The following is a 116,609-nucleotide window of genomic DNA, read 5'->3' on the forward strand; positions in this document are numbered from 1 at the left end:
TTTTATACAATTTTCAAATAGATCGGATAACGGGAAGACATGCCAAAGACATCCGTATTTGATGCAAATTGCTGTCAATCGTCATGTTCCACAGAGTGAAAATTCATCCATTCTTTAAACAATATACGTTGATTTATTTCCTAGCTGTGTTGCAAAATTTTTAATTCTTCCAGTGCTGACTAAAACGAGTAAGTATAGTAGAAGAAATATCTACTCTTTAATTATTTTTATGACTTTATATTATATTCGTATTATATGAATGCCATTTAGATATATTACTTGTACTCTTATATTACATTTATATTATAAATTATATCAAGATTATGGTACATCGAACTTTTCATACGTACCACAAATTAAACACTACGGCTCTCACATGTACCACGTAAGGACTAAACATTGAGAGGATTAAAAAGCAACATTATAAATGAAATTGTTGATTCGAGCAATTTGTTGATTAAAATTGTAAAGGAAAAGTGTGGGAGGTACTATTCTAAAATCTTTTGTTCCACCATACATTGAATAATTTCAATATACACTTACATCTGATAACTGCAGATACAGCAAGGTTATCTTTCTTGAAAGCATATAAAACTAAAAAAAAGGTATGATTAATTGAACAGATCGAATTACTTTCGATTAGTGAAGGTAGCTCATGAACGGTGCTATATTCTCTTTATCCTCGACAAGGTTATCTCTTTATCCTCTTCACTTTACGAAAACTAAGAAACGTACAAACTGCAAATCTCGACAAAATGTGTCTAACGAACGATATCTTGTTCCGAATTTAGTAGATTGTTCGAGAAGTGAATACTGTCGGTGTTTTTGTAATCGCAGGGAGTGTAATATACAGATTAATTATTCGCAGTAAGCGGCGGGGTCTCGTCACAGGACAATCTTCTGATTGCCAAATCCGATTTGCCTTCCGATGCCCAAATCAAACAATTCGATGCAATTATTATGTAATCGATTAAAATATTTTGCACCATGCATGAAATTATGTGACTTTCATCGTCTTACGCAAATAACAGTAAGTTTGAGCATCGCTTACGCAACGGGAAATTGTATATGCACCTTTAATGCCATGTAAAGAACGAAAATTACACTGAGAATTTGTATGCAGAATAAAATTGTTCTGCATCAGTAATAAGACTGCGGATCTTCGTGCAAATTCTCATTTTCATACATCGTTTTACAAACGTTAGAATCAAAGAAAAGTGGAGCTTCGTCAACTAAAAGACTACACGTTGCAAAACGAAAAGAAAAATTCTATTGAATCTTGTTAATTTATCTGAAACAGCCATAAGCGTATGAAGATCCGCAGTCCAGTGACAAGTAATAAGAAGCTGAGATTTCGTAAAAATTTTTTCCATCTCTCAGCAGATTGTTCAAGCTATTTTTAAGAATTTCACTGAATCGGCTTCAGAAAGTCCACTAATTAATTAATTTGTCTTACCGCGAAGTGGGGAGCTTAATTGTTTAGTCGTCTCATGAATTCACAATGTATTTACTAAACACAGACTGATAAGCAACCAAAGTAACTAGATCTGAAATCCATTTTTCCAACAAATTATCGCTGGAGATAAGAAGTGGATTCTATCAGTAGGAGACATAAGAAACAATAATTATTAACACTGGGAAAGCTGACCCCTTCAGGGGTGTTGAAACAACATCATTTTAGAGTTCACCTAATATCTTACTAAAATATATGTTAAATTAAACATAATTATATTCATGTACGATATTGACGGACACGCCAGAGAAAAAACTATTCTACACGTATGGAACATTATTAAATTATCAGAACGTAATGCAATATTACATTTATGAAAGAAAAATTAAAATAATACTTTTTCGCTTAGTCAAAATGAACTAGTTAAAATCGTAAAGTCTCACTGAAAGTCCCGCCAATTTGTCAACTTATTGCTAGCAAAAATTAAAGATAGAGTATGAATTCCACCACCGATGTCGAGTTTCAGCTCGAACGCATACGCATATTCATTTCCATCGCAGCTTTAAACTATAAAATCAATACATATTCTTCTAACATAAGACAAATTATCGCGAAACATTAAAAGATAACCGTTTATTAGTTTTCGTGAAAAGAAAATCGGCGAAGATCGCCTAATTCTCATCGTCGTAAACCAAACGGACCCGCGAAGTTGTCAGAATCGAAGGATCGAATTTCTCTTACTCGTCCGAATTTCCATCGATAAAATGGCGATCGCTAACACAGAAAGTGGTCATAATAGCTGTTTCTATCGATCATATCGACAAATGTATTTCGGAGAGCCCGGAGACACAATCGACGTGTCGAATCGAGGGCAGCAGCCGGCGGCTCGTTTAGAGAAAGGAAAGTAAAACGTAGACAGGAGTCTACGCCTCCTCCATCACCTCCCTCTCCTCCTCCCTCTCTGGCTACCTCTCTCTCTCTCTCTTCCTCTCTCTCTCCCTTTTTCCCGTTGATCGGCCGTTTACTCCACGGCGCGTTCTCTCTCGCCCGGAGGTTGTTACCTCGATGTAAGGTAACTTACTTTTCCCCTTCCCCGGCTACCCCGGTTTTGGGGAGCTTTCCACCACCATGTGGAGACCGGGTAACCACCGCGATAAAGAACTATACACGGACGACGACGACGACAGGACACGGGTGAAGTTACCGCATTATGCGAGACACTCGGTCAGTAAGCTTCTAACCAACGCGGTCTGTAGCTGGACACTCGAGTTGCCAGAAGTGGCCCCGTACACGCACTACCCTGCGAGGTATCGGTCTGGGACCGTGGTGACCAGACAGTCCAACTTAGATCGAAGATCGCGTTCTCTTCGGTTACTTTCTTCCTTTCGCCGATCCCCGTTCGGGAATCGTCTTCGCCGCGTTCGGCCGCGATCACGCGCCGCGGTAAAAGTGCATCGGAAGTGATTCTAGCGACGTTCCGTACCGGTGATCGAACCTCGACTTGTCCCGTTCCGTTGGATCACAGCCCCCAGCGCCGTGGATCGCGCGATTGCAGAATGTACGGGTGAGTTGCTCCTCAGACGATCCATTGTCTAACGCCTAGAGCTATAGAACCCGTCTGGATCAGTTCAGCTTCTTTATTTCGTAATTAACGACGATTTTGCAGTTTACGGAATGCTTCGTTTACAGTTGCATATATATCTCGTAGATTGATATAACCATGTTCATTGATATTTTCAGACTTTTATTTTTTTAGATTTGTAGAAATATATATATATATATATATATATATATATATATATGTAAAATAATAAAATGTAAAATAATGTAAAATAAATATAAAATAACATGTTCATGGTATTTTTCGAGACTGATATAAAATGGTTCCAGTGCTCCAGTTTAGTGTTAATTGTCTAAATTGGACAGATGCTTTTTGGTCAAGTATTGTATACGTCTATTTTCATAAACGTATTTTGTAACAAACATTCTGCGACGTGTTCGCAAATGCGGTCCTGTTATTTTTAAGAGGCGATACGAACTAGTCGCTTTCAATGCTTCGTAGTTTTTTGGGTTAATCATCTGTGTAATCAGCGGACTGTAGATTATATTGATGTAGAAAATAAAAATTGTCTGTGTCAATTGTATGTGCTGCTCCAACGCAGAATGATAAATCAACGTGTAATATTTTTATCCAAAACTTATATTGTAGGCAAATGTTGTGTGCTTAGTGCACGAATTGATTTTTCGGCGGCCCATTGTTTCAGTTTAATGCTCAACTTAGTACAATGGATAGTTACAGCCTCGTTGTCTGCTACTTAGCATTGCCACAGGATCTTTACTAGCTTATACAGGTATTCGATGCTATCAACGCTTCGATATTCGATTACTTCGAGCTGCAAGCATTCCATTTGCCCATTTCACGCCGAATCAGAATAAGTCTTTGTCTACATTATTTTCTAAATAAAATATCACCTATTCGATTCTCGGAAAAATATTTTACACCTTCGAAAATATTTGAAACAGAATTTTTGGCTGATTTCAATTGTTTCAGCTATTTGGCAGCGATAAATTGTACGTAATTATAAAGTAATTGATTGTACGCTTTGATCCATCAATTTTCTAGCCGTATTACATAGTAAAACACGAATAATAAAGTTAGTAACCGATTAATCGCTAATTATCTTGATGTTGTGTAAAAATCGTCAATGAACAATTTGCCATTGAACGGAGTAGCAGGTAGGACAAGTAATAAATGCCTGGTCACAATGAGAACAACATTCAAATGTTGGACTTAACAACACAATTAAGAATTCAACTATTATAGCCCAATGTTACCGTTGCGGCATTTAAGAACTTAGCTTTAAAGCACTGACGTAAGATATAATTACAACGAACGGTACAATTATTCTGCAGGATCGTTATACTCTCGGTTCACCAATTGCTTCACGCACTCGTAATTCGCCGTTGGTGTAACTATAGTTACGAACCTTAACGGTACTGCCGTCGATGATATAATACCGGATCGTTGTATCAGTTACATTTAATGCAAGATTTTAGAACTGCATAAATAGAAGTCAGATACAGACATTAGTCTAAACTAATACCATACAATGTTGTTAATGTTATATCCTACAGTTCGCTATAAACTTGCTTATAGTTTCCTCTTAATCTCTCTCATAGTACAATGGATAATTTGTTCGCTATAATGTGGCACAGTATCCATGTTAATGTGATTATCACGTTGTTGTGCAAATAATGGTCGAGCTCTTTCGATTTGCGCCTTGCAAAGAATATTTTTCTTATAAACTATACACGCCAAGCGTTAGAAAAATGATTTCAGGACATATGAAGTAGGCAGTTTCAAAAGTAACAGGAAATATGAACAATAAGATTTATTCGACGCATTATTTGTAATATTAAAAATGTAAGTATTCGACTGTTACTTTTGCACCGACCTAATGCATCGTATTTCTTACTATATTTCTTTGGTCGTGCCTTTCTAAATGTTCATAATTAAGAAATTGTATCAGTGTAGGCTTTACGAATGTGTAAAGTTGAACGTTGAATAAGAACATCTAATGCGCATTACTTCTGTATCGACATCAATCGTGTAATATTTTTAAAACTAATACAGAATAAACAATGTCTGGTTAATATAAAAATTGTCCAGGCATTAACTTAGGAAATTGTTCTGAAACATTGTATGCTTTTCTGAAGTTGGTACGGCACATGACAATGTGTCGTAATTCTGTTATATTGTGTGGAATACAAGAAACTGTAAAAACTATACCATAATGATACCATGATACCATATACTATATAATGATCGACACTAAATTGGTAAAGATCTACTGAGCTGTTCAATAATTCAATAAATTCCATCAATTTCCACGTCATTCCAGATTGAATCGTGAGCAAAACCGCAAGGATCTCAGTAGGTGGAAAAAATGACAAATATAAAAATTAAGTGAAAGGTTTCGCCTAGTTATTCGTATCAAGCGGAAAATAGCAATATGAGGAATCGACGGTAAATAAGTAGACCGCAAATCATTATGCAAATTCTCATTTTCATGAATTCTTTTATGAAAATTTGAATTTTTGTAGATTTCTTACACGAACTAGAAAATTCCTTGCAGTGAACGTAGGATAATAATACAATTATATTTTGTTAACGTGGACATTTGATTGCATTTAAAGGCTTCTGCGTACATACAATAAATGCACAAAAATCTGCAGTGTAATAATAAGAATGAACGTAATCCTTAGAAGGTTGTAGGAGTTACAATTAATAGAAAGATCGTAGACTTTATGTCTCACAGGGTCTGACGATTTTAACACTAGATTTACGGAGCACAAAAAAACAGCTGTTTTATATTAGTTTATAAAAGCGACAATAAGACATTTATTCTGATTTTTAACAAGTGTTATTGTAACGTTTGCTGTAAGTAATATATAAATTAAATTTATAACTCATAAATGTATCTTTACGATACGAATAATCGTAAATAAAAAAATTAGTGACCCGCCATTTTGACGGGTTCCGTAAATCTAGTGTTAATAACACGAGAAGTACTTCTGTTGAAAACTTGCTTGTAGCTACCATGTGTATCATGACAATCGTTGGTGAATTAATTTTGCGGAGCATCCTAATCCAAGGACGCTACAAACCATATTTATAAGTAGATGGAACGTAAACAAATTTGAGCAACACGATGAAAGTATAGCCGTAACGTATCCAAAGCTTGAGATTGATTTATTTGATTTGTGTTACGATAAACAAATTCCACAACGAAAGAAATTCCCTTTTCGTAGAAATCGCACAAATCATGTGGAAGCCAAGTTCTCCAGTGATTACGAAATCAGATCGAACGCGGATTGCCTGTCGAAAACTCGCGAAATGGATTGTATCTTCTATGGCAAGGGGACGTTCAACATCGAGTAGCCGAGGAAAGTGAAAGGAGAATCCGCGGTAGACGCAACGAGAAAGTAATCCACTTGTGATCTTTTATTCCGATTAGCCTCCCGGCTGTTATCTGAATCGTGTTGCGTTACGCATATCCGCAGCCTGAGAACGTTATCACGTGCCGATTCTATCGGCTTGAGTAATTAACAATTAGCGACGATACGGTTTCGTAACTCACGAATTCGACGCGCATTTTCTCACTTTCACCGATGACAAGCGTCACGAGCTTTTTCCTTAATAACACGGACATAATGTCCGACAAGTGCGATGTTATTGGAGAATCTGCGGAGCCGAGATCGGTGAATGTTGATTGGGGACTTTTTTTCTGGTACACATTTTTACAAGCCAGTGAGGAAATTCAGATCCTCTTACTCTCAATTACTTCCTTCAGCAGTAAAATACTTGTAACTGGAATATTCAATATATATATATATATATATTGCATATATATTTGCATTGGTAAATGGTACTAGTGCAAGTAAGAGAATGGTAAAGTCTATAAAAATAAAATGAACTTGATTAATACAAGTTTTGCAATATGCTTTGCTTGCTGTCGGCTTTTTATTTGAATATGTGACAAGCATTATGAGAATGATTGTCAAGCAATAAAATATATGAAATAATGATTTTTGCTATCATTCTTATTCTTCTTGCATTTTTTCGCGTCGCAACAACAACCTGCTTATTAAACCTGCTTGTTAAACTCTGCTTAATTCAACAGTTTTTCATTAATCATTATACACTTCTCATGAATAAAGAATTCGTAATTTAACATTTCAAATATATACGTTAAATTGCAAGACAATCGTTAATCCCTTGCCCTATAGTATCGTGCCAGACTCATTGCGAAGATTTGGAACATAATCCATTAAATATAAATATTATTCACGTGTAAATATTTAAACATTGAAGTAAAGGTTGACAGACAATAAATATAAATGATTTATCTCACGTATGAATTTTTATTAGAGACAAACAAGACTTAATCAACGTAGCTGTGGAAGAAATTATAACGAAAAGGGTTAAGAATCAAAGAGGAATGCACAATATCTAAGTTAGGAAATGAATGAATTTTCATCCGAAAAGTATATAAGAGTTTTTGATTTGTACAATTGCTAATAGAGAATACGTGTCACGCCATTTTCAATACGTTCAGTGCCGCGTGATACACGTATGGGTGACACTAATTTTTAATTAGGTTTCTGAAATTTAGTTTTATTGTAACATATTGAACAAATTGAATGTTACTAGAATTCGTAGAATACAAAATAGCTGAACTAATATTTCCTATGGTAAATTTTCAGTTTCTAGTTTCGCTTTCATTAATTAAATGACTTTGATATTGTGTGAATTTTTCGAGTTGATATTCGGCATTTAACATGTTAATTCAAAGCGTTTTAAAGCAATCCATTTATTTTCGATCGCCACTTACCGGTTTGGACGGAGACACATACATATACTAGTATCGTTGTGTTGCCCGGCTCGGTGTAATCGACTACCTTCTAGCAGTTGCGGTTTCGTATTTTTTGCGGGCGACTTCTTTTCGAGTTTTCACCTTTCGCCGTCTTCCGGCACGCCAAAACATTTCCTATGTTCCAGTGATCCGATTTCTCACTGTTACGCGGTTAGAATACCGGACCAATTCACGTGATTCATAAGTATCAGCGGTTCAGAAAGGATGGAAAATGAAATCGGTGGATGTAACGGGCATGATCTTTCGTGTGGAAAATTATATGAACTGTTGTGTCGATGAAGCCAGCAATAATTAATTAAATTGCGTTCTTCTGCATCGAATACTATAATCATGAATATAGAAATACATAAGATCACTCGATACTCAGTCAATTAAGAAAACAATATAAACATCAATTACATCAAATTGTTTTAAATCAGATGACAGTTGTATGCAAATAATTTCTGACGAATCAGCAATAACAATTTGAAAAAATTATATTCACTTTTAAACTTCATTTGAACATTTTTGACATTAGTAATGTTTACAACTGGATTTCCGAAAATTATATATAAATTTTAATTAATTTTGTTTAAATTATTATATTTGTCTATAAATATTGAAAGAATCTTCGTGGTTGTTCAATAATAAATATAAATAATGGATACTTGTATGTAGTCATCAATTTTCTTTTTTAATTTAGTTTCTCTATCGTCGTATTGTCTAGCTTTCCGCTATCGATGATTTACGTAACAGTGAATATAGTTTAACGCAACATAAATCAAATTTTCACGTTCGTTAATAAAAATTGGAATTCTAAAATCCATCAGAGATAAAAAGAGAAACGATCGACCTAATATTAATCAACTGTGATATGATCAATTTTTTTCGTATAGTAAACAAATTGACTATCTGCTATAACCTCGCATACGATACATTTATATAATTAGCGTGATACGTTCCAGCGATTACCTGTTGCACAATTCCAAAATTAATAACATGAGGAAACAAAACGTGACGATATAAGTGGTAAGAATTATCGAGTACAATTTTATTTCACATTATCGAATAAATATTCAATCGAATAAAAATTTATCTAGATAACAATTTATCCAAACGAAAATTCATTTGAATAAGAAGTTATTTTTTATTCGAATAAGAATTTATTCGTACAGAAATTAATTGGATCGATTTAAATAAAAATTCTAGAATATAGTGTTTGTCACAATTTTACAATATTTACTCGAATAATTTGTTCGAATGAAAAGTGAAAAATTATTCGAATAAATAGATAAATTTGTTACGAATAATGAGTTATTGTTATTCGAATAGAAAGGATTTCTTCGAATAATTATTTTAGACAAATATTTATACTCGAAACAATTCGAATAATTCCCGATTCCGGGTTGAAGATACGTCCGAACAAAAGGGGTAATTCGCCGACGAAGTGATCAAGATCAAGTCCGCCTTGAATTTTATCACGAAGAATATACATATGTACATGCGTTTACAGTATAAACTGTATATAAATGCACGTTCTTTTGTCAACGCATGAATAAGTCAGAGTGAAACTAAATTGCAAAACGCGAAATAACTTCTCGCCCTGCGGGTATAACAATGAAGCGGCCATAAAAACATCCGATGCATGCGCGTGACTCCGAGCACGTGACTCGAAATGTCTCGATCGTTTCATTTTCCAGCGGATACACCGAACGTTGCAAGACTCGCAGAAATTAAGTGAAAGTTACCAAATGCATACTGATCACCAAAATCGTATTTTGTGAATTCATTCGTTATCACACTAGATTGCACATTTTCTATACATTTATGATATTTGAACATTTATCCAATTGCTAGAAAACGCGCATATTAACAAATACTAATGACATTGCTGTCTTGTTTTCTGCGCAAGGAATTTTCTAGGTGGTAAATTGAATTTGTATCTACGCAAATTGAGATTCTCAAAATACCTAAGCTGGTTCCAACAAAAAAAAACTGGAACCAGATAGAAATTGTTTTCTTCTTAGTCATTTTAGTCAGTCGAAAATAATATGTGGACATTCTTGAATTCTTTTTATCTGTTGTTTCAAATTTCACGTACACGTTTCGAAATATGTATATAAAATTCGTAGCCCAGTTATTACATATTAATTAGACTGCGAACCTTTATGCAAATCACTATTTTCATATTCACTTTTAAGTTTATTTCACATTTACCGCAGATACGAAACGATTCACCGTGGTTGCAAGGATAAACCGTTTTGTAATGTAACTTTCGATTGTGTCTTTTTAGTGACCACAGAATTGTACTAATGAATACATAGTAATGAAATATTAATGTATTAATGGAAATCGTTGGGAGTTTTGAAATTCAGAAGAATATGACTTTGAGCAAAAAGGTCCTCTCATAAATAAACAAATATTAATATATTTTAGAACCTAATAAATCCAAAGATTCTTACACATTTTGATTCAATGCTTCTCATAAGTATCGGGCATCGAACGGCAAATTACATGGAGCGACTTGCCGAGGCCATTCCCACAACTTCTCTCACCCCCGAGCTTCCATGTAACAATGATTTAAAGTGCACTCTTGTTATGATACCGTCGCGAGGGCATGGTGGAGCTGATCATCGCCTAGTCATTAGATGATTCTCGCTGGGGAGCGTAATTATCGATACCCGTAACAGGCCTAATGCGCATAGTGAAGTAGTTATTTTCCACTTCGTTCCGATATCGCCGCGCCAGCTTCGTTTGTTGACCGAGAGAATGTGCACCTTGAAGCGAGGTTGAACGCTGAAACCGATCGAGTGCCGGTTTATAATCGTACTGTTATTCGCAAGAATATTTTCCCGTTCGTTCACAGGGAAAATGATATACATACATAGATAGGTGAACGAGTCTCTCTGCTGCGGCATGTTCCAATGGTCGTTCGGCCGTTCACCTTTATTTTAAGCCGCGACAATTACCGATCGGGCTTGGATATTCGCTGATCGAGTGTTGAACGTGTCCGAGACCAAGACCGGATGAAATTACAATTTGTCTCATTAGCGATCGATTGTCGTTTAAATCTGCCTATTTATAGAGATTAGTCTGTTAGGTGCGAGAACGATGTACAAACGAGTAGGTTAGAATTACAGTGGAGTTAAGTGTCACATTTTCGAAAATCTTCACTGACGTCTTAAAATGTAATCTGCCGAAATGTTAAAAAGCAAGCGAAATAAATTATAAAGTTACTTTACACTAACTTAATTCTAAATTGTCTTATTAATCAATTTGGCCAGTAAACAATAGACATGTTAGTTAACAATAACACTCCTTGATTTTTACAATGAGGAAAATGTGACTTACGCGCCACTGTGATTCTAACCCAAAGATTCGAAGAGATTCCTTCCGAACGCATATCTAACAAATTCTTTCCCGTCATACCTACGCTCAAAGAGGTTCCTACTGAACCACAGAATATATTAAAAACAAAAATTAACGAGTCTTGTAAAATTCTCCCACTCCGAGCAAGAACCCATCAAGTTTTTGGGAAACTCTCCCGTTGAGAGAATGGACATTAAATATTATATATAATATTTATTATAATATAAATTAATAATATTATAATAATATAATATTATAATATAAAAGAAACATTAAATATTTCTTGTTGCAGCAATCAACAATAGGATAACAAGTTTAGATTGATTTACTTTTGGAAGAAATCAAAACGAGGAAGCATAACGTTTTCAAATAAATTTTCAGTTTCACCATTACCCATTCGAATGAGTTGCGTAATATCTCGAGTGTTGGCCGTTGGCAGTATGCTTAATGAAACCTTCAAATTTCACGGCGTGCTTTTGAACTACCTCCAAGCCGAAACTCTCGATCTACCATACGTATCGACTTATCTTGATGAACAATGTGTTCACGGGTGCGCAGGAGGATGCGAATGAAAGCAAGCGCGCTCACCGCGTTCTACATATCAATCAGATAAGAAAGGCGATGGACATTTGAAACGATTTCAGTTTCTTTTTTCCATTCCGTGTTTCTCTGGTCACCTTGCGCATTCTGCACACCGCTCACGGCTGAAACGCACCAAGAAAACCGGTCACAGGTTCGGTTTCATAAGTCCTATCGAACCGAGTTCTTTCCGTCAATGACTTCGATCCAGATTTAATCGATACGATTTAAGGAATACTCCGCGAAACATGGAAAAACATCGCGATGCAATTTTCATACATTCTTGTCATTGACTTTGAGCATTCGTGATCGACTGCACCTGCGTGAAATATTCTAGATAGGTCCGAATGAGATCGTGTCGGAATTATAGTTAGTAGAGTCTAACAGCACTGACTATTTTATGCATATCGTTCTATTTATTCGGACCTTTAAAGATTAAATTGAATATTTTTGAATAAAATAGTTTATCGAATAAATTTCTCATAAATGCATCTTTAGGACTTTCAGGATCAATGATCTTCTTTCTTAATGCACGTTATTGGAAAGTACATCTATTGCACAACTTGCAGTAATTTTGTTATATTGTTGACGTAGCATATAGCGAAATTAACAGAACTCTCTCCTCTATTATACTTTGAAAATCCTCCGCAGATTGATAATAAGATTCTAAATGCAACTACCTGTTTCTCTTACACGAGAGAATAATGCGTGTTCCGATATAATGAACGAGTGTGAAAGACACTCATCAAATGCTATTCAATTGAACTGTGAGAATTTCGGTTCACGGACGGAAGTTGGGAGTGAGAAAAAGTACGCGCTTAGCGTAAGATTCAAGGGATCAGTGAACCGATTGTGAGAAAAGATCTAGAAGTTTGTTGAACCGAGAAATTGATCCGACACGATCGGACGAAAGTAATTCGCGACAGCTACACGGGACTAAAAGTAGTATCGCCTCTATCCAATATTCTGGCACCATCGACCCGCGATATCTCGATGGGAAGGAAAGATAATCGTTCCTATTATAATGTTGCAGATCCACGATAGGGCGGATACGATCCGTGATAATCAGGTTGCTGCTGCTACTGGTCACGTGGAAATGCAACGGACTGCAGTATCAGCCGATCGAGGCTTATGCAAACGGCGATGACTGCGCCCTGGTCCTCAATGGACCAGGAAGAAGCACTCCCTACGATTACACGTACAACCTACTTCGCGGCTCCTTGTAAGTAAACACACTATACTCGATTAGCTTACTCGACACTTTTAGCGCCACCGTCGGTCGCGTGTTACTGACGCAACTTCTTTCGTCGAATTTCAATATTTATTTGTGTTCCAATCATTTTGTCACAGTAGGTGAAACTTTATTAGGATGTAGGAGATGTAACAGGGTTACAACAAGCAACTGCGATAACAAATTGTGTCTTTTCTACTCGTATATTGTTAAACAAGTTGTTTTGGTTTTCTGTGTCTCGGATGGACATTGGCGTGGCTGTTAACCTTTGTGATTCTGTGTCGAGCCAGACTCAACATTGAGAACCAAAATTACTTATTTTGCTGAATTACACGATGTTCGTGAATAATGCCAAAATTACGTGATTTGAACAATTGTTCAATATAGGTTACAAGGTCACATATGCCAATATGATTGAGTTATATAAAGCCATGCCAAACGAAGAAATAAAAGGATGGAAACACTTTGCACCGCGATGGATTAAATGGGCGTGTAGTAGAAGAGCGTATGTTACAAATTTAACGAAAATGGATCTTTTTGCGAGAAGAGTGGCATTGGGATGTAAAAGTCACTTTACCAAAGCTTTCAGTGCTCGACGATGGCACTAGAAAGCAAAGTGAGCAGTGACGAAAAAGTGGAAGAAGGGAATATGTTATAAAAACTCTTGTCGCGTCTTAGTGGTTCGGTTTCAGTTCTATCACTTTGCGTCAATTTGATTGGTGCTATTTATGTATACCTTTTCATTGTTCAACTTTTGTCAGATACATTTTTCTGTATTATTTCAACTCTATTATTTAGTAAAACCGCAACAATCGTTATTTAACGTCGAGTCAACCGGTGGAACGTGTTTCATCTCGATCTACGCGGATCAATTCGATAGTAACGTACACGGTGTAGTCAGACATTTTATAAGACATCGCACTAAAGAAAAACGAAAAATACCAAATCGAAGCATAACATTACGTAACCGAGGCAAGATCTCCGTCGACATTTTCGAAGTATAGAGAAAGCAGGAACTCTGATCAGGAACGGCAATCAGAACTTTCACTATCCATCTAACCTTTGTTCCTGCGACACTCGCTTTGAGAAGTAGGGTCATTTTTTTGCACGGGCGTTCCTTAACAGGGCTGGACAGTCGAACGCGTTTATTGGATGACATTAGATCGGAGATTGTGAAATATTCTCACAAGCGAGGGACTCGGAGTCACGTCATACTGAGCATGAAAACTGAGACGGTTAAAGGCGGGTGTTCATCTGAGAGTAAAACACTCAACAGGCTCTATACAGGATGTCCCAAAAATTTCTCGCAATCCGGAAATTGCTGGTTCCTGAGGTTATTCCAAGTAACTTTTTGCTTTGCGAAAATACAATCCGCGGCTTTGTCTCCGAGTTATTAAAAAAAAAACCGTGACCAACGGGAGACGATATCAGCTGGCGCGAGGCGGCAGGTCCAATGTGCGGAACTCGTCCGCTCGTTGGCTCGACCGCCATTGGCCTCTCATTGGCCAGTGTTTTTCGTTAATAACTCGTAAACAAAGCCACGCATTGCATTTTCGCTAAGGAAAAAGTTACTTCAAATGACCTCAGGAACTCCCTCCCCCCCCCCCCATTTCCGGATTATGAGATATTTTGGGACATCCCTTTACCTCTGTGTTGTGGAGTCTCGTAGCTAGAGCCGTATTGGAACCATTGCCAGATAGCTACTCTCACTGTACGAAAGTAGTAGATAGTATAATGCTAATAAAAATATAAGTAGTATAAAAAATAATAAAATAATGCTAATAAAAATATAAAGTAGTATGTATTTATTAATGCTAATAAAAATATTAGATCAAACAAATTAAATTTCTATCAACAGAATTATTTCTACAAATTGATCCACGGAACATGATCAGTTTAAATTATTCTATTGTTTGAAATTCTTGTTATCTAATGTAACATAGTTCAAAGAGAACATCTAAGTGATTACAGTAAATTTTGTATCAATTCCTTGCTTTCAAAGCTTTCTCATCAGTTTTCTTTTATAGATAGACCAATAATTTCTTTATACTTGTTTCTGATCAGATATTGAAATTCAAATATAGGACAAGAGAATCAAATTACAGTGGCTAACTCAACCAGGCTTGTGCATTAATTAATATGAAATTTTTTCGGACGACCATGCTACTAATAATGAACAGTAAATCGTGCGCATTCTTATCCGCATTCTTCTGATCAATCTCAATCGTTTGAGTGTTCAAAAGGCAAACCTAGAAATAAACTTCCTTGGTAGCCGTATATTTCCGCAACACGCCAGGGACATTGTACCTACGTCCAATGATAATTTATCATCGCTGAATAAATGTGCATCTGAATAACGGGTCGTGAGAACGTTTGTATAATGAGAACGCGCCGCTGGAAAACCAGATCTCCTTTTGTTTATCACCGCGGATAAAACAATGGGGAACTGTTGTAATACTTGAGTTCAAAACCTTGAAACAAATCGTGGCGTTACGTTTCTTATCGTTATAAGCGATGCGCTAAATGTTTCAAAGCGGTACATCCTCTTTTTTGGAGACTAAAAAGTTTTTAAAAAATGTTGCTCTTTAGAATACAATAAATTCTCTTTAATCGTCCCTCAATTTCTACCCAGTAGTGGACAATTTGGGAAAAGGAGATACGATAATTCGAGCCTCGAAACTCGTTTTTATAGTTGTTAACAATCGGCGACTACAAAAACGAGCCGCGAGGCTCGAATAATCGTGTCTCCTCTTCCCAAATTGTCCATTTTTGTTTACGTGCTGAGGGGCAATTGGAGAGAATTTATTGTATCACCAATATTTTCTTTCTGAACTGTAATATTACGATTTATTTTTTGCGAAAAACCAATCAACTGATTCTACGAAATTTATTAAAACAAATCGGATAGGTATTTTTATATTGGAGAATACCATCAGATTCTCGAAAAAATTTTAGAATCTGACCTCCATACGAATTGTACCTAAAGCTAGATCTAATTTTCTAATAATTTTGTGTTATTATATGAACCTCGCACGCGTATGAATATTGTTTTCTTTTAATTAGACTGCAGGCCCTGTCAATTACATTTAGACAATTCAGTGATAATCCTACAAAATTATAATTTTAATAATTATTAATTTTATAAGCTTGAACGGTACAATAATATACGGCGTATTTCCTGCATTAATCTTGGCAACTATAATAACATGCAAATTTTCCGATAACATGTACAATACGTACGAAGGATATCTATGAATTATTCATTAGTTGGTAATAAACGATAAGAACAATTTTATCTCGGAGTTATTCACTTTCATTCCAGCAAGTGTTTGAACGGTTCTTGGAATGTCAGTGTTCTGTTAAAGAGGAATTAAATTCATACGTATCAACATGAGTGATCATATGAGCTAGTATATCTCAATCATTAAACGTTAAATCAAACACTTTTTGCAATTAACGTGTAGGATTTTCTTCAGTACCAAATACAGTACAGTGTCCGACGAAAGTATTGATACGATGAGGAAGTTATAGTTTTTGATGTAACTTCTTTTAGCGATGTTAACAGAAAGATGTTCGTAGTGAAAGCGATGCAACAGTATTTTTAAATCATTCTTCTTCCCTCGCTGCTCTATTTCATTTGCATACAAAATTTTTTATTTCTATACGAAATTTTATAATTGTATAAACAATTTTAATTTACCTCTTGTCGTATAATTTGTTTCACAGCTACCATCATCGGATTTTCGTTGTTAATATTCTAGAAAAAAGAAAAAAAGAAAATTTATACTCACTGGTATTCGTGTCTACATTTATTTTACTGCTCAAGCATTCATAGCAAAAGAAATAAAGTTGTGTTTCGATATATGTAAATAGACACAAATAAGACTTGGCAGATTCGTAGATTCTGATTGAAATTACGAGTTAGGCTGGTTATTGTCTGGCAAGCGGTTAAGAGACTAATATAAAAACTCTTTTACGAAGTCAATAAAAGGATAAAAAATTGTATTGAATATAGTTGAACAAAACAGTCCTCGACAACGGTATCTAAAAACACGAATGAAATAAATGAAGTCGTGCTTGAACAGGATGATTTGAAGTCCGATAAAATTCTTGATGTTTTCGAAACGGCTTCAGGTGCAAAGCATTAATCTACTTGGTCAGAAGATCCAGATTTGCCGAGACAAGGCATACTTCTTCCAGTCAATAACAAAGCAAAACACGATTGCACAGTTTTTCGCAATTACACGATTCTAACAGGCTACGTGTGCACCTAAATACTTGTATTGTTGCCCGTTGGCGAAGTCGAACGTGTGTTCTTGTCAGCAGTCCGTGAAGTCACGATTAAGCTTATAATCGCCTGGAAGATAAGGAGGAAAAAGGAAACCGTCACGGTTAGTCGTGATCCATTTGCCGCGTGAAGCCGGTAAAATGCAAATGATACAGCCGGGATTAATGGAAGTGCAACGATCATCGACAATTTCGGAAACCGAGCCGCTACGCTAAGATAACTGGATAATTACGCGTGATAATATGCGCTCGATAATAATAGTGGCTAATAAAAGGTCCACCTCGTATAATCGAGTTTTTCCTTCTTTTAACTGATCCCTCTGTCGAAAGACAAACGTTTCGAATGAATTTTTAATGTGAAGGATAGATAATATTGGGTTGTTGCTCACGAAATTACCCACCCCGCGTAGCATGAATGCTTCTCGCTTTGGCATGAGCATGCGATGCCAACATCGATTTTCAGAAGCAATCTACAGTGTGTGTCATAAATATACCGATCCAATCAGTATTTCAATATTTTGGTAATTTCATATTAGATTTCACGTACTTAAAGGACCTTGAATATCTCACAAACACATTTTATAATTATTTTATTTTATTTTATAATTATCTGGTTGGATATCGCGTGCATAATTACTATTCGAAAACGGTAAACATCGATAAGAAAACATGACCAATTTGCTAATACCTTGCAAATATTGCAAAATATATGTTTTTATGGATATCTCAAAGAGCGTACTTTATTTGAACAAAAAATAATTTACAGGACAGAATCTGTTGCAATGAGATTTCTTTAGCCTTCGGACTTTCGTCTAATTAAATTTATGTTAACAAGTATCACTGTAAAGTCAATTTTGTATTTCTGGATCAGAAATTGTTGATTACACTCGAATAGTAACTTGTAAGAAGCAAACATGATTTAGGTGTAGAAAACTAGCCCAAGAAATTCGCTAGGATAATAAAAATCTACGTAGAATAATAAACTATTCAGCATATCGTTTGCTAATGATTTTACTGTTAACATAAAACGAGGGCACGAAGGAAAATGAATAAAAGTAGGACAAAATATAATGGTATACGCCACAGAATGCATCGAGACGAAATAAGTGACCCCACGCGTTATACACATTGCGTTTCTAATCACAGTGAAAGCCAGATCAACGTGCATTTATGCAGCTAAAGTGCACTTCACATATTTTCGCAACTAGCCTAGCGAGCCGGCCAAAGAATTTCCCATGGAATTTCTATATTCACGGTATGTTGGCCGTGATAAATTGCGCGCGAGCTTAGCGAATACACAACAATCGAAATTTCATCGAATTCACATAGAATCGTATTAATGGCGCCGTGTTGAAAATGTAACGGGAGTATCTGTTTTACAGAGGAGCAACAAACTCTCGAATTTATATTTATGCTGGAAGCGTGTAAAAAAATGTCTAGTCGTCGATACTACCGTTACAATACAACCTTGTATATATGTATATCAATGGTTTGTCAGCTGATACTGAATGAAACGGGAAATCTATAGCTTATGCAATTAGCGAACAGATCAAGTTTCTCGCTGCAGCAACGTTTGTAACGAGCACTATGCAGGATAGCGTTAATTTTTACTTGTCGTATGTGATTCGTTCGAGATGTAGCTATTATTCTGAAACCCGTGAAATCGATAATTTAACATGTATAGTTCTACCAGGTCTTGGAACTGTTCAGATAATACAATTGGAAAATGAAGATTAATCGTGAATAAATAGCATGTTGTATAAATCGTTTTTGTAATTGCAAATGACGTGGATCATCTCCCTACGAACTTAATCATTTATGTTTCTATTGTATTGAGTTCTTATTCTCGTTAATTTGATACGACAGGGTAGATTGAATTGCAGAAATAAGGGATAGATGAAAGTTATGGTAACACGTATAATTTCAAGTACTTTTACTTCAAAACAATTTACATTGTAAGTAATGAGTATAAGTATTTTAATTTCATTTAATAAAAAAAAATCTGAAAAGAAGTCCTACAAAAGACCACTCCAGATTTTTTCTTATTAGCTTTCTATATCCCAGTACTTTCAAATCTGAACGAAACGTCTACAATATGAAAAGGATTAAAAGAATATATTTTAGATCGTCGTCTTCTCGCGCGTTGAAACGTGTGTAAAATGAATAGGATTAGACATTGTATACCTAATATCATTAGACTGCCTATTCATTACACAAAAATTCTTGAATCAGAAAGGGAACATGGAATAAAAAAAAATATCCTAATAAAATGAAACGATACTTGAAAAATATAAATGACGCAGTATAAAGTTATATAATATTATAGAGGATTGATCCATCAGAAATCTTACGGATTGAATGGAACGGTTACCACACCTTCATAGTCGAATATTTGCCACAATACACAAGGAAACAAAATATAGTAAATTCTCCCTAATTGACGCTCAGCTTGGAAACAAAAATGGACAATTTGAGAAGAGGAGTTGTTAGTTTATAGTTGTTATAGTTATAGTTTTATAGTTGTTAACAATCGGTAACTATAAAAACGAGCCGGAAGACTCGAATAGTCGTATCTCCTCTTCCCAAATTGTTCATTTTGAGAGCGTCAATTAGAGAGAATTTACTGTAATTTGAATACCTCCACTGCACGACTATCCTCATTTACGTAACCTGTATGTCATTAAAAGTGTCGTTGCGAATTTACAATTGCGAATAGATTCCAGCTACTTCGAAATTGCCCTCAGTTGATTTTGTCACGTTGCTCGCAATCGTGTAAGAGGCTTTAAAGGGAAACCTGTTTTAAACGCGACTTTTCCACGTAAGGTTCCAGCCAATCGAACGGAATAAATACGCACTAACTCTAACGACGTTAATACACACATGACTAGCTTCTTATCCACTTTTTTTTCTCATAGTTTTCAAATGATTTCATTATTTTTAACATGGTACAGGTATTAGCATTCAAAAGATTATCAATCGATGTGTCAAACATTTCTTCAGGTACTCAAGGAAACTGGTATTACTAGGTATTACGTAACGTAGTTTATAATTAAAGTTGCGAAGTTTATCTTATATTTTAAACTGAATTTATTTAATATAACTAGTATGATTATATGTAATAATATAATCAACAAACATCCAGTTTCTCAAAATTGTTTATGTTAACCTATACAGGGTATGGCACATCTAAATAAATACAGTTTCTTCTTCGTTATAAACGAATACGTGTCTTAGAGCTTTGTAAGTCTAGTGTTAAAGGAGAAATTAAGAATATGTAAGTAGCCCTAAAGCGACAAGCTTATGGCTGATCGTCCGTGGCAAAGCCTCGACGAGGAAATGCCCCGGCTAATTCAAAAGCAAGCCGGCAAGGAGACAAAACCGCCGGGTCAACCTTCAAAGGTAAAAGCCACGAGCGGCACGTCAATGCCAGTATATTTCGTTCCGAGAAACAAGATATGTCAATTCATGTGCTCTCGCTGGTGCGCAAGCCACGGTTCGTATGATAGTTTCGGGTTACCTTGATACAGAATATCCGAGAGCGTAGAGAGACGGTAAATGCGTGGCTCGCGAACGTACGACAGAGCCTGGCTTCACACGAAAGTAGGCTACAGGGTTAGGTAATTAACTCGACAAGAAAAAATGCGAAGGAGAGACAGTTGGGTGGGAGGGGGATGGGCAGGGGGTAGAGGAAAGGGAACGGAGGCTGTAAATAATATGTCCGTATTCGAAGATCGGGAGCACGTGTTAACTTTCATTCTCGTTTTTTCACGTTTCAGCCCGCCGACCGGCGGATCGCAGACGTGCATCACTTACGACGCTGTTAATCGCGCCTACGTAGAAGCTAGGAAACGCATCAGTAAGTATAGTATGATACGAGCTTCTTCACCGGATCTGTTATCTCCGCTACACAGAAAGTAGAATGAACTGATTGAAGACGTTGTTTTTCAAAATTCTATTATAAGATGTGTTTTCGCGCAGGTGTAGCTCCAACAACATGCGAAACACAAAAGATAACATGTTAACATGTAACATGTAACATCTAACACATAAGATAGTATGTTTCTGGAGTAATCGTTATTATTGTTACAATTTCTGCATAACCGAGCAAGTTAAGCGGCGAATATTTATGTTGATTTCCAATAAACGGCCAACAAGTCCAGAAAAGTAGATTAAACATCAAAAATTATGGATAGACTGCGGATTTTATGCATTTATGACAACAATTATTAGATGTAAGTTAAAACAATAAGAAGAATAAAAGAGTTTAAGAGTGTGGATGTATTAAATTGATCCTAGTAGAATTATTTAAGAAGGAAGTTATATATGATTGTTACATATGACCTTTTTTGTTTCTTAAAATTCATAGAGACAAGTTTTATTTTGCATAAAGTTCCGCAGCCTAGTTATAAATCAATCAAGTACTTTAGTACGTGAAAAAATTCACCCGATGAAGTTGGGACCATCGTTCAGGTATTAAATAGGGGATGCCTCATTTTGCATATTTCTGTGTTTCTTGCAGATACACAGTTTGTTAAAAACTAGTTCCGATTAAGTACATATCTACATATACTAGAATATACTCAAAGTGTCGTCATTATAGATCGTAACAACTATACTTTCGTCTTTGTACGATCGGTTACTGATTGCATATGTATAGTAAGTGTATCACGATAAAATAGTTCATATAATATTATAGTAAAAAGCTCATATGGGTTATTCCACGCCAAGTGATTCGGATTTTTATGTAACACGTTCATTGATATTGTTTAAACATTAGGTCTACTACTGTTTTTTCACGTTTTCCCGGTGAGATCGAACAGTGAACCGATTCAATCATGTGTGACACCGAGTCTGCGCGATTCCCTATGACTCTTTCGAGTGATACGGATGATAAGTTGATAAAGAATGGTTTTAACACTGGCTGATATCAATAACACTATATTTTAACACAACATAACAATTTTTAACGCTAGGGTGACTAACTGTACTTGGCTTAGAATGAATTGAGTTGACAGTGAGACTATCGACGGAGTGTTGACCGAAGTCTTTACGCGTTGGTGTCTGGTTAGTATCTGTCCGTTCGTTGTCTGTTTTGTCTTTTAAGAAGATTCGTTAGGGGTGTGAAGTTTTCAATGAGACACTCGGATTCAATGTTTTTTCAAGTTTTCCGGATCTAAAAAGTGAAGCGGTCGTATTGAGTGATTGGTCAAAAAATTGTGAGCAAGGGAAAAGGTGATCGCCCCGAACTAACAGTCACTTGCAGGTATGAATCGTACATGTGAGTGAATCTCGCGAAGAATCTGCGTGTCTCGAAGGTTAACTGTCGCAGGTAATAAGACTGGGGAAAAAGATATTGCCTTGGGTAATTGATGTTGTGTAGAAGGTAAAGGGAATACGTGACGGTGAGAGAATTTTGGCGACCAGACGTAGCAGCGTTGAAGGAAACATTACAGGCAGGAAATAATGGCTTTTTGGATAATTAGATACTATTGCTACGGTCGCTTATTTGTTTGAGGAAAGACGCTTGCAGTACAGATGGGGTCGTTTGGTAATTTTCGGAATCTATTGCATGGTATGGACGGTGTTGGGTCGAGCGGTCGAGCCACGTATGCTTTATTACTATAGATAGCTTCTATATACTTTTAACGCGGAACAACTACTACAAATCAGTATGATAATTACATTCGGTCGAGCCATAAATAATTTCATCATTCTAACTACTCATTATATTCGAGCTTCGAAATGAATGGTGTCAAACCATTACAACTGAAGAAGTATAATTGACTAAGACATAATCGCTACTGATTTTATCAATAAATAGAATCGATACACTAAAACTGCAATTATTTACGACTCGATCAGATTTCCGTTTTAGATGCCAAATTTTGTCTTAAACATTACAGCTACCAATAGAACTTTTCCGAACTTACTTCCGACATTAATATTTCATGTTCACATTAATATACTGCTAATTTTTATAGATGTCGCGCAACCCAAAGGCAAAACGTGGCGGCCAGAAGACCTAGCAACGGTCGGTGAACTCCTTTTGGATATCTCTACGAACCTCGCCAAAACGTAAGAACCTTCTGTTTATTGATACTAATTGATGCATGCAGTAAGGTGTAAAACTGAACACACGTATGAAATTTTCGAGAAAATAATAATTGTTTCAATATTTAACTATACAGGGTGTTCCATAATTATATTAACAGCTAAAAATAGGTGATTCCTGAGGTCATTTAAAGTAACTTTTTCCTTAGCGAAAACGCAATCCGCGGCTTCGTTTACGAGTTATTAACGAAAAACGGTGACCAATGAGAGACGAGATTAGCTGGCACGAGGCGGTCGCGCCAATGAACGAAACTGGGCGAGCCAACGACCGCACGAAGCCCACTTCTGCTCATTAGCTCGGCCGCCTCGCGTCCTCATTGGTCACTGTTTTTCGTTAATAACTTGTAAACAAAGCCGCGGATTGCATTTTCGCTAAGGAAAAAGTTACTTTAAATGACCTCAGTAATCACCCCTTTCCAGCTATTAACATAATAATGGGTTACTCTGTAGAATATATACAGTATTTATAGCGTATGTGAGCTAAACAATTTGTATATCCTGTTACCGAATCGAATTGCGCTAGGTATGGACTTACCATCGAAGACATTGAGAAAAGTCTACCCCTGATCGATACCTCGAAGACTCTGATCCGCGAGGTCTGCCCAGCTTATCTAAGCGATGTAGAATGTCGACCAGGAAAATACCGACGTAACGATGGTCTCTGCACAAACCTGAGGAACCCAAGCTGGGGTTCAACACTATCTCCATTCCAGAGGTAAATAATCAACGTATAGTCTGTAACAGTTGACTAAACGCAGTGGTATTGTTCTTACTAGTGCTCTTTGTTGCTACATACCCGAAATCTTTTAGGATACGGTTATGTTGCAGCGTAGAAACACGTCCTATTGTTTTATAGAGAGAGGTTGGTCAAATAATTACGCTCAAAAGATTTTTCCACAAAATATGTGAAAGTAAAGTTTTTAGCTAACATAACAATCTACGAACGGTATTTTTTACATCATATACTGATGAATACACTTTTATCATGTTTTAGCGCGTGTTCAATTTTTTATGAGCTTCCAATCGATTTAATTTTGTTTTTATCTAGTACATAGTCCTGAACCCGTGTAAAAGTATATAATTTGCACTTCTGAATTTAAATATTATTACTAAATAATTATGTTATACCATTACAACATAGACATGTGCATATAATGCTACCAACCTCCGTATACAGGGGTGTTCAACAGGCGGTGTTCGAAGCAACAAACCATTTATTAATTTTTCGATATACCATAGTGTCGAAGTTGAGCATAATGATTCATCTAATTGAATTAATGAAATCGAAACTACAGGGTTAACATATGTCACAACTTTTACTTTATGAACTATTTTAAATTCTACAAATCTTGGACACATTTTATTTGATAGAAATTAATTATTAAAAATAAATAATGAATTGTATGATCCACGCGTGACAGGAATGGTAGTCAGCATATGAAATGACAACAAATTATACTATCACCGCAGCACCATTATAGCTTCTATCAGAGTATCAATATAAACGTAGGTCAACAAGAAACGTCAGTTTTCGTAAAATTAAATATAAAGATGAGACAACAATTTACTAACGCTAATGCGCGTGTAGTATCTTTCTGTCGGAGAGCGTTAATACAGGGTTTCCCAAAATTATTGTTAATACGTGCGGGAAATGAAGGGTTCCTGAGGAACTTTTTCCTTAGCGAAAATACCGTCGGTGGCTTTGTTTACGAGTTATTAACGAAAAACAGTGACCAATGAGAGGTGAGCGCGGGAACTGCAAGGTGATAGATAAAAGCCTGCCCGTTACATTCAGCTGCCAAGCTCGCTTCTCATTGGTCACTGTTTTTCGTTAATATCTCGTAAACAAAGCCGCCGATTGTATTTTCGCTGAGGAAGAAGTTACTTATAATGACCTCAGAATCCCTTCATTTCCCGCTTGTATAATAATTTTGGGACAGCCTGTAGATAGAACTTCAAAGTCAGAAGTGTACGAAGTGAAGTTCTGATCTCGATCATTTTCCGGGTGCCTATATCTTTCTCCATTAGCGTGGGTGATCATAATCGTTTGTCACGATAGTTCCGAAGTTTTCTAAGACGAATTTTTCTTTCCTTCGCAGATTAATGCCTCCACGGTTCGCGGACGGTTTGACAGCGCCGAGAATATCGGTGACCGGCCGAGATCTGCCACTATCACGCATCGTGTCGCGCACCATGCATCCCGACGAAGGTTATCACGATCATGCGGGCACGGTTATGGTGATCGCCTGGGGACAGTTCATGGACCACGACTACACGTTGACGGGAACGCCTCTAGGTACGATTACAGCGTCGATAATCGTCCAGCTTACGCGGAGTCGTGCGATTCGTCAAGACTGATCGCAGGATCTGATAACAGACTCGAGAGAGAAAAATAGATAAATTAACCTTTGACTGGTAAAAGTAAAATATTCGTTGCGTAACGTTCCGGGTGGAATCAGCAATCAACTGAGAGGATGGAATGTTCGTTGCATGCTTATACGGTGCGCAACAACAGATTGCAAAATCAGGAGATAATGAAATGGAGGAGCGATTCTAATCTTCTAAGAATTTCGATCTCCTGCGGGCGATAGGAGACGGATAACAAGTTATTGGTAGGAAATGTCTACGGCTGTGAGGAAAACCGCAGCACGTTGCAATTTCTTAAAAATGCATTAATCGACAGGCTCAAAAGAATAAACAAACCGAGGAATGCTAATATAATACAAAGAATTAGCAATCGTTTGCAAAAATTTGATCTGCCACGATCATTATACGATTTATAGCACGAATATGATGTAAGTAAAAGTAATATAATCTGAATGGCATTCATATAATACGAATAAAAAAAAAGCCACAAAAATGATATAAAAAGCAGATACTTTTCTATTGTACTCGTATGGACCAAGGAACATTATTGCTGTCTGTCACAGCAATCGACAATAAATAACTCTTCTGTTATAACTCTTCTGTTATAACTCTTCAATATATACGTCCTATTGAGAAATTCGGATAGCCGAGGTTCTCCTACGTAAAGTAAGATTCAACGTTGCACTAGTTACTTTATCGAAAAGACGTCACGTAACGTATTAAGTAATTCCAATCACTCGATTTGACGCCAAATACATCGAATGCTAAACGAGTTATTAGAAAGTTCAAATAGGCAAACATGAATTGACACAAATTGATAGATTGATACAATCGGATCCGTAATTTAGATGAATGACTCTGAAAAGCCAATGACCGAACCAAAACGGCCTCAGCCTCTTAACGCTTATGCCTTTGTGTCACGGGCACGCTAAATTATCAAAGAAGGACAGTCTTGTATCGTGTAAACTTTATTAAATTGGTGGCCACGTTTCATTTTCCATGCATTCACAAGAGCTTCTACCACAAAGGAATCGAATTACGTCAGTCTTCTCATCGCAATCATGTGAAAGTAAATTTTAAAAACTGATTCACAGTTCTAGAATGACGCGTGCAGATGAGAATTATTACGCAGTGGGGTGCTATCGACAAAGGAGAAAGAACGAAGGCCTTTGTGAGCTGGAATGAGGTATCAACCGAGAATTTGCTCGGCGCGAAGGAGGAAAAAGGCGAGTCCCAATTTTCAGTCAATAGCAAATTATGCAATCGGCATCGGTTCAATTACATCAGCGCGTCGGCAGGTTCATATATAGCAAGCGTCGCAGACGGCTCCCAAGCCCTTCTACGTCGAATATTTACCGCCTATCGAAACTAGGGTAACTGCCAGAGAAAGCGAACGATCGCCGTCCAGATAACTAGGGGGCCGATCATGTGACTACCGTTTCCACGGGCCGTGCGATCCACGCCAAAATCACACACGTCCGCACATTTATCCTGGAACTTGGTAATTAACAGCAGGAACAAGAGGCCAGCTGTTACGCGGCACCATAGAAAAATTCATTGTGCCGAGAGAAATGTCGCCAGAGATGCATTACACATGGGAATCGTGTTTGCCAATGAAGGAATCGTTCGAAGAAAGGGTGGATGAACAACATCCTGCACACGAGAGAACTGTCGTATGCTTCGGATAACTCGTTTTCTGCGACTGTGCAAGACGTAGTACGAAATTTCCGGTTTTTCGAGCTATGAGCATAGAGCTAACGGTTTTTGTTTATAGGGGAAAGTTCTAAAATACGTACTGATTTGCTATGTACCTCTTTCGGAGCAGTTCATTACGAGAGGCGCTTAGAGTAGATGCAAGTGACATTTCTCCGATGATAAGAAAATTGTGTTTGAATTTCGAATGCATTAAAAAATTTGCATGCTAAGTCTCCGTGAAAATTAAGTTATATTTAACGCTTGATATATAGCAAGAAATGTATAGTGATTTATGAAAATACGAGACTACAACTTTATAATTTTCGTGAATTGAAAAAAGATATCTACTGGAAAAAAGTTGCCTTAGAAATGTCTTACGATGAAAATGAAATCAAAACATTCACACATGTTATTTTTAATTCAAGGTGCCAAAGTATGATCGAAATTGACACGTTAAAAATTGTAGAAGAATTTGTGTTTTGAACATTTGGCAAACCGATATTGAAGTCAGTAATTGAAGAAATAGAGGAAATGAAAGGTTGAAAGTGATGCAAATCTGAATATCTAGTAAAACACATCTTTTTAAATAGTTGTTAAGAAAATAAGTGCGATATGTGTAATTGGAAAATATGAAATAGGTACAATGGGTAAAAAAGTATTCGTACACCTTTTAAAAGGGAATAATTCTTTTTATGATTAGGACAAGTGATCTAAATTTTTTTAGATGTTAGAAGGATTAGATTATAGTAGACAATGGCTATTATTTTCAAAAATTGCAATTTGTTCGCATGATGAAAGATTTAAAAACTCATGGCTTTTCAACTTTTTTATCTGAAAAATATTTATTGCGACCCCTGACGATCTCGCTCATTATTTATATAATACAGCGATATAATACATATAACATATTCATATCATTATTGGAATATTTAAAACGATGATACTCTATATTACGTAACTGATAAAACTTGCATCAGCCATTTCTGATCTTTTAAATTCAATGTAAAGAGCACAAAAATAGAGGTTATAGATACCACATTCATTCGAGATATTGTACATAACAAATAAATAAACTGTGGAATTTAGGCATTTATGGCAACATGGGTAGGTAAAATGTAAAAACAACGAAGTGTTTAAAGCAATTTAAAAACATTAAAATATTATTTTAACCTCAACAAAATGATGAAAGGAAGAAATACACTTTTGCTTGACTTCTGTGTCTTTCAACTAAAGCAGACAATTTTTATCTTACCAAAAGATTCTAATGTCCAATAATAGTGAATTAATTTAACATTTTTAGCAGCGCTCCCCCATCGAGTTTCAGGAGATGAGAAATGAACCAAATGCATAAAATTCAGAGTCTAATAATAGATACTATAAATACTACGAACGTCGAGTCTGTGCTTACCGTTTATATCGAAATCTACCTTCATCATTTATCACCGGTACAGCCAAGCGATCGTTCGTTCACACCTCCGCTCTCTATACAATCATCCCACGTAGCAACAACGGCTATCTGACAAGTATGCGTTGGTATATCTCAGTAGATCGACAGGGAAAGTTAACTACGTCCGTGGAACTGGAATTAAATAAACAACGTCACCGGGCAAGGAAGTGCCGGCGGTTTTTCGTATGATCGATGATCTCTCTCTTTCAGATCCGCTGAATCGTAACGACCCCGAGGAATGTTGTCGGCGACCCCCACACTTAAAAAATCCTTACTGCAACGAAATCTACATACCGGAAGACGATTATTTCTACAGGCTGTTCAACGTGAAATGCTTGGACTTCGTTCGCGCGTTCCCCGCCGTCCGACCAGGCTGCCGGCTTGGATCTCGTGTGGCTTTTAATCTACTGACGGGAGTGCTGGACGGAAACACTGTTTACGGAGTCACGGAAACGTTCGCAAGGTAATGCCCCATTGGAAACCCGAAATCGATCTACAATCCCTGGCGATAAGTAGTCGATCGAACAAATTAATCAAACCCAGCGTCTGGACACTATGTTCCAGGAAATATACAGGGTGCCCAGAAATTATTGTACATGCAGGAAATAAGGAGTTCCTGAGGTTATTTGAAGTAACTTTTTCCTCAGCGAAAATGCAGTTCGCGGCTTTGTGTACGAGTTATTAACGAAAAACACTGGCCAATGAGAGGCCAATGGCGGTCGAGCCAACGAGCGGACGAGTTCCGCACATTGGACCTGCCGCCTCGCGCCAGCTGATATCGTCTCCCATTGGTCACGGTTTTTTTTTAATAACTCGGAGACAAAGCCGCGGATTGTATTTTCGCTGAGGAAAAAGTTACTTCAAATGACCTCAGGAATTCCTCATTTCCTGGAAGTACCACAATTTTGGAACACCCTGTATAGAGAAAGGTATTGCGTGGATCATGTGTCGCGTGGAACTTAAAACTAAAGCAAAACCAATGTTCAATTAACCACTCGACCCCTACGAACTTATTTCGATTCTATAAGTTCATTTAGTTTCATCCAAATCCGAATTTTCGAGTTTAAATCATCAATTGTTTGTATTGGATCCAATCCAAAGGATCAAAAAAATGCGAACAAAATTTTATGCATATAGATTTGGATAGTAGACGGTCGAACAAATTATGAAATAATGAAAGCTAACGTACAGGCCAGGAAAACGAATATTTTCGTCGCATTAGTTATTTCACAGAAATTGAGTTTCCGTGAAATAACGAACATGGTGTAAACATTGATCAAGGTGACTGGAAAGTGACCGACAAGTGGCCGGTCCGTGTCCATAGTTCCTAAGCGCCTGCCATTCTAATTATTCATATGCAGTGGAACCTCGGTTACACAAACTAATCAAGCAAGTGTGACTATTCATATAAGAGAACAGTTACTTCGTTTCAGTAGAACCTCGGTAAATTGAATTAATCAAGCAAATGTTCGGATAATAGAACAGTCGATTTTGTTAATCACAGCGTTAGGTCCAATCTTGACTAACCTGTACAACAAATAGTGATTATGGTAACCTTAGATTGAATTACTTGTGTGCAAACGTGTTCGGATAATAGAGAATTCACTGACCATAAAGGCAAATTCAATGACTAAATTGCGGATTTTTATGCAAAATAAGTTTTTAACATTCATTATTTATGATTAATGTTGGACAAGTGTATTCATTTGAATAAGTTTTAGCAACGTATCATTATAATGAATAAACATCGAGTTGATATAGTTTGATATAGTTTTCATTTTTCCGCTGCAAATTACAGTAAATTCTCCCCAATTGTCCTTCAGCTTGTAGTCAAAAATGGACAATTTCGGAAGAGGAGATACGATTATTCGATTGCCGATTGTCAACAATTATAAAAACGAGGCGCAAGGCTCGAATAATCGTATCTCAGCTCCCAAATTGTCCATCTTTGTTCACAAGCTGAAGGACAATCGGGGAGAATTTACTATATGTTGCAATTTTTCAGTCGCTAGAGACATCGTCGACCTTATTATTCGACCATTTCCTGATTCCCCTTATAAACTGCAAGACCCACCGCAAAAATAATGCAGACCGACAAGCTCGTGCATCAATTGCCAACAATTTTCAATAGATCGAGCATTAAGCAGACAACGAAAAACACAGGATGAAGTCTTCGAGCAACGTTGCCCCATAATTTACGTTACTTAGGGGAAAACTGTACAACGTAATAACAGTCCGAACGATAATAGTCACGCGTTCGGTTATTGAACACACTTGCAACACGGCCGCCGAAGCCGCCTCTGGCTCTTCGATATGGCTTCAGAGCCGACGCGCGCGTCCCTTACGTCATCCGCGACAATAAATCAGCATTACGTTTGTTCTATATTTTCGAACGTAAGGATACATGCATTCTATACTCCTCGCACTTTCTAGTCCGCTCGCATTATGAGATCCACGATTTCCCAATCGAGCACCCGCGGTCTTTCTCCGCTGCTTTAAGGCGTTCCACAAGACGAAAACGCGTCCGTCCGGACTAGGCGCACTAATACACTCGGACAAAGGTAGATTTATATAGTCGATTCTCTTATAACACGGTTAATTCATTCCGTGTCGTGACGACACCGTGTTCAACGAAACGCAAAAACGATGCAAACCATAGGAATCTGTTCTCTGTTAAAACTTAGAAAAGCGAAATCAAAGAATCCTTTGCGCTGCAACAATTAGTCATTTCTCTTAAATCGAAACAAAATTTGGTTCTTCCGTCATCAAAGTCTGCAAATGAAAGTAAATGAAGACATACAAAAAATAAAAATTGTCTCATTCTATCGGGGAAATGAGTAAGAACGAAGCAGTGCTAGTGGACTCGGACCTGAAAGAAATCGTAGTGCAAGGAGTTAATCAAATCACACGAATTCATTTCGATTTTTTGGACTATACCATACTATAGTACGTGACATAAATATACCAAGCATAAATACATGTATCATCCACATTAGAATTTACTAGTAGCCAGTTTAAATCATTAATTGTTCACTGGGTCCAATCGGAAGATCAACGTTGATCTCATTGGATCAAAAATATTGTAAACAAAATTTCATACACAAAGATTTTAATAGATCTCGCTGTCATGAAATAATGCCCCAATATAATTTTGCATAGAATAACAAAAGGATTGAATATGTATTTTCGACCTTAACCAAAACCTAAGGTATTGCCTGTTAGATTTACGCGGATCATCCTGCGTGAACGTTCATTCGAACTATGAGTCACGAGCGAGCAACAGAACTATTTCAGTTACCCAATCTTTTCTTAATCCCATATTAAGAGATGCAAAAGTCACGTGATTCGATGCACGGTTGTAGACACCATTTACGCGCCCAATGGAAGACTCTAACTGGGCTGGCACTCGGTGAATCTCAATCGTAACGCTTCTTGTTTGTTTCGGCTTGCAGGAAACTGCGCACCGGATATGGGGGACTGTTGCGTATGAACCCGGTCTTCTCCGAGTACGGTCTGAAGGATCTGTTGCCGTTGAAACTGGACATCCCGGACGAGGGCTGCACGAGACCAAACCGTTCGATGTACTGCTTCGAAGCAGGTAAATTTATTTCTGACACTTTTCTTCGAGTGGCGACAGAAAAACCGTTTCTACGCATATTTTTCCGACGAAATATTGAAATCATTGCGGTTTCATATCATTTTGAGCATTGAAGTAAGTCATCATCCTGTTCTTCATCAATTAATTCTCCTGTTGCACAATCTATAATTGAGATGGATTGCCAAGAGCTGAATAGGTGGACGATGCTTTTGAAATACTGGGTTGAAATGGAGCCTCGCCTCGCCGTACGAATGTTAACTGGAAGGTGTACATTTCCAGCGACATTTGCGACCTAGCGATAAGAAACGAATGCTTTCGCCATTGACAATAATCTGTCTTCGGCAAACAATGGAACGTGATTATTACTTGTTGAACGTATCATTAGAATGTACGTACAAACGCGAACAAACCTGCGTCTTCCGCATCTCCGATTTGATCGGATAGACGTGTTCTGAACAGCGAGAAAAGTCGTTACCGTTCATGATATTATCGCACACCCGTCACATTCCCTAGCCGAGCAACAACTTTTCTCACGTTTCGTGCAACCAGTCGGAAAATCACGCTTATTCGACGCGGTAATCGTGCGTACGCGAGACTAAACAATTCAATCACAATCCGCGTGGTAAGCCGCAGTTAGGTGCAATAATGTGCGCTGTACAACGCGTTGACCTAATCGACGCTTAATCTCGTCGAGAAGGCGGAGTCTCAGTGATACCTAGGAATTTCAATGATCGTTTCCACCAGTTGTTCTCTCAGATCTACCGAATAGCTTTGCGGGTCTTTAAAACCATGTTCAAGAAATTTTTCCGAGAGATCATTATTACTAGATTATGGATATTCATGCGAGTCTTCAAATAATGTAAAAAATAATCTATCCCGATCAGCTTTGAAATGTTTGCTTTCAGAGATCAAGTCTACAATGATGTCTACGAGAATTGATAGTTTAATTCATAGTTTTCATTATTTACAAAAATAGTTTGCTGCAACTTCGTGTACGTATAAAATATTTTTCGTAAAAGTTTGCGAGTGCAGCCAAAATTTGGAGCAGTGTCTAAATTGAGTAAACGTAAAATTCAGTCACTTAATACTATCAGTAACTAGATTGCCGAACTTCATAGATTTACGGTATTAATAATGGTTGATAGTAGTTTTACTATATTTCTGCAACGAAGAATTTTGTGAGGACAAAGAAAATTTTTCAATAACTTTGATTTCTATGAAATAATATGTGAAAATGAAAATTGACATGAAGATCCGCAATCTGCTTAATAACATTAACCCCTTGCTGTACTTTGACGAGTCCAACTCGTCTATTCTGTTCTTTAAAATTGGCATAAAATTCGAATCTCTTGTCAACAATATTTAAGCATTCAAGTAAATTTAGGCACACGATAAGCATCAATTGTCTTTCTCTTTTAAGAAATTATTGCAATCGAAAAACTTCTAATCGCAGTAACTGCGGAGAAAATGGTATGTCAAGGGGTTAACTGTATTTGTTCGTTGTAAAATTAAACGTAATTAAATCGGACCTGAAACATATCGTATAATCAACAAATACCATTGATAATACTGCAAGTATTCTTCGCGGTAATTTAAGTCCCTCTTACCGTTGTATCTACTAATTCAGAAAGGAGAAAGACACAAATTGATCATGTTATCCACATTGATTAGATGTATAAAAATTAAGTAATGAAAAAATTATTATAATTAGTTAGTATTATTACATTAGTATTGTAAATATATATATATTAAAATATATATATAAATATATATATATATATATATATATATATATATATATATATATATATTATAAATATATACATATTTACATTAGTAATGTAAATATTATTATTATTAGTGATATCGAGTGATGTTCTAAAATTGCCACCTGAGTATAAAGTTTAATTAATAATCTCGCACGGGGCTAGCCATCGTTGATGGACTATCGACGATAATCATCGCGTATCATCTACCTGCAGCAGTGTCGATATTCACTTTTAGAATGTTCGCATTTCTGCGCTATCAAGCCGAAGAACGTTGATAACTGTTCGATCGGTCCATTATCGGTGTAGAAAGGGAGTGGCCGGAACTAAGGTCAACAGCTCCATTGGCGAAGCTATTACACTGTTTTGCAAACCGAAACTGTTCATTCACGCATAATTTATTGTATCAATTAACGCGGAACACATTAATTCGAGCAAACGCATCAAATTATTTTATTAGAAGGACATGTGTAGTACAGTATAGTACATAGGCCAGTAACGTTACTATTTGGACACTTTTTAAAACGCAATAACTTCTAAATTGTACCACATGAATTAAACTTTTTTTAGATGTTCAAGTGGCTAGTCTAGACTAGTTTCTATATTTGTGATCATGATGATACAGAATAATCAGTGAAAATAATTTTTTCTGCACTTATAAAAGAAATAGTGAAGAATTTACAAAAAACTATATCTCGAAATTATTTAACAAACTTATCAACGATTAATATGTATACATATAATATATTAATACTTGATCAATTTGTTAAATAGTATAATATAAATATTATAATTAATTAATTAAATAGTAATATATATACATTTTTTTTTCTTTTATTGTTGTTGATAATCGGTAACTATAAAAATGAGCCACAAGGCTCGAATAATCGTATCTGCTCTTCCCAAATTGTCCATTGTTGTACACAATCTGAGCGCCAATTACGGAGAATTTACTGTATCCTGTACAAAGATGAACAAAACTTACAGCTGATTTTCTCGAAAACGAAGCTCCGGATAAAAAAATGTTATACCAAATTTGTTTCTTATTTTTTCACGTAGAATCACCCCCTGCTCGACTGTACTACAAATTTGAGTTCACCCAGTATAGTTTTCACTATAAATTATGTCAATTACTCAAAATCGACTACACTAAGAGATTTCAATTACTTCGAATGCTAATTGCTCCACATCTGTTATTACAAGGTATTTCGACTACTTGTGTGTATAAATCACAAAGAATATTTTGCGGTCACCTTACGTTACGATAAAGTCGTTCGTATATCTGTAAATCATAGAATGCGGTTGTCCTACTTTTCGTATACATACTAAAAGAGTAACACGCTTCTGAAAGATATCGGATGACATTCTTGCTGAATGTATCGCGACGTTTGTCTCCAGGTGAGATACGAGTGAACGAGCAGTTAGTGTTGACATGCATGCACACTTTAATGGCAAGGGAGCACAACAGGATTGCCAAATCGCTGAATCAAATTAATCCGCACTGGGACGACGAGACCTTGTTCCAGGAAACTAGACGGATTGTCATCGCTCAGATTCAGCACATCACGTACAACGAATTCCTGCCCATTTTGCTTGGAAAAGATGTCATGGAGAAATTCGGACTTCTTCTTGAGAAAAATGTAAGACAATATCAGTGACGTTTTGAAGACTAATAACTGCGAATTTACGTGCAAAATGTAATTTTCTCTATCCCTTGCAACATCTAAGAGTTTGATTAAAGTGTATTTCTTTTTTTTTCTTTTTATAATTTTAAGATGGAAATAATATAACAGCAATTAGCACCTCGTAAATTCTATTCAAATTGGATACATTCTACAAGTTAGCATAAAAATTTATTTTTTGGTATAATCAATCATTTTTCCATGCCTAATTTTTAAAATTAGCCCATAGTACTGTTATGTACTAAGTATGTCTATCTTAATAACTTCGAATGAACTTTTAAAGGAATACTGGGACGGTTACGATGAAAGTGTAAATCCGGCAGTGATTGATGCGTTCGCGTCTGCGGCGTTTAGATTTGGTCATTCCTTGTTACCAACAGCGGTCGAAAGATGGAGTAAAGCTCACAAATTTATAGGTAATTTGAAGCATTTCTTATTATCAACCTTCATACGGTTCTCAGAAATAATCGTGCAAATGATCCTAGAACACAATTTATTATTTTCATCGAAAGTTTCAAATTATACTTAATTCATAATCTACATTTTAAAGAAATACAGTGAATCAAAAGAAATCTCTGTATACCACTCGAAATTTTTTGTAATTTCTTGCAATTTTGTTTCATCTGGCAAATTAATTGTCTATTGTACATATTGGATTCGGCACGAAAATTTATTATATCTTTCGTCATTACAATAACGATATTACGTGCAAAAATAGATAATGTTAGGTGTAGAAAATGCATACTAGGAGAAAACACAAACTAACATGTGACACAAACTAACGTGACATGTATTATATTTTTAAATATCGATCTACATCAAACTCGTTTTGATTTTTTTCATGTAAAATATAAAATTCTAATCTTATATGATGGCTAATTGAAACATGTTAACAATGTAGAACTTTTCCTTATCACATGTGATATATTATACTTTTGACTAATAATATACAAACGAGAAGGAAGCAGTTCAGAGTATGTATCTGGAAGCAGAAAATATGTAAACTTTCATCCTGAGGAACGTATGAAGGTTTACGTCGTACCAAAGTATATGACAAATATTCTCAAGCCCTCACGGTTAACGAGTCGTTCATTTCAATTAATTTCAAATAATTTTTAAAAAGCTTCCAAGAGGTTATCAGACTTAATCAGAAGACCTTACGATTTGTACCGTGCCGGTGTATTCGATGAATACATTATGGGATTAATGAACCAAGTTGCTCAAGCTATGGACGACTCCATCACGCAAGAAGTATGAACTTTCGCAATATAATTATCCGCCAAAATGTGAGCACATAAACTACGTATCTATAATAATTCTAGGTTACCAATCATTTATTCAAAAAGGCTGGAGCTAAGTTTGGTTTGGACCTCGTTTCGTTCAATATGCAACGTGGTCGTGAATTTGCAATTCCGAGTTATATGGAATTCAGGTCAGCAAGTTATACTTGACGCATGAAACGATAAATAATTAAAACAAATTATTATTTCATTGGGCCACGCTTGGTCGGTGACGGGGAACACATGTCAATAGTTGTATTACAGGGTGTCCTATAATTATATTAACACCCGGAAAGGGGTGATTCCTAAGGTCATTTGAGGTAAGTTTTTCCTTAGCGAAAATGCAATCCGCGGCTTTATTTACGAGTTATCAACGAAAAACACTGACCAATGAGAGGCGAGATTAGTTGGCGCAAGGCGGCCGAGGCAAGGAGCGGTCGAAGTCCAGTTCCGCTGATTGGCTCGGCCACCTAGCTAGGCGAACTCCCCTCTCATTGGTCAGTGTTTTTCGGTAATAACTCGTAAACAAAGCCGCAGATTGTATTTTCGCTAAGGTAAAAGTTACTTCAAATGATCTCAGGAATCATCCCTTTCTGGATGTTAACATAATTATGGTACATCCTGTATAAATGGGCATAATTTAGTTTAGAACAGTTCTTACTTTAAATCTCGATCGAAAATGAAACAACATGATATGACAAGAGTTTTTGAATGTTGACAGCCTACCTTTTTGTTTCAGAATGATAGAAACATTTTCTTTTTGTTCCGGACAGTAAATTCGCTATATGTTTTACAGTATAGAACAAGAAAGTACATCATTAAATGTTAGAGATTTACATAGAACTAATGCTAATTTTAGCTTGTTATAATTTAATTAAAGATTGACGATTCATTGCGGACATATCTAACGTCTACGACTGTATCACAGAAAATTCTGCGGCCTTCCTTGGGCGGACACCTTCGAGGAACTCTTCGGCTCCATGCCAAATGAGACCATTAGACGCTACAGCTCCATCTTCGAGTGAGTAAACCAACCACAGTTCGACATATTGCTTTACATTTGCATTTAGAGTACGTGTAGAGTGAGTACCAGATAAAGTTTATCATATGTAAAAATGTATTTACAGTTCTTGGCCGTTAACATAAGAAAATATGGAACAATACTTTTCCAGCAACAATACCGTGTTACGTGTGACAAATTGTCACTGGTTATCTAAATTATTTTTAAACATACACATAGGTAGTCTGTGCATATGCAACAATTTTTAACACTCGAACGCCGGAACCCGCAACCGGCTCCAATAGAACCGAAATTTAAAAAATTATTATTAGAATACCAAGTATCTAACAAATAGTTTCAATTTTTGCACGTTTCATTAAAGCTTATAGAAAATCAAAGTCATGTTTTACTTTTACATAATCTTTTAAACTTTTGATACCATATGAAATGTATTTTTATATGCGGTGTCCAATTTTGACTGTGACTCACTGTATCACTTATTACAATGAGGTAAAATAACTTCGTAAAGAAGAAACTTAATCTTAGTCTTGTAATTCAAATGTTAGTTTGTAATACTAATGTAACAACTTAATCTACCGAAATTAATACCGAATCATCGGTCTGCTCTAGTAATGTACCATAAATGATTTAGAATATTTCAGGCAAGGGTTGACTGATTAGACTAAGGTTGACTAAAGAACATTGTTACGGAAGCATATGAATACAGGGTGTCCCAGGTTTTTTCGGCCAAACGGTGTCAGCTCTACGAGCAAAAAAGGAAGAAAATGTCATGTAAACATAGGCTGAAAAATGCTTTATTAAAAAATTATAAGAACAATAAAAAACAATAACGGACTGATCGGGAATATTATCTGCATATGTTAGTTCTATTTAGAAGTGTCGCCCGTTTCTTGAAATATAGCATTGACATCTATGAAACATTGAACAGCTTCGTAAACATAGTTTGAATAAATAAATGCAGATAAGAGAAATGCCACTGACATATTTCTACTGTCGAACGAAAATCAGTCCGTTGTTATTTTCTATTTTTCTTATAATTTTTTAATAAAGCATTTTTCAGCCTACATTTATTTGGCACTTTGTTTCTTATTTTCGCCGATAGAATATGCTTGTACCGTTTGGCCGAAAAAAACACATTAAAACTTCAAAAAACATAATATATATATATGTATATGTATACCTGGCTGTAAGAAAAATATTACCGAACGTTCTGGACACCAGTGAATGAAGATTCATTGAATAATATGATCGATCATAACTTCATTAATAATTCAAGACGTGCTAAATATAGAATTTCACGAACGAGTCCTGAGTGTCCAGCGCGATTACGCATCGCCGGAACAGTTTCTCCGATTCGCGGAGGGAATTCCCAGAAGTAACGGTCCGATTTCATCCGATGTCATGCCGTTCTCCGTGCGATTCCACGCGATTCGAACTTTCAGACATCCCGCTGACGTCGATCTCTGGTCCGGAGGTGTCTCTGAGAGGCCGCTTCCGGGTAGCATGCTCGGGCCAACCTTCGCCTGTATAATTGCCACGCAATTCAGCTATTCCCGTCGCGGCGACCGATTTTGGTATGAGCTGCCGAACCAGCCATCGTCCTTCACTCCAGGTAAGAGAACCTTTCGAATCGGGGATCACGAGCGCTGCTCCGATCAAGGACACACGAACGTCGATCGCCAGGACAAGTGTAACGACATACGATCGCGGCCGCCCCACCTCTCAACAGGTTCACTTTCACCATCATTTTTTTCAGAACAACTGAACGAGATTCGGAAAATAAAGCTCGCCCGAGTGATCTGCGACAACACCGACCTGATCGACACCATACAGATCTACCCTATGGTCTTGCCCGACCACGAAATGTATGTATCGGATCCAGTAATTTCCAAACTGAGAATGTTTACGGAGTTCTCTAAATCGCAAGGGACATGCTTTAAACAGAAATGAATTTCTTCTTTAAAGAATTTTGAGAAACTGAAGAGAATGTAATACAGTTTGGTATTTTAACTAGTTATTTTTATTATGAATACGTTAATCCCGCAGTCTAGTAGTCGCTGAACAATTTTAAGCAGATAATATTTTTATAAGAAAATTCCGTATAACGGAAACTTATTCATTATATTGAAGACGTTTATCATAATACGTGAGACAACAAAATTTTTCAGATCGTATGATAAAAAAGACTTCTGTTTCTATAAATTTTGATTACAAATAGCGGTTATGCTATTTGTCATCGAAATCGATAAAATAATTGTCATGCTATGAGTTTTATTCATTTCGGTTGTAACAATCATTGTAGTATCGTAGTTGATAACAAACGAGTTTCAAGCATGAAAATATGTTAACCTTAAAATTACCCTGCATGGAAAAACAACCGTGACTTTTTTTTCAACTTTTTATACAATTATAGAAATTCTACAAGTACACAACAATTATGGAATATTAAACAAGTGCACAACAATTGTAGTTGAGTTTCCTTGTAGATCTGATTATTCGTATGTGTATTTGTTTATAATTCGTCCTACAAATAACTCTGTTTTTCATTTGTCTTCCTAAACTTGAAAATTCGGGATAAAATATTTTTGAAATACACCATACCCATTTTTCAAGATAATGAGAATAAAATTAACGAAAGATTAGGCTTCTCTATTTAGACGAAAAGTCGTTTGAGATTTTCTTCATATATATATATATATTTTTTTTTCTTCGTATAATATAAAATAGTAACAAATTGTTCATTATTTCATGGAAAAGTGTAGACTTGGATTAAACTGTCTCATACGGTGACGGAGCATTGTCGGGCACATTTGCTAGAATGAAAGGATTAAATATGAGGAACAGGTGTGTCTGAAGTCGTGATCGTCGCGTTGCCTAACAGGAACGACGTTTGTGGGAAATCGTCTCCGCGTGCTAAGATTTTGCTACCATTTTCGATGTATTCAGTTTCGTTCGTGATCCGTTTTCAACGGAGTGTGCCGTGAGAATCGGTCGAAGTCGTGCGTCGAAGTCTGCAGAATCGATCGTTACATCAATAATATTGACATGGAAATCGAAACAGAAGTTAAAAACAGTTATTGCGTAATAAGTTATTGCGTGTGAAAACATGATGCGGGTGTAGATGAATAGATAGAATCTATCCTACGATCCATTAATAACTATAAACATTGCGCAATCATTGTATCACCAGGGATGTATTCGTAGCATACAAAAATTTCCCAAAAAGATACTAACATAAGACATTGTTGTTCCCCGAAGAAGCCCTGCTTTATTAATTTCACTCTTTTCTAATGTACCGTAGAATTCTCTATCAAAGGATTCTCCTAATTCCTCTGTTTGGTAAAACAAGCGAAGCTGATCGTGAATAGAATGTTAATTGTATTTCGGTTAGATATAGATTAAGTTATAACAATCATAATATACAAATCAGGTTGTAAACGCTATGAAGGACTCTCGCATTTCTCAGCCATACTAAACAGACTCAAGCATACCAACTTATATTGTAAGCATGCTATACTAACACTATATTGACCGGAAATCTATTAATAAGCTTTTAAATGACAGAATTAGTGAGAGAAGCTCGATGATTTTCTTTCAAAAAATCTTGTTACGTTATATCAGCCTGAACAATTTGATGGACGATGGATGAGATTATTGTAGTTTTTGAACAATTTTTTAAAGAATCACTCAACCGTTGGTCTTTGAATTTAACAGAACTATGAGAAAACTGCCAGCAGATAAAGTGTTAATAAAAATAATATATTCGAACACTGAGGCTTACTCAACATTTTGTTTCTTGTTCCCAGAAACCCTCGAGTTGCCTGTCGAAGCGGGGTTCTGCCCAGCATGGACCTGACCAAATGGGCCGAATATCCAACGTCGAATCACGGGCAATATGTGAGTAACCTAGACGGCCAGTATCAACCGTACGGAAAGTAAAAAGGCTGTTTTTATAGAAGTAAAGTATAGACCGCCTAGACGAACACCACCACGTAGTCAACAACAGTCACGAGCCGAGAAGCACGACCCTTAGGCACCCCTAACTCGAGACACATTACGGTACTGTAGCATAGCGAGCCCTAGATGCGTCTGCACGTTGTATTTCGTATCAGCTTAGGGACACACAGCAGGCGGACGTATAGATCCCTTAGCGACCTTAAGTAATTATAAACCTCGAATACTTATTAGGTGCCCCGTAGCCTTTATTTATTGATTACCGATTAGATTGCAATTTATATTCACCGATGATCGTTCGAATGTAAATTGTAAATCGACTGTAGATTCCGTTACATTTTCATCCTTATATCTTTTACATGTTACGTGTGGCTAACTAAATAACCAAGAAGCTCCATTTTAATATCGACCAGTTAATATCGAAAGTCACCTTCCGTTTGGAATTTTATAATTCTGGCTGCTCGGTATCGAATCGTGTTTGATAACTTGTGGTATTGAATATGTAGATACATAACGCGTATAATCGATCCAGAGACATTATGTTGTATTTTTAGCGATCTAGCAACATTTAGAATTGCGTCATTCTTACCACTTTGTTAAAATATTATTGAACAATATATGCAAAGAATTAATGGAACGATGCTGATAGCAATCGAAAAATACTTGCAGAACATTGATAGTTCACGTTACAGAAATTCCGCGGAATAAGATAAATGTTCTGGCATCGATTGCGGAAACTTGAAATTTTATGGACGCAATTGTCAAGACGTGGATCGTCGATGATTTTCAACACGAGCAGCGGTATCTATAAAATTTGAAACGATTCGAATTTCTCCGTGTGGATTTGCTATATAGCAACTATTACGGAAATAGGAGGGACGAGGTGTAGGTTGCAATCGTGTCCATTGCGTAACCAGAATGCATTTACATAAAACAACTTTCCGCGTCGACTGCTTTTAATAATCGCTTCGAACGTACAGTGTCGGCCAAAAGTGTGAGGCCAGGTGTGATAGTCACAAAAAACCTGGGGACACTATTCTAAGTATCTAGGAAAATTCCAGTAAATTATGTACAAACAGACTTTCCATGTTTATTAAGCGTTTCCATTTAATGTGGGCGACAGTGACGTGCATAGGCGTACGTTATATGACCATATTTGGAACGATTACAGATTCTGAGCGACAAACACATTCATCAGCCCAGTGACTAAAAGAGACTATAATTATTTTCCTACTTTTCGTGGAAACGTTGATTTAATTGAGTGCTTTATTAAATATACGTTAGAAATATCTATTAATATGTCTTAAACATTTTATTTAATACCTTTGAGAAAAGAATGGTTCATAACTGAGAACACGTTAATAGACTTTTTGATAACAGCAATCTAATGCAATAATTTAATCACCCCGAGAAATCACTCTGTAATATAAACTACATTGGGAAACAAACGAGTTAAGTCGAGAATTCAGAAGATCCGCAGTACGAGCAAGTCGAAATAAATTTTTCTCATCGATAATGATTATTGGCAGAGTCAATTTCAGTCGCTTTTCATTAGTATCTGTAATCGAATACATTTGAGATAAAAATGACTGTCAATTTTGTAATCAAAAATATTTGACATGCACAAAGAATCCTTATTCTATGACTTTCTACATTTTAGTTGCTAGTGGGAAGTTCGTCAAATTCGGGATCACCTAGAGCCTAGACTAAGCATGCCAGCAATAGCACACAAGTAGGAAGTGCATGAAACAATGGAACATACGTGATACTTTTGGCTGACAATGTATTTTTAGTCGATACAGTAGAACAGTTTAGTTGCGCCCGTGTCGCGGCGCAGTTGAAACGCTGCGAACGTCCGCATGGATTTAACAGGTTGCGAAACGATCGATACTCTTGCATACAGGATCACTGGTTATTGCTAGTTAGCGTTAGCTAGTAGATAGTACATGTAGGTAAATATGTGCCTACTCGATGGTAGAACGTCGTGCGTTAAATATCGATTACCTGACAAATACTCGAATATTTATATCGTCGGACAAACACGTCTTTGCTTGCTCTTCTCGTGTCGATTCTGTTCTGCGATTTCCAATCAGAGAACGGAAGAGATCTCGACCGTCAGGGAACTATTATTTAACCCCCTTAGATTCGACGAACGCCAGGACACAATTCGAATCGATAGAATTGATTTGCAGTCGATGAACGTGGAATTTGATTCGCTGCGCACGGTGGACAATTTATAGCAATTCATGCCGGTTCATCCTGTGTAATAGGTTGTTACATACGAGATGTAAATCGTTTTCATTGATTTATTAAGTAATTCGAATGATCGAACACCTTTCTTTTTTCATTGCCTTCGCACGGTTTGTATGGAGAAATATCTCAGATTGTGGAAGTGTTGACACTAAATCTTCCAGAAATCGTTACACTCTTTTTCGATCGTTGATGCTGACGTGCGAAGTTTTTCATAATTCTTCGGATTAATCGACATCTGAAAAATGATTCTAGTTGCGAGGATATTAAATAATCAGTTAACGTTTGATCTGTGTTATTAAATTTGACTATTCAGATATCTCATATGCGTCAAGCTATTATTTTATAGAAACCCTTGATAGAAGGATCTTTTTCTATCCAGAATCACTTCTAATTTAACATTATTCTTTTTTTTGGGAAAATGTTTCTCTGGACGTTGTTACATACGTCAGAAGCTTATCCATCTCTTACATGCTTTTATTCATCGAGTTCTTAATTTATTACTCCTAACAGATATTAAGAACACGCACACGATGTACATAGTAATATGTAATTAATGATAATTCCCTTCACCAAGTTCTCCCTCAAAGCAAGTCTGACGTCTAGTCTTCTCCTCTGTCACAGCAAGCATCAAATAAATTCGCGAATCTGTGTCTAGCACGATTTGGATGTTTAACGATAAATAACAATAATATTTTGTTTTGCAAATCGATATTTCCTTCCAAAAGAATTTATTGTCTTAATATGTTAAGTCTTCAATTACAAACCTGTGTTTCGGTTGCAATTTCAAATGGAACTGTTATGATAAAAAATGATTTAAGTAACGCTCTGCACTGTTTCTGTCATCGAAACAGTACTCAAACTACTTTACAATGAAAAGCAATCTTTAATGTTTTCGTTATTGTGTCACATAACATAATGTTCCTATTAATTATGAAGAAATACAATTCGTTGTTCAACGTTATTCAAATATGCATATTTTCGGAATGACGTGCTTTGTTCTGTGTTCCCCAAAAGAAAACAATACAATGATTCGCTCCATTCACTTCCAGTAATTGTCGGTAGAGTTTCCGTTTGTACATGATACACGCTATCCGTCATAATTATTCGAACGACTTCAAACGGCTTCAAAACGGAGGAGATTTAATTGGATAGTATATTACCAATTAATAAAACTTGTTTTATTAATACAGTGAATCTGCAGCGAATGACAAAATCTAAAGTCAAAGATGAATCAATTATTTCATTAAGCAATTAATTATGCAAGCAAAGAAATTACATGATTTATATTAATAAATAGATTTAATAATATATTCCGAATAAATAGCTTTAATCTATATTCTGAATGTGAGAAATGTAAAAAACTTTTTCCATAATTTACCCTCACAACGCAAGGTGATTTCTTGAAGTTTCACTATGTAATACAAATCATAAAGAATACTATAAATTATAATTTAGCTTCTTTCCAGCATCGCGTGTAGGATGGCCAGTAACTGTTTCTACAACCAGAAGAAGGGAGATTCAACGTGGCAAAATAAGTTGAGAAAAAAAATAATATTTTTTAATTCAAATCTTCGTTTTCGAGAAAAGTGAATTTAAAGATCCCAGATTCACGTCGTAGCTTATACGTGGTATGATAAGAAGTAGAACAGATAGGTGATAATCAGACACGCCAGTTGATTCCTATTCGATATCATTATTTTTCAAACTCGTCCTTCTCGGAAACGAAACCTTAAATGACAAAATTTTTTCTATATTATCGTCTTACTTTATGATGTAGGATCGCGCTTCTCCCTCTCAGTTGTACTATCATCTACTGACCACTCAATAGAAGTTTCTAATATATGTATATATATCCACGATAATATGAAAATTTCAAATGTCTTTTCCTTTCCTTTGGAAAAAATATCTTCAATTTTCATCTTATCTTCTAATTGCTGGATTGCCCTGCTGAGAAAAAAGAAAACCAGAATGTGAAGTCAGATTTGTGATAAAAATGTCAAATACAATTTTTTAACACTGGAATCACCAAACCAGTAAAAATGTTTGACGTCTATATCTTTAAAAAAAAATAACCGACATTATAAAAGAGATTCTATGAATACATTTTTCATGAACTTTTCCTTCAGTCATAATCGCCCGAAGTTAGAGTATATTCAATTTCGTGATCATTACAAAACACTGTAACACAGTTACGTTCAGAGCTCGGTAATTCTGTTGTTAAATGCGGAAGCTACTTATTTCCATCAGATCGAGATAAATTGCTACTTTCTCGTACAAAGAACTTAAGCGTACAATTAATATACAGGGCGTCCAAAAATTATGGTACTTCCGAGAAATGAGGGGTTCCTGAGGTCACTTGAAGTAACTTTTTCCTTTAGAAAAATTTTCTCCGAGGCATCGTTCACGAGTTATTAACAAAAGACAGTGACCAATGAGAGGCAAGCTCAGCTAGCGCGAGGCGGCCGAGCTAACGAGCTTACACCCATTGGCTCGGCCACCTCGCGTCAGCTGATCTCGCCTCTCATTGGTCACTGTTTTTCTCCAATAACTCGTAAACAAAGCCGCGGATTGCATTTTCGTTAAGGAAAAAGTTACTTCAAATGACTTCAGGAACCCGTTATTTCCTAGAAGTACCACAATTTTGAGACACGTTGTATATTTCCGAAAATTACTAACTCAATAAATCTCGTATCATTTTAGCCATCGATGAAATCGTAGAACAAGAAATTAATATTTCAAACTGGATAAAGCATCGAATTATGAGTCGTTCGAATAATTATGGACGATAGTAATTACAAAGGAAGCGACGTAATATGTTTCACGGTTGCGTTTCATGCCACGCAGAAACCGTTGCCCGCGAAAAGTATAGTATTCCGACTCGGTATCGTGCATAAATTTTCTCGTAATCGAGGTAATATTGTACTGTAGCAATTGATGGAGGAGCACTTGCATGACGCGCGGAATCGTCCAACAAGACCGAAGACGATGCGGAACAACTACAACAGAGAGGAGATCTTGCGCCTCTTCTTTGAGAGTATTAACGGCATTGCCTCGTATCTGGGATTGAGAAAGTAATCGCGCACTATGAACGATATTTGGAGCATCGATGCACGAGGGTGAACATTCCAGAGATTTATCCCCTTACGGTAGATAGAAACATCGCTTGAGCTCAAACTCGACTATACGATACGCATAAGTCATTTATATCTATCGTTGAATAAACAGCGCAACGTATCCGTCTTTATTTTATTTTCGTCATTCTTTGACGGCATGAAAGATGCACGTTGATTTTTGTAACAAAGTTAACGCGCGACACGTGTTTTAGCACGATGGCAGCAGCGTGGCCAAGGCATTGTACTTCGAACGTTCGTGTGATTTGTAAAGAAGTACATTATTATAGAAGTGCAGGACAGTTATTCGGAATCATGGCTACCACACTGACCTGTATGGCTTCGAAATACATATGTTGTCGCGATTGACAGTCTGAATATACTGTTCCTATTCATGTAACTTCAATAACAAGGGATCATACAGAAATGTTACAGACGCCGAGTTTTATGAAACTTTGGGAAAGGATAGTTCTTCGAAAAATATACAACGCATATTCTTTTTATCGGCCCTCGTTCGCATTTCAGGGATGAAAACAGCCGCAAATCTTGGGGCTCGAATTTAGTCGAATATCTCGGAAACTATTCGAGTTAGAAGAATGGTTCAAATTACAAAGTTGTGCATTTTTTAATAAGGAATACTTAATTAGAAAGCCATAAGAACGAATGAAAGTAATATTAATTTTTCAAAATGAACAACTTGCTGCGTTGTGTAGAAGTATTCAGCTGCGTTATATATAGGTATCCTGAAAAATTAATAAAATATATTTAAGTTATAGATTTTTATATTTATATTTTTTTATCATGAAACTTCAAACATTACGACTAACAGTAATCGGCGAACACTTTTCTGGGTACCTGACATAATACAGTCAATACGTGACTCTTCTAATTTGTTAAAAGTACACGAAGAAAATTTTTCTTTGCTTTCAATTTCACTCGTCTCGAATAATAATGTATTTTTTCTACAAATCCATTTACGAAAGAATTATTATAACTCCACTTAAGAGAATACATAATAGGATACATGGGACAATTAAAAATTGTTTTGTCTATTGTGTCAGAAATAACAACGAATAATTGTTTACTACATTATAAATAAATATATCATTATGAATAAATAATTGTTTATTCGGTAGAAGCAACTATGACTTTATAAAATGTATCGAACGCTACTGGTCTTAACCTATGCATTTGTGAGTCTACCAAGTAAACAGTTATGTCAGCTAAGAGTCGCAAAGGAACCACGTTAATGCCTCACCAGGCGGGATGGCTAACAGGCAACATCATTTAATACACTTTGTCAACTCGAGCTATGTCCAAAACTCAATTTTGACATTATCGTAAACAAAATAACATGTTCTATGTTGAGCTGACAGTGTTGAGATCATTCACCGAGCCATAAGCTACCCTTTTATGAGCCCCGGATATCACCATGCAATAACAATTAAAAATAGTAGTAAATACGCGTAGTAATTTATGCATCGTATCTACGTACTTTCGTAGGATCATGTGACTACTTTACCCTGTATACTTAACGAAACGGCACGCCATTCCGTCGTTGTAGTAGACCAGTATCCTCCTCTTGAATCGAGGCTACTGATTTAGAGGATGGGCCTAAAGGTTGTGGAGTGTGAGTCTGGCATGCAGAAACAGCACTTTAGATCGCTTCGAGTATTATTGTATTGTATTATGTATATATGTGTGCATGGTGGCTCCGGTTTAAATGGTTCAAGTTTCTAAATTTCATCGCGTGTCGCTGAAAATAATTGGAGGACAATTTTATTTCTGAACTTAAAGTGACGCAATTTTAAGACTACAACCGTAAGCGAATGGATGTACTTCAATTCATTTTTCTATGAAATATCATGGGATCTCGTAATGCAAAAATTCTTGACATTATGATAACTTTAATCTGTTAACATCAACAACTAATGTTTATAGTACCAGATTACAGGTCAGTGTGCATTCGGAGTTTCTGAAAATTAGTTATGATAAAATTGTTGGTACGATAATAATTATAAGCACAAAAATGTTTCCGTCGATAAAAATTCAGGCTTCGTTACATTTGATTGAATCGGTCATTTATATATCATTTTTATTTTGTTGGCATGTTTAATAACCGAAATAAATGTTACTATTATCTCGCGTTTTCCACGAGGAAATACGTGAACATGGTTGTTCAGTGGTCGCAGCTGTCGATGGTCATCCAATTAGTTTCAGTGGCCCTATAATACCTTATAAAAGTCGCAGAAAAGGTATTTCCCGAGCCACTGTACACCCAGTCCCTGTTTATATGTATGTTGTATTTTGTACATAAGTACCGTCAACGAATAAAGTCACATTAACAAGAGTGCCATTTTATGGAACTTCTATAACTTTTTGTAAATTCACCTACCCCGCACCACCGATTCACTCCTTAGCAGCCGTGGTTGGGTCTACCACAAAAAAACTATGCTCCTCATAATTTAAATTCCAATAATTGTACATATTAATTTAATGAAATTTATGGAAATTTATAATTAATATATATATAATTAATATTTAATTTTAAAAAATGGAATTTATGAGCATAATATTACATTATCTTGTATTTATCAGTAAAAAGATCAGTAAAATGAAAAGAAAATAGAAGAAAAGAAAAATAAAGACCAATAATGACACGATCACGGCTGCCGCATGATTATTAGACGCACAAGTCGACTATCTGAGGGATGGTCCATACTATGGAATGGTAATGGTAAATATTTCACCGCAATAAGTTATCTAGCTCGCGTAAAATTCACTGGCAATGTCGGAAAGAATGATTTAAGAGGTAGTTACGAACCGCGTGAGTATATTTCTTCCTTGCTGGATCGTTAAATCGATATCACGCAACATTCTGCGAACCTGCCTTCGATCCAGCAATTTAAGAATCTTTGACCACACAGTACGCAAGGTCGTACACAATCGGTTTCGTCTGGAGATGTTTTTCAATTTTACACGAAATCGAAACACGATACATATACATACAATTACTAGACCGCGGATCTTTATGCAAAATTGTCTTCGATAATTATTACAAAAAGTAGTCAGATAGAAATGTCCTGCTCTCTTTAGTAATTTAATTTACTTGAAAATAATACGCGGATGTCCTAAAATTCATTTAATATTTCCATTGTTTTAAATTTTAATCACTTATTTTTGTCATAAGTGCCTAAAATCCGCGGTATAATAATTACATATGCATACGTATAATTATATTATGCATGGTAAGCGCTTTACTGTCTGATCGAGAAGGCAGCAGTCTAATAATGATAATGTTACCTGAAAATTCACTGCATAAAAAATTACCAACGAAGAAGCATATATTTTCTATACTAACGTTTAAGAATGAAATATTTCATTGATTTCATAATACATGAATATTTTATGGATGTTTTATCGATTACATCATATACTCATATGTTTAAAAATATTATATTTTCTAGTTTCCAATACATATGTTGATCATACTTATTTCTGTAATGTCTTCTATGTTATATGCGAGTTCAACAGCACAGTTGACCCGAATTTTCGATATAACTACGGCGCCAATTGAAACTCGTACCTGCGCTACTCAAAATAGTTCAGACACTCTCATTTGAATGTAACAGCTAACACCATTATAAGAGAAATTGACGATTTCCAGAATACCGAACTCGAACGATCGAAAGCCAAATCGATTTCCGACTCGAGAAACGGTGAATCAATTTCCACTCCAAACTCCCCAAACGAAATCAGGAGAAAGCCGAAAGGAACGATGGAGATTGAAACAAACTTCTGGAAAAAGCACAAAGAATCACTATCCAGCACAAATCCCCAAAAAGTAACACCCGCGAGAAATAAAACAATTCACGCGAACACCTTCGACGATTTAACCATAGATGTACCTATTACTGTCGCCAACTCGAACTGTACAAACAATAATTTACTTGCAAACTTACTATCGAAAGGCACCAGAATCGGCCAGAAGGCTCAAGGTCGCGCCAAAAAAATTCAGACATTAAATAATCGAGCGAAAAGGACGATTATTGGACGCTCATTGGACAAAAACTCAGACTATTTGAACTCGAAGGAACGAGTTCCACCCACAAGCAGACTCTATCGTCATCCAAAGTTGAGCCACGAGGACCAGAAGAAGTTGCGAGACGAATTACAGCAGAAAGTGGCAAATCTGAATCTTGGAAATACGCTAAGTAGACGCGTCCTGTCCACTTTCTATCCGTCCCAGCAATCCTACAAATTCGAATTCTCATCCGAGGAACCAGAAAAACAAGGTTACGTGCCAGTTTTCCCAAAAAGTAACAGCGCTATCGTTCTCGAAGGAAACAGCCGTAATCGATCCGCTCCAGATGATCCAATAGATCTTAATAACGACAAGAACAATGAACGCGACAAGTATACGCGATCCGAGACATTAAAAACTTCGAAAAAACACAACACTCCTGACGGAAGATCGGAAACCATTCAACAGCCGGGGACAAAGGAGCAACAAAGAGAGAAGACATACATTAACATACAGGATCATCAAAGGGATATCGAGGTGACGACGTCCTCCGACATCCTAGAATACGATCCCGCGAAAATCCCGTACGTTGATGTGCCCGATTATTCAGACATCAGGGAGGAAAGTTTAGATGACGAAGATCGTCGTCTGAGCAGAAAGATGACGGCGAAGACGATTGACGATTCCGTCGATCCTGAGATACCAGAAGTGGAACTGAATTCAGAGAAGATGAATGGGGAAAGAAAGATCTCGGATGAAAATGGCTGGATCGACGAAAATAGTCCGCCGAATCATAGTTCCATGGGGGAATTAATAAACGGCGATGGCGGAGGATCGGTGGATGAGTCGGCAGAAAACGAGAACCCAACCGCGCGATTCGAGTCCGCGATTTTCGATGTAAACGAGTACAGAAAACCATTCAATTTAGACGAATTTCTTAAGGACGATCCGATAATGAAAAAGCTGCAGCTGCTCGAAAAGGCGACGCCGGCCATGTACGGAGAGAACAGGAAACGCGTCGCGGGTTTCTTTAACGAACCTGAGAGTGATAATACTTCCAGAGAACGGGCTGGATTGACGAAAGAGGAGGAACAAGGCGGTTTCGATTATTTGCCAAAATTCAGCGACTTCGTGGAGTTTGCGAAAGTTCGGCGAAACAAAGAATACGATGATAGTAACGGAAATAAGAAAATGGAAGATCGTAAAAGTTCGAATAGAGATGACAACGAACATTTGTCGAGTTACGAGGATTGAAAGCACAAAGTACAGTCCGCGACAGAAGAGCATTCCTAGTCTGTAGATTTTTGTTTATTGTATGTGTAGAAATTGAACTTCGAACGCATATGTAGATACATATACTTGTACAAAATTTTACTTTTGAGTTTGTATCTTATTGGTAGGAATGTATACAGTCTCCGCGGAAAGTATGTTAACGCCTTTTTAAACTGAATAACTTTTTTAGAATTGGTTCAAAGGACTTGGATATTTTTGAGATATTAGACCGACTAGTTTTCTATGAAATGAATATAAAGAGTTCTTTAGATTGCGATTGATTGGAATGATAAAAAAGTTTTTAAAATGATATTTTTCAACTTTCTTATCAGAGCCCATAACGAAAATTTATGAAATGCATTTTGTAGATCACGCTTATATACATGCTGAAAAGATCAGTCGACCTGGACACGAACTGTAATCAATTAAAGATCGCGAAAATCGGTTTTTTACCAATTTCAAGCAAAAACAGGTAATTTTTACATCCTTCAGTGGCTGTAGCTTGACTATGCGTCACACGATTTCAATGAAATTTTCAACATTTATATAAGTTACTGTGATCTACAAAATGCATTTTTGAAGCTTTCGTTATAGGATCGGATAAAAAAAATTGAAAAACATAATTTTTAATTTTTTTATCATACCAATCAATTGCAATCTAAAAAAACTTTTTATATACTCATTTCATAGAAAACTAGTCGGTCTAACATATCAAAAATATCCAAATCCTTTGAACCAATTTTAAAAAAGTTATTCCATTTAAAAAGGCGTTAACGTACTTTCCGAGGCGTTTGTACGTCACGAGAATCTGATGCGACAAAACAATGTCACGTTATTTTAAATAATCTGCATCTTTAGCAAGAGCAATAATTTCATACTTTATAGAACTCCAAGATTATGGTGTAATTGAAAATTTTCACTTTAAAGTTGATTTGATAAATTATCCTTCGTTCTGTTCTAACTTATTTCGTCATATCCTAATGCGATACATTCTTTTAGTTTACCTATACCATTAAAATACTTTTCTTTAGCAGAAACAGTTGCAATAGAATCTTCTCAGTAGTTTCGTGGAATATTTATACCAGAAGAATCATATAACATCTAATATCACCGCATGTCACTAACAATCACTAAATTACTATTTTCCTTTTCTTATTATAATGTGTACATTATTCTGCAAAATGCAAAGTGTTTTATACACTGCAAAGCGTCGCGTAAAATCAAAATTGTTTTCCTTCAAATCAAAATTATATTCCTTCTGTAATTATTTTAATCATCTTCCAATTCTTTTAATCTCTCAGCTGATTTTAATTTGACTTACTCATTTTCGTCATAAACGCTCGAAATCATAAATCAATATTTTACGTACCTTACGATACGGGAAAAACCGGATAAAGAGTCTGAAAACAGATAAGACTCTGTACATATACATTTTGCCTAACTTCGGTAATAGAAATTTTGTCATCAGTATTTATCGATAAATATTACTAATGTTATTTAATAATAATCTAATATCAGGAAAATAATATAAGAAACTAATAAAAGGCAGGTGAACGTGGAATTGTTTCTAGATACATCCAACTAAGATTAAATTTCGATTAATTTATTATTTTACTTCAGAAATCGCATAAACAAAGTAACTTTATTCAATGAACTATTTCAACTATTCTTAAAACAAAATAAAGAGGATTTTCGGTAATTATTTCTATAACATTATCCATTGAGAAATGAAAATATGCGATCTCCTCTATTTTATTCTATGGTATAAATTTTCAAAAAACTCCAATTTACCAAGATGTCACTTCCATGAGAAGTGACCACAAATATATTTACGCTTCTAAAAATATTACAAAATTTGCAGAGTGTGCTGTTCTTTTGTCGAGGACTGTAGGAGATAGATACATTTTCTTGAGGTAAGAAACGGAAAAGTTTTATCGCAGTATTTCACCGACAATGCTAGGAATTCGCAGGACACGAATGTCGAAGAAAATGCCGAAGCAAAAGAAGACCTGTACGCGCATTGTCCAGCATCTTGGACAAGAAAAGACGTGGCCCGCGGTTGAATAAGACCGTGAATGAAAGAATCAAAGATGAAGTTAGACAGGAACTCGATTGCAAAAAGTTCTGGTCCCGGAACTGTGTCTTCCTGTGCAAGGATGTTAGCGGGATAGCGCAAAGAGACAAGGAAACAACGGATGTAATTGGTATACACAATGGTCGGATGATTATTATTATTGACCATACACAATTATATGGTCTAACAGGAAAGATCGATATCTAAAAGCGTCAAATTCAAGGAAGATGTTTCAAAAAAATCTGTGTCTGAATTAGTCAACAAATCCTTCAGTAGCATAGCTTTAGGATTATTCATTGTGACTGAAATAAAAAAATGCAAACTATTCACCATGACTCACTTCCTGATCACGTATTCAGATTACGATACTTAACAGTTTTCTACTTGTAACCTGATTGATAGTAACAATCCGTAAAACTGATGTAATACAACGTCACGAGGAAAATTACTGCCTATTAAGAGTTGACCGCTTGCACGCGTTGGGTATTTCCTACAATAAATGCATCGAAGATGCAGCGTTTTAAGAATTTCTTGATTATCACATTGTGGTGAGTACTTTAACGATTTCTAATGCAACGAAAGAATTTATCAAGAGGTTTTCGATGGTATACGCATTTACTGAATGAGATACTCGTCTGCAGATTTGTAGCATGACGAATTTCGATCTTGAAGCGATTAACACGTAAATTACAGGTTATTAGGAGACGTTGAAATAACAATTTAGTTCTGGATTGCGACTATTTATGCAAACTTACTCGTAAACTCGTACTTAAACTAAGTTGTAGAAATTGAAATCGAAGTTTTTAATGAATGAAACATAGGATAAAACTCTGTAACCATTTACCTAACTCCACGATTTTGAAACAAAATATATATTTTCCCTTTTTAATTGAGAAATATTTCTGTATATTTTTCATAGCAATCTTTTCTCTTTTAGTGGTTAAATAGAGTTGGAAAGTTAACCTTGGTATACTTAAGTGAGGACAATCATTTAAAATATTTTCGGAGCACAGAGTTTGTTCACGAATTATTAAAAAAGAATTCATGCTTACGTAGTTACTCTTGCTCCAATGCACTTCATTCATTGCACTGTAGATACATACTGCGGTCCAGTTATTGGAAATTTTAAACGATTAGGAAGAATTTACTGTACATCCAACCCAATGTTTAAATTTCGTATGTGTACTGCACCGTACATAAGAAAACAACATATATTCTCTAATATATGAAATTATCACCTCGTATTTGAGAAACGATTGTATTTTTGTTTCGTACTTTAGACATTTTGTTCTTATAAGTGATAGAAATAATGCTCAAAGATGAAATCCAGGATACTTTGAGAAATCTATCAAAACACACTGTCCGGATGACAATAAACAAAGTAATTTAGAGAATGTCTAAAATAGCGGAGAAAGTAAGAGAATGTAAATCGCGACTTTACGATGAAAGTGTTAAGTACCCATAACATTACTTTTTCCTTAGAAGGCGTCACCGAATAACTTTTTTCAGATCGTTGACGAATACCGTGATTTAGAATCTGCTGTCCATTAGATCGTGTTCCCAAATTTTTCAGTCGTCAATTTTCTCATTGCAAGGTCACCTTCTCCTATTCCATTAATATTACAACTAGACTGTCGATCTTCGTGCAAATTCCCATTTTCATGAATTCCTTCATAGATATCTGGAGAAGGGGATTTCTTACAAAAACTAGAAAATACCTCGCGATGAACGTAGGATAATAATACGATAAATGTTTGTTAATATACACGGCCAGTTGCTTGCATGTACCACGAATATAAAAAAAAGCAACAAACAAAATGTAGACTGCGTTTGTGTACGGTGCGTTGATGTTCAAGTAACCCGAAATGGAAAAATGACAGAACCTACAAGAAATCTATAAAATTGCACGTTCTTTATCGTCTCACGATAAATTATTATTGTTTCCGTGCTCGGAACATTAACTTCCAAAACCAGTTTTATACTATCAATGCCGACGGGAAGAATATATAACGTAGAGAAAGAAGATCTTGAAACACGATATTCATCGTTCTAAGAAGACTAACTATACGCTTTACGCATTTATCCAAAACTCCAACGAAATAATATATGTTGGCCGTAATTTCCGTTGATCGTGTTGCTCGAAATCGAGCAAAAATTCCCGGTATTCTTCAAACAAAGCATCCGGAAAAGACAATAGGAGTCGCTCGACGTCAGATCATTGGAAGCTCCGTACAATGAGTTCGCGTAAACCGAAAGATCTAATCGGTAAACTGACTAATAAAACCGTAGCCGGAAGTAAATTAAATCTCCGCTACCATCGGCCTGCGTCAGCGGCGGTATCGCGAGCGAACCAACCAGAACCGATTCCTCGGCACGAAGACGCCATAGACGGCTCTCCCCTTTAAGTAATTATCCACTGTCTGTGCCCCCGCGTTTCGATCGATCAAAATTTCTTCGCTGAATCCTACCGGAGCGTTTCGAGCGGTTCCGAGTGCAGGAAATCGAAGAAATCGAATTACGGCAAGATAGGCAGCGGGGTTTCCCTCGGACGAGGGATGAATCTGGCTTGAACGGATATATAAGGCCGGCATCGTGCCGGTGCTCAGTGTCACTCGTCTGGTTTTATCAATTCCAACAGCCTCGACTCGACCCGATCGCGAACGACCAGGTAAACACCGCGAAGCGCACGAGCCTAAAGCAAAAGAGACTGTGATATCGTGCCGGATCGACAGCGGCGTCGCTCTCGCCGATCGTCGGCCAGTTTCGAGATCGTGCACGCGTCGTCGCCTGGATCGGTGCGGATCGATCTTGCCGGTCTGGATCCGAATCGCGGTTCTCCAGGTCCATTGATCCGCGATCATCGCCGTTTCCGCGGTCCGCGATCGCGCGCCAGCATCGGTAACGCGCTCGCGGCAACGATCGATCGATCCTTGGTCTTGAATCTTCAAGTGCTTCCTGGAGAGACGAGAGAAAGAGACGGCCAGAGGACAGGATAAAGAGACACCTACCATCCATATTTATTATCTTTATGTGCTCACAATGCAGCCGTTAAGGAGAACGCGGAAGCACGCGTCGCCGGGGATTCCGGTTATAAATGACGGTGTATTTAAGAAAGAGGTGGAAGAAAAAAAAACGAAAGAAAACGAACGACACGCACGCATACCGACGACACGCACACGCACACCGGTGCGTGGACCAGAAAAAAAGAAACTATGTAAGCGGATACGGTGAACCAATCGAACGAGATACCGGCGATACACAGCCGCCTTCGACCGATAAATATCGACGCTCGCAGGACGGAAGGATAATTCGGACTCATTAAAGAACAGTACACCTTTGCCGGCAGCGTTCCGCTCGCTGCCAATCACGTCCTGCGGCTCGGATAGCGGCGGTGCAACCCCTGGCAAAAAAAAAGTCTTTCACCGGGACAAGTAGATCAGTGAGAGTGTCGCGAATCGGTGGCTCGCGATCGATTGTACGACGAGTAAGTGATGCTGCACGAGAACGCGAATAGGAAACGTAGAGTGTCGCGGTCTCGCCTTATGTGAAATTATCGCTTCAAGGAGATTCGGTTCGGTACAGTGACCCGGAGATCCGTTCATATAGGGATTCTTGCTGTGGATCGAAACAGTATTTCCGGATCTAATCTTTCGGATGGAATTTCTCTCGAATGTAATGCAGATTTTTCGGTGATTTATTGTACACAGAAATGAGTTCTGCTAATATGGACATTTCGAAATTAAAATATTGTGCCGTTTCATTACGTCATTATCTTGGATGAATGGTAGTTCTTCGATCATAAAGATAATGTTATCCTCTTCCGATACATTCTCCATTGATCGTGAGCACTGATCGAGAACATTAATACTAGATGCAATGATCATTGAAAAAGAGCTTCCATTTAGTGAGTTTGTTCTCAAGTTTTAAAAATCTTAGCATCGATATATGTATAGACGATTCTACATGATATCAATTCAAACGTAGTTTCTTCAGAATGAATATTGACGTCACAGACTCGATTTCGTTTTGTTATTATTCATTATGTTAACTACATAATCTTAATCTACTGGTTCTCCTTGCAGTTTTTACTACGATCTTCGTCATAGAACTGGATAAAATTCCATGTTTTTTCTGTTCCGCTTGTAACGCGACGCTTCTAAATGCTACTATTACGATACAACGGTGTACAAATACCTTTTTGACTAGAAAATTTTCATACTATTTTTATTATTTCAAAAATTACATCCGAAAAACTTGGTGTAGAAATACTTTTTTTGATCTATTGTATGCTGATTCGATCTAACGTTGAGTTTGCACTTTGAATCGATACAGGAAGATACATAATACAGGTGAATAGCAACATTAATTGGTTACAGTGGAAGTGATAATACACAATTTTTGTTTTCAATTTAGCTTTTCGCATTAGTTTGTGAATATATTAAATTTAGAAGTTGAATTTGGAATGAAAGAGATGGATCTATATTTATATAGAAAGAATAATTAAAGGACTACGGTTTAAAATATTGGTCGTTACTGGTTTCTGAGTACGACATAATTTATATATGTATATTGTGTGTGCAAATATACAAAATCTATACACCTTGAAGAGTATAGTTAGACTGTTGTTTACTGAAAAAGAAATATCACAAATATCTATCTATAATTAATGAGCATTTATAAATCTTTACTTGAAAATTTGTTTCTACGAAATTCGCAATTTGTTTGTCATTGTAATTATACATAGTTTTATCGTTTTGTCTTACGAAAACGATGTGCAAGTTGTTTTGTGAGGAAAGTGGGAAGATAATATGATTTTTAGGTGTAGCATGCTTTTGCATTTCGAAATTGAAAACAGTCTAAAAGCATTTCCTTCTTTTTTGCAAACACACGTGATATTATATGGAATTTGAATTCTACTCTTTAAACAAAAAGAAAAGTAACATTCATAAAACTTGGTCACTATTTTACGCAATAAGGAGTACACGTTGACGTTCTCACTTATATTCAAAAAATTCTTTATTTAACCATTATATGGCGAAATTTATATACATTCCATCTAACTTCTAGTTCCATCTAATTTTCTAGTAGCAAGTTCAAATCATTAGCTATTTGTATTGGGTCCAATAAGAACCTCAACATTGGTCTCAAAGAATTAGATTCATAAATATGTACAAAAATCGTGAGAGAATGGATTCAGCAATGGCTGCATGAACTCCTAAAAAGCATCTCTTTCATACTCACGTAAACAAATTTAGATTTTCCTACAATTTATGGCACTAGTGAAGTTGTTACATATGTCTATTTTATTTTCATTATAACAAACTTTTTAATAAAACAAAAATAGTACTATTTCTTTCATTCTAGTTGCTATATATAATCAAATATAATAACATGCATCCACAATTACTGCTGCTAAGCATTTTCAAAGCTTTCTACTAAATATCGTGACGCGTTTAATAAATACTCATCGTAAACTGGTTAATCGGTTTGGAGAATGTTTCTTGCCAGGGGTTGTAACCGACATACACAGAAAGTATAATTAACACGTATCGCAATCAACCGTCTCGACGACTTCGACATCCGAGTTATCCCTGAAAGTTCATGGATTTCTCTCGCCGTCTCTTTCTTCGCCTCTCCGCCTGCCTTGTCTCCTGCACGAGACCGGTAATTAATCGAGGAAAGTGAATATGATATCGATGCTGCACTGAACCGTACACATCCTGCCAGAGGCTAGTTAGATATACCTGTATCCTGTTAACTTTACCTTCAGTAGGATTCGTCTGGTACTGGAAACGTACGGGGACATTTTTCCGCCGATCCGAGAAGTCGACGAACGCTACGCTAATCAAAAGTCACTGTATCGTCGGTGATAAATCTCGTGGGATCTATCGATCAGTCCGACGACGATACTGCATACTCTGACTTTTAATAAAAATGTATCGATATCTATTTTCACTTTTCCGCTATTTAATCAGAAACCGATCTACTTTAAGATCTTAACGTGAACGTTTCTCGTTGGTAATTGCTCCATACGTTTATGGCATATATGAGTGGAAGAAATACGACACAGTAAAAATATTTAACTGTTCTGTTATTTTAAAAAAGATTAAAAGGAAAAATATTCCACGCGTTCTTATGTAATTTATATTTCTTTCAATTAATGCAGAACATTTTTTGTTCTGCGCAGAGGTCTGTAGTTTACTCATCATTAGTAGATACTGTTGGCTAATAATCTCGTTCTGGATCATATATGTATAGAACACGCGGTAACAGCAAAGATTTAAACACAGCGTTACTCGACTATTATACCTTTATTTATTTCCAATTTAAAGCAGAATTCTTTTTTAATTAATATTCAATATAAATATTCCTTACCATGTCACGTAACCGAAATTAATCAACTTTTCTCATTTCGCTGGCTTTGTGATATTTTAATAACGGTCGCAAAGAAATTCTACGAAATATTTTTAATAATAATTGCAAATGAATTCCATGAAATATGAATGGAGTATTAATGAAGAATATCGACTGTAGATGATCTGATATGTAGATGACATAAATTCTTCAGAAAAGAGATTGCCACAGATTCAGCCGCAAACTGAAATTTCGTTATAAAATAATTAATTATTTCTAAATTCTATTTCTTGCAGCCATGAACGCGAACATTCGCATCCTGTTGGTTCTCTTCGTAGCTTCTGCTATGGTATTCGTACTTTCCGCTGCAAATACTCCCTTCGATAGAGCTATTGGTAAGCTTATACTTCGTTAAATTAAACACTCCCGAATATTGTGGAACGTAGTTGATTTTTGAATATATCCCATTGTGCTAATATCAAATTATGGATTTGCAGTAATGTCTCCCTAACTGACGCTCAGATTGTGCACAAAAATGGACAATTTGGAAGGAGGAGATACGATTATTCGAGCTTTGCAGCTCGTTTTTATAGTTGTTGACAATTCGTGACTATTAAAACGAACCGCAAAGCTCGAATAATCGTATCTCCTCTTCCCAAATTATCCATTTTTGTGGGCAATCTGAGCGTCAATTAGAGAGATATTATTGTACTTCTTTTTGCTTTCGGTATAGTCAAACATCAAATATGACAAATTCAGAAATGTTAAAAACTTTGCTTGACCCACTGAATCTTCAGATATCGTTTTAATATCGACCTAGATCCTGACATATTGTGTCAGTTACATAAGAAAATACGATTCCGAGAAAAACACGACTTACGTTACATACGCATAATCACAGCGAGCTATGCAGCATACACTTTGAGAACCTATGATCTGGCTGATCAATTTCAAATTTTATAGTAGACTACTTGAAAGCTTCAAAAATCTTTCGTCACGAACTAAGTCCAAAATTGCTGGCTTTCTACCATTTTCCTTTAACGAAAAAGTTAATTTAACACATCCGCGTGAGCAACGCAGGGCCAAAACAAAGTAAAAATAACAGAAAGCTGATAATAAACTTTGTATAAAGCGTGCTGAATTTTGATCGTCAGCAAGATGAAAGAAAATGAGAACAAGTGAAAGTCGGGTGTGCCAGGCTCACAAAGAATTTGTTCCACTCTTTCGACTTGATTAATTTTTTATCACGTTTTTTAGGTGTATGTATACGAAACTGCGCACAGTGCAAAAAGATGTTCGGGCCATACTTCCTGGGGCAAAAGTGCGCCGACTCTTGCGTAAAGTTCAAAGGAAAGCTGATCCCTGACTGCGAGGACGAGCGTTCAATGCAACCGTTCCTGCAAGCGCTGGATGATAGCGACTATTAATTAGCATCGCCTACGTAAAGTTCCTAGTAATCGGTGTTCGTGTCGAAAATACGTAACGTCCGCTAATTGTATGTGTACCGCCGGTAAATCTATAATGGAAATCTTCAACGAGGATCGAAGATCTGACGCGATTCGCCTGCAACTCCACAGTATTCTTTTTTTTATACAAACCTAGAGGCATACTTAGATGAAATATCAATGCAATCGAACACTGTGATCGATGCTTGTGACTGTGACAGATCGAGTAGCTCGTAACGCGTGCTAAATGTATGTGCGTGTATATGCGTGTGTGTGCGTGTGCCAAGAGATTACCGACTATAGTTTGGATGTTTCATTGAAGCCCAAGAACGTTTCATAAAACGTCTTTATCTCACATCTCATTTTCACGTATTTATAAAACATATTCAATACACGAATTTCAAAACATTCTCATACAATGGACAGGAAGATAGAAATGCAACGCAGAGAGGATAGTATAAAAATCTTGTTGAATTCGCTTCGGTTGAATACCAAAAGCTTACATAATCATAATATCGTAAATACTGTTATCACTGAATAAATGCATAGAGAATATGCTCACTAGCGAATCATCAGAGTCAATCCAGGGATATAATCACCAATGTTCGAAATGACAGAGGTCTTTATACCTGAAACGTAAAAGAACCTCAAAAGAAGCTCACCACGAGCACAATTTAGCTTCTAATTATAGTCCCATATGAATGTAAGGAATAAACTGTTACTGAGTTAAATTCTTCGAACATGACGATTGTTATGACTATAACAGTCTATGCGCAAAATATTAAATGAAGTTCAATAATATTGTACTATTAAGTTGTAGAATTGAAAGCTAGCAGCGTCAATACATTTATTTTGTCTGTGTGTATCTTGCGAGGAGCTATCGTATAGAAAAAGTACAAGCCTTTTACTTACCGGAAGAGGATTATTCAGGAGAAGGAGGCGTTAAGTAACACTCCGGTATTGTCGATAATGTCTGCCTCGATTCCAATTGTTGTACCTGAAAGAAGAGAGTCGCATGAATTTTGTTACATTGTTCCTTAAGCTGCGTTCGTGTTTTGATCCGTTTTTAGCGCATATTTACACGTTGCCGAAGAGTTTTTTCGTTAATGGCTGCTCTTGATAATAAATGTTTCACTTTGTCTAGAAGCTCCGACTTATGGCTCAATTGCTCCTTCAACACCTTTAACTCTCCATTCTCGTCCTCCTTTTGTATGGTTTGCAACGCGACTAATCTTTGCTCAGCCAGCTGCAAATCCGTTTCCAGCGCAACCACGCGCTTCTGCGCTTCCTCATATTGCTCTTGTAATAGACTATCGGTATGTCTACCGGATAATTTCCCCTAAAAACGAACAAAATGGTGACTTTTGTGAAGACAAACATTTTATGACACTATCCAACATGTATTGGATTATCAGATATGTTTTAAGCTTTTGTATTGTGTTTTAATCTTAAAACATTTGGAAGTAAAAAGGAAGGATCAATTGGAGTTTATAGCACAATTGATCAACACTAATTCTGCATTTCTCTAATTTTTTAGGTAAACTAAAAAATGTCCGAAAAAGTTCCAAAACGATTAAAATTGAAACTTGAATATTTGTTCAAAGTTAAAATATAACAACATACAGAAAAAGTTTAAATCTGTTGAATAGTGTAGATTGTAGATAATGAATTATGCAATGTAGCAGTGTCTCTCTATTAGCCTTGTTAACACCCATTAGTCACGCTTCTAAATAAAGAAACATAAATGGAGTAACTTACAGTCGGTGTAAAAAAAATTAACGACCGCTTAATTTTTTAAGAACATTTTGTACCTAAGTTCTACTGATTCAGTAATTCAATTTAGTAATCCGATTCAGTCAATCCAATTACGTTTTCATAACTCTAACTATGTCACTCTATTGATAATATTACAAAATTGTTACAATCCTAGCAGAATTGCATCTTTCCTTAATTTACTGCTAGACTAAAATGAAAACAAGTAATATTTAGTGTGGCATTCACTTTATTTTCAATTCTTACGAAAACCTTAGTACAAGAAACTAAAAGAACTAGATAAGAAACTTCAATTAGAAAAATTAAAGTTTATATCTTCAAGATCTTGGACAACGACTAATCAATCAATAATGCTTGTTAGTTTGGCTCAAAAGCAAAGCTTCATTGGTGAAACAATAGAAACTATTAACAATCCTGTGCCGATAGAAACTCATTAAAAATTTCGAATCGCGGACTGTTAGAGAGACATTACTAAACTAATATTATCTTCATGCCTGAGGTATGACGTGATTCTTTTTCGAACCCATCCTGAGACGCTTATTTTCCATCTGTAATTTTTCAATAATTCTTTTCAAAGTAAAAATTGTTTTCTCCATTTCTATATTCGACTTCTTCGCACTGTACTCTTGTAACTCTTTATCTGATAATCTAGGCGACGAATCCGACGATTTTTCTACTTTCAAAAGCTTTATATATCTAAATAGAAAAAAAAGGATTTTTAAATAAAATACATAATTATCTTAATTGTATATGTATATCATCTCCGAAACCTACTTCTCCAAATGTTCCACTTTTTCTCGCAACTTTGGCGCATCAGCGTTCATTTTTTCCACTTCGAGTCGAAGCTCGAAATTCTCACTCTCTAAAGTCAGATTCATTTTCTCAAGAATCTCCTTGGTCATTTCTAGTTTTTCTAATTGCGCCGTGACGCAATTACTGCCCTGTGGTACACATACAAATATAAATTGCTAAACTATAAATGTTCTTAATAGGTGGAGCCAAAAACGACATGCATATTCGGGATAAACAATTTTCATTGTTCAATTATTTCCTTATTTAATTTGATATCGTATATTTCAACTGTTCTATATGTTCAAATATAGTTGTTCTTCTCTATTGTCTATTTATTTTCATGATGAAATCAATAAGAAAAATTTTTATATAATGTTGAACTAATCCGAGATTTGCCCTTCAATCTTACAAAAGTAACCAAAAGTACCAATCAATTAAATTATTTAAATTATTTATCAAACCGCAATTTACAATGAATTTCATTCGATCACCGTAACTGCATAAAAATTATGTACACTTCGTACTTATACGTAAGCAATCATAATTGAATACCAGAACAGAGAAAAATTATTTTAAATACATATTTTAAAGCCTTAATCAATTTTCAATTCTAGTGTAGAAAAATACACCGTCATTCCAACAAACCTGAGAGATAATTTCTAAAGCAGCGATACGTCTCTTTTGTTCATCGATTTTCAATAATAACTTCTCACTATCCTCGTTCTCTAATCTATCAGTTAATTCCTTAATCCGATCGCGAAGAACATGGCATTCATTTTGAAGTTGCTCCATAACGTTCTGTTGCGTTATTGGCACAGATCTAGCGGATAAACCACCGGCTATCACTCCGTTTTCCATTTTCAGTTTTCTCTTTAAGTACCATTTCTCCCTTTCCATACACGTCACCACCAATCGGAGTTTATCATAACTGGAAAGTAATTTCGTATGCTCCTCGGTTTTCTCTTTGAGTTTCTGTTTTAACTTTTCAGCGGTTTGTTGCCATTTCTTCTGCTTCTCCCATAACAGAAGTTCTTCCGCGGTCTACACGAAAGAATACTACCTTTACTTTACTTAATCATCGCAAAAAAAATATTTACACTAAAATTTCGCATATACCTTAGTCTTTTTCGCCTCCTGTGCTAAATACTCGCGATCCAATTGAGCTCGCGCTTTCTCTAAATCTGACTCCAAAAGTTTTACTTTATGTTCGAGCTGTGTTTCCCGTTGGAAAACTTTTCTTTCTTGTGCTTTTACTGCCATGTATCTGAGGTGAGAATTCACTAAACTTACTCGATATGTTACCTACTAGAATCTTGTTAATAGAATTCCCAGTGATTGTATTGTAAAAAAAACAAAACGTAAATATTTTGTTAAATTATAATCTCAAAAGAAATCACATTACATCTGCAGGACCTTGACTACTTACACCGTTCAAATTACGTATAAAATATTTTTGCGTTTGCATGATCAGGAAAGTGAACTTTGTATAAGAACTATTATATATGATTTTATACCAGATTTTACATGAGCTTGAAGTCAAACATTCAGACTATTATTTAAACTGTTATTTATAGGTAGAGTTTGAAGATTAGTACAGTTAATGTACAAGCCGATAGCTACAATGAAAAAATGAGTTAAGATTGCCTTAAAATAAAAAGATAGATAATGATTTTTATCAGAATTAATATGTACAAATTAAAAAATGCTCCGATTACATAAAATATCGCTAAGCAAACCGAGAAAAATAAAGTGCATGGACTTCGGCTAACCAGCTATAGTGTTAATAAATGTATAGTAATATATAAATAATTTCGTGCGTACTTTTCTGAATTGAAAACTTATGTATTTGCTTACTAGAGAGAAATACCTGCGGCTAAGCTGATGCTTTAAATCAGAAATTTCCTGCTTGTAGGTTTTCTCTTTTTCCAGTAACGACTGCAATTGTTTGCGTACCGCATCTACAGGTTGAGGTTGATCCCGAGTCTGTGTAACTTCGTTCACCTTTGATTCTGTTTCTCGCTGCGTTACTGCTCGCTGCGACCTAGTCTCCATTAGCTCAACCTCATTCTTTGCAGAAACATAATGAAGCATGTTCAAATATTTATTTTCACTGAGTTTCACTAGCTTTTTACGACTGGTAACTATAGCCAACCAACATTGATCTATCGGAATAAAGGTAAGGATTGCTAATATGGAACACCTGATTTCAAAAGATTGTCAAAAGTAGAATACCTTTTTCTTCCTTGAGGGAAGCTACAACCTTGAAATACCTACGTGATATTTAACTCTTGAAATTTTAAATAATATTTTAATATTAATTATCGGAAAACCTATATACCAAGTTGACTTTAGAATTCGATACTTCTTTCTCGAGATATTACGATGTTCCATATTACCTGCATTTATCCAAATAGTATCAGTGACCATAGTCATCCATCAAAATTTTTCATTCACTAACAATAATGGTTGGCTTTACACAATTATCTACCTATTTCGTGGCAATATCTACAGTACCTGAAGCTGTTGACAAGTGAGGCCGAGCTCGTTAATTTTGTCATCTTTTTCTTGCAATTCCTTCATTAAAGAAATATTCCCTTTCGCCACTAACATGCGATTTTCAGACAATTGTTTGCGCAATGTGCATGCCTCTGATTGCCATTTTTTCAGTTCCCCGCGATAACTTTCTAGTTCACTTTTATGTTGCTCTTCAAGTCTGGTGACATGTAGCTACACTTAAATATACATTGAGACGTCAAGAAATCATGGAATTGAGTTGGGCAAAGCAACGTTTCCATTTGAATGTTAAAACAAGCTACTGTACTTAATTTGTAGAATTTGTTACATATTATATTGTAAAATGTACTCTTTTAAAAGTAAAAAAGCAACGCAGAAGAATATGGAAGAAAGTCCTGCACTTGTTAAATAACTTGTATAGAAAACCAAAAATATATTTGATCACATTTTATTTTCATGTGTAATGTCTTCAAATTTTATTATTAATTATTTATAAAAAGAAATTACACTAAAATACTATACTACAATATTGCCATTAGAACGTAAAACATATATATACTGAATAAAAAAAAACATATTTTTTCAATTTTAACACTTAGAGTACTTTCTACAAAGTGACTTCAATTATGTTTTTATTTGCAGAAGATTTAATGAACATTCATAAATATTTCTTATACATTTAGTAAGTAGGACTGTGACTTTACTTGTCTCGATACTCAACTCCCAGCACCATCTGAAATCCCGATGATTCTACAAAATAACAACTTACCTTTCTCTCATGCGATCCATGTGCTTCAGTCTTTCCTCAGCCAATAAATGCCATCGATCACTTAACTCCCTCGTGATATTTAGATCCGCTTCGAGAGTCGAAACTGTCTCATTCAACCGTGCAATCTCCTCTGTTTGCTTGATGCTGTTCTTAACATCAACTCTTGTCGCAGCTTCTTTTACTTTATCGTTTAAATTTTCTGGCTCCGTGATTACGTTTCCTTGTTGTGTTGTAACCTTCTGAGCTTCTACCTGCATGGACTGAACACGACAATGTAAGCTTCTAATTTCCTCTTGCAAGCGGGCAGCAGCTTTACTATGCTCGTCTCTGTCCTCTTTTAGAAGACTTTGGTATCTGGCTATAGTTTCCTCTTTCTGTTCTACTAATTGCTGCAAACTATTTATGGTTGACTTTAAAGCTAGCTTGCTACTACTCTCAGTACCTAACAGCTGCGACTGGGGAGCCAACTTGTATTCTTCCAGAAGCTTCTCTTTCTGTTTCAATTGCAAATCCTTATTTTCTATTGTCGTGTTCAACGCTTCTACCTTGGCACGACACTCAGCTATCTCTAATTCATATTTAACTAACGTCGCAGATCGCTCAGAGGCTAACTTTAAAGCCTGGTTTAATTGATCACGGAGTAAAGATATTTCTTGATTGTTTCCAATTCTTTTCTCTTCTTCTTTTCTCATTTTCAAAGAAACTGATATTTCGTCATCTATCATTTGTTCTTTCTGTTTATTCTCCATTTTAAAAGACTCTAACTTTTCTTCTTTGTTTATTTCTGTGTCTTTGCAATTAGTTTCTTCTATCTGATCCAATTTCTTTTCCGTCGACTGTGATTCTTCATTTAAACTAATGTCATTTAATATTGAAGTAGTTTGTACTTCCACTTCGCTGGTATTCTTCTTCTCCAAGCAACAAGTGTATGGATCCGTTTGTATTTCTACTGATTTTGTAGATACCATTGCTTGTACCGTTTCATGTTTGATTGTTGACGATGCAGTATTCGTCCCTATATTTCTTGTATCGATCTTCGATTGCTGATCTTGACTCTTACCCCAAGCTTTCTGGGACTGTATCATCTCGTGCTCCATGGTGGTAATAAGCGACTCATATTCTATAAATTTATTGTTCGCGATTTTCAGCTCATTCTCGAGTTGCGTCATTTTCCGTTGATATTTGAAATCCTAATAAATCACGGTTTAAAATATTGAGAATTATTTGCTTGGGCACAAACAAATAATTTGGACAAATAGTTTGGATATATGCGAAGATTTTATAAATATAAATAAAACAATAGATTGCAGAAGTTTTGTATAATATCGATTCTTCAATCTTCTATATATATTTTTATAAGAACTAAAAACTTATATAGAAAATTTTTGTTTTACCTTCCATTAATTTATTAGTATAAATAAAAAAGTTTTAAGAATATATTTCAAAAAAATGTAATAAAAATAAAATAATGTAAATCGGATCGAAGATCGTAGAACACACTTCTTAAATTCAAAAAATAAACGTACATTTAAGGTATACTGTGAATATTCTGAAAAACGTTGCATAATATCTTGAACGCTGTTACTTCCAATTTGTTGTTCTAAAATATCTTTCAAGCTCTCAACGATTTGTAAGCGATTTGTAAGCGTTTCTTGTTGTAACTTAGTATCCAAACGATTCTCTTTCGCACTCAGTAATTCAGAATCTATACTCTGACGCTCATCCTTCAATTTAGAAGATAACGAAGTTATTCTATCAAGAGCACTAATTGAAGTACAACCTGCATATTGATTCTGCAGAAACCCTATAACATCTACGTAAGCTCTGGAAGTAAATTGTAATTATTATCCTGTGAATTTTATTTTTGAAATTTTATATATAACAATGAATCCTCCTAAGCGATTAGAAAGCAAATCTTTGAATTGAACCATATTTTCATAAGGCGTTTTGCTGTCTTTAAACATTATTAACACATACTTAAATGTTTAAAATGTTGTAAGAGCAGAAAAATGCTTAAAGTTGTAAATTGGGCATTATTTTAAAAATTAAATTTCTCCAAAAACTGATGGTGTTGGAGAAAACTGACATTCGAACTTGTGTATCAATAGAAATTGCCTACTAGTTATCAAAACGACTGTCTTTTTTTAAAAAGATGAAATTTGTTAAGTAACGTAATTAAGATCTTCGGGGTAATTTGCTATTTTGAATTATATTGCAACTCTAAAATACAAGTTTTTTCATCTCCAATTTACTGTTCTATAACATCAATTTGATTAGAATGTGATGAAACATCGCTTAGGGGAATTTAAAATTTGTAAAACTAACGTCACCTGCATCGATTTTCACATTGTTTCCGACAATCTTGAACATAACTGCGTAATCCTTCGCACGTTACCCTGGACTTGTCCAATTCCTCCTGTAAGTACGAGACTTTTTTCTCAAGTTGTACTTTTCGCGCGTTCAGTTCCATTTCTGATATATTTTTACTTGACAATTCAAAGTTCAGCCTCGATATCGTAGCTTTGTCTTCGCTGATAGCTTGCAAGTCGAGAATCTGATGTCGTAGATTATCCAACTCCAGCGTTTTCATCGAGTTGAGCGAATACTGCTTTTCAGCCTCATCCTGAGAAATCTGTAACAACTTCTTTAAATTCTCGATCTCTAGTTTCAGCTCTTCATTATTATCCTCCAATTCCTTAATTTTATTATCGTCAAGTGTATCAAACTTCTCAAAAGACATTTCCTTGGTAAGCCTCTTGTGGAGAATAATTAATTCCTCTTGCAATTCAGTCTTTGCTGCGAGCACGTCTTTAATATTTCCCTCGCATTTCGAAAATTGAACTTGCAATATTTCATGCAGATTAGTTATATGATCAGCGCGTTGTTTTTCTAAGAGTTCATTCGTGTTAGCTTCCTTCAACTGACGCACTAAATCCTCTTCAGTTCCATAAACAATCTCTTTCTTCATAAGATTGACGATCTGATTTTTTTGCTGTTTCACCAGCTCTAACTCATTTTTTAACGCCTGCACTTCCTTTTCATTTTGCAACACAATATTGTTTTCTAATAAATTTCGAATTCGTATACTCAATTCCTGGTGCTTTTCTTTCAGCTCATTGTAGGTGGTTTTACTCACAGAGTTGAACAAATTACTTCGCAAAGTTGAAATCTCACGCTGTAAGGTTTTATTGTGTTTATTCGTATCGGCGAGTGATTTTCTTAAGTTAGTCTCGTTCTTTATTGTTTCCTTTTGCTCCTGATAGCCTTTCATGATCTCATTGTTCAACAACTGCTGAAGAACATCATTCTTCCTGTTCGCGATAAGCATCTCGCCAGCAATTTCAACATACTCCTTAGTTTTAGTTGCAAAACCTTTACGAAGTTCATCATCGTCCTCCTCAAAAATTTTCATACTGCGCTCATAAACTTCGAGCTGCATTTTCAACTTGTCGATCTCATTTATCAATTTGTCGTTTTCCTGCATTAACGAATCCTTTTGTCTATCCCACTCATCTGTCTCATTTTCATAAGCTTCTTGCAATTTCTTCATCTCGGTTAGATACATCGCTATCTTGTCGTTATCCGATTCTTCGGCGTATATTGTTTCTATATTCGTGTCTTTGTTCAAGGCTAATGTTTGGAGTATGTGATCCTTCCTTTGCAGTTCTTTCCTGTAATTAGTGTAATCCTTTGATTCTAACCACTCCGTTAATGTATTTACACTACATACACCACTGATTTTTTTATATAAGACATTAATAACCCTATGGATCTGACATTCATTCTAATACAAAGTAGTTCTATGCTTTTAACTCAATGGTACTGCAGTACTAAACAGCAATACAAAATCAAAATTAAGACATTTGCTAAACTATTAGTTTTTAAACACAAATATCGCTTCAGAGCGGCAATTGATACGATAAAGAAATGTTTTTCTGATGACCATATTTTTCTTAACTCCTCCAAAGGTAAGTTAAAAGTCAACATATTATATATGGTTGATTATTTCACTTTCACGTGGCCATGTTTTCTTTTAATATTCTACGTTATCTTTAATCATAAATATTTAAGGTGCTCACGATAGATGGAACACCAGACACATCGCTGAATACAATTAGAAACTACCAGATAAAAGATAAGATCACTTTTATTAAAATATTTAATAAAAAATGTTTTATATATGTACCTCAATAATTTTAGTTGTCCTCTCAACTCTGTATTTGTACCCTGTACAACGTTTAGATGTTCCTGTAATCTCATTGCTGGATGATACCAGCCAGCCAAGTGTCTCACATCTAATGCTTCTAATAGTCTTTCTAATGTAGTAGAATGTATTTCGACCAAGCTTTGACCTGAGATATTAAATTATTAAGTACTACACTATAATTGTTTACATACGAAGCAAACTATGAGGACTTGTATTATTCTAATGTATTACAGTAGTCTGAGAGAAAATCCTGCCGTGTGTATTGCAATTGCCATTAGTACTCACGGTCTAATAATAATATCAGAAGAAAACGGACAGAATTTTCCAGCAGAATCGATTTATAAATGTAGTTAATATACAAGTGTCAGGTAGCAATTGTGTGGGTTACAGATAGTAGAAAATTAGAGAGTCAAATTCTAGGGTGAAAAAGTAGAAAACAGTGCATCATTAAAGTACCATTAAAATTAGTGAAAATTCACCGTCTTGGGTACGGATACAGTCCAAAATTTCGTGCATGCCTGTTCTCAAGGCTTCATTTTCTTCTATAACCAATTGCAAATTCTGTTGCAATGTCGATATCTTTGTTTTGTTATACAACTTCGAATCAGTTTCAAATAATTTCGTAGAATGTAAAAATTCTTCACTATCACCTACTATACTACTCGAAAAATCGAACTCTTTAGTAGTTCTGCTTAATTTATACTTTAGTACCCTTATCTAGAAAATATTTGTTTTAAATAGAAAATATGTTACGATTAAAAAATAGAAATTCATTGTTTACAAATGTTTTGATCTTACATCAGACTTCATTTCCAAATTTTCTTCGACAAGCATTTTATTTTGTTGCATAAGTTCTTCCAATCTCTTGGCCTCTCGTTTACGTTTCTCTAAAATATTCTGTATCGACACTGATTCATCTTCTGGGATTCCTAACTTCTCTCTAAGTGTCCGCATCATTAATATTACAATTAATTTATAGTAACTTTATAAATGAAATATAATAAATTCCAGTAATAAAAGAAAATAATACATAATTACCTAAGAGTAATAATCTCCATTTCCTGATATGAATTTAGCATTTCTAATTTATTGACGACATTAATTAATTCTCTTATACGTTCATTTTTATCTTCCAAAACATTCTTTATTTCCTTTATTTCGTTTATGGCATCTGTTAATCCTTCATTACCATCTTCATATTTTTTTAATGTTGCTAATATATCACAAAACTAAATACAAATATTAGTAAATGTTTCATTGTTAAATTTTAAATACTAAATATATAGTAAACTAACTTTACTACTTCTTAAATTCGCGTCTTCCTCTGCCTCTATTATCTTCATTTGCAATTTGGATATCTGCTCATTTGCATTGTGTAGCTTTTTCAATAAATCTTTAACATCCTTCTTTCTACTGTTTTTTCCAACTCTGTATGAAATATGTATAGATTAAACTTTATCACCAATATTATTTATTAAAATTAATATACATACTTCTGGGCATCTGCTTTTAATTTTTCTATCAATGCAGCACTGTTATTAATTTCAGCAACAGCTTCCTGAAGCTGTGTTTTTAATTCAATTATAATTTTGTCACGACAATCTATCTCTTCATTTAAGTGAACTATTTCAGATTTGTTCTGTTCCTGAACCGTAACTGTTGACTGCATAAGTGACTGTGATAAATTTTCTTGTAACTGTTGAATTGTTGAATCTTTTTCATCTAGTACAGCCTAATTAAACAAATGTTACAATAAGAATATAATTAACTAACACTGAGTAAGTTAGAAACAACACTTATACCTTCCATTCATTAATTCTTGTATCAATTGCTGCACCAAATTCATCTATCGCTTTATCTCTATCTACCTGTTGTGCTGCTACTTCTTCAATTTGAGCAACTAATGCAGCATTTTCACGTTCCAAGTAACATACCTTTTCTGAAAAAGATTTCTTTCAGTTTATAAACTTATTGTTATTAAGATTAAACGGAATGATGTTCAGATACCTTTGTATTCTATGGATTTAATTTGTGTAGAACATAATTCTTCTGTCATCTCATTCATTTTATCTGTAGCACCTTCCATTTCTTGTGTTAATGTTGTTAATTGTTCTTTTAAAATAATATTGTCCTTTTCTAAACTCTAGGGATACAAATAGAGTACTAAATCATATTAATAACATTTTTTCTTGCTTAAACTTACCTCTAATTCTGACATCAAAAGTTTTATTTTTGAATTTATGCCTGGTAATTCATTGCTGTCTGTTTCATCCAAATGCTTAAAATGGTTATGTAAATTTTTTATAAAGATTATTATAAATATATATTTATTACACAGTTAATAGAATATCTTACTTTAGATAAATCATCGGTTTCATGTTGTGTAATAGTTGCATCCTGTTCTATATAAAAAAATGTTGGATAATTTTTCAGAACATTGTACTTATAAATTGAAATAAATTAAACCCTATAATTAACTTTGACTACAGAGTATTTGAAAATGCTACATGTCAAATGAATGCTGCAGTGATCATAACAATTAAGTCACTACTGTAAGAAATAATATAGCATAAAGTTTATGAGCTTAAGTAATATGTATCATTTATGTATGTACATCTCTCATTAAATGGCTATAAGCAGTGTACGCATACGAAGACTTAAGCAATAAGTCTCATTTCAATTATGACATACATATTACCTTTTTTTTTACGCTTAGCTGGTTCAGGTTTCATAGAAGAAATAGTCTGTTTTAATTCGCTGCATTCTAAGAGCAACGATTCTACCTAAGAAAGAAACAGATATTAAAATATCAAACTCTGTTGTACTGGACAGCATTCTAAATAATCTATTACAATGCTGCTGTACAGACAAACAGAAAATCTACTACAAAAAATTAAAGACATCTGTTATTAACGTATAGTAACCAAAACAATTTTAATTAAGAAAAACATCAAATATTTATTTTTACTTGATTGTCTTTATACTGTAAGACTTCTTGAGACAGTTTCATTATTGTGCGCAGGTTATGAATATCATTGATCTCGTCGATATCACAACTGATTAAAGTAGGATAAAGATCTTCCATGTCATCATCTGTCAATGACGATGGATCCGAAGCTAATATTCGTACCCAATCCGTTCGCCCCATTTTAACAACTTATTTTACCAATTATTTTCTCTATAATCCTACTATTCATAACCTAATGAGTTGTTTGACGTCTTGCCGTTTACAAACACAGCTTACTCACTCCTGATTACCATAGCAACCATCAGCACTACAGCAATCTCTATACACAAGCACCTTTACTTTACGGATTCAGCAGGTCGGTCGGTATCTACTGTAGAAATTTCTTTACATAAATGGTATTATCTAGAGATGTATAGCTGTTTGATAAATACGAGATAGAGCCACTGGCATTTTCTATTAGGAATTGAAAAGAAGCTCAATTCAAATAGAAATATTCTCCAGATCGAGAAATACGGTGACATTTCCCTATTACTTTTGAACCATTGGAGGTATAACAATGAAATTTTCACTAAACATATTTAAAAAATAATCATTCTTAACTTTAGGTAATTAAATATTTTTTGCATTTGTTAAGCAATAATGTTTAATTAATTTTGATTGATATTTTTGATAAATATAGAAAATAAATCTTGAAAATAGTTTTTAATTTAACTGCCAAAATTTTATTACAGTATGGAAAAATAGGATTTTCGTGGATGTTTATTCGTACTTAGTATATGACTAACATCCAAGTGAAAGTGGATTACCTAATATTTATGCTTCGAAAGTTTTTCTTTATCTCGAGTTGTGTTAGTTAATTTTGTTTAAACATTAGATAGTAAAACAGACAAGAGAGTACTAGAAGGTTTCATTAGGAATGGAAGTTCTTATAATTATCATTAAGCAGCTAGAAATATTAAATGTATCAATAGAATATTTTCTTTGTAAGGATTCTTCGATAAATTCGTGTTTTAAAAATCACTTTGTATGTTCGACGTTATTAATTACTTGCGTTGCGAAATGATACGACGGAATAGCCACGGAATTATTTAATAATATCGTTGGCAAGAAGAGTTCTCGTTAATATTAAACATCGAAAAGCAATTAATTTATTGACGAAGCTCGTCTGCAGCAACAATTTCTCGAAATATTCGTGCTCGAAACATTACTCTATATGTCTAATTCTATCAATTAATTTAACCAACAAATTAAATGGCTAAATAGCCAATGAGGTGCTTAACCATGCTTCTAACAAACAGAATTGTAAATATTAAGAAACGAGAAATAATAAATTTATTAACGAAGCTTGACTGATGAAATAATTTCTTGAAACATTCGTGCACGAAACATTACTTCATGTCTGATTCTATCAATTATTTTCACCAACAAATTAAATGGCAAAATAGATAGTGAGGTGCTTAACCATGCTTCTAACAAACAGAATTGTAAATATTAAGAAACGAGAAATAATAAATTTATTAACGAAGCTTGACTGATGAAATAATTTCTTGAAACATTCGTGCACGAAACATTACTTCATGTCTGATTCTATCAATTATTTTCACCAACAAATTAAATGGCAAAATAGATAGTGAGGTGCTTAACCATACTTCTAATAAATAGAATTGTTGCAAATATTAAGAAGCGAGAAATAGTAAATTAATTAACAAAAGCAATTCGATATAATAAACAATTCGATCGATTTATAGAAGTCTCTTGTTAATTAAACCTCGTTGGTACTTTCCATGAACAATTTAAGTGATGAAATAATTTATCGGACATCGGATAGCATTATTGCAAAATAAATTATCGCGAATATTAAATAATTAGAAATAATCGAAATTATCGAAATTATTGATCGCCGTCGATCGCGCGATCGTCGATTGTCAATGTCAGTGGTGGGGGTATTCTTTGTGCTCGCACGACTCAAAGTCGTTACTCAATTAGTCGAAACTTGTCTAATGGGGGAATCAGTCACATTTCAGAAAATCTTTTCCGAAAGTGAAATTATTACAAATTAAATTGTTAAGAATTAAAATATAATATAATTTTCAAGGAAAATTAGTGCGTGAAATTACTTAATTAATCAACTTACGTAATTAGTAATTATTCAATTATTTAACTTACTTAATTAACAATTACTTAATTGACTTACTTGATTAATAATTACTTAATTAATTATTGAATTAGTGTACAACATTTAAGTAAATTGGATCTTTTCACTCGTGTCAGGCAGTGCATAATCAATTTTATTGTTCAAAATTTGATCAAAATTTAATTTTCTATTTAACTCGCATATAAATTTACTTAACATTTGACAAAATTATTATTAATAGTTATTTGTCAAAATCGTAATCAACGCAAATTTCCAAATAATTTCCAATAATTGCCAAATCTTTTCCAAATGGAAATTAATATTTTCGATTAAAATCTTAAATGTTTTTATGTGTTATAGAAACTTTTACAGTTCTTGCTGTTGCTTCCTCTCTCGTACTGCTGTCTACTTTTGCTGCTGCTATTTCTGCTACTACTACAAATTCCAGAACCAACATCGCATCGAAATGTGAGTCACATGCTATTATTTTACCAGTAATTCTCTCAATTTTTCGAGTACAGTGACCATATAATTGTTGCGAATTCTATTGTATATCTAGTTAGGATGTTTTCTTTTCAATAATTCGCGTTTTCCGTTTGTATTCAATTGCCGTTACTCTTGCTAATACTTCTGTCATTGTTACTTGCATTACTTTTTTGCCATTACTATTGCCGTTACTTCTCGAGCAATTAAATTCGCGCGTATTCATCGAAACAGATTGATTTTGAAGAATAATTCGAAACTAATAACCCCATTTTAGCTAGGATTTTCAGGTTCTTTATTTTCAGATTCTTTATTTTCAGGTTAATACTATTGTAAGACAAAAATTATGCTGTATATTATCATGTATATTATTATGTATATGTATTGTTAATTGGTCACTGTACTCAACAACAACAGTACTGTTAGCAACAGTAACAGTAGTTCTTGTAATAGTAGTAGTAGTATTTGGGCAGGCTTTGCCGCCCCAACGATCAGCGTAGATGGGCACATCCGCGACTTGCAACAGTGTTGCGAAATAATCTCGCGTTGTTTCACTTCATTTTCAACAGAGATCAAAATTAGCGTCGCGAATGAAACCATCGCGGTTATCATTAGCATTGAAATTAATTATTCAAGAAGCGTCAAAGACAGCGTTGCGAATAAATACGATCGCGAGTCAAGTTAAAAAATTTCGAAGATCATTACAGTCCACTCGCTTTTGCATCTCTGTTCATTGAATTAGCGTTGCGACGACATAATCGCGTTGCAGTAGTTTACCTTTCGACTTTTTTCAGGCGCTCATACTGCAGCTGCAACGAAGGGCCTCGCCGCCCCAACAACAGCTCGGATGGGCATATTCGCGACTTGCCATAGCGTTGCGAATTGATCCCGCGTTGCTGTAATTAATTTTGAACAGAAATCATCGCGTTGCGAATAAAATAGACTTCTTTGAATTATCAAGTACAATAGCTTTGAATATAGCATTGCGAAGTAATTGCGTTTCAACTTTGCAATTCTATCAAATTTTTCAAAGTCTACAGACTCGATCTTTCCAGAAAGTAAAGTAAAATCTTTCGGATTTCTGTTCATTGCATTAGCGTAGCGTCGAAATAATCGCGTTGCCAGTAGCTTTGTTCGACTTTTCAGGCGCCCATTCCGCGGCTGTAACAATGGACCGAGGTCCCAACGATCAGCTCGGTTGGGCACATCGCGATTTTTGCATCCTAGCGTTGCGAAATGAATTATCGCGGTTTGTCTTCGAATTAGTATCGAAGTTAGCGTTGCGAGAATAATCGCGTTGCAATAACTTCGTTCGTCCTTCAGAGCCCATGCCGCAGCTGCAACCCTCCGCAGTGCAGGCATCCGCGATTTTCCTTAGAGTTGCGAGATGAAATTAACAACGCGTTGTGTTAGCGTCGCAAAAATTGCCAACACGTTATGTTAGAGTTGCAAAAATTGCCAACACGTTGTGTTAGAGTCGCGAAATAAATGCCACACTGCGAGTAGCCGTTCTAAGGATCGCAGCATCGTCTCGCAATCGTTGACGATTCCCTTTAGAGTTGCGTGAAAACAAATCAAAGTGCATGGGAGTTTTCGCTTCCCCGGATCTGACGAATTAACATCGGATTAATATTCAGACGAATTAACACGAATTAATATCGACCTCTAATTCTCGTGGATTAGCGTCGCGAAAAAGGAGTCAAGCGTTTCTTTGCCACTTTTACTTTGATTTCCTCTCTGGCCTCCAAAATCAAATTGTAATTCTTATATACGGGGTCAATATCCTTGCGAAGCACTGGACGATCGTCACCACAGGGAGCGAGAATATTTTATTCCTTCCTTCGGGCCTTTTTGGACCAGGTCCGAGCACGTGGTGGAAATGCCCGCAGAACCACTGCGTGGAGTAGGAATTCATTTTTGCGATCCGAAAATTTCCAAGTCGTAGCAGTTTGCGCAAAATCGCGATGCACGTTATTATGTCCAAGTTTTCGCGCTGCTTCTGCCGAGATTATCATCCGCCCAGGGTTCATCAATCGGGAGGGAGAATCATCGGACGAAAGATGAGTCTTAATTAATAATTGCGTATTCCTTAGTTCATAATTGCATGCGTCTCTTAGATAATAATGGCGGGTGTCTCTTAGTTCATAATTGCCTGCGTCTTAGTTCATAATTGCCTGCGTTTTAGCTAAGCAGTATTCTTAATTTAAGTTTGTTAGATTTCGTTTCCAATTATTTTCACAAAAATTGCACTCGTGTGCGGGCTAGTTTGGCACTCCTGTGCTGGTCTTAGGTTTCCTATTTCGCTATGTATTCAGATTAACTTGAATTCAATGGTTTTAGGTTCATAACAGAGATTGTCATCCGCCGAGGGATGCCTCTTCGTCCCTTAGGGGCTCACTTGCGGAAGCGGCCCGCAAGTGAGTACGGAGGGTAGCGTCCCCGAGGTACCCGAGGCGCTTGTAGGTTGTTAGGATTCTTAATTTAACTTTGTTAGATTTCATTTTCAATTATTTTCACAAAAATTGCACTCGTGTGCGGGTTAGCTTGGCACTCGCGTGCTGGTCTTAGATTTTCTAATTCGACTTGTCACCTATTTTGTATTCACACTAACTAGAACTCAATTATTTCAGGTTCATTGCAGATATTATCATCCACCGTGGGATGCGTCTTAGTTCCCATCATTTTCGCAAAAATTGCACTCCTGTGCGGGTTAGCTTGGCACTCGTGTGCTGGTCTTAGGTTTCCTATTTCGCCTTTTCACCAAGTTTGTGTTCAGACGAACTTGAATTCAGTAATTTTAGGTTCATTACAGAGATTATCATCTGCCGAGGGATTATCATCCGCCGTGGGATTTTCATCCGCCGAGGGATAAGTCTTAGTCCCTCAGGGGCTCGCTTGCGGGAGGGGCCCGCAAGCGAGTACGGGGGGTAGCGTCCCCGAGGAACCCGAGGCGCTTGTAGGTTGTTAGGGTTTTTAATTTAATTTGTTAGATTTCGTTTCCTTCATTCTCTCAAAACATGCAATCGTATGCGGATTAGCTTGGCACTCGTGTGCTGGTCTTAGGTTTTCTATTTCGACTTGAATTCAGACTAACTTTAATTCAATGTTTTCAGGTTCATGACTGATATTATCATCCGCCGTGGGATGCGTCTTAGGTTCCATATTTTCGCCAAAATTTTCCAAATTTTCCATAATTTCGTTTCCTCCATTTTCCCAAAAATTGCACTCGTGTGCGGGTTAGCTTGGCACTCGTGTGCTGGTCTTAGGTTTCCTATTTCGCCTTGTATTCAAACTAACTTGAATTCAATCATTTCAGGTTCATTACAGAGATTATCATCCGCTGAGGGATTATCATCCGCCAAGGGATTCGTCTTAGTTATTAAGTGTATGCGAGTTAGTTGATATGTGTGTGTGTAGCTTAACCAAGATTCTTAACATCTTGCCGTACTTTAACGAGTCTAGCTTCGAATAAAGATTTTTTTTACGAATGAACATTATTTTATTCTTTCAATTTCGTCTAACTTCCTCTTCTTTTCACTACAATATTTACTTGTTCAATGAAATGTAGTCTCACAATAATTAGAAATTTTCTTCTCCTTCTGAGAAATTATTACAATCAGAAAACTTCTAGTCATCATAAATTTAAAGAGATTGATACGACAAAGGGTCCCCCAAGGTACCCGAGTCGCTAATTTTGCATATGTCGAGTATTATTGCCTTAGCTTTATCTTTTCGCGTTTCGCTTTTGACTCCGACACAACCTTCTGCTGTGGCGGCCTTGCTTGCACAATCTCTTGGGTAAGTCCGAACACTTCTTGATGTTCGACGAATGATCATACGGCGTGATGATTCGGACGCGGAACCTTCCCTTTTTGGGAAGGCTCTTCCCTGATCGCTGTTCGGTCAGTAATCCGTCCTTAGCTCCTATCAGGGGCGGGCCGTTGGGCGAGAAATGGTCACACAGGTTTTTACCAGCGTAGGCTCTCGCCTAGTGCCGATTCAGATGGGTAAGGCGGCCTAACTTAGTTTTAGGTCGCAGGGCGAGAAATAGCCACCCAATGTGGGAGGATCCAACTTTGGATCATCATTCTTTGTGTGATCACGCCGGACATCGAGATTTGCGAGGTTCCGGACTTGTGCGAGCATTGTACGCGTCGCGTCACCCTCGAGTCGAGTAGTTTCGAAAAATCAGAACCGTCTGTTCTGATTCATGTTGGTCCCTGTGGATCGGAGACTTCTTCTTTGATCCACTTTGGTCCACAATAATACTTGGCATATGCGAGCTTATGTGTGCGTGTGTGTGGGTATGTGCTAGCTAGTTGACGAGTGAGTGTATTAGTTTATAAGTCGTCGTTGTAAGAAAGGGAGCCATAGCGAATTCCGACTTCGTTCTGACACCCTTTCGGGTCTTTAAAGCAGCAACCTCCTCGCGGTGAGACCTGGGTAATCGGTATCATCCTCGGCCCAGAATATGTTGCGAATTGCAATGAGTTTTGAATCGAGGATGATACCGAGCTAATAGCTGCAAATTTTGAATTCTTTTTGATATTGATATTTTCTAATCATAAATGATGTTACTGTGTTACGTTCATTGATAATTAATATATAGAAATTTAATTGTGTTCCTTGTACTTCTTCTTCATTAACCCGAGAAAGATAACCTACGTCGCAGAGGCGCCTGCGAAGACTGTTGATTTTTGTTAATTTTTCATAGAGGTCTAGTGATTTAAGTTTAAAATTACTTAAAATATAAAAAAATATAATATAAATGCATTTTATTTTTACAATAATGCCAAACCTTTAAAATGGCTAGATTAACTTAAATAAATATCCATTGTTAGTATAAAATTGACGCCTTAGAAAAGCATGCGCCTCTGAAGCGTATGGTTATCTTTTACGTACGTTGTCATATGGTTATCTTTCTAGTGTTAATTCACAACATTAGTTGACAGTCCTTCTACATAGTCACCACCTTATACTTGTCAAATTTGTTGCTCTATGTTATCGATATTATTAATTTTTATGCCAAAACGGTACCATTCGAAAGAAGAAGGTTCAATGCAGTGCGCGAAAAGAGTTGTATAAATGTTTTAAAAAATGAAAATCTATTGGCTATAGATCGATAGGGTGGATCTTACAAAATATCATACTTTTTGATTCATTTAATTCTGAAACTTTCTTATGACGTAATTTAAAGAGAATTTCAAATAAAATTGGGAAGCGAAAATAAAATTTACTTTTAGGCAAAAGTGTATTAAGTTTCGATTAAAATGGAGAAGAAAACTAAAATTCGATTTTAAGAGCAAATAGAGTAGATTAAATTTGAAAAGAAAATAATATTCGTTTAAATTGGGAGAAGGTAACATAAGTTAAAGTCAAAATCGCGATTTAGAAAACACTATAAAATAAAAATTTTAAATAAAAGGAAAAAACACATTTGTGAAAACCTCCAGTAGCAGGTCTTCGTGGCGAGAGGCGTCTCACTCATTTCAAGTGGTGTCTCCTCGTCTCGAAACCCTGTCCAGTAGTGGCCACCCTGAAGGTCCAGCCTTGGTCAGACCACTTCTACAAGAGTACCCCCTTGAACACGACTGCTTCCAACAGCGGCAACTGCTTGAGCCACATCGCTAAGCCGACCAAATAACCGAGAATGGCGGTTACCTCCCCCACAGACTTCGATGAACGTTGATCGCCGCGATCGATAACGATCGATCATTTTGGTTATTTCTAATTATTTAATGTTTGCAACAATTTATTTTGCAAGGAAGCTATCGAGCGCTCGCAAGACTTTACTTCACAATTTTACTTTTTCACACAAAATAAGTTATCAAATCAAACTGATTTTATTAATGAATTTATTATTCTCCTGCTTCTTAATATTTATTACAATCCCGTTTGTTAGAGATACGGTTAAGCTCCCGAAACAATTAATGACGTCAAATATACAAAGTGATTTTTAAAGTATAAATGTGTCGATGAATTTATTATTTTTAGCTCTGTTCAATAATTATAAACATTTCTTTCCCTAATGATACCTTCTAGTACTCTACCGTATTATTTGCAACCTAATGTTTAAACAAAAATAGCTAAAACAGCAGTGGAACGGCACTCGTGGAACAGAAAAAGTTTTGCAGCACAAATACATTCGAAAAATTGTTTCGGTAAATCACCTTCGTTGCACGCATTTTTTGAAGTTTATAGAAGCTATTGACGTCATAGATCTATAAATAATGCATCGACGATGCAAGCATTAACGCGCGTGTTTGTTTGTACCCATCCAGGGGGTTGTCACTTGGGGACGCGCCAAATTAATCTTAGGCAATCGGATCCAATTGGCAAGAGAGACAGTTAACTCGACTGTTCATTTCGACTGTTTATACGAGAGATCGCGAGAAGGTGTGAATGACTTCCGCTATTAGCGATCCCGATAAGGTTGAATGGACTTCTGCTAGTAGCGATCGCGAGAAGAGTGTTGCGACTTCTGAGTACAGTAATGTCTCTCTAATTGCGGTTTGTCTTTATAGTTACGAATTGTCAACAACTATAAAAAACGAGCTACAAGGCTCGAATAATCGTATCTCCTCTAATCAAATTGTCCATTTTTTTGCACAATCCGAGCGTCAGTTAGAGAGACGTTACTGTACTGACCGCGAAAAAGTTGAATGACTTCTGAGACTCGAGTAGTCTCGTTTTTTGAAGTTGTCCGTATGACAACTCCCATTGCCATGCAGAGTAAGAGCGCTGATTGGTCCTTGTTGAAAAGATGCAATTTTTCATTCAGCGCGTTTAAACATCGTCCATGCCTTACCCTTGGTGAAGGTAGAAGCATGGACGTGGAATCTTCGAAGACCTTGGCAACATTACGAGCTTCCTCCAGGTCAACCGTCGGTAGCATCGGGTGCTGGTGAAAATGGAAAGTTGGACATCGAACGGTCGCGAAATGTGAAATTTGTCCTAATCTCAAAAATAGTCTCTCCGTCGCGTTCGTGTCTAAACTCTGTCAACGAAGATTCCACGTGTTTCGTTCCCGTGCGACGTAACAAATAACATTAACAAATTTCCTCATATCAAGATAATCTTTTATAATTAGATTTATGCAATAAACATCTTGTTTGAATACGAAAGATATTATTTCTTGGTACGAAAATATTAAAGACAGTTTGAAGATACATATCACAGATAATTGAATTTTGTCTTTTCATTAGCTTAACATTCTACTAATCAAGGTATGCCGTCTCAATTAAGGAATACCACGATCATCTTGAAATATAGCAAAGGTGTACATTTTTTACGTACGAATCTGTCATTAATAGTCGTTCGACGAACAACGGTCGGTGGCTGAAACTTTTGCTTAGAAAAAATATACGAAAGTCATGGTGATTAAAAATGCCCCCAACCGTGGTTTTCGTTTGTTAATGGTACATCTTAATAATTTACCTTGGAAAGCATTGATTCGGTGAACATTTTAACGACTTCCGACGTTGCGCGACACATTTGTTACCGAATCGTTAATGCTGACTGCTTTCGCTGCTTGGCGGAATAGTCAAATAACTTTGAATCTTGATAACCGGCGAGGACATTACGTATTTAAACCCTCGACCATGGACGGCAAATTTGTTTGTATTTCCATTATTTGATGATCCGCTGATCAGGAGAAACTTTCGTCTAGACGCCAACGTTCAGTCGGCACGCCGTTCCGCTCGTATTAAAACGTGCTTTCAGTGCGGTTACCGTAGTGCCGCGAACGAATTTGTACTACGATCAAGATATCCGTCTACACTTTTAAATTAAATCGCGCGAGCAAAACGCAAACTCTCACGAATCGGCGTCTGAATTTTTATTTTCATCCGGATGATTGAATCTCCGCGAGAGAAATTCGTCGCAACTAGATATCATGACGATAGTCGGCGACATGAGCTCGATCTTCATTATTGCCCGGATTTTGGGCTGCGCTGCTCACAGCTCCGCCGAGAACGACATCAAGACCAGGACTCGCCGTAACGTGGTCTTCGTCGCCTTCTCGATGATCTTATATTTGAGCAGTTTCGTCCTACTATCTATTCATGTGATCAAATTCGAAACTTCGAACCTGATGACCGCGTTTTTCGTTCTCACGAGAGTGGCCCTTATCTATAGCTGCGTGTTCACGGACGCGTGTTTGACCACGTTGTGGAACAGGAAGATCCGCATCGTTCTTTCTCATCTGCGAAGTTTCGACCGTATCACGAACTTCGATAATTCCTCGAGACGCGGTACCGTGCGGCATATATGTCGCGCACTCTCGTTCATTACATTAATGTACTGGACGTTAACCGGATACTTGAGTTACAGGTATGGCTTTCAACAAGGGTCGATAGCCATCAAGATCGTTTAAGGGATTATCAAATTTTTACGACTTCGAACTGACGTTGGCTCGGTGAAACTGGTGCCCTTGAACTTTCTGAAAATGTCTTAACACGGTTCCAAAGTTTTGTTACTCGATTTATCCCCCTGATGGACCATGAAACTCTACCGTAGACAAGAATTGCATGAAATCGTCGTTCGAGACTTGACACGAGCGTGGGCATAAAATGAATTTACATTGGCTGGTGTTTAGTATCGGGGCCGTTGACGTTGAAACGGTGCAACTTTCTAGAAACCTTAACCCCTTGCACTCGAAGCCGTGTTAACTGTAAATTTCAATTAATTTTCCTGACTTACGGTATTTCCATTTTAAGGACAAAATGCATTTTATGCATACGAAATTGAGTCTTGTGACTCATACAACAGGTAGACTTTTAACAATTTTTTATATCTAAGCTTTGATATTATAAAAATTGTCTTCGAAAGTGATGCGACAATTTTAACGGTGCCTCAGAGTCACCACTCGAGTGCGAAGGGTTAATTTGTCAATTTGCACGTCGAAGTAAAATCTCCCGCGATGTCTCAAAGGTTACATATGTATGATTTTAAGATGCTACGGACAACCGATTTGATTGCACGATTATTTTAGTGTTGGGGTTTTATGATCATTCCATTTTCAAATTTGTAGAATATATATTTATTGTATGCCACGAGAAATTAAGTTGCGTACAACTTTTTTTACCTACTACTTCGGTTTTACTTTGGCTAAATAACTTTTGCTTGTAGTTATTTCAAAGCTGTAAGAATACTCTTTTCAACCGGTAACAAAACCTTTAATTTTTATAGCTGAAGATTTAATGACATCACTGATAAAAATGAATGAGCAGAAAGATTAAAAGAATGCAAAAATTGTCGTTTAAGCTTTTTTTAATTGAATATGTTTAAGGATGAAACTACCTAAATAACAAATTAACTGAATGCTTGTCAACAAGCGTGATTACAAATCGTGGTCCAAAGTCAAAATATTACTAACAGCTCCAAACTACTTTATGAGACAAGTACACTGTCCAATTTGACCAGGATTTTTTTCGTTTTGATGCGTCACACGATTTTATAATTTTCTAGGGTCGAAGCTATAGCACCTTTACTCCGCGGAACAATATACGCCATAATCGATGCATCATTGTTCACGCAGATCTTGATATTCATTTGTTTTTCGTTTCTTATCGCCGAAAGGTTCCGACAACTTTGCAATATACTAACATTTTCCGCAGGTGAGTATACATACTCGAAACGACTCAGTCACGCATTTGGCAACTATTTTTATGGCTTCAATCGGTTCCGTCTCTGCATTTGCAATTTACCGTCAGATTTGTTTAACTTCCTTTCCGCTGCGCGAACGCATTTCGCGGGATTATATGTATTTGCTTATTATATCTATCCTGCTTTCCTTGAACTTGCCCGAGCTTGAAACTACGCGTCTTTATGCCGTATACCTATGATTCAGTCGATCTCTAATATTACCTACTAACATTTATTTGTTACGCTACTATTTACTTTCAATGTTGTCGATTTTTATTTTACGGTCCCAACTATTTGCTGATTTTTGCAGACTTTTCTCATTGTTCTCAGTTTTTGAGAAATTGTAGTTTGATACTTGCGCAAAACGCGTCTACATTAGACTCGTCTAAATACAATAGTACAGTAATGCCTCCCTAACTGACGCTCAGATTGTGCACAAAAATGGACAATCATTGCAGCTCGTTTTTATAGTTGTTGACAATTCGTAACTATAAAAATGAACCGCAAGGATCGAATAATCGTATCTCCTCTTCCCAAATTGTCCATTTTTATGGACAATCTGATCGTCAATTGGAGAGACATTACTGTATACTTTTTCATAATCTTTGAATGGTTATATTGCGCGATGGAGTAAACCTACTTTTATATAAAAGCCTATAATGAAGTACAACATAGATCAGAGCTGTTCAGCAGGCCTCGTGGCGGGCAAGAGCAAAGCTACGGGCAAAGCTACGGGCAAACGTCTTAGCGGAGTGGGGACGTGAGAAGAGAAAGAACGAAGTGTTTATGTTTTCATGTCATCCTTCCTCACTCGCTCGCTCGTGTTACCGTTATATCCCAATCGTCTGATGTACATTCTATTTTACTCAATCTCGACGTAATCTACAGTTGATCTTTGTCATCTTCAACCAAATACAATAAATTCTCTCTAGAAGTCCTCAGGTTTGATGCTCACTTTTTGATGATATTTGGTACAGTGATAGATCTTCTGAAGCTGAATTCAATGATACTCGGTTTTGGGGACAGATGGCTTACAATTTTTGAGATAATTAACCCTTTACACTCGAGCGGCGAGTCTGAGGCGCCACTAAAAATTGTTATACCATTTTTCATTCAATAATTGTAACAGTACCAGATTTATTGTATTTAAAAAAATGTTAAAATTGCAATTATTGTACTTGCCAATAGGCAGAATTTCAGATGCATAAACTGCACCGAATCATGTAAAATAAAAATACTGCAGATCAGAAAGCATCTTTTGGATTTCGAATTAAAATAGCTCCGACTGCAAAGGGTTTTAATACAACAAATTTAATATTTTTCCTTTATGTGGTCATTATTAAAGTAATCACCTACACAATTATTAACCCTTTGCGCTCGAGTGGTGACGCCCGAGGCATCACTAACAAATGTTTATATCACATTCCAAAATAATTCTTACATCAAGAAAATTTAGATTTGAAAAATTGTTAGAAGTATAAACTGTTGTAGAAGTCACAAGACTTAATTCCATACGCATAAAATGCGCTCTGTCATATAAAATAGAGACAGCGTAGGTCAGAAAAATCATTTTAGATTTACAGTTAAAATGGTTTCGAGTGCAAAGGGTTAATGTTAAAGTTGCTAATAAAAGGCCAGAACAACGCATTGGATTACGCAGCGAGACCCCCCTCCTCCACTTCCTGCCGCGCGGTGCCCGGCTGCGTAATTCAGTGTGTCCTTCTGGTCTTTTATTAGCAGCTTTAACATTAATTATCTCAAAAAGTTTAAGCTGTCTGCCCTAAAACCGGGTATCATTGGATTCAGCTTTACAAGCTCTATCACTGTACCAAATTTCATCAAAAAGTGAGCGTCAATCCTGGAGAAAATCGTTGCCCGTACGAGCAAGGTGTTGAACAGTTCTGACATAGATTGTGTTTTCTAATTGGGAGAATGAGGTAATTCTGCGAGATTGCCATCACAGCGACCGCGCCACTGTTTTTAAACACAAATACAGTAATTTCTCCTAGAAATGTTCAGAGGTCGGAATTGAAACCGGCAGATCTGAGAATTCTATGTCGCTAAAAACTCGGGGCAGTCGACAAAAAGAATGGCAGCAGCCAGCATGCCGGTGTACATTAATGTGAATACATAGTAATGCTAAAATAAAAACGATCCCTTGTCTTTTTTGACTGTTTTTCTTACCTGACTTGCACCAAACAGACTATTTTGTGTTGTCTTCCGGGAATTCGAGTCAAAGGAGCCGCGTCGCGTGTCGTATCACACGTTTGACCGACTCTGTCGACCCTTAGCATCGACGTAGCAATACATTACATAGGCGTAGGACTGGCACAGGGAATTTCACAGGAACTCGAGATTTGGCATTCCCGGGAAAAATTACTGTATAATACATATTAACCCTTTGCACTCGAAGCTATTCCAACTGTAATTTTAGAATAATTTTTCTGGCTTATAGTATTTTTATTTTATACGACAAAGTGCATTTTATGCATATGAAATTGACTCTTGTGACTCACGCAACAGTTACGTCCTTAACAATTATTTAAATCTAAATTTTGATAACCCTCTATGGGCCCATGTAACTTTCAAGTCACAAGCTAATATATCCACATTTTACCAAATAGTTTTAGTTCTTTTCACAAGACGATGTATACGTCTTAATTATATAATGCCTCTGAAATAACCAATAACAATATTGATGACGGTTGGCAGCACTATCAACCTGAAATGTCAAGATAAATATCTTGCAATTTGTCTGCAGATAGAAACCAAAGAGGCCATCTTGTGCAATTGAGATTATTTGTGCTTTTGTCGGTGTTTACTAAATAGAAAAAAAGCGTATATTATAGCTCTGGGTTCGTATATCAATAACAATTTATTTATTTGAATTTCAATAATCATTTTGTTACCATTTGTATATGATACAGTTTTGTAACTTTCAGGTTACATTGGGATATTGTGGTAGATTCGAGTGTATCTAGGATAATAGTTGTGCTTTCTTCTATTTTCAAATTTATATATCGAATACCCAAAATATGGATACAAAATCATATACAAATAAAAGAGGAATTAGAATTAGACGCATTAGCGGTAATAGATCGGAATATTCTTTATTAGATTCTGAGTCCAATGAAGATCATCCAGTAGCATTTACCAGACGACGCGTAAATATTATCGACAGCGACGATGAATTTAGTACCGAATTATCATCGGATAAGGAAAATTCAGGACCACAAAAAACTATTTGGCAACCAGTTCCAAATGCAATGTACACCAATGTTTAACGCCAAATTGAAACTGTTTTATGGAATTTCACGCTTAAGCATTTATGCACAGAAGTGGAAACGTTGTAAGCCGTTGTTACTTCAAAGTTACAAATTTAATTAATTATAATAAAGTTGTTGAAACTGTTAAATATTTTTTTAACTAGCATATATAGGTTTATAGTAATAGATTTTCCGTTGCATAAATTTTTTCATATTTAAGAAAAAAATCGGCCCATAAAGGGTTAATATAAAAATTATCTTAGAACGTGATATAACAAATTTTGATGATGTCTCAGAGTCACCACTCGAGTGCAAAGGATTAATAATGAGTCTTATGTGTTACAACGTCCAAATTTGTTGGACAGTGTCAAGACAAACTTCGAGATTGACACTAGCAGATTTATAATTGCCTTGTTTGATACTTACAATCATTACTATTCCATTCTTAATCATCTTTTCCACGTGTACTCGTTTAACATAAGATTATTTCATCCTATTCGCCAGAAGAACAAATACTGTTCGTATCCAGTCGGCTGGATACACGCTTCACGTTACAACAAATATGGCAATTACATTGCTATTTGGTGAACGCAACGGAGATGCTGAATTCCGTGTATGCGGTGCAGTTGCTGTTGTGGATTTCCACTTTGTCTTTCAATTCAATGTCCAGAATCTATACAATGAACGTTTTTCAACTGACCAAAGACGCGTTGATAAGAGATTCGACGATAGTATTCGTTTGTGGATGGCACCTATTCCTGATCACAGCTATTTGTCACGCCACAGCTCGCCAGGTAAATTTCACACGTTCTTCGAATTAAAGTTCACCCATATTCTGTTGCAAACACTGTAAAATCTTCTACTTCATTCTGATTTTATTGCAACGTAAGACACACTGCTGGACAGAATTATGGATTCGTTTATTTCTTGAATCGTTCACCGTTGATATTAGAAGTATTGTTCTGTTTTTTCCTTTCGCGGAATTACGTACATACACGGGAATGTTACTTGGATAAGCAAAGAAAAAGCAATTGCCAATGCCTGAATGGAAATCGATCAAACTTTGTTTTAAGAAAATTTATAGCAGCTTGACGGAGGCATGCGAATGAAAATTTACCACACAACTAGCTTAACATTGATGATCAGTCACTGATTCTTAGGAAGAATTTTTATTCTAACTAAATTACGAATAAATTGTCGTTTGTAAATGAAGCTGTACTTTTGTCCACTTATAAGCAGCAATTTTCTTAGAAAGTCTAATAGTTCATTGTTTGTGAGGATATACTAAAACGAATATGCATGACAATTTTGGGAGTGTATTTTGAGCGAGCATTTCTGAAAAGCATTTCACTCAGTCTTTCAGGCAGTAATAGTTACTAAACTGTGTTTAGGCTAATCGAGTCGGGGAGATTATCTTTTCGCCATCCTCATCTGTTTCCACAAAGGGTGTCTCTCTGCAGGTAGGACAATTGTATTCCATTAAATGCTTCGCATTGTCTATTAACCGAAGTTCATAATAGTAAATCACTATCGCATGTTTTGGCACTGGACACGCAGCTATAATATATGTTATTATATTGTATAATCTATTCCGTAAGAGCGCGGGCGTGAATCTGCGTTTGATTGAAGATTGTATTATTATAAACATAGAGTGATCCTAATTAATATTCGTATAGTCTTCAAAATAGAATAACGTTCTAAAAATTCATTCAAACAATTTCAAATTTCTTGAAAATTTAAAAGGATTAGTTTACTAAACAATATACAAACGAAATTTTGAAAAGATTACAATTGATTGAGATTGCGGGAGAAAATACTTACAATAAGAAAATGCGAATCTAGATTGGATGTGCAAGATCCAATATGAAAATGTTTACAGAAAGAAAGAATTTTTCAAAAGATATCGCGCGTCCACGCTTTTTCGTGGAACAGACTTCACACAACCACTTCACGCACTCTCTACACGAGACGTTAAACGAAATAAAAACCCGTTGCAGAATACGCGATGCGTTGCGATCGTTCAATAACGTTGCACGAAATAATTTGCCGCAACGCAAAACGTAATTGTTACAGAGATTCAATGCTGGCAGTGAACGCGCGAAGTATTTCAGTACGCCAATCCGACTGTCACATATCTCTCGAATTTCTGCTGCATTTTCACCGGCCATTTTAGTCTTCATTACAAGTGCTGACGCGTCTTCGTTGTTCACCGACATCATTTAACCAGTTAGATGTGGCACCTCCTTTTCAGGGCGCGCACCTACCATGTGTGTCGCGAGAATCAAGCTATGGTCACTGGTTAATTATGGTCACTTAATTTTCCCTGCTTCACAGTTTCTGTCCTTAATAAATTGGACACATTGTTCCTTGTTGAATTACTCCTTAATGGCCTTAATGATTAATAAACAGCGAGTGAGACTTGTACTACGCAATTTTTTAATTGAAAATTGAACAATCCATCGATGCGATTTCCTTCGGAACAGTTTCCTCGGCAGGCAATACAGACCCACAAATTTCCTTCTTAATAACGATACTGGAACCGATCATCTGGAACTGTCTTTGGGAATTTTCTTATTGAGACAAAATTAAATGTCACGAAACTGAGAATGGTTGAGAAAATTCGGCTCATTGAACCCATTGAAATCAATAAGAATTTGTTTGCTCTGTTTATTGAAATACAAAAGGAAATCGGAAATTTATTGGACAGTGCTGGCAAGCTACATGTTTCGTCTCGTTATTTCTTCATCATTACATTCGCTTACGACATCTCTTTTGATCTGTCTCAGAAAAATCTGGAGGTGGTGGGATATTTCCAACTGAGGAAGGTGCATTTCTTCACTGTGGCAGGCTTCGTACGCGTCGATCTGCCACTTTTACTCTCAGTAAGTCTCCGGTAGAAATCGTTCTTCTCTCGATGCGAATTTCTTTGAAAATCCGGAAACACCTCGATCATCCGAACAAATCGGGGGACCACATGTTCAGATAACAGGTGCCCTTGTAACTAAAAATTAGTTACAAGGCCAAGGTTAAATTCTAATTGATTTCTACAATGAATCAATCATTGCATGTGCATCATCTCAGACTAAATCGTTCATCTGTGAAACTTGTTCGCATAATAAAGAATTCGGATAGCCGAGGTTCTACCGTGGAATTGGAAATTTATGGAGTATGTTATTAATATTAGAACATTGGTCGAGAACGTTTGCACCCTTCGTTTGCCATGCGGCGTGTTATCGAATAATGTTGAATGATGTATTTGCAGATCATTTCCGGCATGACAACGTATTTGGTGATTGTTTGTTGAGCATCGAGCTGTTGGAGGACTGGAAAAAAGACACGCGAGCAACGCGATAAAATATAGGGGCGGGAAACGGGAGACTTCGTTGGCTTTTATTCTGTATCGATTGATCTTTGGCATCATACAACACCTGCACATCACACCGATGGAACCTATCGGTTTGCCGTAACAGAATACGCGTGACATTTGCCCCATTCTTTGCGAGAATATTCATGCGTTACTAAACCATGCCGCGATAACTGCCGTTCCATGATAGGATCGACGACGTTCGATCCTTCGTTTCTTATTTGACGGGGAATTTAGGCAGTAGATGGAGGCCGGCCGATAAAAGGCACCGGGGACGAGTTATTTGAAATTTACTTTCGGCGAACTGCGTTTGTCTCTCGCGGAAATGACAACCGATTCGACCAGGAAAGTTTGGTAATGGATCTCGAAGGACGTAATAATCCGCGAAATGGATTTCTGAGGAAATGGGAGGGGATTCGTGTAAACACGTCGCGGTTGCTAATAGGTATTAGACACTTGGTACTTCGAGGGGGGGGGGGGTGTTCGACTGTTCCAGATACCGTCTGCATTCCCCTCTACAGGGTGTTCCATAATTATTTTAACGCCTGAAAAGAGGAGATTCCTGAGATCATTTGAAGTAACTTTTTCCTTAGCGAAAATGCAATCCGCGGCTTTGTTTACGAGTTATTAACGAAAAACACTGACCAATGAGTGGCGAGCTCGCCTAGCGCTAGGCAGCCGAGCGGAACTGGGCTTCGCGCCAGCTGAGCTCGGCTCCTATTGGCCAGTATTTTTCGCTAATAACTCATAAACAAAGAAGCGGATTGCATTTTCGCTAAGGAAAAAGTTACTTCAAATGACCTCAGGAATCACCCCTTTTCGGGTATTAACGTAAGTATGGGACACCCTGCATAAAGATGGAATTAAAAATAATGCTCTTCTAAGATTATTTATTTTAGAGGTAGATATTATTAGAATATCTATATAGAGTGCGCCAAAATTCGCAGTGCACAAGAGGTCAAGAAAATGGCACGGCTCAAAATAACGCGAAAATCAAGAATAAATATCATTTTCGAGATCCTTCCTTTTAGATTGTTTCCACGTTTTTTGAGAAGAAACGATATTTCATTTTTAATAAATCGCGCGACCAACATTCATTTTACAATCAACAGACATGAAACAGAAACTATTTCGTGCACGTGACGATTGGCACATGTTGGACGCATTTAGCTTTGCTGTGTTTAGTTACGACTTGAGGTCGCATAAAACTTTGCACAGGGGCGACCTGATGAAGATGGTACTAGTGGGTTGAAAAAGTCTTTGTACATTCTGGTTATTGGAGATGCACACCTTAATATTTCAGGGCTTTCACTTTGTTCTCTTTTTAGAGCCTACGCAAAGAAAGTTTTGCTCTTAATGTATTCTGTTTAAAATCAAATTATTTTGAGACCATGTGGAATAAATTACAGATGAGAACGTATTCGAGTAAAAAATGCGACAGAGACTACGCTACATTTGCATATTCAGTATGGATTACATTGGTTTGTTTTTTATTTTCTAAGTTAAGTATAATATTACGTAAATTATATCTTTTAAGATAGGAGAAGATGTAAAAACTCGCTGTAATATTTGACTAGCCACTTGATGATTCTTATTGAAAGATACTTGCACATTTTCGACCAATTTACCATATTTTTAATTAACCTTGCTCTTTGAGGATCGCACGATTTACTTACCTAATTGCATTTATATATTGATCCTTTTATGATTAGAGCGCTGAAGTTCATGCATAAGCAAATTGCATATTTCTAGTCCAAAATTTTACTTTACATTATAATTTACTCTATAATGAGAGAGAGAGAAGATAATCTATTAAATATATAAATTACACATTATTTTGTTTTCCTCGCTAAAACATGTATTTACAATATTGTGCGTATGCATATATTTCGCATATTTGTTTCATATTAAATTTGCGTAATTTTCCATAACCTACATTTGATAATGATGAGAATTAAAGAAGCTGATCAGTCATAATGATCAGTTTTAATATAATATATTGTAACAGTAAATTCCCTGGCTGGTGTGTTCCGTGGCTTTCGGTCACTGATGACGTAAATGAAGTGCTAAAGATCCACATCATCTACTAAACTTAATATATCTGGAAACATGAAGATCTTTTTAATATTCTATGATTATTAATTGATTTATTAGTACACTGTGAACATTTTCGCAACAACGTTTATATTACGCGAGCAGAATGAGCTATTAGGTCGATAAGAAATTAACGTCGATTGTCGAGTCTTATCTTAAAAACAACATGCAGACAGGGTAAAAAGTAGCCGTACACTGAATTTCATATTTTCGACGAATTGTCGCTATTTGAATTGTTATAATTTCGTAAAATCGAGTCATACCATAATAGATCCGGACTTATTTTAAAGCTTGAAACCTCTACCTTCGCAATTCATCGATCAGTTCTTCCTATCATGCTCTTAGAAATCATGTAGAAAACTGAAGACTCAGCTTTACTCGAAAATGTTACAAATGGAAGCGTTTCCAGAACCATTGAAAAATTGTTCTCACGAATAAACCCTCGGATTTGGAGACTGAAGCTTCCCCTTTACCATGTCCTTTCGAAACTTGGCGTACGACATTTTTTTAATAATTTTATGAAACAAAAACGAGAAACAAGTTCGGTCGTGTAGAGCCCTCGTGAATCTTGTGTTACTGTAAAGCAGGCAGTTCGCCTTTCATTCGAAGCTCAATAAAGTGACTAAAAAAAAAAAAAAATGATACATCGAACTTTGAGCGGTCAACGTAAAGGGGAGGCTCCAGTCTTGAAATATATGTTAGAATCAGTCGTGAAAAAACTTTTCGAGCATATTTACAAACGTCCCAATCCGTAATATTTTTCGAACAGAAAAATGTTTCCCATCTGTTGCATTACATATACGAGAACATATTACAGGAAAATGAATGATCCATGGCATGAGTAGAAGGTTCAAAACTTTGAAATGAGTCCAGGTATATTCCTATACGACACGCTTTTACGAAATTATAACAGTTCATGCAACGACAATTCGCTAAAAATCTGAAATACAGTGTACGAATATTATTTACACTGACTGTATTTAGGATTAGACCAATCTTTTTAGGATTATGTTCCAGTGTAGTTGGATAACAAAGAAATGCTTACCAACACGTAGAGCAGCACCAGCCATTTAAAATGATATATGTCAATATAACATGTACATACAACAGAAACAAATTAAATGAACTATAATAGCAAAAATCGTCTATTAATTTTGATGCAAATAATTCAGCTGCACATACTCAGCTATTCGATGCCAATCTGAAGTAAGGGTCTGGGATAAATTACTTTGTACATCATACTGCACCGGTAATACTCGTAATGACGTCCCCTTTGCTTCAGATCATATATTGAAAGTTCCAGCGGAACAGCCACCTTTAACGTTCTATTACGAAACTGTGCTATAAACGCTTATTCTTAAAAATTACATCGGCTTTTCACGCAATATTTGCAATCTGTATGCGTCAAAATGATCTGCCAAGATTGTAAAGCCATGCTATAGAATATCCCAAAAATGTCTCGCAATCCGGAAATGAAAGGTTTCTGAGGTCATTTGAAGTAGCTTTTTCCTTAACGAAAATGCAATCTCCGGCTTCGTTTACGAGTTATTAACGAAAAACACTGACCAATGAGAGGTGAGCTCGACTGGCGCGAGGCGGCCCAGCGAACGAGCCTACGAAGCCCGGTTCCGCTCATTGGCTCGGCCGTCTCACGCCAGCTGATCTCGCGTCTCATTGGTCACAGTATTTCGTTAATAACTCGTAAACAAAGCCGCGGATTGCATTTTCGCTAAGGAAAAAGTTACTTCAAATGACCTCAGGAACCCCTCATTTCCAGATTGCGAGACATTTTTGGGACACCCTGTATTGCGAAATTGTGCTAGAAACGCTTATTAAAAATTGTATCGATTTCTCACGCAATATCTGCAACCTGTATGCAGACCAAAATGATCTACCGAGATTGTAAAGCCATACTACATATATTGTTAACTCAGTTTTCGAATTGTTCGAAAGAGCAACCTAGTTAGCATCCACTTTCCTGACCGGCGACCATGTCCGTCAAGCGTTATAGATCGAGGGATCAAGTTGGATCGGCACATCGGCGGGCACCTTCGAGATATTTTGTTGCGAAGAACGGAGAACAACGCAAGGCGAAAGGATGAGGGTACGGTGGTGAAGAGAAAGGGAGGATGGGCGCGAGATGTGGAACGCAGGCGCGCTCGAAGGATCGTGCGCGAGCGGAGGCCGTATCTATGATGCTTTGAAGACCTCCGGCGGGAGCCACGATTCTTCCTTTCAGTTTATCGTGGCCCCGCTTACGAATATTCTCGCTGCCAGGAATCTGGGCTGATCTCTCGATCTTCGTTACGAACTGTCGCGAACGTCGAAATGACATAGCGAGACGATTTTCTCTTGAGAATCCACGAATTTCACGCGAGACAGAAAACAACGGAATTATATGCGACGCAAACAAGCAAGATAAGATACTTAACGACGGTGGTGATGTTTCGATGTCTCGGGCTACTAAACGGCAACATGTTCGTGGCATAATATGCTCGGTAACCATTCTCGATATTTGTCGGCGAATAGCCAATTATTCTTACCGTCGGAGGAAGTAAATATTTGGTTTGTCTAACGCGTGAATCGTAGCTATAGCTTTGTGATGCTGTTTTAACCAATCTTCGCGGAACGGATACGATATATAAACGATGTGTGGGTGAACATAACACGTGTAAAGCATTCGGGCAACGGTAAATACCTGTTTAGTGGATATTTGCGCAAGGTTGCCACTTATAAATACCTGAATTTTGAAATTTCGCGTGGCTCGCGTTGCCGTTTCATATCAGTACCGAGAGAAGTTTCGTCTGTTGCGCATCCAGTGCGACATTTCCCTGTTCAAATGTCGCATGCACGAAGTAGGGAATGCAAATATAAAATGGTTATTTTGTAATACTTCAACGCTGGGGGACGCGTCATTCACGCGCGACGCATTAATTTCCGTGAAATTTTTTGCAAATTCCGCGTCGCTTCGCTGTCGGATAAATAGCAGAAAATTGTTTCCACGTCGATGACGCGTGTATCTGTACTTTCTGCATTATCGTTACCGTTCGTTGGCCCTGCTACTGACAGCGTCAGCCTGCATCGTGCACGAGAACGGGCGCGTAAGGGAAAAAATATGGATCGACGTGTCAAGGGCCTGTTCCCTTTTATCACCGAAACGTTCATCTCGTTAACGGTCGCTATCCTGTAGATCGATCCGGTGTTCCGTCCATTCTATTAACTCAAACCGTCCGTGATTAATTATAAGCTAATCAACGGCTCTAACGTGAGAACGCGTCAGTCTCTACTTAATCTGGTAATCGAGTTTACATTGTGATGCAAATCGGAGCCCATTGGCCATTTTGTCGGTATTTCGTCAATCGTATACGTGTTGACAATATTTTCGACAGTCGTATGCGGATTGATAACGCGGAATAGTTGATCATCCGCGAGTTATCAACAGTGGTATCCCGTTTAATTTGAAGTGTATCGAAACACTATTGGCGCACTCAATAGAAACGCTTCCTAAACGTGACAATCTGATTTTGATGAGAATGTAATGTGTAGTTTGTTGGAAAATATTTGACACGTATTTCTTTTTTATTTGGGATGATTTATATCTAGTGGTTGATGGAAAGTCTGGGGTAAAACAAATTTTGAGATAGCTCGGAAATTAGAAGTTCTAGGACAATATAATTCTTTTCTAGGCGGTGTGTGTTTCGAGCAGAAATTTAATTAGATAAGATAATTTTTGAAGAAGCCATTTGTTTAGACAATGAACACTCTTTTTGTAATTTTCTCGTTGTCTGAACTCCTATAGGTAGATTATCGATGAAAATATAAACAAAATATACGATACTATTTTTCGGATTCCGGAACTTTTTATTCTTCCAAATAAACGAGAGATATTATGACAATTAAAGTGCCATTTAAATCGGTGCGTTTCATTTAAGCGATATATTTTGTCAATGTTTGTGCAATAATATTACAAAAGCAGCATACAGATTATATATCCGCTATTAATTTGATGAAAGCATTTAATACAATCTTTAAAATAACCTCAACATCGAATGTCCTTTTAAAGCTAAATTCAGCTAGATAATGGTTGAATTCATTAACCCAACCGACATTTCAATACATTCTACACTTATCTTAAATCTAAGAAGTTCCATACAGGTTTCGAAAATATTTTTGTTACTTTCGGAACGCAAATAACAATTTAATAAAACATAATATACGAAACTTAAATCTAACAAATGCTGCATTAGCTTCGAAAATGTTTCTGCCGTTTTAGAAACGTTAATGATTTATCCTGACAATATAATGTACATAAATCAAATGTAAAAGACGCTGTATAAGTTTCCGAAACGTTTTCGCCACTTTAGAATGCCAATGATTTACATTACATTTTTTAATGTAGGTACAGAGAACGTAAGCCTTGCGATGGCAGAAATGTTGACAGACCGCTGAATTTGTACAGTATCGGTACGTTTAGAAGCCTCGTCGGAAGAGAATAAATTTAAAAAATCCGTTTTCCATTGTCAGAATTTTGAAGAAGTCTCGAATTTTGTTTCACTTTCGAGTTACCGAATTTCCCTTGTAAATTCCATCAAAGCGTCAGCTCAGTAACTTGTATCATTAAACCCGAACGTACCAAGTTTTTCGGTCTATTGCGAACGCGTCAGTGATTAGCGGATCGATTGGAGTTGTAAATCAACGACAAGAAAAATGAAGATTCGATTACGGTGATTCCGTCGAAATGTATTTCACCGCCGATCCCGCTTGCCCGTGTATTCGTAATCGGATTTGTTCGGCCGAGAACGAATGAAAGAATCGCCGGCGGCGCGAGCTTTTTGCCCCGTCCAGGACCGAAAACGACAAACATAAGCCGCAACGGCCGAACCATTCTCCCCCGAGTAACAATCACGCAATTGATTACGGCCGCCCACGACGATTGATCCAAGACAGAACCGGAAGGTGGTGTTTCCCATGCCCGTTGGCGACGAAAGTCGCTTCCGTCCCTCCGACGCGCGCGATATCATCCGGCGGGGCTCCGCGTTCCTGGCGAAAGGATGTCGGTCAGTTTGGACAACACAACGATGATGTCGACAACCACGGTAGAGTACAACGACACGGACAACGGCGCAGACAACAGCACAGACAACGGCACAATACCGTTGCCAGATTTATACTCGATACTATGGTACATCTACGACAATCTCCACGGCAAACCCAATTATTTGTTGATCGTGCTCTACGTGCACGTGATGGTTATCGCCGTCACGGCCAATGTCCTCGTCATCGCGGTCGTTTTCAAGTACCACTGCATGAGAAGGTATGTACACACAGTTTTACGACAGCCGACGGAACGGCGAGTCGATTTCCATTGGAGATCGAGGAGTTTGCTGCTCTAAAAACCTTCTTTTCGTGTCATTCCCAACAGGAATAATTTAGCGTGGAACTGTTGAGGATAAATTAACGTACGATGTTAGGAAACCAGCAGTCATAGCGATTTGTCTTTGACCAGTTAGCTGTGTTTGACGAGTATATTCATCATGGAGAAGTGGCAGTATTTTGTCTCATGGCGAGTATACTCGTCGCGCGTAAAAAGTAGTGACCATTGGATTATTTAAATTGTAATAATAGCGAAAATAAAAACATATTCTCAAATATTAAGATATGTAGAATATTTTGAGGCCAATCCTACACGAAGGTGTTTACATTGTTATAAAAATAAGATTAGAAAAGTATCACGACATTGGTGTTCGACTGCAGCAGCAATTTAAATTTTTAACATTTATAAGTATTTGATTTTTCCCTCGTTTTTCGTTTATTATGTATGTAGTATATAGTAATGTTAAGCGAATAAGTAAATATTAGTAATACAATTGTTAATTTTATAAAATAAAACCGTCTTTTTGATCCGATATTTTAACAGCGACACTTACTCTGTGTTTGACGAGTATACTCGTCATCGCTTGATTCTCGCGACACATACAGGTGCGCGATCTGATAAGGAGGTGCCACAGCTAACTGGTTAAAGTCGCGTCTGTCTCTGAAATATTAAAATTGAATGTCGGAATAATACGACTCCGAAAATGAATTCTTCTGCGGAGAAGAGGAAGACCTTTTCACGGTTAAATGAAATCTTGTAAAGCATTCGTTAAAGTCATTCATTGTGCAGTGACAATTTTAGTAGGTACTGCTTCTAAGTGGATGACACGAATGACGCAGAGTGTCTCGCGATTCTTCGAAAGTACAAAAAATTAACATCAAGTTTCTTAATTGAAACATAAGAAGTATTGTCGCTCTGCTTCTTTTTGTCCTCTTCGATAATTAAAGAAACAACGATGCTGCAATAGGAAGCGACGAGGGAACACCCTTTAGTATAAAAAACATTTCAAACAGAGATCTGCAGCATCGTTTTAAAAACTGAAAACTATATTGGTGTAAGTGTATGGGTGATAGAGAGGAGTACAGTAAATTCTCTTGTCGTTCAGCTTATAAACGACAATGGACAATTTGCGAAGGGGAGATACGATTATTCGAGCCTCGCGGCTCGGTTTTATGGTTCTTGACAATCGGTGGCTATAAAAACAAGCCGCTAGGTGCGAATAATCGTATCTCCTCTTCCCAAATTGTCCATTTTTGTTTACAAGCTGAGCGACAATTGGAGAGAATTTACTGTACTTTTAATGCAACGAACAGATTTGTACCAAAACTTAAAATCATAATTTTTGTTGACTACTTTCATAATGCCCACACCTTGCAATTCAATTTGGGGGGTAGAAACAACACGTTGCTATAAGAAAACGATATTTGTAACTGGATGTTGCAAACAGTAAATGATAACTATATTGTGCACTTTAAGCGCAACTTAAAACAATATAATAATGGAAATAATTGAAAAATATCGATATGCTATTTTCAAACTATTAAACTTATTGACATGTCAACTGTCGAGTCTCCAATATTACATGGGCGATGCAATTATTGGGCCAGATTTAAAAATAAATGTTTGCATCGATACAATCAATGCGTCAAAGTTTAGGATCCGAGTAATTCTCGGTAGCAATTTCATTAACCTAATTATTTTTCATTTTACGGAGCCTTTGAATTGTTAAAGCAATAACTAATTATTATCCACAGCTTCGTCTTTTACAGAAAGTTTCGCACTCCAATAATAACAAATTAATTCGCGAGACACAATTTCTGTGACGATTTCATATTTGCAACTTAGCTCCAAATTCGTTTGATCCACTCCTTCATTAAACCATCAAAACAATCAGAAGTATTTCAATTGTTACACTGATCGATTCCTGGACTATCCCATATATGTATGTATGTACTTCTGTATCTCTGGACTCTGTACACAGTGTACTTGCACATGCGTTCCCGAGAACGTCTAGCAGATCAACGCCGCGCCGCGCCGCCTCGTGCAATTGATAAAGCGCGGATTAACTTGGAAGTAATTTAAACTTGAGTCCACCGACGATGCTTCTCGAGACGGATCAAGAGAGATTTGGCCGAATTACGCGGCGACGAGACGATTGAAACCGTATCGGGTGTATAGGCTGTTGATTAAGGAAGCCGCCGCGCCGCTTGTGTCGGAACAGTCGGCTTACCATCAGGATATTGCTTCCGGAACAATAAGATCGTCTCCAATCGAGTTAACACGTTGAGCGCGGGACTGATTTTCCTGGATTTTCCGTTGAGCCGGCAAGCCGGCGTTACATTTTAACCTTGATACTGCCGGTCCCATATGCAGTTGATCCGAATTCAGTTCGCTGTCAGTCCCTAAGAATTGACGCCGCCCCAAAAACAGTACACTAGTCGATCCAGATGAACTGACACCGGCCAAAGGGAAAGTTCACTGTCAGCCCCCTCGGGGCTGACGTCGCGCTTAACGTGTTAATTGTAGCTGCGAGCAAGACTCTTTACGAGGGCAAACCAAATTAATCTCGTTGGACCGAGTGTGTCGCCGAGCCATTACCTACACACGCGACCATTCTTCGAATTTTCAATAGAAAATCGATGAGCGCCGACGCGACATCCATCGAGGACCGCTCGATCTCGGAAAGTTAAACGTTAAGGACGCCCTTGCGCGGATTTGATCCTCCATTGTCATTCGTTTGCTATTCGTCGCGACGAGCATTCCGCGCGATTCTTTCGCGTCGCACGTTCCCTCGACCCAGTTCCGCGAAAGAAGTTCTAGTAGGAGGCGGGAAGGATCGTTTCAGAGGAACGTTTAATCAGGATGCTCGGATCGCTGATTAATCGTAGACGCAGACCCGCAATCGAAGATCTGGCCAGATGGTAATAACACGCGGGCGTATCACGTGGGCTCGCAATTGCGAACGCACGCACGGATCTTCGTGTAAACAATGGGCCGCGAATTGGATTCGCGAATAGAAAGTACCAGTTCAAATATAGAAGGGTTACGTGGCGATATCGTTCGTAAATAAATGAAACCGCCGGTCGATCGCGAACGCGTTAGGGAAGCGAATGAAATAAATGGTCTAGAGTGTTCCTCGCCGGATTCTATCGCGTCGCGGCCATGATCGTCGCGACAAGGAAAGGAATCCGCCTTGAATGTTCTCGGACTCTGGATTGAGAAATGCATAGGCATGTGCTTATTTCCGATATGTGCGAAACGTCGTGCAAATAAACGATCTGCTCGAATTCGCGATGCGCGTCGGGACGTGTTGACCCGCCGCGTCGACGTTTATTTCTGAAGTCGAAATTATTGTTTCACCCCCCCCCCCACCCCCTCAATCCGAGAAATTTAGGCTACGGACGCTAGCCTGTGTTTTTTAAGTATATTATAGTAGTCAACCGCGACAATAGCTGCGAGATACTTCTACAAAGCAATGAGACTGAATCCGTAGTCCGACAATTAGCTGTATTGTAACTAAGAAACCGATAGCAACTTCAACGAATGTACGTGGACTGCATGTTCAGTCGAAACATTAAGACGACGAAGCTAAGATGTTGGATTCGACAATAAATTCGGTACGGGTGTGCAGCAAGCAATAAAACAATATCGAGGACACTACGCGGTCAAACTCTGCATTAAACTTTGCAAACATGCAACGCAAACTTATGAAAAGTTAAAATCTATCAATGGAGAGTCCTTCGGAGTACAGTAAATTCTCCCTAATTGACGTTCGGACTGTACAAACAAATGAACAATTTGGGAAGAGGAGATACGGTTATTCGAGCTTCGCGGGTCGTTTTCATAGCCGCCGATTGTCAAGAACTATAAAAACGAACCGCGAGGCTCGAATAATCGTATCTCCTCTTTACAAACTGAGCGGCAAGAGAATTTACTGTAGTCCTCTCTATCGCTCATACACTTACACCAATATAGATTTCAGTGTTTAAAACGATGCTGCAGATCTCTGTTTGAAATGTTTTTTATACTAAAGGGTGTTCCCTCGTCGCTTCCTATTGCAGCATCGTTGTTTCTCTAATTATCGAAGAGGACAAAAAGAAGCAGAGCGACAATACTTCTTATGTTTCAATTAAGAAACTTGATGTTAATTTTTTGTACTTTCGAAGAATCGCGAGACACTCTGCGTCATTCGTGTCATCCACTTAGAAGCAGTATCTACTAAAATTGTCACTGCACAATGAATGACCTTAACGAATGCTTTACAAGATTTTATTTAACCGTGAAAAGGCCTTCTCCTCTTCTCCGCAGAAGAATTCATTTTCGGAGTCGTATTATTCCGACATTCAATTTTAATATTTCAGAGACAGACGCGACTTTAACCAGTTAGCTGTGGCACCTCCTTATCAGATCGCGCACCTGTATGTGTCGCGAGAATCAAGCGATGACGAGTATACTCGTCAAACACAGAGTAAGTGTCGCTGTTACAATATCGGATCAAAAAGACGGTTTTATTTTATAAAATTAACAATTTTGTTACTAATATTTACTTATTCGCTTAACATTAACATATGGACCGTTTATTTTGAAAGTGGTGTAAGTCCATTTTTGAGAAAAATGAGATATCACGTAATTCATGCTTAATTTAATGTAAATTTTTTATATATGGAATTTTATAACATGGGATTTTTTTGAGAAATTAAAAGTTATAACTGGTCCGTGTTTAATTTCTCAAAAAAATCCCATGTTTTGTACAACTTAAAATTGATCGGTAAATGAAATTGCATAATCATCGATTATGAAAGTGGTGTAAGTCCAATTGACAGAGGTAGGTGGCATAGCAGATGGTTGCCGATCAGTAATCTGTTATTTTTTCTTTGTTTTATAATAAGTGTGATATTACGTGTCAAGAGTTGCTAATTTAGGTTAATTATACAATTTTTTTCTTAAAATGGATAACTTCATATTAACATCAGATAGTGATATAGGTAAGAACAAATGGTAAACCAATACTATTTTATAACAATTGAAAATATTTATTTTATTTAATTATAAATAAATTCACACAGACATAAAGCCCATGAATAGAAACAGAAGAATAATCTTAGATTCAGAGGATGAAAATAATTCCGCTAGGAACAACAAATTAACAAATCGTAAAAAGAGAAGAAGAATAATAGAGGTAGGATTTTCATCAGATGAGGATATTGTTATTGAGAACTTGAATTCTGCAGAACAAAATAAAGAAAAATATTTGCAGCAAATAAACAAAATTAAGCGAAATAATGGACAAAAGTACTATACAAAAAGAGGAAAATTCATTCCTGCAAAACAATTTGAATCCAAAAATTGTAATTGCTCGAAGAAATGCATAGAACGTATTAATGAAGCACAACGTATAGAAATTTTTGATAAGTTCTGGAATATAGGTGATTTTAATAAGCAAAATGTATTTTTATATGGTAGTGTTCAACGAGAACCTGTCAATAGAAGACGGCCTAGAAATAATTCGGGCACTAAAAGAGCATATGCTTATAAATTTTACCTAGTCACTTCTGGTGGAAACATTTTAGAATGTAAGAAGTTTTTCATTAATACTTTCCAAATATCTACTGGACGAATTGATTGTATCCTAAAATCGCATGAGAACATTCCGAAAGACATGCGTGGAAAAATGGATGGCTCTTGCAGAAGAACTAGTGAGCTACTGACGAATACAGTGATAGACCATATAAAAGCTTTCCAGCATTTGAAAGTCACTATACTCGATCACAAAATCCAGAACGAATGTTTTTAAATCCGGAATTAAATATAAGAAAAATGTATAATTTATACTTGGAAAAATGCAAGGAAAACAACTTGAGCTCAGTTAATGAATGGACGTACAGGAAAATCTTTAAACGAGATTTTAAGTTACGCTTCCATTTGCCACGTAAAGATACCTGTGCGAAATGCGATTTCTTAAACATGAAAATTAAGACAATAACTGATGACGAAGAAAAAATTATTCATGTAGAAAGACATGATGTTCACTTGCAAAATGCTGAATTATCAAGAAAAGCATTACAAGAAGATAAAATTCTAGCATCAGAAAATCCCGATAAATACTTTGCCTTCACTTTTGATTTACAAAAAGCCTTACCTTACCCGAAATTGTCTGTCTCAATCGCATATTACAAGCGAAATATGTACGTCTTAAACGAGGGTTTTCACAATTTCCACGATAATAAAGTTAATATGTATGTGTGGGACGAAACCATTGCTTCTAGGGGATCGCAAGAGGTGGCTTCTTGCTGTTTGAAGCATTTAGAAAATGTAACGACCCAAAGCCATGTTATTGCCTACAGTGACATGTGTACTGGGCAAAATCGAAATTTACAAATGGCATTGATGTGGTTGAAGGTTGTCCAGTCGGAAAATAACATTGAGATAATTCATCACAAATTTTTACTCTCGGGGCATTCATACCTTCCGAACGATGCAGATTTTGGCATTATAGAAATGGCATTGCGAAAAAAGAATTTTGTGTACACACCACAGGATTACTATAACGTAATAGCGCAATGTAGAAAACATGATAAATTCATCTTACATGAAATGAAACGGGAGAATTTCATTTCAACAAAAAATCTCCAAAATGCGATTAAAAAACAGATAAAAAAAAATACTAATGGGGAACAGGTCAATTGGTTGCAAATATGTTGGTTGAGGTTCCTCAAAAGTGCACCATATACCATTTTTTATAAAACAACGATGAAGGACGCAGAATTTAAAATTATAAATTTATTACCTATACGACCTGGAAGACCACTAAAATTTGAAAAAATCGCCCTGGTGCCTATGTACCAAAATACCAGGCCTATTACTTACGAAAAATATAAAGACATGAAGCAGTTATTACCTTATATACCTCCGGTGCATCATGCATATTTTGAAACACTACCACACATGCAGAGAATAAGTAAATACTATCAGTATCTTTTAATTTTGACAATGTAATTGGCGTCTAAAATAAAATTTTATGTGTTGTTATACGTATTTGTAAAGAAAATTATATTAAAATGAAGTATATTTTAAGTGATATTTGATTTTTCAAAATTGAAATTAAACGATTTTTACAATTGTCTAATTTTGAAAGTGGTGTAAGTCCATTTATAGTCCATAAATATGTGTTATCGTAGTCTAATTCGCCTAAAACAAATCTATATAATCAAATTAAATATTGATAAAACAATAGAAACAATGCCAGACCTCATATAATTTGCCTATATTTTTAAATCAACAAACATATTAACCTTTAATTTTCTCGAAACAAAAGAAAATGGACTTACACCACTTTCAAAATAAACGGTCCATATACTACATACATAACAAACGAAAAACGCGGGAAGAATCAAGTACTTATAAAAGTTAAAAATTCAAATTGCTGCTGCAGAAAGTTCTTCGGAGTACTCTGGACAGTCGGATCAACGTATAACAGTCGGAATGATTGTTGATGAATTACTAAAGTTTCCATGAGTAAACAATCTATCCCCATGAGTCTGCAACCTCCGTACGTTTTGAAACTGGGAGCAGTGTCTAGACATTCCAGCTGAAGGGAGCTCAAACTTAACAGTGTTACAGAGAGTGGAACAACCCCTCTGGCGGTATGTGACTTTCCAAGGAGGAGACATTCAAGGGAAAATGCCGTCGAACAGTTTAATTGTTTATATGTGACAAATAACGTAACAGCAGTTTCATTGCTTTATAGACACACTTTCGCTGCAGGACAAAAAAGATAGCGCACATTTTAAAACGGATTAAACGGATCTTTCAAATCGGACTAAATGATTTGAATTTTTTTGGATATCGGAAGGTCTAGTTTAGTAGGTAATGTGTAAGAAAGTGTTTATATATATACGCGTTTGCACAACCGTGCACACTCTTTCGGCAAATCGATAGTCGTGAAACAATTTTTAAGTTACCGAGACCTATGAATTCGTTATATGCTACGATCAAAAAGTAGAAAAAAATGATTATTCTATTCTTTTGGTTATTGCAACAGATTGCAATTTTTGTAAAAACTTTCCTACGCATTGTCACGTAAACTAGTTCCTCTAACATGTCGGAAATATTTAAATCGTTTGATCCAATTTTAAAGAAGTTATGTATTCCGCTTTAACTTCTTGCCGTATTTTATCGAGTCTGATACGTGATGAAGATTTTTAATACTCCACTCTTTCAGTTTTTCCGTTCTTCTAAGTCTGAACGCAATTCTGCTCTCTTGACGTCAATATTTAAGTATTCTAGTTAATGTAAGCAAACACAATAAGTATATATTTCTCTTCCTCGTAAAAATATATCACGATCGAAAAGCTTCTACTTGTTATAATCACTATTTACCTATCACATAATGATAGGAATGGATACAGGAATGGGTTAAAACGTGTGCGATCTGTTTCATCGGGATTGCAACAGACCGAGAAAGAGATCTGAAAGAAAAGAAATCGTCTGTTTCATAAATAAGGACTCATTCGTAAAGGACTCGATTGTCGCGAAAGCTATTTGTTTTTTCGATTAAAACGCAATCATCAATATTAACCATCGAATTAAATTTACTAACGATATTTCATACAGTATGGATGAAAAATATTGTACAGCCCCGCAGAAACAACATGTTGAAACAATAAACGACAGAAGAAGTTCCAAAATAGCAACACAGAACGTTTTTGTTTGCAGCATTACCAATTATTTCGTGGTGAACCTGTCCGTAGCAGATCTTCTAGTGACTACGATCTGCATGCCTATGGCTGTCAGTCAAGCAATCTCGATCGACTGGACCTATGGTGAACTGATGTGCAAACTGTCCTCTTATCTTCAGGGTAATTACTTATGAATAACTTCATCATTCCTGTGCGCTCAATTATTTTATTTTATTAATAGTTATTTGCGAGACGATCCTCGCTTAGTAAATATTATTAACCCTAGAAAGATAACCATATGACAACGTACGTAAAAGATAACCATACGCTTCAGAGGCGCATGCTTTTCTAAGGCGTCAATTTTATACTAACAATGGATATTTATTTAAGTTAATCTAGTCATTTTAAAGGTTTGGCATTATTGTAAAAATAAAATGCATTTATATTATATTTTTTTATATTTTAAGTAATTTTAAACTTAAATCACTAGACCTCTATGAAAAATTAACAAAAATCAACAGTCTTCGCAGGCGCCTCTGCGACGTAGGTTATCTTTCTCGGGTTAATGAAGTATATGACATCTCGAAATATCAATATACTATCAAATATCATTATCACTAACCATTTTATATTAATATAATCTGCAGACTGTTTTTAATTCTCATACAGTTTTCGAAACAACAGCTTTCAACTTCGAAGGCAACTTATATTTGAACTGTAATAGTCGCAAAGTTTTAGCTCGCATAGTAATATATTTTATAGACCATCCTAAATATGGTAACGCAGTTTAAAGTTACGTTGCAATCTATTTCAGAAACTAAGCATGTAAGAGAAAATATAATCATTCTGCGCGAAAGAGTAATTATTCATATTATGGAACCTTTAAAACCTTAGTTCTGCGAATGGTTCTATAGCAGATAGTAATAACATTCTTGAAAATTTCCAATTGCAAATTTCATCAAAAATTTAGAATTTAAAGAAACGAATGAAACTCATCTTTATCACCATAAACGTCACGAGTATTTTTAAGAACATCCTCCGCCATATTACCATTGTTTAAATTCATAGAGCACCTTAACACTCATGCTTTGGATTTTTGTAAATAGAAGATATTGTGCTTCGAATCCATATTTTATATTAAGCGAATACTTCTGAAAAGCAACGGAATAAATTTCTATGAAAACACCACCTAGACGAAGTACAGATATTTGTATACATAAATTGTGATTATGAATATTATTATTATTACAGAACTGAATTGATCAAATGCAAAACACTAAAGACATTAGAATAATTTAATCGTATTGCCACATTATACTCACCTTATTACAATTATTAAAGAAAGAAAGAAATTTTTATTGAACTTTCAATTCCTACAATTGGAGAATTTGTATTTTCCATAAAAAATCGCGGTGATTCGATACGACACAACTTATAAGATGACCAGATACACTATTACATTATAGAGCGCATGCATTCATATCCTAGATAAGTTAGAATGTAACAATTCCGACAATATAGATTTTCCATTGAAAATGTCACTTTTCTCGGTTCGGATCGTTGCGAGGCGTCGTTTCCCTTAAGATACGATAAGACGACGAAAAAAATCGTACATGACTTAAATTACAAAGACCTTAATGAAACATGTAAAAATTGTAATCAATTGTGTTAAAACTAGATAGTCAAATAACAATATTTATATTCTGAGTCCAAATGAACCCGAGCCCCATGGACCGAATGTTAAGTAGCAGAATATTCTGCCATCGTAAGTTCGGATAATCGAGGTTCCACCTTATTTCCTGTATCTTCAGTCAAGCTGCGAGAATGTATGAAAAAAGGTCCGGAAAAAAAGTGAAACTTCGTCGAGCAATTTAACCAACAAAGCATTTATAGGGGTCGCAGTCGCTGCCTCAGTTTTCACCATTACCGCAATGAGCATCGACAGATACCTGGCGATAAGAAGCCCCATAGCGTTCCGACGGGTTTTCAATCGCAAGAGCACCGTCCTCGTTATCGTAGCCCTTTGGCTGGTCGCTTTAATCATCTTTGCTCCGGTCTTAAAGGTGGTTAGTATAAAACCCAACTTATCGTAATATCGTGGCCAAGCACACTCCGGTGATTGTTTTTCTGACAGAAGCTTTTAAAACATGCAGCCGCTTTACATAAATATTCCAACGATTCCCCAGAGCCAAGAGGTGACATTGTATTCGTGAAAAATTCTATCTACCTACTAATCTGGATCATATATTTTTCTCAAGAGATAAGAGCCACGTTTCGTATTTCTCTTGACGGCAAGTGGTAGATGGGGTGGAATTAAGGTCAAACCGCATCATTCTTGCGAGAAATGCCAACCTCCCACCTTCTGATACGCCTGGAATAAATTAGTTACGTACGCGGGATCGTTGGATCGCTGAAAAGTAAATACCTCGACTACAATTTGTTCTTCCCTGTTAGATCCCGGCGTGTTTTGCTGAAACAGTAAATTGTTCCAATCATTTCTCCCTTTTCGTCGAATCGCAACTGACCACGCGCACTACTGCAAAATACAATTTGGCAAACAAGTTACCCTCATAGTCACCAGCCCATAGGGTAAGTGTAGGTATTGCCGCGGTTTCTCAATGAAGGCGAACTTTGTACAGAGAAAATAAGATCTTCTACGTCAATAAATTGACAACTCGAGCTATACCTATTATTCTTTAACTCGAATATTTACTTTTAAATAAGTAAAGAGTAGTGTAGTAATACACTACTCTACAAGTAAAGAAATACATGTGCATATATTACCGCGGTTATGTATCTATTACTGCGAGCCAAATACTGCGGACGTACCGATTACTGCGTATCAAGGTTGACATAATCAATTTTCTTTTAAATGTACAAACTATGCGCCAATTACTGTGCCAGTAAATAACATCTAAGGATAGATTTTATCTATAGATAGACTTTATCTAAAAATAACGCTAAAATGAATAGTTTACCAAAATATAAATGCCTTCCGAATCAGCGTTCACAGCTGCCGTTACAAGTATTTCATAAGACTCGACACTTATAAGTTTCCGAATATCAAAATCAATAAATCAATTAAAAGTGCGATTACTATCACTTGTGTGTCATAAATTATCAATATTAAACATATAAAAAATGATGAGATTTATTTTTAGAAGATTACATTGTTAGATTTGATTACGTCCATAAAATACCGCAGTATTTGGTTCGTCCGCAGTAATACCCACACTTACCCTAGAACGTTCTGTTTATCGTTCTCTTGTTTTCTCGGTTGCAGAAAAATCTTTTTCGTTTATTATTGCCGAACAAATACAGGACTCGGAGAAAATAGTGCAAACGCTACTTGTAAGTCGTGTGTAGACTTTATAAAATTAGTTATGGAATTGTAAATAGTTCATTTGATACCTGAAAAATTTAGAAGTGGAACTTACTGTTGTAACTATTTATTATAGAACCAAAGACCAAAAGTATGCCATTTACATTTGTGGTGTCCTCGAAAAGGAAAGATGCAATGCAAAAAATGTTTATATATGTAATTTATTTATAATAAAAAAATGGTAATGGATCTCCTGGAATTTCGGCATGCTACTTAAAGAATAACAAAATTTCATTTATTTCAATTAATGGAATATTTTTGTATGATAGAATAATTTAGAGTTCCGCACCCTCCTTGTTAGTATACGAGGTGTTTCCATCATTTTGTCCGACCCTATTATTCTCCTAATCGCTGCGCCTTCTGAAAACAAGATTACGTGTCTATGATGAATCGTTGGGATAACAATGAACGGTACCGCGGTTACAAAAGAACCAATGTCGCGATTTTTTTCTGAACATCACACGGAATAATTTCATTTAGCATCGTGTCTCCCGCTGTCATCTATATTCCTGGTCGCAAATGACAAGACAGTAATTCCAGCATTTTATATCCTCGCGAAGCGTGCGACGAAAATAAGGAAATCTGGAACACCTCGTCGCTGGCGGGAAGCTCGTTGCGAGTACATTTCTCCTTGTTGATTTTCGTTTTTCGAAGACAGTCCGACCGGATGAACTTTGACCAATTTTTCTGCCAGATGACTCTGCAGAGTCCGAAGCTGGACTTGAAACTCAACACGTCTCTCCGGGGATTCTGGTCAGTGACGAGCAATTCCTTGCAGAAACCACCGGTTTTCTACACTTGTAAGGAAGATTTCGGGCTTCTGGGTATTCGGGCGCATCTTTTCGGAACTGTGTGCTTCGTATTGGTATACGCAATCCCCGGTAAGCAGAAACATGCATGGTATACATAAACGTCGAAGGTAGCACATCATTTCTCGTTTTATTTTTCAACGCAACAAATTTAACACACCTTTTCGGGCAAGAGTTTCCAACAGAAAAATATACTGAATCGTGCTTTTAAACGTTTCTAAAGGCTCGAAACTAATAAATCGTAGCTCTTTCGCCATTTAGTAACTTCGTTCTGGAATAAAATCAATTAAATCTATAAAACGATGCACGTGAATGGATTTCTACGTTCCTTTGACAGTTTCGAATCAATTCGGAACATTTTTCGGTTTTGAACGTTGTATTTCGTTACCAACATCAATCCGAAGCAACTCTATAGAGACACTAGATTGACCATTTTGTTCTATTGAATTTTTCTTTCCGACAAAATGTTTGCAGAATGTCGTTCTCAGCGAATACGTAGAAGATCCATGCGCGATCGAGAACCATCAAACACAATCAATTTTATTATCTCCGCGAAAACATGTTCATTTTCAAGTACAGTAATTTCCCCTAGGAATGTTCGGAGGTCGAAATTGAAATCGGCAGATCTGAGAATACTAAATACAAAGAAACCATACAAAGTAATGCTAGAATAAAAACGATGACATGACTTTTTTATTTCTAATTTTTTGACACGATTCGAAGGCAATTCGGACGTCGCGTGACACGATTCGAAGGCAATTCGGACGTCGCGTGACACGATTCGAAGGCAATTCGGAGGCAATTTGGAGGCCACATGACACGATTCGACGATCACGTACCTAGTACATTAAATTCTCCCTAATTCGCGGTCAGATTGTGCATAAAAATGGACAATTTGGGAAGAGGATATATGATTATTCAAGCCTTACGGCTCATTTTTATAATTGTTGACAATCGGCGACTATAAAAACGAGCCGCAAGACTTGAATAATCGTATCTCCTCTTCCCAAATTGTCCATTTTTGTGAACAATTCGCAGAAAATTTTTTACCGGGAATTTGCGTCGTGTGCCGCTTCACACGCTTGACTAACATCGACGTAGCAATAAATTACACAGTCGTAGAACTAGCAGAGGGAAATTCACAGCAACCCGAAATTTAGCATTTCCGGGAGAAATTACTGTAATACGTAAATTATATCTTCAAAGGTTTGTCTGAAGGCTTAGGAAATTATAGAACGAAAGTTTAACTAATTATAATCAATAGTATACGTCCACTACTTCGATACTTGTGTCTTACAGCAGTTCTAACTAAGGCAATAATTGAACTAAAAGACTACACTCGCACGCTATACATAGATGCAGTATTCTTATCCTCATCCTCTTCCTTTATCTCTTGATGTTGCTTTTTGGTTTCGTCACCTGGTTTCCTTCAGGTGTCGTCGTGATACTGTCCTACTCCATGATGGGGCGAACGTTGTGCTCCCGGAAGCCGCCGTTCGATTGCGACAGCGTCAGAGGAAATGCTAGCTCACAACAGGTTGGTTCGTACTTCAGCTCTAATCGGCTGAT

The 116,609-nt window shown here is 36.4% G+C and overlaps 6 protein-coding genes across 19 annotated transcripts in view; 5 read left to right on the top strand and 1 right to left on the bottom strand.

Moving 5' to 3' along the window:
- Positions 1 to 2,630: 2,630 nt before the first annotated feature.
- cysu (peroxidase homolog) lies at positions 2,631 to 49,985 on the top strand. Of its 2 annotated transcripts, none has more exons than XM_033473866.2 (17): positions 2,631 to 3,017; positions 12,851 to 13,039; positions 21,112 to 21,191; positions 23,317 to 23,410; positions 23,970 to 24,161; positions 25,546 to 25,742; positions 29,166 to 29,418; positions 32,408 to 32,553; positions 35,718 to 35,959; positions 36,285 to 36,417; positions 37,125 to 37,252; positions 37,324 to 37,433; positions 38,210 to 38,302; positions 39,745 to 39,914; positions 40,059 to 40,167; positions 42,109 to 42,199; positions 47,438 to 49,985. In XM_033473866.2, the coding sequence occupies exons 1-17, from the start codon at positions 3,010 to 3,012 to the stop codon at positions 47,582 to 47,584; spliced, it is 2,382 nt and encodes a 793-aa protein (XP_033329757.1). In that variant the 5' UTR covers positions 2,631 to 3,009; the 3' UTR covers positions 47,585 to 49,985. The 2 variants fall into 2 exon arrangements, with proteins under 2 accessions (XP_033329757.1, XP_076379420.1); XM_076523305.1 differs by lacking the exon at positions 47,438 to 49,985 and adding an exon at positions 42,259 to 45,480 and having other exon boundaries at positions 2,632 to 3,017.
- On the bottom strand, positions 16,134 to 76,090 carry Cep290 (Centrosomal protein 290kDa). 5 transcript variants are annotated; one of them, XR_013033771.1, is made up of 25 exons: positions 75,812 to 76,090; positions 75,542 to 75,626; positions 75,199 to 75,245; positions 75,047 to 75,121; positions 74,851 to 74,986; positions 74,646 to 74,782; positions 74,337 to 74,575; positions 74,139 to 74,271; positions 73,882 to 74,072; positions 73,642 to 73,783; positions 73,323 to 73,560; positions 72,823 to 72,988; positions 70,967 to 72,307; positions 70,163 to 70,460; positions 68,637 to 69,826; positions 67,868 to 68,066; positions 67,221 to 67,420; positions 66,470 to 66,617; positions 65,999 to 66,394; positions 65,336 to 65,502; positions 65,056 to 65,257; positions 63,870 to 64,127; positions 63,701 to 63,785; positions 16,749 to 16,805; positions 16,134 to 16,676 (listed from the first exon to the last, which is right to left on the bottom strand). XR_013033771.1 is itself a non-coding variant. In XM_033473862.2 (24 exons), exons 1-23 carry the CDS (start codon positions 75,989 to 75,991, stop codon positions 63,711 to 63,713), a joined length of 6,243 nt encoding a protein of 2,080 aa, XP_033329753.2. In that variant the 5' UTR covers positions 75,992 to 76,090; the 3' UTR covers positions 63,240 to 63,417; positions 63,701 to 63,710. The 5 variants fall into 5 exon arrangements, 3 of the variants coding, with proteins under 3 accessions (XP_033329753.2, XP_076379418.1, XP_076379419.1); XM_033473862.2 differs by lacking the exons at positions 16,134 to 16,676; positions 16,749 to 16,805 and adding an exon at positions 63,240 to 63,417; XM_076523303.1 differs by lacking the exons at positions 16,134 to 16,676; positions 16,749 to 16,805 and having other exon boundaries at positions 63,240 to 63,785.
- On the top strand, positions 50,895 to 55,405 carry LOC143259675 (uncharacterized). Its single transcript, XM_076522936.1, has 2 exons — positions 50,895 to 52,883; positions 54,886 to 55,405. The coding sequence occupies exons 1-2, from the start codon at positions 51,398 to 51,400 to the stop codon at positions 55,194 to 55,196; spliced, it is 1,797 nt and encodes a 598-aa protein (XP_076379051.1). The 5' UTR covers positions 50,895 to 51,397; the 3' UTR covers positions 55,197 to 55,405.
- Positions 57,450 to 63,934, top strand: Eh (Eclosion hormone). Of its 8 annotated transcripts, none has more exons than XM_076523308.1 (4): positions 57,690 to 59,338; positions 60,483 to 60,653; positions 61,640 to 61,738; positions 62,601 to 63,934. In XM_076523308.1, exons 3-4 carry the CDS (start codon positions 61,642 to 61,644, stop codon positions 62,768 to 62,770), a joined length of 267 nt encoding a protein of 88 aa, XP_076379423.1. In that variant the 5' UTR covers positions 57,690 to 59,338; positions 60,483 to 60,653; positions 61,640 to 61,641; the 3' UTR covers positions 62,771 to 63,934. The 8 variants fall into 8 exon arrangements, with proteins under 8 accessions (XP_076379427.1, XP_076379423.1, XP_076379425.1 ...); XM_076523310.1 differs by having other exon boundaries at positions 60,498 to 60,653; XM_076523307.1 differs by having other exon boundaries at positions 57,690 to 58,661; positions 59,072 to 60,653.
- A 10,014-nt stretch (positions 76,091 to 86,104) lies between the features above and the next one.
- LOC117222243 (uncharacterized) lies at positions 86,105 to 95,332 on the top strand. The gene is made up of 7 exons (XM_033473851.2): positions 86,105 to 86,777; positions 87,897 to 88,049; positions 89,635 to 89,655; positions 91,869 to 92,133; positions 92,731 to 92,799; positions 94,126 to 94,221; positions 94,602 to 95,332. Exons 1-7 carry the CDS (start codon positions 86,323 to 86,325, stop codon positions 94,641 to 94,643), a joined length of 1,101 nt encoding a protein of 366 aa, XP_033329742.1. The 5' UTR covers positions 86,105 to 86,322; the 3' UTR covers positions 94,644 to 95,332.
- Positions 95,333 to 99,028: 3,696 nt separating this feature from the next.
- Positions 99,029 to 116,609, top strand: part of LOC117222262 (RYamide receptor) — a 26,192-nt gene continuing 8,611 nt past the window's right edge. For both annotated transcript variants that reach the window (XR_013033765.1, XM_033473882.2), the window contains exons 1-5: positions 99,029 to 102,111; positions 110,887 to 111,029; positions 112,743 to 112,915; positions 114,926 to 115,112; positions 116,474 to 116,577. Coding sequence is in view for 1 of the 2 variants with exons in the window: in XM_033473882.2 (XP_033329773.1) it covers positions 101,849 to 102,111; positions 110,887 to 111,029; positions 112,743 to 112,915; positions 114,926 to 115,112; positions 116,474 to 116,577 (870 nt within the window). In the remaining variant the exon portion in view is untranslated. The remainder of the gene's footprint in view (positions 102,112 to 110,886; positions 111,030 to 112,742; positions 112,916 to 114,925; positions 115,113 to 116,473; positions 116,578 to 116,609) is intronic.

The sequence above is a fragment of the Megalopta genalis genome, chromosome 6 (assembly GCF_051020955.1).
Source record: "Megalopta genalis isolate 19385.01 chromosome 6, iyMegGena1_principal, whole genome shotgun sequence".
Classification (NCBI taxonomy): Eukaryota; Metazoa; Arthropoda; class Insecta; order Hymenoptera; family Halictidae; genus Megalopta; species Megalopta genalis.

Coding starts and splice junctions, on each gene's coding strand:
- cysu (XM_033473866.2), top strand. Junction 13,040..21,111: donor AACCTACTTCGCGGCTCCTT/GTAAGTAAACAC, acceptor TTCACGTTTCAG/CCCGCCGACCGGCGGATCGC. Junction 29,419..32,407: donor GTCACGGAAACGTTCGCAAG/GTAATGCCCCAT, acceptor TTCGGCTTGCAG/GAAACTGCGCACCGGATATG.
- LOC143259675 (XM_076522936.1), top strand. CDS start 51,398: ATGGAGATTGAAACAAACTTCTGGAAAAAGCACAAAGAATCACTATCC. Junction 52,884..54,885: donor TGACAACGAACATTTGTCGA/GTTACGAGGATT, acceptor AGGAATTCGCAG/GACACGAATGTCGAAGAAAA.
- Eh (XM_076523312.1), top strand. CDS start 61,642: ATGAACGCGAACATTCGCATCCTGTTGGTTCTCTTCGTAGCTTCTGCT. Junction 61,739..62,600: donor TCCCTTCGATAGAGCTATTG/GTAAGCTTATAC, acceptor CACGTTTTTTAG/GTGTATGTATACGAAACTGC.
- Cep290 (XM_033473862.2), bottom strand. CDS start 75,991: ATGGGGCGAACGGATTGGGTACGAATATTAGCTTCGGATCCATCGTCA. Junction 66,618..67,220: donor AAGCATCAGCTTAGCCGCAG/GTATTTCTCTCT, acceptor TTCTCACCTCAG/ATACATGGCAGTAAAAGCAC. Junction 64,128..65,055: donor AGAATCACGTCATACCTCAG/GCATGAAGATAA, acceptor GTTCGTTTTTAG/GGGAAATTATCCGGTAGACA.
- LOC117222243 (XM_033473851.2), top strand. CDS start 86,323: ATGACGATAGTCGGCGACATGAGCTCGATCTTCATTATTGCCCGGATT. Junction 92,800..94,125: donor CAAAGGGTGTCTCTCTGCAG/GTAGGACAATTG, acceptor GATCTGTCTCAG/AAAAATCTGGAGGTGGTGGG. Junction 94,222..94,601: donor ATCTGCCACTTTTACTCTCA/GTAAGTCTCCGG, acceptor ATGTATTTGCAG/ATCATTTCCGGCATGACAAC.